The following is a 117,640-nucleotide window of genomic DNA, read 5'->3' as shown; positions in this document are numbered from 1 at the left end:
AGCCGGTGCTGTGGCCTGCAGCAGTCCCCGAGCTGTCACCGCGGCCGGGTCGGTTGTGCTAACGCACCAGGACTGTGCTCACCCACCCTGTCCAGACTTTGCCTTCGCTCTCCCTTAGTGGCCATCCACTGCATTTAGATGACAGCCACTTCAGATGACGGCCGCTTGCGCGCAGCGTCCATCGCCACGCTGAACTGTGCAGTGGGGCCACGTTAGAGCTCTTACAGAGCCCGTGCAGGCTTCCACGCGCTGCGCTTCAGCCACTGCCCTGAATTAGGATTATGAAATTATGCAAAGATGCGTTTTTTTCATGAAGTTTCATCACCGGGGAGGAAAGAGGGAACTTTCACAACCCCCATGCACCTCCCCCGTGAAGTACAGAAATAAACAGTCTGGTTTCTCGTTACTTCCTAGTGTTAAAGACAGAGACAGAGGAAATAGGTTTTAAGAATTTCCTCTTTTTCACTTTTGATTTGTTCTCATCTGACAGTCAAAGTGACCTGTAATATACAAAAAAATGTGTATCTATGGTGTAGACTTGCTGCATGTATAGCTGGATGTTTTTACCAGAATCCCACGTTGTCCAAATGATAAGGCCCTTGGCCATTTGCTGATGTGCACACTGAACTTGTCCAGTGTCATAAATTTAGGAATGGGATATATTTGAATTAAAAGTGCTAACAGACATTTACAAATATTTGTGTCTATCTAGGCCTGTAATGACTCCCCACAGGTTTTGACATTTTCATCTTCAACCCTTCAAGCAACTCCTCAATCAATTCATGTATCACAGAGCAGTAGATGTAACATACTTGCTTTTTGCGGAGGACAATTTATGACTTGGTGAGTTCCACCTAGCACAATTCGGGACGTCCTCTTATCAAAGGCCAAGTATTATTTCAGGCTTATTTCCCCGTCACCCCACTCTGAACCACACACCAACCTGCACCTCAACTTGCCAGTATCGGAATGGTTAGCCACAAACCTTTAGGACTTTGCAGTAGGAGATCTTCAAAGGGTGGCAGCAACTTATTTCTCGATAACTGCCGTTTCCTTCCTTGCTGGAAGAATGAGAATTTCTGCTACAAGCTGGGAAATAATCAGTAGGAAATGACTGATAAAATCCACTACTGAGTTAGCTGGTCTTTTTAGGAGTGACCTCTGAGATGTGACTATGTACAAAACCCGATACTACCAAAGAAGGCATCAGTCAAAGTGTTCCCGTTAGGGACAGAGAAAGGCTGTGTATTGATGAATGTATTCAAGAATACATTCTTGAATGACTGTTGGTGGAAGAAGTTGACCGTACAGGACACTTTCAGCTGACACATCATATTATGAAAGCATTTGGGGAGCCTGTCCTGTACAATAAAGCTGCAGGCGTGTGGCTTGCTTAGCTTAACAAAACAAAGGCTAGGAGGGAATACGATTACTCTCTGTCAGAGATTAAATGACAAGGAGGTAAAAAAAGCTGCTTAAACAAAAGGATAATAGAATGATTCGATATACATTGACCATGAATATGGCCGAGCTAAAAATTGTGGGGTTTCTAATGATATTTCAGAAAATTCTTGCAATTGAAGTAATCAGGAGAAAAATCTTAATAAAGGCAGAACAAGATGAATTCATTAGGGAGGCTATAACCACCTGCAATAGGGAAGGACTGAACTTCATAAACCAGAACACTTCCTATGAGAAACATCCCCTGCTATCTCAGCAGCCCCGTGAAGTTCTGCTTCCCCGTGCAGAAGTTTGAAGCTACTGTTGATTATCCCAGATCTGAGCGATGACGAGGTGCTAGAATCTTCTGGTAGTTCTCATGGATCAGAGGTGACAATGTGTATGGGGAATCTGTGACACTTACGGATAATCTAACCTCTGCAGCAATGGACAGGTGTCTCCAGCCAGCTGTGAATCAATCCTGCTCCGATCCCTCCGTCAGTGGGGCTGCAGGAGCGAGGACAAGGCTGGTGCTCCGCTCTGTAGATGGATGCTCTAGCATGGGTTTTGGCAGGGCAGCATGTTGGTTTATAGATATACCATAAGACTTTGTCTTTATTGTGGAGCCTTCTCCCGTTCCCTACACTGAAGCTGTTCTTCACAAAATAGCTGTCTTCAAATCGGGACAACACTGCAGCTGCCTACAGCAGTTAGATTTAGGTGATAGCCTGGACTGATGGTGTTAGCAATGATGCTGCATTAGCTCAGTCTTTACCCTCTGTTGTCTGTCAGGCCAACCAATTTAAATTAAAAGGCTCTCCATAGTATTTTGTACATTCGAGTGTTGATTTATGATCAATGTGCAAGGCAGGATTCTAGCTAATTTCTTAACGAGACTCCAAATGCCCAGGGTTACCGCTGCTGTCAGTGAGTTACAGAATCACTTTCCTCATATTCCTATCCACAAGGGGACAGTCTTTCCATCTCTTACCACCGACTAAAACCATTTAAAAGTTAGATCCTTGAAAAGCTACCATTCAATGAATGAAATTTAATTTTTCTTTAAAATACATGTTTCATGCTTTATAAAAAAGTTCCGGATCTTTGTAAATTATATGATGTTACTGTGTTTATGGAGCTAATCATAAGTAAAGTTAGTTTAATGAAGCTAATGACTTGAAAATAATGACTGTGTGGCTACAAGACAATCAGTGCAAAGCACAAAACAAAGTTTCTATGATGCTCATTGAGATATCCTTGGAAAAGGATGTCTTTGCCTCTCATTCAGCTTTTTTGATTGCTCACTTCCATTTCTTTGACTCTATCTTTCCAGTAATGTGATAAATAGTAATAATAATAACAACATAATTTTTAATAGCATTTTAGTGGGACATCTTTTTATTTGCACACAGAAAAATGACTAGAATTATTAGAATTTTATTTTATAAAATGTTGGGTTATTACAACATCGCATTCATTTTCATTCAATACTTGTAAATGGTTAGGGTTACTTTTATAGATATGATACTTAAATTTTTCCTTCTTATCTGAATCAGTTTAGGAATAACTTCTCAGTTTTGTCTCAGAGTACTGGAGGACTTTGGGCAAAGAAGATAATGCCGTATTTTTTAATTCTCAAAATGCCCATACAAGTTTGGGGATTCACCTCCTAGTTTGCTTTAGTGTGGCGTATTACCCCAGTCTCTCCTGACGAGTCAATGAATTGTTACAGCAGCTGACTTTTCATGTAGCCAAGCCCCTGCAAAAGGTGGGCTAACTCTTCATCAGAGTTACAGTTGCAGAAAGTACTGTAAATTGCTCTGAATGCAGGAAGGAACCAGAGAGATTCTTCATCAGCATATTTCATGCAAAACTTCCAGCATAATCTTGTCACTAAGCCTGCTTTGGACATTCTTGCAAGCAACCATTATTAAAAAAAAACAGTTAAGGAGACAAACATAACTATAAACCAAGGATGAAGAAACAGCAGCATTCAAGTACAGCCCTGTTTCTGAAACATAATGGTACCGTTACAGACGCCACAGCCTCCTTAATGAAATAAAGCTTACAAAATATTGCAAAGAAGTTCAATGTATTTCCATTTGAAATTATTTTGATGGAATATTAGAATACTGATGCAGTTGCAAATATTAGCAGCATATTCAGTTTTCCTGAGCTGAAGGTATAAGCTAAAAATGGTAATGAGAAGAAAGAGCGAGGTTTAATTTGGATTTAAAGTCCTCAGTACTAAGTCACTGCTCATGTCAAGATTACTCGCTGAATAGATTCTGTTAAGTGACCGAAGGGAAACTCTTTGCTTTCATTAATGTTAAGATAAAACCACTTCTGAGTGGACAAAAGTGAGGTAAATTGCTCATGATAGGCAAAACAGGGTTCACTAATCCTTAAATGAAAATTCTGGGCCAACTGTAAAGTATTTTAGTTATTCAAGAGACAGGATTAACTGTTAAACTGGAATATAATTTTTAAGATTTCATCAGAGAACAGGGCACCTCTCTGAGTCAGAATGACTCAAATGTGGGGTTACTGATGAAAACTCTGTTGAAAAGTGATTGCGATGAGGTGCCCACTGTTTATAGCTGCTCGTGACCTGCTTTGGAGTTGTAGGGGCTTTTAATTTTATTTTCCTTAATAATAGAAGTCATCATTACTTACTGGGTTAGCTTATTATCTTCAGTTAGAGTATCCCTTGATACCTACGGATTCAAAGTCACATTTCTGACCTACTGATAAGGAAGACAAATATTAGCAGAACAAAGTGAAGTAAGCTAAGCCTTACATCAGGGGTCCTGACCCCTTCAAAAACTTAGAATTGAGACCAACAAGGAGACCAAGCAAATGTTGCCCTCAGCCCTGTCTCAACATCATTGCTCTTGGACCCACAGAAGTTGTTAGCTATGAATATTTAGTAGTTTGCTAGTAAAATTGTCACTCAGCAACTTTAAGAACACTTTTTTAAAATAAAAAATATTAGCATTCCCGTATCAGTAAAGGTAGCTTTTCTTCTGCAGCTCCTTTTGCAAAGCATGATTTTTTCCTGAATGTGGAGCAGCAGAAGGAATAGCTGTTTTAAAAGACCATACTGACTGCCATCTGTGTAGTTAATAAAATCCTGATTATACCTGAAGTTCACTCAGAAAAATTCACAACATTTATGGCAGGGTCACAAATGTTTTTTTTCCCCTTAGCTTTAGCCTGCCTCATCTCTATTACTGAAATACCAGTACACTGTAAATGAAAACAGAAATTTCTGGAAAACCAAACTTTTGACCAGTTCTAGTATGAGTGGTCTACTGCTGTCAGTGACTCACTGTCAGCCTTGCTCACCAAACAGCCTGAGAAGTATGAGCTTTAAACACACACACTCCTCCCAGAGTCTCTTTGACTTCCCCATTACTCAAAACTCTGCTTTCTTTGGATCGCTGCTTAATTGTCTGGTCAAGCTTTTCAAAATAGTTATTCAGTGTTACATTTCTAAATTAATATACAGGAACTTAAAAAGTTATCTAGCTGCACAAATGCTAAATGGAAACTGCTAGACCCTCAGAAATTTAGTAATTAATTTTGTTGCCTACATATAGCTTTAGAAAATAAGATATTAGAAGCTAATTCTTTAAAAGATGCGTTTACCCTCCAGATATTTCATAAAGATTACTCTAATGTGTTTTTATCAGATAGAAATGTTTTAAATATTTTATGTGCTAGGTTGCCAATAGCTATCTGTGCGGAGGGGAGCGCCGAGATGACGTCTTTGGGCAGTCAGTTACTGACCACGGGGCTGCACTGCCCTGGTGAACACCTCCAGCTGCACGCTCGGGAGTTTCTGCACCACTCAGAAGTGTTTCAGGTGTCTCAAGCACTACATGTACCTCTTATTTATATTATGTTTGCATTTTTTGCCATTCAAAAGCCATCAGAATGCACATAAAAACACAAAAAATGAAGAGAGCGTAGTCTAAGGTGCCTCCCGTCTAAGCGGCCAGTTACTCTGGGAGAAAAGGAAATTAGGTTTGATATGACTCGTCTTCGTCAAGACTAGGTTTTCACCTCTGTGAGTTTACTAAAAAAATATTTATCCCAGTCTTTTTGGGTGTTGTCTATAATTTCGCAATTTCACTCTTAGCCTTTTTTTAGATAAATGCTTTGCCCACCTGTGGGGTGCAAATTAGCAGCTTCTGGTTTTTCTAGGTTTCCAGGGAGTTTGTTAGGTTGTCTCTCCTACGGCCTGCAGCCTCTTCTCTAAATTTAATACAAATTAAGTGTTTTGTTATGGATTACCGAATAAGCATTTTTTGACTCTCTGCAACAAAACTTGAAAGAGATTGTAATAAGAATAGGATTCATTTGGAACAACCAGACCTTAAAAATTACATGGGTGTTAGTCTGGTGGGAGAAAACATCTTTTCAGAGGAAAACGCTAAAAATTATTTTTTTGATGCAGGGGTTTTTTGTGTATTTCCAGGATTATATTCATCTTGAAAATTATTATTCAAATAAGGAAACTACTATAAGAGAAAACTGAAAGACAATTATTTAACTGATAAAACCATGTTACCATGATAAATTGATAAAAAATGGATTAAGGTTTTAACAGAACATGTATGGGAGTATCAGAGTCCTGATTCTTTACTCTGTTATACCAATTTTATTAGATGGTTAAATAAACTATATTGGCTCAAAACTAGGGAAAGGTCAGGCACTATATTCCTAGCAGAAGCACTGCTGCAAAACTTTACAAAATAGAATTTATTTCGAAGGCAAATGAATCTGAGTAGATAAAACAGTTAAACGCAGGGAATTCAGGCTGGCTCTGCAAAAGTCATGCAGGGCACATTGATATTATTTCCTTCGTGTTGAGAATGTGCTCAGCTCGACAAGAAGAAATAAACAAACACTTCTCGGGATTTAGGTAGTTTACGGGCTGAAAGCCAGAGACAAGGGGCCATGGTATATAGGAGACACAACCCCACTGTGTGTACGCACACTGCACGTGCGGAAGAGCGGTGCCAAGCAAGGCACAGCGGCTGCATCCAGGCACGCAGCAGCGGGAGGGATGCTGGGGAGAGGAGAGCTCAGGGGAGCAGGAGGCAGCAAGGCCCTGGGTTAGTTCAGAGGGACCGGCGAGTGTTATTAAAAAATCCATGTGCTATTAATGCGTCTCTTTGGTCATAGTGAAAGCAGTGATTATTTTAGGGAGAGATTTGGTAGGTCAGTGGCTTAATGAACTGGAGAAAGGAGAATATTTTATGCAGAAAGTACTGCTAGTGGTGGTGGGAAGGGCTGTAAGAACAGGGCAGGTGAGAGATGCCGACTGGTTCTGCCATGGCAAAGTCAAGAAATCAGAGCTGATAAACTGGGGAAAGCAAGTTCTCAATATATCCGAAAGAGGCAGCGCGGTGGTCACAGTAACAGGTAATTTCAGCTGATTGAAGAGAAGTAAGATAAGTAAATGAAAGACGGGAGGATTTCTGTAATCAGAGTGAGAGGCAGTTGAGGCAGAGAGAAATATTTTAGTTACAAAGGCAGCTAGGAAGGATTGATTCTGATACGTTACAGAGAAAGAAGTAACATTTGTTTCTCTCTCAGGTATGTGGATAGTATAAGAAGACAGATGTACAAAAGGGAGAGGCACCCAATATTCTTACAACCCAGCCTTTTCAGTGACTTCCTGGTCTTCTTCCCTCTTCCTTCCCTCCTCTTTCCTTCTTTGCCTGCCTTGGCTTCTCCTGCCCTGGTAAAGGTACTACATCGTAGGAGTTAAAAAGGTATTACATTTGTAGCATTGGCAGACACAGAAAAAAAAAAGAAAAAAAAGTCAAGTTTTATACATTTGTTATGCTCATCATGATGTTCATCTCTGTACTGAGATTTTTATGGCCTCAGGTTGCTCTAGTTAGGCTTCATGGACATTTCAAAAAGCAAAGTTAGCTTAAGGTATAGTATGAGTCATCTGTAGCCATGGGAAGCCCTTGGACTCAGACAACTATGGCAGAATTCAATTTTTTTTCTAGTAGAGTTTATGCTGGCATGTGTGTATTATAAAACATAATTTAGGGCTAAAATTATGCTTTATTCTGGTTCGCACATTGCAAGTTACCTTCCATGTTTACCTCCCATATCTCCCGAAGTGAAGGTGTGGTGGGTTGACCCTAGCTGGACACCAGGTGCCCATCAAAGCCGCTCTATCACTCCCCTCCTCAGCTGGACAGGGGAGAGAAAAGTATAATGAAAGACTCATGGGTTGAGATAAGGACAGGGAGAGATCACTCACCAATTACCATCATGAGCAAAACAGACTCCACTTGGGGAAATTAATTTAATTTATTACCAATCAAATCAGAGTAGGATAACGAGAAATAAAACCAAATCTTAAAAACACCTTCCCCCCACCCCTCCCTTCTTCCTGGGCTTAACTTTACTCCTGATTCTCTATACCTCCTCTCCCCCAGCGGGGCAGGGGGATGGGGGTTGCGGTCAGTTCATCACACGCTGTTTCTGCTGCTCCTTCCTCCTCAGGGGGAGGACTCCTCACACTCTTCCCCTGCTCCAGCGTGGGGTCCCTCCCACGGGCTGCAGTTCTTCATGAACTGCTCCAGCATGGGTCCTTTCCATGGGGTTCAGTCCTTCAGGAACAGACTGCTCCAGCGTGGGTCCCCCACGGGTCCACAGGTCCTGCCAGGAGCCTGCTCCAGCACGGGCTTCCCACAGGGTCAGAGCCTCCTTTGGGCATCCACCTGCTCCAGCGTGGGGTCTTCCATGGGCTGCAGGTGGATATCTGCTCCACCGTGGACCTCCATGGGCTGCAGGGGGACAGCCTGCCTCACCATGGTCTTCCCCATGGACTGCAGGGGAATCTCTGCTCCAGTGCCTGGAGCACCTCCTCCCCCTCCTTCTTCACTGACCTTGGTGTCTGCAGAGTTGTTCCTCTCACATCTTCTCACTCCTCTCTCCAGCTGCTGTTCTGCCACAGTTTTTTTTTTCCCCTTCTTAAATATGTTATCCCAGAGGCACTACCACCATCACTGATGGGCTTGGCCTTGGCCAGCAGCGGGTCCATCTTGGAGCCAGCTGGCATTGGTTCTATTGGACATAGGGGAAGCTTCTGGCAGCTTCTCACAGAATTCACCCCAGTAGCCCCCCTGCTACCAAAACCTTGCCACGCAAACCCAATACAGAAGGTATCCTGGTAAGCAGCATCCCTGCCTATCTTCCTGTTTGCTCCCCATTTTTTTAGCCAAGTGTCATATGTCTGACTTCCAGGTAACGCTATCCATGAGAAGCAAAATCTGAAAGTGCCTTTACTTATGCACCTGGAAACAGCAGCCATCTAACTGCCTACGTTGTTCTTTTCTTGTGGAAAATAGGTCTGCAGGGGACTTTCCCACAGGAATCTATATTATTTGGAAAGAAAAAATTGGGAACCATCTTAATGTCACAAAAAGAACCCCGGAATAGGAAGAGAAGGTGGAAAGATACATTATCATCAAGATACAAGGACTAGGAGGAAGACGCTAAGTACATGTACTTATTCTGATTTTTCTTAGCACCTGTAGTGTCAGGAGCAGTGTAGACTGAGGGGGCTGATTGATCTCCAAATCAGGGGGACAGGGAGTAGAAAATTAGAGCAGATGTAGAGGTGAAGGACTGAATTCATCCTCACAGGGGCCTGTAGGCACAGTTTATGGGAATGATTTCCTACAGCACTTTTAGAAGATCAAAATGGAGTATGTGGCTTAGAGAGGTCACATACCAAAGGCCAAGCGGCCATGACGGACAGCTTTGATGGGAAGCTTTTATGTACTCTTCACACTACTTTTTTACCTAGTAATGGAAACAAAGAGGAAACCATGCAAGCAGTCTGCTTATAGACGAGCCTGAGAACACACAGGCTACATCTGTATCACCTTTAGTAGAAATACCCATATTTCAGTTCAAGTTCACCAAGCAAAGCTGCTGGAGGAGTAAACCAGTGAAGATGCTCCATCTACCCTATAGGCGTTAGCTCACCTCCCCTGGCTGTCACTCACCAGCTTGCTCCCGTCTCCATGTGTCCTGCTGCGGCCAGTCCCGCTAGCTCCCATGCCAGATGCTCCTCTTCCACATCTCGACTTGCCACTCCAGCCCCAAGGTGGCTGTCAGCCCATCACAGGTGGAGTCGAGGCCACAGCCCTGCTGCCTGTGGTGGAGCATCGTTTTTGGACAAGAGACGCCAGTGTCTGTTGGTGGTGGCATTTAATCTTCTGAGCCTTGATTAGCAAACTGTACGGCAGCTGGCAACTCCCCAGACAGGTCGGCTTTCCAGGGCAGGGCTCTTCTTCCATGCCCAAGAGTACTCAGCTACCCGCAAACCCTACCCAAAGGGCAACAGGAGCATGCATCGGCTCGTTTTTCATCAGGAACAAGCGATGCCGGCAGGGAGCTCCCGGTGAGGAGCTCTCCCATTTGGAGTGTACCACTCCACTGCTCAATCTCCTGGTTCCTCTGATCTTCAGATCTGCTGGACCCATCTCCAGTCCTTGCTGGTCATACGGCACAAAGCTGGGACTGGACTGGGTGCAGTCAGAGATGGGGACTTGGTGGGCCCCTTTTTTAAAGGCTCTTACAATTTGAAGTCACCTTCTCAAATTGCCCTCGTGGTCTTGGTTAGTGCAGGTTATCTGAATGACTGTCCAGAGCAGGGAATAGTTTTTAATTTATTTTTTGGTGACTATTTTCTGATTTAATGGAGGTTGCTGGTTTTATACTTGTTTTCACCAGGCTGACTGTATTTTCCTATACCTCAAAAGCAGGCAGAGTTGCAGATAGACCCTTTTTATGTATCATATAAATCTACTTAAGTGAATAAATAAATAAACACTACCACAATGGAGTAAGAGTGAAAGATTGCATTGGTGCTATTAGGAGTAGAAATATTTTGGAAGTACCATTATCAAATGCTATATAGGCACACGCACACACATAACCCACAGATAGTATGTTTTCCTTCAGATAAATGTCAAAAATGCAGGCATCCGTTTTCATTTAAGTATCTGACATATTCTTCAAATCCACAGTGCACTTGGCAGATACCCAGAGCATCTTCCATTAACCCTTAAAAGATCTAAATAGCATTTTATTTATATTTAGCATTCTGAAAGCACAAAAGAGAATAATAAGAGTATTCGATGCCTAGATCTTATAGGCTTCTTCCTGGAAAAGACTGCTACAAGAATAAGGCTAAATCAGTAGTAGCTTAATCTGTTGTAGATAATATAATTTATCTTGCTATGTATCATGTTAACGACTCTAAAACAATGTGCACATTATATTTTTTTCATTTGTAATTTGGGATTCTCAGAATAAGGGATGCAGAGACAAGGATAACCCATGTTTTCCATGAGAGATTCATGGAAACTGAAAAATAAGGTCTTTTAATAGTTCGTGATAACTGTTTTTCTTGGCTTAAGTGTAGGTTTTAAAAAATGGTGCTCATTGTTTTGCTTGTAGTTCTTTCATGCATGAACAATCATGCTGATGATGCATTTACTTCAAGTGAATTTTCCAATTGAAAAAGTGCTCTTGAGTAGTTTAAGTACTATGAATCACCAAAACCTCATCTAAGTCCCATAAAAGCACTGGCTGCAGAAAGCAGCGCTGGAAAGAAGACATATTGGGATTGTACTGTATGATTCAGCTGAACGGAAATATATTTTGTCAACACAGAAGAAGTTGAAGAACCTGACAGTTCTGTAAAAATGAAATTATAATCTGCTAGAAAGACAGAAATTAACTCTGCTGCAGCCCTGCTGTTATATCCCTCAGTTGTTCCTCACTGATCTGAAGCAGAGATTCTAGACGTGAGAACTTCAGCCCTTGAAACACAGGATTTTTGTGGGATATATTTCATTCCTCATCTCTTTCTTTACTTTTTATTTTGCTGTTGTCTCCCTGCCTTCCTAGTTTCCCTTGGCTTAGTCTGACTGTTTGAAGTTCTCTTTTTCCTGTTATCACTGCCTGCACCATTTGGACAACTAGTGTTTCTGAGACAATGTCTTGTTAGTATGAACAAATGCAGTCTATTTATTTCTTATATAATAATATTTCCACTGAAACGACTTTGAGTTGTAAGTATTTGTCAGGGAGACATTAGTGATTTTTAAGTTATTATTCAGTTCTTATGTAGTTTTTATTTAAAGCTACGTTTGAAAGCAGATAAAACTCTTCACTAAATCACAGTATTCCAGCTTTTCAAAATTGTAAAGTGTTTAATAATAATTTCAAAATGTTAAGCTATTGCCTTGGAATTTTTTTAAATTTATGATACAACTTAAGGTTACAAGTTTTTAAGAGTAATTTAAATATGCTGAGAGTTTAAAAAAATTTAATGTAGCTTTCTGTGTCTTGGATAGCGATGTATTGCCTCAAGTAAGCAACGCAAGTGTAGGGGGTTTCCTTGTGTTTGGAATTTCTGTCAGGATCAAAGGCCTTGGGGCCCAGATCTGGTCACAGGCTGCTGAGGCCATATGGTGCTCCTGTAAGGGCTGAGAGGGTCACTGTGGTCACAGCATCTTTTCTGCTTGCTGCCACTTATGCAGCTGTAGGTTAGTTGGTGCTGGAGCCTGGGATGGTAGACGGCTTCCATCTTGCCCTGGTGAAAGAAAATATTTTTGCCCACATGCATCCGCAGAAAACATTTTAATTTTGATTGTTTGTCCAAGATGATTTAGATTCAGGTTAAGATGTTTAACATGAACTAGAGAAGCTTGCATGAGTGGTCTGGGCGCCGGAGAGGGGGAGCACAGCCGAGCCCTGGCCATCAGCGCTGGCAGGCTGCCCATTGATGCGAAGCATCTGATACCTGCCATCAGTTTGGTTACCGCTCCTTGGGAGTCTGGAGCAAGAGTGCCTGAAAGGTGCTTTTAGAGTGGAAGATGCCTGAGAAAATCTGATGGGTTATCCCATGTTTTATTTTTTGGTGACATCATTGATTCACAAGCTGATTAGCCTTACTTTGGGGATTAGCATTCTCGTGCTGTTCTTTGAAATAAAACACTTCATGAAGGTGAAATGTAATTAAGTATCTCACATCCTCTGATGAGCTATTAGAACAGTAACCGTAGAAGAAGCAGGAATAAATAAATTGTCTTTTGGCCTCTACAGCTTCCTAAGCAACATGAGTGATATCTTCCCCTTCCCCTCTAAAAAAAAGTAAAGAAATCTTGAGGGAGGTGCGGAAGGGAGGGAAGCTATATGAATGTGAATGTTTAGTACCCATTGAAGAGAGACGTAACAGAGAATGCAGTCGTGCCACAAAGGTATGAAATGATCAATGCTCAGTTCTAACTCAGCCTAGTGTTCTTGAAGACATGCCTCCCTCAAGTAAAAGCTCTGTTTTAAATCAAGAACATTTTCTTTGATTTACAGTTAAAACAAATCAAACTTCCATCCAGGGCCCCCCCCCCCCAAAGGTGAAAGAGCGATTGGGCACATCATTTGAAATATTGATCAAGCAATTGAATGTCATTTGGAGAGATGGTAAAAAAATGTTGAAGAAGGCCCACGTGCCTTGTTTAGTGAAACAGACTCCTGCAGCGGGACACACAGGTTGTACACCTGCATGACACGCTTGCTTCCCCTTCCAGCAGAAAGCAAATAATTTTGCATTTCTAAAATGTGTCTGTTCGCAGTTTGCCTGGAAACTTTTAATATTGCCACAGAACAATCCAACAGCATGAAATTGGCACTTTCTCAGGGAACGCTGTTCTGCTCAATATTATTATTGTTAACCTTCTCTGGTTATTTGTACACCAGAAATTTTGAAGTCACTGCTAGGACTTCTTAAAGGAGTATGGCCGAGGGAACTGATGTTGTGCTGCCCAGTCACACGCACAGCTCCCATTTTCCCCGTATGCTACGCTGTACAACTCTGCTTACCTTGTTTTCACAGCTGCCTCATCCATCATCTCCCACACCCTTCCTGCGGTTTCCACTTTGCTTATCTCTCCAACATTGTGCTTCACGAGGCGTAGGTAGGACCTGGTGTAATGGGAGGACCAAAGAGGTGAGAGAAGCCAGGATGGGGGACACAGGGGCTGGTGAGTTGTTAGAGAGGAAATTGAAGCAGACTGTGAAACTTGACTCTTCTGTCCTTTACAGACTACAATTGTTTGTGCTATACTGAGGGCATGACTTTTCTTAAATTAAATCAAAATCCGAGAAGTGACCTGCCTCAAAGATGACTTAGTTTGAAATTTGGAATTTGTGGTTGTTTAGATTGAGGAACAAAATTACCATGGACTACTGCAGGCTGTGGCTAACCAAAGCAGAGCTGACAAGGCTGTGGTTGTGGAGACTGAGGCAACTGTGGCTGTAGTTTATCCACAAGTGTGAGCATCAATATTTTCTCTGAAATAAGGATAGTTAGCACTGAGGGAATGCTCCAAAACTCTTCTGGAGCCATTGATCACACACATTACAAAGCGCATAGGAGTGTGTCAGCTTAAAAGAGTGCTGCTTGATGACCGGTGAAGTTGACCAAATCTCACCTTCAGAAGAAGCTAGAAATGAAAACAAGTAATGAAATGTGTGGCAGGTAAGTTACGTGGGATAAGCCTGGAAAATGATAAACCTAATGCTTATCTTTAGAAAGCAGGGAAAGGAAGAGCCGGAGACTCATGGAACAAATAATCAAACTAGCTGCAAGGACAAATTGGATTTGTCAAGTACAAATTGTATTAAACCAGCCTAATTTCCTTCTATGACAGGATAACAGGTCTTGTGGATTAGGGAATAAGGAGTAAGAGCCCAGAAATCATGACTTCGAGGAGCCTTTTGTCATGGCTGCATGTGGAATCCCCATGAGCAAGTAAGGGAAATACGATCTGGATACGTCAGTCCAAAACCACTTCAAAAACTAAAGGGAATAATTAGTAGATCGCTGTCACAGTGGAGCATGTTTCAAGGGGGAATGTCCCAGAGGTCTGTTGTGGACCTGGTAATACTCAGTGTTGAATATTCATTCAGAGTAAATTTCAGTAACAACATCATTGCTGATGAAATAAAGAGCATATTTGTTAAACTTGCAGAAGACACCAAGCTGAGAGAGCTGCAAACACTTTGAAAGGCAGAATTAGGATCCAGACTGTACCTGTTGTCTTGGAGAAGGCAATGAGAACAAAATACTGTGCGAGTTCATAGGGAAAAACCCTACACTCAGCAAGGAAAATCTCCACTCCAAAACCCACAAAACTAGGAATAGCTGAAACAGCATGAAAGTCATGGAGAAGATCTGAAAGTTACAGTGAACATGAGTTAATGGTATGGCAAAAACGTAAACATTGTACTGGACTGTATAAAAAAAGGCACTTTGTCTGCAACGTACATGAAGTTTTCTTCCTCTGCTCAGCGCAGGTGTGGTGTTCAGCTGGAGAACGGTGTCCAGTTTTGAACACTTTGAGCACTTAAAGAAAAATGCAGGTGAAGTAAGGTGGATCCAGCCATTTTCTTTATTCTCCTCTAAACTCTTTGGCAAGATTAAAGGAACCAGGCTTGTTTGATCTAAAGAAGAGAGAAATTAAAGCAGACAGATTAACCATTTTCAAAAACATAAATGGCAAAGAGGGCAGGAATAACCTCAAAGACGACAACAATAACCTGTCAACAAGCAGTAAGGAGTCTACATTGCATCAGGAGAGATTTAGTTTAGATATTAGGAAATGTCTGAGAGCAACAACAACAAGGCACTATTATGGGTTATCTAGGCAGATGCTGACATCTTCGTTGTTAGGGTTAGGATCTGGTTAGCAAACATTGCTCAGGTAAGATTAGATATAGCTGATGAGTGGATAGATGGTCTTTCCAAGTCCATTCCTGTTTATGATGACTCTATGTATGTGTTGGATTAAATATCAGTGTAATAAAAGAAACTCAAAACAGTCTTCAGCCACTGGATGTGATAACAGGATTTCAGTATCAGAACATCAATGTTGTAATTTCCTGTTCTCGGCAAAGTAGAGCGGGAACTGACCCTTTGCATAGGCAGTGTAGGCATCTGGCTAAACTATCAGACCACTGAGCCCAGCAAAACAGCACAGTCCTGCTCTCTGTGCTGCTTACTTCAGAGCCCAGGAAGCCAGGCTGGGGAGGGCAAGACAGGTAGACCGAGCTCATGCTGGGGTGAAGGACCCTTCCCAGGAGCATCATGTCTATCTTCTGGAAGAAGAGGGTGTATCAACACCTTGGCTCCAATCCAGCACTGTCCTTTCCTTTTGCTTTTCCCGAGGCAGGATTAAAAATATGCTTGTATGTTGCTCACACTTTTGAGAAGCCTGTGCCAGCTTTGCAGAAGAGGGAAATACCATTCCCAATAAACTTTCACTCTGTGACTTTCTCAACAGACAAAATTTTTGCAATCCTTTCGCTAAAGTCACCTTTGTCTGGGGAATACAGACATCTCAGAAGAGGATTCGAGGATGTATGAAGTCCTTCCCTGTGATCATGTGTTACAAGCCAACTGGATTGTGAATTGAAGATAATTGGATGCACTGATATAATGAGCTAAAGACCCATGTGACAATTAATAATTCTATCTAAATAAAGTTCTAATTCAGTATTTTTGGTAATGTAACACTAAATGTAATAGAGAGAAGAATGTCTTCTTTCTCAGCTTTTCACAAATGAGTTAGACTCACCCTGCAAACTCCTGCCTGCATGCTCAGCCTGACTTCAGCAGGGCTGTTGGCAAGTATGCAAATTTAAGCAGATGGACAGGCATGGATTTACAAGAGGGACTAACTGGTATCAGTACAGTAAAACCAACACACTCTTGTGCCGTGTGATGTGCCAACAGTCATATAACCTTACGGTCTCTTTGCATTCCCCCATTTTGATCAGAGTTGTGGATATGCAGAGGTGCAAGTCTTCGTAAGTACAGTAAACTTCTTTCTTGAAGTCTAGGATCACTGAGCATTGAACAGTTTTTGTCATTAAAAGTGGAGGCTTTTCAAGAGTTCCCTCCTGTCTTCTGGAGCCAGAAACGTGGTACATGTAATGCAATAATATGGGACTCTGTGGGACAGAAGTATCATCACAGCAAGGGATAAAAAAGCAGCTGAACCTTCGTGGTTCCACTGGGCCCCTGATGGAATCACAAGAGAAAAAGTTCAAAGCCCAAATTGATTTCAGGTTTTTGAAGGACCTATTTGGTGATTAAAGATTTCAGGTCTTCACTAAAGCTTTCGATAATATTTCTAACATCAAAACTCTCTTAGAAAGATGGATGTATAATGGATCAATAAGAGGAATGATTTTTGCATTGCCAACCTGTTCTTTGCAGTCACATGTTAAAGATGAAGTGGAGATATTTTCTGTCAATCCACAGCTTTTGAGAAATTACTTAGCCTCCACTCAGTCACTTATCTTTGCTGCTATCCTATCATTAATAATTATATGTAAATAATAGAGATGCTTCTCTCATGCAAAAAGGAACCTCAATAGCATGTTAAGGCTCTCCAGGCTTCAGTTCCAATCTTTTGTCACTTTCTGTGCTGCATAAATAAATTCTGCTCCCTGTAAAGGCAAGGTTGAACACATACAGGTCACAATTCAAAAATGGTCTGATGTGCACGCTTCTGGCTCTTGGACAGCATTTCAACAGGCACAGATCTGCAGCCGACGCTGAATGGCATGTGCTAAATTCCTAATCGTGTTGTAGCTGTGATAGTCTACAGATATGACAGACACAGACTGCAGGAAGAAATGATACCTTTTTTTTTTCTTGGAGCAACTGATATAGCTGGAAAAATAGCCAAGTTTTCAGGCACAAAATTCTCTGCAGGTGGAAAAAGCTAGAAAGCTTGTCTGTGTTTTTACAGCCAAATCAGTGGGTTTAACCAAAGATACCATCTCTCCTGACAGATTTGCCCCACTGAAGCCTGGACGGTGGGACTTGTCAGTGCTTGCTGGTGGTGTGTGCCGGGGCTGTGCCGGCGCCTGCTGTGGGAGTCTCCATGGGGACTGCGGTCCCCCCGGACACAGCAGAAGCAGGACAAGGCAGGGATGTGGCAGCAGGAGGTGAGCGGGGCGAGGAAGGGAAAAACCTCACCATTTGCCCCGACAAAGCCCACCTCTACCCTGCAACCCCCATGAGGCTTTAATTTCCCCTCAGCCCTCAGGCACCCCAGCTTTGCCCCGAGTTCAGGCAACATCCCTGCCATCTCTATCCAACCAGCCTTCAGCCCCGTTGCTCTTCTTCCATCTTTCCGGCAAGCCCACCCACCAGCCCAGCAGCAGCAGCAGTCACCCAGCAGCCGCCTGCTCCGCACGTACCGATTAGCAGCCATCGCTTGCCACAGATGCCAGGGATGAAAAAGGAGAAACGCCACAGCTCTTCACCGAGCACAAGTCAAAAGCTCTTCTTTCCAGGGAAACACTTAATGAATCAAAGTCTGAAACAGGAGAGAGAAATTATAGCATAATAAATCATATCACTGCAAGATGGGTTCAAAAGTGCTAAGAGAGGCAACACAAAATAAGAACATTCTTTCTTAATGTTAAAATAAGAGATTTAATATTACGAAAGGAGTCTAAGAAACTATTTAAAAAAAGGACAAAAGTTTTAAGTCACCTGCTACTTTTGCAGGCTTGGTGACTTCACCTTCTGAACAGTTTGCTGAAGTCCAGAAGTACTTCAGTTCCTGCATTATCTAGGCGGTATTTCCACAAAATATGGCCTAAGTACCCCTTTTTTGACCTCCTATATATATTTACTTACACTTGAACTTGTGCTAAATGCAGAACTGGGAAATTTTTAAATGCTGAGTCAGGCTCATAATGAGGAAAATAACAAAATTCATAAGAGGACTGGTACATACAGAGATTCTGTTTCACCCTGGAGCTGCTTCCACCTCTGTCTTTCCCTATGTGCTGGTCTGGGCTCATGGTGCCTGTACAAAAGCATCAATTTCTGCAGCGAGCTGGTATTCGAGGAGCGAGGCATTTCACGAGGCGGTGCTGGTGCTCCAGCAGCCATACGCCCTGGGGACTGTTTTTTGTGGAGCAAGAAGAGTCATCCTGTGCCCAGAGTATGGGCTTTGCCTTGTGCACACCAACTCAGTGCCCTAGCTGGTGCCTTCCCTTTATTCTAGGAAGCCAAAGCAATATTGCCCTCCACTGGGCCTGAAACTAGTTTAGCTGCTAATGTGAGTTGGACAAAATCGTTGTTGGTACCATCAGGGGCACTTTGAAACCAAGACTCGGATTCCTGAGACGTGTTGGTGTTGTTCCATCTGTGCTAGGAGCTCTCGCTTTTCAGCCTCAGCTGTGGCAGGGACAGTCATTACCAGTGGCGGTGGCGTGACTGCGCAGCGGGAGGGGTGTACGAGCAGCGTCACCTCCTGCGGGGACCAGCACTCTGCGAGGGATTTTTGGTCAGGGGATCTGTTGCTCAGCTTTTACTGAAAGCAGATGGAAACTTCACTCAGCGTGAGCTCTGGCATTGTCCAACGTGAGCCTCCCTAGTGAATGGATTTGCCATCGTCAAACAGTGACATTCCCCATCAGGTAAAACCTGCAGGTCCACTAAACATTTCAGATTTCTAAAGCTTGTGATATTATGTTGAAAACCCATGTTTTCAACTATTATGTCTGCTGATTCTCACTGCTGGCTGAGGAGGAGGCGAGGAGCCCTACTTACAAAACCTCTGGGCACACCCTGCCGGTGCCGGCGCTGGCTCCGAAGCACCCAACGAAGCCAGCATCACTTGAATAACCCATCCAAACACCAGCGTCCAACAGCTCCATGCTAACAGCAAGGGAGATGAAATACTTCCCGTCACGCTTTGAGGACCGTCCAAGGGCCGTGCAGGCAGTGCTGGCCTCCGCAGGCTGCGGGTTTATTCCTCGGGAGTGTGGTGTGAAGGTGCGTGGCGCCGGCGGGTTTCACCTGCGTGCTGGTGACACGGAGGAAGCCTGTTAGATGGTAGGTATTGCTGGTACCGTGAGCAGCAGCGAAATGATTAACTGTCCTGGCATTTAAGTGACCATAATTAGGCTTCCTGTGAACAGCCCTTTGAGATAAATAATAGAAATTAACACCTATCTGGGTCCTACAGCTTTTCAGCGTATTTGGGGCAGGCTGAAATTAGGTGTGTAAATCTCCTTGAGCACCTTGGGCACTCTGCAGTTGTCTTAAGGAGCTCTGGCAGTCGCTGGCTTGGCCTCCCTAGTTCAGTCTTTTAACCTGCTGTTCCCAGCATCACCTCCATGAATAAAAAATGTTCCTGGTTTGCAAGGCATGCTTCCCAGAAAATTACTCTTCTAAGAACCCACAAATCTTACTTCTGTCTGTGTGTGGCTTGATACACCTAGAATAGCTGTGGGAAATAAGTCCAAGACTGCCACGGGTGGTTGAAGTACGAAAGATTTTAATATCGATACACTTACTGTGACTTATCATACGTAAGAAAAACAACTTTAATTTCCACCATTACTTTCTTTCAATGAAGTTGGAAGAGGTGCACGGGAGCAGCTCAGATGCTAGAGAGGTTTCTTGCAGAGTTAAGGACTTAATTTTAGAATAATTTCCAATAAGTCACCAGGAAAGATTACGGGCTGAGGGTTTTTGCAGGATATTAAGAATTATATCGCCCTTTCCAGAGCTACCTGCAAATCCTGTGCTGGTGTGATAAATAACCCCACGGTTACCAAAAGACAGGGAGCAACCAATGTCCTTGCAAACTAGAAGAGGTCTGTTTTCCAGACAGCAAGGTAGTGAGAGCTACAGTTGTTGTTCTAATGCTGTTAATGGGTGACAGTATGCTAATTAGTCAGATTAACTAAGCGGGTGAGTCATGCACTAACCCTTCTTGAAAGAAAGTGCCCATTTTGAGATGCTAAATGAGAACATAAATGCAATCAGGCATAGAATTCTTGAAAGATAAGACAAGAGCAGACCTGCTTGTTAATGGAGCCAGTGAAATGAATTCTGCTTTGGAAAGGGGTGCACTTTTTCATATTCAGGGTTCGTTTTAATGGGGAAGGGTTCAAAACCTTCAGATCTATACAATGCATTTCACTCAGGTCTAAGTAGCTTTAATGACCTAACATAACAAAGATATTTCTGATATTCTTTGCTATGTTTGCACCTTCAGAAACACTTTTTTTTTTTAATTAGAGGCATTCAGATGTTTCAAATGAAGACGAAACTATAATATTCTGAAATACCACAAAGCCCTCTCATCTATATTTGATGGGAAAGTATTAAAAATGTTTATTGTGAATGCTCAAGCTCTTATACTGAAAAACTACAGTCTCCCCACATTTGAGAAGACAGCATCGATGCTCACAGGGACCACAGATGTGGTCCTGCTGTGGTGCTGGGAGTCACCGCCGAGGGTAAGGAAAGGAGGGCTGGGTGCCCTTCTGTGGAGGAGATCTGTGCCATTTTTTGGTGTGTGCGATCCCTTCCTTTCTTGGTGGCCACCCACTATGTGCGTGTTAGCCTATTTTAACCTTCTCTTCATCACTCCTAACAGCGTAGGCATCGCAGAAGTGGTGCTAGCAGCCATCACACGCTGTCTGGGATATTTTGGGTCCTGACCTAAACACGGCTCAGACAGCCGAGCGGCCCCAGTCTCCGGTCTGAAATCCCTGTCAGCTTTCCAAGTGCCTGACGTGGCGAGAGGAGGAAGCACCAGCCCTGGCTTCTCGTAGCTGTTCAACAATCGCACCCGTACGTGGTATTTGCTTGTGCCAGCACCTCCAGCAGTCCTTTGGGCACTGTGGGGCTCGCAGATGCACGCCGCTGGGGACGAAAGCCACGTCTCCATGCACGTGTGAGCCAGCGGGGAGGTCAGGCAATGCTGCAAGGAGGGCTAGCGCTGGGCAGAAGCTCTGAGGGAACGATGCCTGGGGGGGTTCTGTGGTCATCAGGACCTCGTGAAAAAATACAGGCCTTACCACGACTACCCTTGGGCACTGAATTCACCGTGAAAATATTCTGCCTCACGCTTGGTTTTGAACATGCTCTGTAGACTCATCATTTGCCAGAACTAGTCTTTCTTCTTAAAGCTTTCCAACCCTTCCAGTCTGATTTCAAGGCAGCTGCTTGGCAGTAGGACTGCTAGAAGTGCTGGCTCCGCTAGTCTGCCTTCTTTTCTAACCCAAAGTCTTTCCAGTGCCACTGCAATGGCCACTGGTTTCCACCCCAAAGGTGGCTGCACTTAGATGATTGGTGAAGTGATCCCTATATATATTTCCAATTCTCTGAAGTGCCTTGAGGCTTGCAAAAGGCACTATATAAATCAATTAATAACAATATCAGAGGTCAGTCAGCCAATAAGAATACAATTTAGTTTAATGAGAGATAAATAAGACAGACAGAGTGAGAGCAGAAGGGAGCTACAAGGCTCCCTACTCAGTGCCAGGCTCTAAATACGCCAGCTCTTCGTTTTATCGCAGTGATCATCAGAAACACGGAAGATAATTGTGTCATTGCCATTTCTTAGTCCAGTGTAATATCTGTTACTGGTTTTGATGTCTTACTCAGCTCCGTACCAGTATGATTTTAGGAAGAGTGTACATTATTTTCATGAAAACAAATATGAGCATGAGGAAGCATTTTTCCCTTGCGTGCAATTCCTACTAAAGAATTTACATTCTTCTAATTTACTGGTTTACTGCACCACTTAGTGCACTCCTGAGATGTGCAGAATGTCCTCACAGTTAAGAACGTGCAGATGAAATTTACCCTTTTTGCACTGAATCACTCACTCTTCCCTTGGAAGTCACCATGCTCTTTCCTCTCTCTAAATCTCCTTTAACCACTCTAATAAAAGAATAGATTATTCTGCATAGTTACAAAATGGATCCAAAACAGATGGTTGGCAGTTTATTTGGATTTTAGGGTATATATATAATTTTGTGACCAGTCTGGCACTAAACAGGTGAATGGAAAGACATTGTTTTATATTTGATTCTTCCTATTATATGGGACTGTGGATGCAGGAATGAGAATTCTCCATTGTAGCCCCAGACAAAAAGCTGGGCTATGTCACCCTCGTCAAAGCAGTATTATTTGATAAGTTGTCAGAAGATGCAGAGGACATGGGGAGATAACCCCGAGTGGGGTAGGACAGGGGATGGGGGAGGCCTGCATGGCAAAACGAGGAGGTGTTTCGTGTTTGTGCCACACCGGTACAGAAGCTGCACAGCCCATCGCTGCGTCTGTGTCCACATGAACCTGTTGGGATGTGCTGGATGATGCCTCGGGCCCCGCTGCCCTGGTTGTGCAGCCTGAAGAGCGGCTAGGCGAGGCGGCAGCTCTTGTCCAGCCCCGGCACGTGTCCTTCTTGGGAGTCCAGAGGGAGCTTGCGCATTGGTACGGGTGCTGAGAAATGTTCCAAGGCTCAGTATTATAGAAACAGCCATTAGCAGCAGAGCATGAAACATGTATCTAAAGCAGAATAAAGCAGTTTGAAGCACTCTTGGTGAGCAAGCCTATAGCTGTAGGGCAAGGCTGACTTGGGCTAAAATTTGACACAGTTTAGTGTAGCATCATTACATGCAGAATCAGCTCACCTAGAGCCGGTTATTCCTAGAAACTTCTTTTTTTTAGCTGTGTCTGCATGCACTGCATGTCTCTCTGTCTGGCAGTCGCCTACATCATACTCTAAAGGGGTACTTGTTCAGACCTCAAGCCCTGTGGCCACACCGAAAGAAGGGAAAGGAGGCAGAACAGACCTTCCTAAAGCTCTTTGACGAAAGCCAAAGCCAAATGGAGCTGACTTCACACACATCAGCACTTCCGAGGTTGCATCCCCCCAAAATTCCACTTATATTTTTGAGTCCTTTCACGTGCCTCAGAACAGTAGCCTGTGCAAATTTGGGGCTGTCTGCTTCACACTTAGGTAATCTGTAGCAACTCAGATCTGAACATGAAAACATTGCTTCTGCAAGGGGGGGCTGCTCTTTGTTCTCTCTCCCCCGTGCCAAAAAAAGCCAGCCCTGAACACCGTGACAAAGGATTAGCTCAAGCTGAGGCCAGGCTGCAATGTAAATAGCCAGAGAACAGAATGGCTTCTTTTATCAAACTTAACATCCCAAAGCTCTACTGATTTCATTGTCATTATGGTGGTGATTAATTTGACCCAGAGTACTGCCACCCACTGTTAAAGCCTTCGCTGCATGCCTGTTGATAGCTCTCATGACAGAGATTACAGTCTGCCACTGCGTTGTCCATAATTAGTACTTGTCAAAATGAGATTTGCCTAGGGTAGCCCACCGTCCATGAGAAACGCATTCAAAATTAAACACCGCTTTGGAAAATAGAGGACAGTTCATCCTCTAATTGTAACCAATGAGTACAGAATGCAGACTTTTTCTCATCTATTGAGTGTTGTTCCAGGTCTGAAGAATGATTTTGTGAGTCCTCTCCATAGCTATCAACAAGTGTCCTCTGGCGAGGTACCAGGGCACCGAGTCTGTTCTGCAGCTGGGTCCTAAAATGTTTGCACAGTTAATGCCCTAAAACAGCATAGTTTAAGCGCTTCATCTGAAACAGGGCCGGGGTCAGGGCACGATGACAGTCCCTGCCGCATGGCCGATGCCAGCGCCGATGCCCGGCCCTGAGCGACGGGCCCTCGGGAAGGCAAGGGCTGGGCACAGCCCGGGGAATACCTTGTGCCGGGGGGGGGGCACCCGAGGGGGCGTTTGGATGAGTCGTTGCACATTTCCAGGGAATGGAGGAGAGAGTGCAGCCACACAGCCCGTGGCCTGCCCGATGGGCTAGCACAGAAAAGCGAGGTTTATAGTGACCAGGGTGTAGGCTAGTCTGAGGCTTCACAAACCAACATTTTGGGCTGGACTAGACAGGGAGTCTAATATAAAATTCACTTTGCAGGCCAAGGCTACAACCCTTATTTTTTTTCCCCACTGTAAGAGGAATGGCCTTGGAGCTGGTTTTTTTGTGATCGGAAGCATGAATACATATAGCTATGAAAATTGATCTGCCTTGAGCCACCGTCTAAAAACAAGAGGAGGGAATCCAGAGCATGACACCCCTGTGCTAGTCAAAATAGACCACTGTTGGAGAAATGTTTTATTTTTTCATTTCAGGTACTGGCAGTGCTCAGTAGCTCTTGAAACCAGTGGAATATATCATGGCAAAAGTGAATGCTTGGAGAATAATTCACAAGCAGCGGTCGTGTGCCAGACACAATTCTTCACAAATGTCTTTCATTTTATTCCACTAAAGGAAGCAAAAGAACTTAAAAGACAACAGTAGGTTTTTCGGAGTGCCCAGCCACTGATAAAAGTGCCACACTTTCCTACAGCAGGTTAATTAATCTTTATGCAGTCCTATATGTAAACTCCATTCACTAAAGCTGATTGGATTGGACTCTGTACCTGAATCCTGCACAGCCAGATTATGGCTTTCATCCTCATCTTCAGTGGAAGCACTGTTAAGAAGAGGATGTTTCATCTTGAATAGTGCCAAAATATCAGTCTGATATTTTGCCCAGCTCTGACCTGGGCACGTTACAGGGAGGCTTACTAGGGATGGAGAGACCTCATTGCAAAGCTTCAGTCCACTGCAACCCTGGACTGCATTACTGCAAGTTAGAAATCTTCTGGTCTTCTCTGCACTGGTCAATGCACAGCTGAAGATGAGGGCCAGCTGGAGATCAGCTAGAAAGGGAAAAATCAGACTGCTGGTAGATGTAAACTCCATAGTCAGGGAGGAGAGACTGAGTCACAGGCCTAGAGAAAAGTGAAGACTGGTAGTCTTTGGGTTTGCAAAAAAAAGCTGCTGCAACAAGAGTGGGAATAAACAGCTCTCCTTATCCACTGAGAGCAGGAGAAGGAAAAGCAGCTTTGAAGGTTCTGTCATTTGTGAAAGTTTTAGATGATTTAATTGTGGACTTAAATTTTTGGAAAATATTTGTTTTCTCTTTTAGGTTCTTCCCGGCATCATCTCTTTAAACTAATGAGACACTTAAGCTAGACATTAGGAAGCATTTTCTAATGATGACGACGACTACATCCCATCTCACATCGCTACAAAGGTTAGGCGAGTCAGCAAATGTCTGCTGGGAGTGTGCTGGGCATCGCCGACCCCGCCATGGCGTGGGGGAGGCAGGGGATGACCTCGGCAAGCCCCAGTCAGTTCTGTTTCCTATCACTCTGGCAAGTCTGAAGATTTACTTTCACCCTGAAGGTAATCAGTCAGTCGTGATTTTGACCTACAGTTTAATGTGCTCTCTTGCTATAGTTACAGACATCCTCCTTCTGGTTATGCTCCCTGCTGTGACTAATGGCATCTTTGCAGTTAAAGAGGTGGTTTTTAAAGAAAAACATCCAAGTTTCAGTGCTGTTACCGAGTTTACCGTTTTAGCAAAAACAACGGCACAGCAGTCCTTGCTATAGCCTATGAACTTGACATTTTTTGGGTGCAAATGCGTACGTGTATATTTATACACCTTTCTTAAAACCCCTAAATACATAGGGAGCAACAATTTTTCTGTTAGTGTTTATGCAATGGATCATCAGTCTCACTATTCACAGTGAAGTATGTTTAAAGTTCACTTACTCCATTCATACAAAATATTCTTGATCAGCCAAAATTTTTTGAAAACTGAACTGTTCTGCACAAAAACAAAAACGGAAATGAGTTTGCACAGAATCAGGAACTGAATACCACACAAGATACCGAGATACTAAGCAAGCTTTACAAATATGATCCTTCCAGTGTGGTTTTCTGGAAGATGTTTAAAGGTGATATGAGGAACCATTTCTTAAAAGATAAAACCATAAGGATTTTAAAGGTATTTTGCAAAATACCTCAACCATTAATAAATATTCCTTTTGAAAACACTGCAATGATTGAAGGTAGTTCTCCAAACTGAAGAACAGGTTTTTAGATTAAGTGATGAGACCACTTTAAATAAATTCCATTGATTTTTTTGTGTGCGTGGATGCTGAAGAAAAATTTGGGAAAATGCTACATTTGTTTAAATCTCCTTCCCTTGTTTTTGCTTTCTAAGTAGGTTCCCTCTATCTGTTCACCTCTAAGGCCAATTAAATTCAAGGGCAGCAGATCACAAAAGCTAATGCTACTTGACCAAAATTTCTACTCTGTGTGGCAAGAAAATCAGCAGAAAGTAGCTCAAGTTTTGCTTTTCTTTGCTAGGTAAGACTGCAGATGTCATCTGGATGCTAATTGGAGTCATTGTACAATCATGTTAGATGCCCTGTTCTCATTCAATATTGTGGCAGGTAACATAGTACCTGTGTTCTTCAAGAAAGGATCAATGACACAAAGGTAGTTTTCTGCTGCAGGGAGAAAACAGACAATTAGAAAATCACTATTTGTATTCAATCTCTGTTTACACTGGTTGACCACATCTCTTGCAAGCGCACATTTCTCTCTAGCTTCAGAAATACACAAATGTATCAGTACCAGAAGTCTCCTCTCGTTTTGCTTTGCAATTCAGGATTGCTTTATTAATCAACACAAGATGCATTCATTGAACTGGATTAATCCTGCATAAGTAATTTTGAAATTTCCTGCTGAAGTTATTTTTCATTTCTGGGAACAAATCATTTATTTGGATTTTCATATATCAGGATCACAGAGATTTGCCACAGTCAGATTTTAATTTTAGTTACATCTGAGCTGGCTTATATATTAGGGCACATAGTTTTGCATGAGAGCATCTTCTAAAATCTGTAATTGGTGTGGAACACTGACATGCACAGAATACATCTGACAAGGTCCAGAGAGTTAGGTTCAGTTTCGCTGATCAACATCTATGCTGCAGATTAACTGAATCTTTTATGGCATTACAAGCCCTCCAGAATTCATTAGTGTACTTTCCTTTCCCACTAACCACTCTGACCTCCAGCGCTGCCGTTGCTGCTTCCTTGGTCTGGACCTGAGAGGCTGAAACACTGACTCTTTTCCACTGCTGCACTAACAACAGAAATGAGAATGTGTATCTTAAATTGCTCAGGACTCTGTATGTTGGCAATTACTGTCTTGGCCTCTTTAGCACTGTTTGGGATTTCAGTCTCCTTCGTCTGTACCCGGAAAGCTCCGTTTAAATTGAAACATGGTCTGTCCCTTAAAAGCAAGAGAACTAGAGTACTATATTGGTGAGTGATTATAATATAATATAAACTGGTATATATAATGAGGTTTGGCATGGATTTCTCCCAGAAATTGGCTCACAGATGCAGCTAACAGAGTAAATAATTGTATTAGAAGTGGGAAGGGGGACAAACACGAGAAGGAAAGCAATGCCAGCTTTTGGGAAGTGGATGCACGGTACCTTTGAAGACAGTGATATTATCAATGAAAAGTGTATTTCTGAAATGCCATCTTTGCCCTCCTTAAGGGCACGCGTATGGGTTGCAAGTCAGCAGCAACCCAGCCTTCTCACGCTTCTCAGGCAGTGGATGGGACCACAGCTCAGGACCAGGGAAACAGCTCCATTCACTGGTCTGTTGTTTTCCAGGCCCAGCTCCGCAAAAGTACCTAGGCAAGTTTGTCATGCTGAGGACAAAGAGGACAAGATTAATGTTTGGCAGGAAGGCCAGCAGAGGAGGAGAACAGAGGAACAGTCCAGGTATCCAACTCCCGAAGATAACTCTCATCTGTGAATCAGAAATGGAGAAGATGCTTTCCTCCAGCCCAGCGGGGACCAGGACTTGTGACCGATCTTGTGCTTCTCACCACCAGCAGCAGCTCTCCTCCCTTGCCACGGTGCTGACTGCAGTTGGGTGCTTGCCGGAGCCCAGGCACCACAGAGAGGTGCTGCTGGGCATCTCTCTCAGCATCTTTGTTGTGCTGAAGTCCGTGCATTGAAAGCTTGAACACTGCAACACCCAAGTACTCGGCTGATTTGATCCTTCTGCTTGACAGCTAGACCACTGTAAATGATTAGCTGAAGAAAACAGGATCGGTACCATCACCAAGTGCTTATTTAGTTTCATGTTTATTTCATGTCCTCCTTTATTGCATTTTCTCGTGTTTCTCTTCTGATCTTTGTATTGCCTCTCCTGTCATTTCTTTCCAGGCTTGCTCTGATGTATGCTTCTCAGAAACCATCTTTGCCTTCCTCATTACTCCAGCCCTTACTCTCTCTGTGCCCTTGATCCACAAGAACTTCCCACTTCCTCCTCTTGCAGGCTCTCATTTCTATTTTTTCCTTTCATTCTCACCGCTTTTTTCTCACTTCATTCCCTTCCTTTCTAAATCATATCTCTGCCCACTGCTTCCAGCTTCTCCTCTTCCTTCTTCTCCCGCATTACTTTAAAAAAATATGCATAAATCTCTCCTCCTTCCTTTCTCTTCTGAAATAAACTCTTTAGTAAAACAGTCCTATTCATTATGCTACCTTACTGTAGTTGCTGCTGGCTCGCCTTTCCCGTCCTCATGAAAGATTTGAACAGGACTGATCCCCTCTCGTTAGACCAGACTCTTTCACTGCGCCCTCAGCCACCCCCCAGCACAGCTCACACTTACTATAAGCACAGGGATCAGGGACTGCCTTTTTCTATGCTCAGTGCACCCACTTGGTTTGCATAGGAAGGTTCTGGTCCATGACAAAGGTTGGTAGGCATGAATAAATAATACATGTAGTATAGTAACTAGTATTGATAATGATACTGCTTCCTGGTAAAACCCCTGCCTTTACCTTGTCTTCTCAGCCTGGCAATACTCCACTGCTCACCCATGCCAGCACTTCCCCTCCAAGAATGGAAATATGCATAGTTAGAAGGGTCAATCACCACAGGAGGGACATTTTGAAGAGGGCAGAAATTGCCACAACTAGCATTAAATTCCCCAAAGCAAGACTGCATTTAACGGAGCGGTGTCCTTTTCACTTATCTTACCATGGAGCAGAGGAACGGGCAGAGCAGCGCAAGGCAGAGGCATTTCACAGGCGTCCGACCGCATCCGTAGGCTTCTGAGGTCAGAGCCGGCACGCAGGTGGGGCTTTCCCTGCTGGAAGCACAGGCCAGGCACGTGCGCTCAGGGGAAGACTCTGACTCACCGCATTTTACTGCGTCGCTGCGTTTACAAGCACTGAGTAATGACACTTGGAGAACAATGAGGCTGTTATGTACGGCCACAAAATAAAAGTTTACGCATCTACATGATAAAAAAAGTTCCAAAGAATTTAATGTAGATATTATTTATACATACACTTTATAAGTAGGAATATGGCAGACAGTTGAATTAGTACATAAAGTTTTATTTAAAGTTTCCCCCCTACAAGCAAGCTTCATTTACACAGTCTAATACTGTACAAAATTTACATTCTTTGTGTGACTTATTCAGTTAGCACTTTCCCTGGTCATGCCTTCCTGAAAGATAGAAAGATTTACATACAGTCCTCATAAATCTTTAAATTATCTTGGTAAAAAAAAGAACCACTTAAAAGGACAACAAATATCCTTTAAAAATGGTACATTTTAGTAGAGACAGGTGACAGTCAGTGTTTAATGGCAGACCTTATCCTGATCTTAAATGTCATTCAAGGTTTCCTCATTTAGTATCTTAACAGTTTCCTTTTTATATATATTTATATTTATATATTTTTAACAGGAAAGGAAAAAAAAAGTCATGATTGCACCAAATATATTTTACAAGGGATCCCTTGGATCTGAACAATATAAATAAATACAAAACCAACTAAGATTGCACTATGTAGTAGAAATGGATTGAGATTTCAGGATATACACTCCACCTTTATGAGTTCCTTAGTGATGCTCACTGGAAAACTCCCCAACGGCACATTCAAATATTAGCATCTTCAGATAATTATTTTGTTTAAACAATTTTTTTCCAGGCGTGCAGCTACCTCATCAATTGGGTTATTGCATTTGTATGGTATCAGTCTTTACTGCATTACTCCAATTTTACAACTGTGTAATTCTGCTGCAAGCAAGGGAGTTGCACTGCAATAAAACTGGACTGATGCCAGAGAGAAACAGTCTCATGGTATTTGCTCTCCATTATTTATATTGCTCTCAAGCATCAATATATAGTGTAATTTCTGTGTACATTCACCCTCTTTCTATTTTGCAAAGCAAATAATGAATTCTTTCTCCCATCTATTGCCTCTGCAGCAGAAACCAACCTCCAGTAGTTGCCTGCTCCTTGCTTAATGCACTAGCATTAAGTCCTATCGTGAAAGATAACATGCAGGCTTGAAAATGCAGGATCTGAGTCTCCTTTGCCTTTTATCTGGTGCAGCCAGTTACAACTAGGCAAATTAAAGGCCAGATTCTTAGCTGACATAAACCAAAGTACATCCATGGGCTTCAATGGAGCAATGTCAGTTTATACCAGCGAAGAGGATGGTCCTGAGGGTAATGGGTGCAGCACCAGTAAACCACAATGGAAGAATTATGCATATACTTCACTGAGATGTAGATGATTATGTTAACTGCAAGGTGGTGAAGAATCAGGCTCAGATTTTGTCACTGTTTTTGCAAAGCCAGGACAGAAAGACATAAGCGTAAAACATAGACAGCCTGATTTGTGCAAGCAACTATGAGTTCATGAAGCGAGTCCTAAATGCTACTGGTCCCATGTGGTAGCATTCTGAACTTGCTTTGCAATGTGTAAATAATTACACAGGCTATAAGGCAGTGGAAAGTCTAGCCTCATATTACTTTGGATCAATAGTAAAAATCTTTCAGAGTACATTTTAAGATCAATCACACAGCAGTATTTTAACTACTTACCAGTGTCTCTCCAAAATTGTGCATGATCATTTAAGAGTCCAAAGTAATACATTTATAGTTAAATGCAGTCTTCTTGTCTTTGGAAGCAACTAGCATGGATGCTCCTATCTAACAGGTTAGTGAAAAGTAAGGGTTCTGGTGCTTCGTTAAGTGGTCATAGAAACAACTTTACGAACCCAGAATTTAAGGTGTAGGACCAAATTTCTGTTATACTGGTGTAAAAACAGTCATTCCATGTGATTTCAGTGAAATGACTCTGACTTTACACAAGTGTGATTAGAAGAATTTGATCCTAATCCCTAAGCTGCTATTGCAAGAAGTGCTCTGTAAAGCATGGCTTTCATTGTAGTCTGCTTTCCGCTGCACTTACACATGGGGACTTTGGAGGCAGAGTGTATTAGTTGCCAAACTGTGCAAAAACTGAATGATATTTCTTTACCTTTTATAATCTTCTGATGCTGTGTTGCTTGCAGAGCATGTGAAGTAGCTGTAGGTTAGGATTACAGAGGAGGAGACAATTCTGCAATGCAGTGTGAGCTTTTCACTATCTGAATTCTGAAGCATTCATGAAAACAACATCCTCATGACTTCAACACAGATCACATGCAGGTAGATACAATGCACAATACTGATCTTGTCTCTTCAGGCTGTATTTGAACAGTTAGTCTTCATTTTTTTAAAGTTAAATTTGATGTGAGGAATATCTCTGCAGCAGGAAAAAGTTAAAATCAGTCTGAAATGGCAGTCTGTCAGCATGTAATGTTCGGTGTGTTTTAGCTACTTGCTTCATAAGACACCGGCATCTATCTGAGATGGGACAACACTTGGTTTCTGTTTTCTTTTAGTTTGCTCCTAAAGCATAAATATGGAATAAAGGGTCAATTATGGTAGCTTTGTTTTAACAGGAATCCTGTTCTAATAAAATATTTACGTCACCCGTCATTATTTTCCCAAATGCAATCAGTGTTCGTGTCAGTGCTCCTTGACCATCATTTGTTGTACGGTACGCAGGCTGGCAATATGACAGTTGAACAGGCAGGTCCTGCGAGTGGCTCAGCAACATCTCCTTCTAGTTCTGTCCAAGTCCCTTTCTCAGGACTATAGCAAATAGTAGAAGATTTGTAGGCTCCCTGTAGTAGAACAAAAAGTCATATTAAACGTGGCTTTGGTAAAATCCAAGTCACACATCAGCGTTAAAGATGTTTGAAAGTGACTCATGGTTTTGAGCTCTAATTTAGGAGCCCTTCAAGAGGTTTGGTTTTCATACGGGCTGAGCACCCAGCCTCTGCACATGAGGCTCCTTTACAAGCAGCGTCTTATAAGCAGAGCTATAAGCATATAGTCCTGTCAATCAGTTTTGCCGAATTTCATCTGATTTTTGTATTACTCCATATCAGTGAATACAGTCTGATAATAAATCATCTAAATAGAAAAGCACAAAGGTGAAGAAATACTCCATGTTCTCCACAAGTTGAAAACCAAACCAAAACCTGCCCCTGCAGCTACTTCATCCCTCGTCTCCTCTATCTGAGTAAGATACAGACTGGCTGCAAGAACTCAGAAGGAACGGAAGGGTCATTGCAGAAAGCAGGTACACACCATACTCCAGCTGTAGCCTCCTACAAGGTAAATACTGTCGTCAAGGACTGCGCAGCCAGGGCCACTGCGACCCTCCAGAATAGGAGTCTGGAGGATATTCCACTGGTCGCCTTTTGGATCGTAGCATTCCACAAGCATTACGTCAAGATGGGAGAAACCTGGATGAGGGCATTGAGAAAAGAGAACGTGCGTTATGACATACTGTTTTATTACTTGTTTTACTGTTAAATTCATTAAATTACAGTTACAATTATAGTATTACGATTATAACATCATTGTTAAACTTTCTTCTAGAAAATACTGCCGTATACATTTAAGCCATCTTCTGTAACATTAATGTCTCATTATTTCAGTTCAAATAAATCTGTTGAAAGCTTTTACCATTAGTTCTACAGTCTTCTACAAATCACAAGTCCATATAAAACCTGAACGGATCAGAAAGTAACACTCAGGAATAACCTATCAACGATGCAAGCAGATTCAAGCAATATTCCTCCTCATCTATCAGTGCTAATGTGAGTTTGAACATGTAGGGAAAGACTGTCCTGGCAGTCTTTCTCAAAGCTCAGCAGATCTAATCTATTCAAAAGTCAACAGATTAAATCTCGCTCAGAAATCAATGTCTAATGAGTCAAGGTAAGAGCTTAGACAACTGATGCCACTTGGTTCCAGAGGGACAAGGTGCTTAGCATGACGGACATGATGTTCAGGACCAGTTTCAATTTTCAAGCTGATTTAAGGTGTACCCTAAGCACGCAGCTGTGATGTGACGAAGTCTTTAAGATGACAGAAAATGTAACCAAAAAAAGGTGGTCCCATCCTTCCCTGACAGACCGAAAAAGGCTCCATGCGACTGCTGCTTTGTAATCACCAAAGGGCAGATGGGTCTCAGCTCAAGACTCTCAAGCTGTATCAATTAAGTGAGCTGAACACAGACATAGAACCCAGGAGTCCTGGTTCCTGCTCCAATATTTCGGCATTTCCCTATCTCAAACTACCTTCTTTATCAGAGCACCGCAGTAAAATTATGGCTTTCTCAATATGCTGGAATGCTTTACTTGACACTACTGTCTTCTCCATCAAGGTATGACAGAAAAGAGAAGTTAGATTTTCTGGAAAAGGGCATTTGGTGATATTGGTACTTCACAATGATGCTGCTTGTAAGAGTATTATTTATGTCAGGCATGAATAGCTATGATGAAATAATTTTTCGTTGCTGTAAAGTTTTCAAGGGGCCATAGAAAGGCCACTGCAGTGCACCCAGAATCTGTCAAAAGCTCCGTAATAAACTGCAGTACACGCATGACTAGCTGTGATGCGGTAAATGCACTGCTAACACTAGTATACAGATCCAGCTTCACAAAGGAGGGCTTTGCCATGAAGCCCAGCTATTCCCCTCCGGTGGAGAATTTGTAGCGTTTCATCCGCACTTCAGTCCCCTCCCTCCTCCCTTTCCTTGCAGTTCCTCCTTTTGTTTCACTGTACAGAAGAAAGCAGTTTCCCAAAAAGCCCTTCTACCAGAAAGCTGTGGCTTTCCAGAAGCCTGGATGTTAAATACCTCTCACAACAGTGAGCAATTCATACATAACAAAGGCACCTATGGCAACAGTTGTAGAGGCAAAAATGCAATGTTTATTAGAAGTTCCTTCTTTCCCAGAGGATGGTAGGTGAAACTGGGTGAAAAAAAGGAAGGAGAAGGCAGGATGGAAGCAATTCAAGCCTATGCAAACCAAAGCATGTGCTTTAGCTATAGGAGAGCTGTGACATGTTAACCTTTACTTTTGTAGCAGAAAAAGCCAACATTGTGGAGCTCTGCAACCTCTATAAAATTTGCAGGTGCACATGTGCAGGCAGCTTTTACCCCCTCCACCCTGTAAGGTCCAGTCCAGGAACACCCATCACAACTGGGGGTGGGGAGTAGAGGCATAGCAGCCCTGCACCTGGCTGCAGGGGTTTATGCACCAGTACTATTTACCAGGGAAAATTTACATCTGAGACTTTGTCCCCTCCATGCTCCACAGACACTCAGATCTTCAAAAGCAGCACGTGGCTTCAGAGTCTCACAGGGACTCGGGTGCCAGAGTCATCCAGGCACATGGCCTGGTGTTACTGGCAGTTAACATCACTTTTTCTTTTGCATTACAATTTTCTCTTTTGTTGTTGTGAGACTTTTTTTTTTTTAAGCAAGAAAGGAGAAAGAAGAAAAAATGTGAATATAAACTGTCAAATATTGTCACGGGACAAAGGAGCAGGAGTTGTGCTTTTTGTCTAAGTGGCTGGATTAAGCAGAATCTCTTTAGCAGCAATAGCAACAGCATGTAGGTATTAAGACAAAAATACCAGATGCCTAAGCAGTAGTTATTTTAATATGAGACCTTTTCAAAAGATGAAAACAAGAGACCTCTAAAAAGAATTATAATTAAAAAGATACATTTAATACTAAAAAGGGATCTAAAGAGCCTAGTCCTAATATTTAATGGCTGGAGGTTTTTTTTTTTTTCCTCTTCATTAAATCAGGAGCTTGTTTTTGTGTGTTGCTCTGAATAAAGCTCTCTCTAACTGCACATTTTGGAAAATGATTTACAGAGGAAAATATTGCTGGTACTTTCGGGTCAAAGAATAATCTGTTTGTTTCATTGAATTCTTGGTAATGACAAATTGTCCATGCCTTTGAGTAATGGAAGCTCCCATTTTTATTATCTAAAGCATTCATTACTCATATATTTAATGTACTGTTATAATTTTAAAATAATTTGCATAAAATGTTTTTAAAATTGCTGGCTCAAGTGTCCTGTTAAATTGTGTTGCCTGGTTTTTAATGTATTTAACAACGACCGTCTAACAAAAATATTCTTTATCAGGAGATGCGGGACACTGAAATGCTTTTTCGCTATTAAAAATGTGACCTTTCAAATGGTTTCCTCCAATTGCATACAGTCGATCATTCATTACAGCCAAAGTGTGGATTGCTCGCTTTGTGTTCATGTCCTGTTTTCGGGCCCAGACGTCCATTACAGGGTCATAGCAGTACAGCCAGGGGACATATTCTCCATTGTGAACACCTCCTGTGAAGTAAATATACTTCTGTTAATTAATGTAAATAAAGACATTGCGCTGCAGCAGGAATTTAGCTCTATGTTTTTGGATTCTGGTGGGGTTTTTTTGGTGGTGGTGGTTTTGGATTTGTTTTTTTGTTATATAGCAGGAATTATAAAAGACACTGGCCTGAAATATATATCTTGCCATTATGAACAGCTCCCGCATGGGCTGCCAAAGGTTGCGGTAACGAAGACACATAACGCCACTCGTTTGTTTCCAGATTGTAGCACTCCACACTGGACAAGTAGCCAGTTTCGTTTCTTCCACCGATTACGTACAAGTTCTTGTCAAGGCGACAGGCGTAGAAACTGGCTCTCCTGGAGGACAAGGCAGAACAAAACAAAACAAGCCAACAACAAACCAATTAGCCACACCAAACATTTTTTTTTCCTGTCCAGTTGACTCCCTGAACTAAGATAGCTGCTCCTTCAAATGCTACTTCAGAGAGAAGTGTCCAGGAGCTTCACATGCTTACAGCTAACCTAGAGACTGTGGCTGCTTTGCTTATCAAATACATGCTCCACATCAAATAAATACTTCCATTTTTGGTGTCAAAACAATTAAGCACACATAAACCTGGCAGAAAATACCCCTTTTCAAAGCTGTTTGTTGCTTCTTCACACCCGTGAAAGATAAAAAGGTGCTCATTAATGTTTGGGGCATTACCTTGTAAGGGATATAACAACTCAGTAAGACAAAGTGAAAAATGAGGTAGGTAATGTAACAATAATGAATTATCTTGACATTCACTTTCTTTATGGTCCTTCAAGGGTCATTGTTCCCAATTTACTAAGAGAACCACATCATCAAAATTTTTCTTCAATTATCATTTTTTTTCTTTTTTTCTGCAGTACTGCAAATAGAACAACTTTCCTTATGCTAGGCACAATATTACATTTTCGCCTTTTAACTCAAAAGAGGTCTGTCTCCATCCAACTAACTCTGCGAAAAGTTTTAGCCACCTGTCTGCTTTCACATGCAACTCAGGTATGCAGGAAAAGAATCAATTTTTCTGGCCAGGACTGCTAGGCATGTATTAGTTCATCCTCCTCGTGCCTCCAAAATTAACGGTGAGTGTCTGTTGCTGAAGTAAAAATAGAGCAGTAGACAGTTTTGAGAGACCCTGTTTGGTGTAATCCACTTTCAGAGAAAGCTCCCTGCATTATTCAGCAGCAGGAAGGTTTGCTAGGGTAGAGGCCTTTAATTTTAAGCTGCAATGATATGAGAAAGAAAATTGCAAAAGAGCACAGCTAGGCTAGGATTAAGACCTGTACAAAATACTGAATGACAAGAATTGTCAGTCCCAAATCTAAAATTTTCTCCTGGGTGAAACCGGAGTGGCATGGGAGCCCACAGACAAGCAGGCAGGTCAGGCACGGCAAGGTTTAGCTCTGACAGCTCCTGCAAAGCAGGCACGCTGGAGTGTGGCTGCAGCTTGCCAAACCCTGCTCTGTGGCTGACACAGTGCGCTCTGGTTCCTGCCCAGGCAGCCGAATTTGAATCTGAGAGCAGCTGCACATTGCACTCCTGAATCACAGGGTAAATCTTGGGGGCTTGATGGTCACCCGCACCATCAAGGGCTCAATCCTGTTGACTGCTGCAAAGCATTCGGGATGAGCAGTGGTCCATGTACAGAGCACAACACCCTGCAATTAACAGGTCTGGTATGTCCCAACTCCTCCCCAGGCTTCCCTACAGTCATCCCCTGACCAGGCGAGCTAGCAAAGCCTGGTGTGCTGTGTCTCTAACCTGCCATCTAGCCAGGCACATGTTCGGGAGCATTTCCTTCAGTGAAGGCAGGAATAATATCTCTCTCCTTTACCCAGCTGCCTATTATTCACAAAATTTGTAGTATGCTTTAACATTTTGGAGAAATCTCCCTCTTTGTTAAATGTGGCTGAGACCGGCTGATGGTTTATAAGTTGGAGGAGAGGTCAGGCAGACACAAAGATACAGCCATGGCAACAGCAGGGCTGGCTGGGCATTAAGGGAGCATATCTGACGCAATGCTGCCTGTTTCTGGCCTTACTTTTTGGATTTGGCGCACACCTGACAGGGCTCCTCACCAGCCAGGGTCACTGTGCACCTCCTGTCTACCTCTTTGCTTTCACCGTGCCTGCACATGGGCAACTTGGACGGTGCGGGACAGCACCCCTTGTTGAGTGAGAGTGGGGACACCACCACAGAGATAAGGCTACTGAAAAAAAAGATGCAAATAGGAAGACAGGAATGCTGCTAAGTGCCTCCAGCTCAACTGACGAATTAAGTAAGACCATTTAATTTATCTGTCAATGGGCAGATAGAAGCTGATGGCATATATTGCTCTGCATGGTCGGGCAGCAAATTGTGCATCTATGTTTTTAGCCTGATTTTCTATGGAAACAAAGCTTATTTGATTACACTGTACGTGTACCCATGTCTGCCTGAGTGTTGTCTCCTCAACAAAAGCCTGCTGGCTGATTTCACTCTAATTTGACAGAGGGTATGGGTGTTACAGGCAATCAAGTGCCTGTATGCTTCCTGAGAGTATCCTGAGAAAAGAAAAGAAAAATCCAGAGGCAAGACAGCCTGTAGCGGCCCCAAAAGTAGGAAAAGCTGCAGAGGTCACATCCTATTAGACATCACAGAGCCTGCATGGGCAGGCACACATTCTCCGACCCTCCTGTGTCTGGCAGCCGCAAGGCACAAACCCACAGGGTGCCTGTCGTCGATGCTTGGGGTGCTCACGCATCCACTTGTCTGTCCTCACGCACCTCCTCTGACGAACCCGTTAACAAACTGCTCTCAGCATGGTTTTTTTAGTTCAGGTTTAATAAACAGAGGTAGGTACAACTGGCAGGCATTATTCTCTTAACTAGGATTTCACTGACATTATTCTGTACGTGTACTCCTGGTTTCATCCACACAGTGTCACTATAAGGAGCAAAAATGAAAGCGTCAGCACGCTTCACTCTTCTGCTTGGATGTGAATATTCACTCAGTACCGCCTGTCACAAATATTTTAAGCTTTTTGGTTTTTTACTTTTCAATGATACAGTGTGTAAGGGGCATGCTGTTAGGTGATGACTTTTTAAACTGCTGTAAAATATGATTCAGATTAAAATATAATACAGCAATCTTTGCACGACAACTTTCCCCACAAAACTGGGAAGACACTATCCATTCTAATCAGATAACTGGAATGCACCTCAGGATCTGAATATGGACAATAAGACAATTATTTTGTGGTTTTCTTCAGGACTTGCAAGTACTCGATGTTCACTGGTTTCTGAAATGCTTTTCCTTCACACCCCTTCACTCAGTAAGCAACCCAACTAACTTCTTCTCGTAAGTACACACACATAAAACGGAAGAATTTCTTTCTGATTTCCACAGATGATGAGTCTATGCCCTGAAACAAGAAATACAACTACCACTCTGAGGTTTAAAACTATCAATGCTATTACTGATCATCGCAATATCTGGACCTGATTTCAGAGTCACTTTTAGAGTGTATGCTTTGCTTTTTGAAAACTTAAGTCATCTTAATAAGGGTTAACTTTACTATTAGTAAAGTCAAAGACTAAAATAAAATGTGAAATTGTTTTCTCTCTTTTTCTGCGGCTTCTTTTCTCAGTTCACTTGGCCTCAGTGAGGATGCTGACCTGCTCATTTCCACTTGTGTTTCTTCAGGCCCTTGTACAATGCCGTGTTTTTTGCTGGTCTTTAAACAAAAACTTTTTACTTGGAATGTAAGAAAAAAAGATGTTTTAAATGTTATTATGTTCCACACACCTTGTCCAGCTCTGGGCTGAGCTGGCAAGATGCAACAGTACTGACTGAGGTGTCCAGCTGAAGCTTATGCCACAAGTTCAGATACATCGGCTACAAAGACCACTCCTTCAGTAGGCATGTTAGTCTAACTGAACTGCTCTCCAAAAAGCTTCCTGTTGTTATTGCATCATCAGGCAGATGTGCATTTCAAAAGCTTATGAGTAATTTGCTGCTTCTCGAAACAACGTACGCCTGAAAATAGTACATACTTTTCAAAAGCATGTATTTTTGAGATGTTCTTCAAATGAAAAGAAATCAAACTTGGCTTTAAAGAAAATACACTGACGGCTCTGAATACGTAACAGGATTAGACTTTTCTTTATAGCTCATACAGTGAAATCAATCAGATATGGATTTTAGCATATGAGATAAAAGTTTACTCATCAAATATTTCATACAGATTTTCAACTTGAGATTATACTGCCTGTGAATGAGACCCACATTTACCTGGCAGTCATTTCAAAGGAGCTATTACAGTCTATCCAGCCAATTATTCTCAGACTAAAATTCCTAAGTAGGTTTTGATTTGATGGACCATAATGACTCAGAAAAACCCATTAAACAGTCTGTCTTGTCAATGGTCCCTGCATTATGCCAGCAGAGACAGGGCGTGACCCTGTACTCCTAGGGGGGGAAAAATAGCCTGTTGACTTTAATGGGAACTTTAGCTGTCTAAAGGAGCTGGGAAAGGAAACTGCATAAAAGCTCTCTCTTGTTTGTATGATCTTCCAAAAACTGGGCCAGACCCTACCTCTAAAGGCTGCAGCAACTCTGAGAAAGTCATTAGGGATGAGCAAATAAACCATTAAAAACATTTTAGAAATTGATTTGAAAATCTCTGTTTTCCAACAACAGCCCCAATGCTTCGGAGCCTTTAAAGAAAAATAATGAGCAAGTCTATGAGTTATGTATCCTGAACAAAAGGGGTGACAATTAATGTTGTCATAGTAAAGCTCCTTGCAGAAGGAACTATGTATGAGTGGACCATTACATTAAATAACACTGTAAGGAGCTGCGATGCTAATACATTACAGTTTATTACCGGGCAGCTGCTAAGCAATCACAATGTGCAGCAGAGTTTCTGACTCTTGGTTGAAGGCGGCAGCTTCCACCAGAGCACAACGCAAGTCACATTCCGCACCTGCGATTATAAACTGATTTTCTAGTGAAACACAACTGGCCGCTGTGGAGGTGGAAAAACTCCTACTGTCTGCTTTCTCCAACCCTCAACTACATACTTCTGCCTTCTGAGCTTTGTCAGCCAAATAAACCCAACCGTTCTGCCAGCCGCACGGGCCCCTCAGGAATTTTGCCTGCAGATACCCAGAGGGCCTAATTAGGACACAGATTAGGCTCCACAGAAGAGCTTCAGGCCCTGTACAAACACTAGTCAGCCTCCTGGTTCACTGAGGATGACCTGCATGGCGATGCACAATCTCACGCACACCTCTTGTCTCCCCCGTGCCAACACCTGAGCCGGCGGTGACTCAGTCTGGGGACCTGAACCAGAGGGGAAGGCATCCCTCTGTTTTAAGGCAAATAACCCAGTTGTGGGGTTATCCCACAGTGCCGGCAGGAGTGAGGGAGAAGGCTGGGGGCTGCCAAAGCAGGGCCACCTCTTTAGGTAAAGTCTGCTGTTGGACTAGCTCTATTAACAACTAAAAAAGAAAAAGGAATTTTAGTAAAGGATTTTTAAAGTAAAGGATGATGTTATTAATAAAGCCAGAGACTATAATGAACTGTGATGCTCTTTTTTATCTCTAGTTATATGGCTAATTTTATCAGTTCACTCAGCTCCAACAGGGAACCTACTCATATCTGTTCCACTCGCGCTTCTTCATGCACTGGTACAATGCAGTATTTTTTGGTGACAAGCATCGCACATGGGTCTGCATATGGACTTAGGTCAATCAAACTGAATCCTGAACAAAGGCCCTTCAAAAACTCTACAGACTGACATTTTACCTCTGGAAATTTGAAAAGACAGACATATTTCCATGCATCTCGTAATACACACCTTGAATCGGAAGGTTGCACTGAGTTCAACATATTTATGACTGCCAGACACCTGAACACTGTGGACAGCCAACACAAAAAGAGCTATAATACTGACAGCACATGGAATAATGAAAGTGTCTTAGGAAGACACTGTGAGATTTCTTGTATGTTGGATCCATGAGAAGATGGGTGTTGAACTGAAGAATGGACATTGAATGCTTTTTCATAAAACATTGTAACTTTGGATCTTCTGCCTTTGAGATTCTTCTTACGAAACACGCATCATTCAGTTCAGGTTTGGGGGACTTTTTTCCTGCCAGGGTAGGACTTGGGATCCAGAGTTAAGTTTATGCCATCTTTACGGGTCATCGGTCAAGTCCACATGCACCTCTGCTCTTTGGTATACAGTAAAATTAAAACGTGTGCTATTCTAATATGCATTAGCTGACAGCAACTTCACTCAAAGACCGCCTAGGATTAAGAGTCCTCTGACAAGGGGAGACATGTTCAGGAGAGCTTTTCATGGCTGGCGTGGTGAAACAGGATGGAGTCAACATGTGAAGGTTTCGGTTCCCTGTAAGATATCTGACTATAATTACTGCTTGTTTACTGCAAACTCATCATGACACTTCAGTCAGGGAACATGACAGGACGCTATGGAGACTTCAGAAAAATCCTTCAGACCGTACTCAGGCAACCAGTAATTGCACAAAGTCCATGGTTATTTTGCATGAGTTAGCACTGCAGGATTTGGCATCTGGAGTTCTGAATTTGGAAAGTTTAAAAAAATTAGGAGACAAATGGGACACAACTGCATGCTGCAGTTTTATCTCAGTATTTTCAATACTTCTGTAGGCCTCCTTACTCCCAGAACTAAGCCAAACTTCAGCTGCTCCTAGGATGATAAAACATATATTGAAAAACACGTAGCAGGTTTTTACCTCTCTTGCATGGGTGGAAGTTGTATCCAGCTGTTAAACCTGGGATCGTATCGGCTAACAAAGTTTGTACTGTGTTTCCCTGTAAAGATAGATTATTTTGACACTCAGCTGTTTGTTTCATGTATTTAACATCATGATTGTAATATATATTACATATACTTCACAAGTTGACAGCTTTTATGAAGGGTTCCCCCTTTTACAACAATGTATGATTACACTATGTGTACAGTAATAATTCAACAAATGGGGCACTGCAAGGTTTGAATTAGCAATTGCTAGCAGTAAAAGCAGATAGAGATTATTCTTGCTCTCTGTAATAAGATCTTGAAAATGTGTATTTAAATTTACTTATAGATGCTGTGGTACTTTCACAGCCACAATAAATCACAGCACTAAACAAAATTACTGCCCAAAAGTGGGCATCCCCATGGTATTTTTATGACTAGAGTATTTTGTGTCAGGTAAAAAAATCAAAGGGAGAACATGTGCTTTTCTTTCTCCTCACATCATCTCGATGTGGAACATGGTAAAAAAGCTTGTGCAAATAACCAGGAGCTGCATAAGCCATCAGCATGGGGTATGCAGTGTTTGCACTAGATGGTTTATTCTACCATGTACTTTCAGTGTAAGTTAGAAGGAATTACACATGTGCATCGAAGGGGGAATACACTCTTAAGAGTTTTATTCCAAGTGTGTTAGCTAAAATACGAAACATGAGCAACAGACATCAGCTAACTAGCTTATCCCTGCTGTCAAGCCCAAGAACTGTATTCATGACTTCACGATGTTAAGATTTCACCTTATTTTACATGCAGATTGACATCAAAGCAAGAAAACTGAAGCAAGAGAGTGTATGGCAATTTCCTGTAACACCTGAGACTTCAACAGATGAGGATCTCGGAAACAGAAACCTTTGTTTATGTATGTGTGACTAAAAAATTGAATTAGAGGCTTCACAGGCCAGCAGAATAACCCAACTGCGTATGTCACAGTTCTATAAATGGTCACTGGGTATTCTACAAGGTGAATGTTTTTGCATTGGACAAGCCTCTGTAGGATTGGCTCACTTTGCTTTTTACACTTCAGCATGTGTAAATAAACCATCAAGATTGTAGAGCAGAATAATGACACAGCTAGAATTCATATTTGTAATAATTTAAGATCATGTTCTACAAGAAAACTGAGAAATAAACCATGTTGACCACTCTGTCTGCAAGCAAACTCATTCCCTCGCTATGTTATAAGCATGTTCTATATGAGGAGGGTAAAGCAGAAGACTGATGAATAATGCAGCATTTCCCTTCAAATCCAGTGTGGTGCCTAATGAGGACCAAAGCCCTTTATGCTGAGCACCACTCAAACACATCTCAAGACATAGGGTGAGATCCCCATACGCTAAGGGCAACTGGTCATTTTGCAACTGGGTTTAGTGAAGCGAGGCTTTGCTCTTGGCTCTGAATTCCTTTAGTCTATACAGACAATTTAGAAAAAGGCATTGAGAGCTATAGATTCAATAAACAGTAAAACAGTAACAGCAGGCATCTAACTGGCGCTAGGTCTCACTATTTAGGACATTTATTAATCTATTTCTATTTCAAAAAGCAGGATTTCAAAGCAATATAAGTATTGATCATAAGTTTGGACTTCTAGTAGGAGGTTTTAATGCTGCCATATACATCTTTCAGAGTTACTGGGGACTCCAGTGGTCACTGATTATATAGCAGCTTTTTAATTGTTGTCATACAAACCTATGATTTGGGGACCTTAGCCTCCTAACATAACATGTCATACATATATTCCCTACAAATACCACGCATGTAGAAGATATGTACTTGTATAGTGCAAGGTAGAAAGAGAAGGGTTTAGTGAGCCTAGAGTGGGAATACAGGATACAAATCTGGTCACTTCACAGGAAGGGAGATGAAATCAAACTAGAACAGGCACAAAGAAGAGCTACTATGGCGACAGGAGGAACAGAAAGTTTACCTTATGGCAGGAGACAAAGAACTTGGCTTGCTGCACCTAGGAAAACAAAAGCTGAAAGGGGATAGGAGCGCTGTCTGTAATACATCAGAGGAACAAATCTCCAGGAGGGGAAAAACTGTTAAGCTAAAGGCCAACTTTGGCATGAGAACAAGGTGATTTAGACAGTCAAAGAATACATTTTACTGGAAATTATAAGGCGGCTCTTAGTCATTTAGAGCAACTGGATTCTGTAACAGCTTTCCAACAGGAGTAGTGGGGGCTAAAAATCCAACTGCTTTTCGAATGTAGCTTAGAAAATTTACAAACTGGGACTATATGATGCCTGTGATGGCAGGAAAAGGACTTGATGACCTAGTTAAGCTGCCTGGTGTAACTGGTTTGACTCCAGTTTACTTTTGGACTTCAGTTTGGAAGAGAACTGTATCTATTATTTTGCCTTGCTCATCAGTCAAGAGGTTATACATGTTTGGAAGCACCTGTCACAACACAGAAACTGTGACAAGTGATCAGAAATCAGGATTAGCAAATCAGGACGATGGGACAAAAGGAGGCAGATGCTGCTCTCTGCTCTCTTCAGGAAGGCCTCTGCAGCCATGCCAAAAGGTGAAGGGCTCTGAAGGTTATGAAGGTTGGTCCTAAATCCATACCTGTGTTCTGCAACCTGCTCTCATCAACATTTACTCATGCAGGGATCCCTTGTGACTGGAAAGGCATAGCTATAGGAGGATGTAAAAAAGTGAGAAAAAATGTCTCCCATGCTCTCAAGGTTGTCAGGAAGTCAGAGGAGCAGCACAGAGGGGACATGGGCGCTCCTTGGGGTCCACCCAGCTTCTCAAGAATCTGCCAGTCTGATGGCTAAAGAAATGTATGGTGCTCCTTCCATTGTCCCCATCTCAAGAATAATTCTTTCCACTGGAAAAACACCTGGCACATTCTCATTCAAATCGAAAGCCTTGTAATGCTCTGGCAAGACAGTGCCAGCTAGGTCCATCTGAAGCCCCTTCTGTGCTGTGAGGATAGCAGACAAGGGCCTTTACATAAATTCAAGTGGGTACATGCAAGTAGTTCCCATGTAGCTGCACATTTAGAACAAATCAGTTCCAAGAAAGAACTAGCCCAGCAACAGCACAGGATGTAGTTAATGATTTCAGATCCACTTTTTGTGACAAGTAAGATCCATTTCTCTTGGGGTAAATTCATAGAGAGATCAGTATCAGCAATGCTCCTACCTCTTTTATTCCTCTCTTCTCTACAGAAAAATCACAGCACTGGTATTCACAGAACAAGGAAGCTGACGTCCTCAGCAATACCTTCAGCTCAGGAGCTGATCTAGGTGACCTTAGACCTAAGGTACTCTCCATCTCACGAACAGTTGTGCTTGACTCCTACCTCAGATGCAGGATATGTACCCCTTCTAACATTTCTCCATCACCTTGTGACTCAGTTTCCACGTCTTTAAATTGTGGGTAATTATACTTCTTTTCTTTTATCCTTCATGTGACACGGCCATTTAATTATAAACTGTCTGGAACAAGGTCTGCCTCTTATTATCCATATGCCTACCACCAAGCGCAAGAGGGGCCCTCAGTTGTTGGATATGGCTGATGGTCCTAATAATAATTGTCACTAATAATACCACACTATCGCCTGTTTAATATAAAGGAGATTCAACAATAGAACTAAAGGGCTCTTCTCCTAAGACATTTAGTGATATTTTTAACTACACCGGAAATATGCTTATAGGGTGGACTGCATTGTTTGTCTCAGGTTTTAGGAAGTGAACAGATGTAACAATTTTCTATAATTTGGTTTAGTGCAGATGCTGAAATGGGGCATTCACAATAAAATATATGCAGTATATGTAATTTCAGCTGGATCCTCTGGTGTTTTAAAGTAAAAATGTGTACCTGCAAGCTGTTTTATGGTTTCTCAGTCGTAATTATCTCTGTTACACAGACTGCTACAACTACAACTCTTTCTTCGTGTGCAAGCTTTTTAACAATGTCTTGACAATTTTGTGAATTTTGCAAGGCATGGTATTCTCCTTTTGCTTTGCTCAGAAGCCTGTTAAATTGTTTAATTTCTCTTTGTGGTAAATTTATGAAGTAATCAAATCAAAGAAGGTAGCAGCAGATAATCTATATGAGAAGCTCTTGCACAAGACTAAAAAAAGGACCAGTTTAAGAATCTCAGAGTCTAGATAATTAACACATTAACAACTTTAGCTGCGAGTATCTTGTTTGACAATAGAAAAGAAGCATTCATCTACTGCAATTGCATTATTATATTATGACTGGAAGGAGACTGGAAATGAAGGTTAAAATTCTTAACAGCTGCTGCCTGGTGCATGCACTTGAAAGAGTCTGTTCTGCTGCCTGTGGCATTTCTCAAGGGATGTGGGAGCTGATGAATGACGGAGATGCTAATGCTGAAGTACCAGATATTTATTACATCAATATCTAAAAGTAGCCTTTACTAGGTTCAACAATTAGGCTCAGAGTCCTCAAAATCCCTTGCTAATGACTACATCAGCTGACCTGACAGACAGACAGACACAGGAAGGCAGATGCTGCCTGTGCCTTTTAATATTCTATACATACCATTAGGGTTCCATTGGTCTTCTCCTCCCAGCACGAACAAGAAGTTTTCCACTTCCACGACACAGTGATGGGCACTGTTATATGGCATAACTGCAAGCAAAGCAAGAATTCTTTGTCAGCTCAGGGCACTGATTCTATCAAATATTTCCAAAGGTACAAAATATAACACTGAGATTATATCTGTATGAAATAATAGTGGAATGCATCACCCCAAGCATGTATGTCCACTGACTTAGCAGCAGACAAAGCCACTTATTAGTAATCTTACACTATTCAATCTTGCAAATAATTAAGGAAAAAAGCTGGAATTCTGGTCCCTCAGCGCCCCCCCCCCCCCCCCCCGCCCAAGTGCTGTATATGCTGCTCTAAAAACAACTTGTAAAAAGGGGTGAAGTTGCCTGATACTCCCTGAAAATAAGCAGATGCTAGGAATCCTAGTATGCTAGGAAACATTAAAAAAACCTCAGCCCAGCTTTGTTCTGCTGGTAATGTTTCCACAAGAAGAGTCAGTATGTTCAGTAGCTTTCTATTACACAGCAATGAACAAGCTGCATTTCCATACAGTTTTAAGTTTTTAAATTAAGGTCCTGCTGATTTAATGCCTTTTCCAAATGTATACGCTTAATTTCCTGTACAATGTCATTAGCAGCACAATCACACATTTTCTATTCATCTAATCAGGAAGCCCTTTGTTAACAAAGATCAAAACTGTGGCATTAGGTTTGCAATATCCCTTTTTTTTGGAGGTGTTGCGATTACTATGGACCAACTACAGTCTCAATAATCTATTTTTTTAAATTTACATTTCCCGCTGCAAATGCTAAGACACAGAAATAAGGACTTTTATATACATAATATGCACTTATTACTGCAGTGTGCCATACAGCACTATTGTGATATTATACGGTAAATGTAAACTTACACAGCATTAGTTATCATACCACATAGAGTAGTTTTGGCCCAGTGACACCAGTAGGAAAAATGATGTCCTTGTTCAGCTCATCATATGGGCACCTTAAATCTAGGTGAGGACAAATGGGGAGGTGATGTGCATGTACAGGCAGGGAACTTATTGCTTGACACGGATCAACAGAGCACTTAGGAAACCAGTGCAGTGGGAAATCAATATGACTCAGGGCCAGCTCTTACTTTGTGCTCTTTTGCCAATGCCAAAAAAAAAAAAAAAAGAGGCAGCCTATCTCACACTTGGATTATTTTGGGTGATATATCTCTCATTTCATTTGTTTTATTATCTTTTATTTTTCTCAGAATGCAGTTGTGCAGTACAGCATATGCAAATAATAATAAGAAGAAATATGCACAGCTTTGTTATTTAGGACACATTTTCTTAAAGATCAAGTGGGCTCATTTAAGCTTCTTACTGAAGTTTTTGCCAAGGCAATGATGAATAAGTAAGGTATGTTTTTAGTTTCTAGTAAAGGTCGAATATCATTTTCATAGTCTGTGCTCTTACAAGTCATGTAAGTGAAGCAGTTCTTAAATTGGGCAGCCAGGTACAGTGAAAGTTCATTAATTAAGGTTATTTGTTACTAGTACACTTTCTATAACTGGGAAGTAATCCTATACTAGGCACTGCTTAAGATTTTATACTACCTAGAGATTCCTACAGTGGGATGAAAGAATGAAAAAGATTTTTGTTATCTTCTTAGCCCCCATATCATATTCATCTCACTCTTTAATCTCAGACATTTTCCTGTTTTAAAATCTCTCTCAAAACCCCAGCACTTTCCTTGATTTTGTGGATGCTTGTACTACATAATGAATTTGGGTCTCCCATGGGAAATTTGCTGTCTTCCTTAGATGCCCCTCCTCTCAAGAAGAGACTCCCCAGGATCAGTCTGCAGGGGCTTCAGTTCTTACCTAATCCAATGCTCTGTTACGGTTTCCAATTAGGTCCAAGCCAGTGGTTGTACCCTCAACCAGGCTCTTCCATTGGTCAATCTGGAGAGATCTAGCATTTATCAAAAGAACTGTCTGTAGGCAGCACACATGCATATTTTTCACATGCTGTGTTGTCATTTTTGCAAACACTTTTGTTTATTTATCCTCCATATTGACACAAACAGGGCCAGTAGAGGAAGAAATTATATTTTAAGCTTTTCTGCTGTTCCCATGCATATAAACTATGCAATAAGACTCCCACACTTATGATGATAATTAAACCTTGAAAACTAAGGGCTTAATCCTGGCTTCTACTTAACTTGATGGCAACATTCCCACTGATACAGGATTGGGCCCAAATGACCTGAACTACCATCCGTAACTCACAGGAAAGCTAAAGTGAAGCTTGCCTTAGAAAGGAGGGTAGTATTTGGGCTTCAGAAGGAAAGGTGACTGCAATAAAACACTGCAGACCTTTACTACGACCTTTGTTTCTCACAGAACTTTGGGGAAAACTCTGTTCTTGGTCTCATGAATCTGCCCATGGGGCTGGAGGGGGCTGGACAAAACAGGGAGGATGGAGCAACACTGTGGACATCTAAGAGGGAGGGAGTTTTGGCACTGAAATTGTGCAATCACCAACATCGCAGTCTTTCTCCCTGACCATTTTCAGGGCCCCTCAGAATCATGAGTTATACACAGAAATCAAAATGATGGGAATGAACAATTTTTTTTACCGCTATAAAACGCCCCTTGAAAGCACCAGAAAACTTGTGCTGTAAACCGTAACTCCTTACGAACACACACCCATATAGGACCTAATTTTTCATAGATACAGTCAAAATTACATGGCAATGAGCTTGATTAGCTGCCCCAAAATTCAGCCTCTAGTAGGAACAATCTTCTCAAACTCACTGGGCTTGCCAGGGTGTAATAGAAAGAATTTGGCCCATCACACAGTCTGGCCAGGCTGCTGCTTTCATTAATTTTATACAAGCCTTTGTCTGCTGTTTTGCTTTAATAATGTGAAAATCCCATCTTCCCATTTTTCGATTTCAACTCAGTGGAACACCTGCCTGCCCCGCAAAAAGGGTATTTGAAGAGAAGTTTGTACTCCATGCTCAAACACAGCCCGGTGTGAGTTTTTAGCGTGTCAGTCAGTGAGTTAGAGGGAAAGGGTAAGGAGAAGCTAATCAGGATGAAATGAGATTAAAGGCTGTCTAATTTTACAGCAACTGTGATCCATCAGCCACTGTGAAAGTGACAGTGGAAATGAATGATGGAGACAGACAGGTGGGGCTGTACATTTCACTGATTTATCCTCAAATGCACTGGGCCTTATTTTATTGAGTGAACATGACCGCATTTATCATGACTGTCATCTAAACCCACTTCCCTCCATTTAAAAAGGTCACTTTACTAGGAGGGAGTAGGATAGAGGCACTTTCAAAACAGATTTAAAATTTAATAACACATGTTTATAAAACCCTGTGCAAGAATTCTCAACTTTATTAAAGACCGAGTTAAAGGGAAGGAGAAAAGACTATTAAAAAGAGGAGAAGATGAAAAAAAGCCATGGTCATCCGAGAAACATGCTTAGCTACCAAGGTGATGATAGGTGCCAGAGAATTACGTGAGATGGACAGATATAAACAGATCAGTCGGAGCGGGCAGAAACCACCTCTTCTAAGCCCCTGCCCCTCACACACACTTCCCAAAGCTCAGGAGGCCCATGGTTAACAAACTTGTGCTTTCCTGGACCAAGAACACAAATGAGTCCAAGCAGCCCTACAGAAGACAACACCCCCACCAGCCCCTTCCCATGCAATTTATGTATGATTGGTAGCAGACCCTCGGTAAGGTGGGAGGCAATTTCTCAGGTACAGATACATAACATGCAGAGCTTTCTAGGTCAAAACCAAATGGGTGATTTATACTTGAGAATGATCTGGAAGGCAGTAGAGTCCAAGACCGCAGTGGTGTTTGCTAAGAAATACTTCACTACACAAATATCAGTGACATTGTGCAGGAGGTGACACTCATGGACGTTCTTCAGACGGAGGTGGAAGACACAGCAGCACTCTGCACATCAGGATAGCTGTCCCAAGCAAAAACTCCTCAAATATGCCAAACCTTAGTTAATGAAAGGCACCTGATAACGTTCTGGGACCTACTTTCAAAAGTCTACAGGTTATAGCCAAATGTGCATGAAACCAAACAATCTCAACCATAATGCCTATGAGGTCTGCCAGATGCAATGATGCTCCAAAGGCACCTCCAACTTTTGTATGGGGGTGACAGTAACACACCTCACTCACCTAACAAACAGTAACGCATGCTGTTCATCTTACCCAGTTTTGCTTAGTTTCTGCCAACAACTGCACATTTAAGAAACAGCATCTGGTTGTGCTCCATACATTAATCAAAGGGTCATCAGTTCTTCCTTCTCCTTACACCTTCCCCTGTCTATCGTTACTTCAACACTAACTAGCAGAGAAGAAGGGGGAACAGGAATGGCATTTCTCAATACAGGAGAAGGGATGAGCTCTGGTCCCAGGAGATCTGAAAGCTGTGATACAGCCTGTAGGCTCTGCTAAAAACTCCTTTCAGAAACTGCACTTGATTCTTCTACTCAAAGTTTAAAAAAAAAAAAAAAATCCATAGGTTTTTCAGTGCCCTGAACCATTCAGCTGCTTGGGATAGAGGAAGTACCATGAGGAAAGCCAAGAAATCTCTTCCTCAGCTACTACACAGCTCGAGCATAGCCCCTTCAATATTCAGTACACACCAAGAAGTCATGCTTATCATCTCTAATGACCTGTGCAGATGACGCAAGAGAAGAGCATGTTTCCAGAACCAGGATGTCATTACCAGAGAACATACGGAGTCAATAATGACCTTCCACAATATTAACAGCCTAACCTGTTGGCTACATAATATTCAACTACTGCTACTTGAAAACTGGTTATTTCCACAGCTCTCCAGAGGGCAGAGTAACATGAGAAGATGTCTCTTTCCAGTACAGAAGGCACCTACAAACTCACTTTAGGAGACTGTGATTTGCTCATGGCAGAGATACAATATTCATTTCATTCCCAACCCTCTCCGCAAAATGCCAGCCAGACCACAGCTGGTCCAATTATTTCTTGAGAACAGAATATCAGATACTGTTCACCTTTCTTTGGTTCATACATCATTTGCAGGAAGACTATGCATTTATTACTGAATGTTACTTGTTATTTCTCACCAAGGAGGTTATATAAATAAACGCTAGGATTCCTCTGAGAATTGTTCACTTCAATTGTTTGTTATTTAATAACTGTGGGGAAAGACTGACCACAATAAGTATGAAATTCTAGCCTCAGTGAACATGGTGGGAGTTTTGCCATTGACTTCAAAGGCATCGCATTTTCACCCACTGCTATTTTCTGCTCAAAAGATAATGAAACAAAGTTAAAAGAGGAGAATAATCAACAGTAGATGGCAAACATCTCTGTTAACATTCCTATGGCCAAAGTGCACTCTGTCACCTCAAATTCAAGCAAATACATGTGAAGTATTTTTTCTAGTAACACACCAATGCCGATCTTGAGTCTGAGCTCAACTCAGTGGGGGAAGCCTGGGACAATCCAACAGCAGTCACCATAAGCAGAAAATCCTAAGATGAAGCACTGTGCCTCGAAGTCACCTTTGAGAACAAATAACTGGTATAGCTCTGGTCCAGCTGCACCACAGAGAACTCCATCAGCTCAGGTAGAAACTTCACAACCTCTTCATCCCCATGTCAGTTTTGTGGCAACTCCATTCAAGCCATCACAGGTAGGATGGGCACAGGGCAGCTGAGTTCATCTAGGACACAGCCCCTACTTCAACTGAGGCTGCAGGTAAGCAAAGGTAAAATGCCACCCCAAACCTACCCTCAATTCAAGATAACATAACTACTAAGAGTTATCCAAGCAGATGAAAGTCCTTGGGATCATTCGCAACATAGTGAATGGTATTTCATATAATTAAGATATTTCACATTATGAAGATATTTCTTATGAATGAAAATACCAATTTTTTCATTCAAATGTCAGGAGTTATTCTTTTGATACATTCTCTGGAATAACACCAGCCAGGCTTTTTCAGTGGTGTTCTCAGTTTAATTGTTTTAATGGGCTAAATTTTTCATATGTGAGCATCTAAAATAAGACACTTAAATTCATGCTGACGCACCAGATCAGGCAAACATAACATCAGGAATAGCTGGCATGCTCAGCTCCCCCCTGAAATAAATTGTTTTCAAGTTACTTGGATGCAAGTTCTGAGTACAGACCTGTCTGCTTCCATGGGTGAAATTCACCCAGTTCTACTGGGTTTTCAGCAACACATACATTTGGCTGTTTGCAAGAACAAATTTTACCCATATATTTTCAAAGCTGCAAGCGCCCATTTGGATTTCATTTGAATAATAAAATAAAGCTGCCTACTTGGATCAACAGTGTCTGAATAAAACAGGAAAATACTGCATTCCCACCTTAAAAACTGATGTTCCTGTACCAAAATCCTGACACAATCCTCCTCATGCAGTGTATAGCAAACCTATGCACACTCTGCTGCCTTCCCCATGGAAATGACTCCATGTAGCTGAACTGCCGACACAGCGTCTGAGAAGCACATGTAAGTGAATACACCAAATGTCGTGGCATGATGCGGAGCAGGGGGATGTAATGCACAGTCCTGTGGGAAGGTTCAAAGCAACAATTCCTCTTGCTTTGTTATCCCCTACTTACCTGCCAACCTGCTGAAGGCTGCCCCCAGCCACCCAGATGCCCCACCGATTCCCACAGACCGTTTATCAGGAGACACTTGTTGTCCACCACCGTGAGTTATGCAATGTTACCTCAGTGACGGTTGCTCCCCAGTAGAATATGCTGTGTACCTACTCAGGCCTGGATTTATGGTCTCTAAAGTAGAGCCTGACATATATTACTGGGGAATGACATCTCGTCACATCGTAACAGTCTCATGATGAAACATTCATGTGTGACATTTCACACAACAAAATCTCCTCATGGAGGAAATGATGAATAGTCCCTGATGGGAGAAAACCACAGCAGAGTTGCCAGAAGGCTCCAGAAAGAAATACTATTTTGTCCCATTGGAGGCTTTCAGATCCTCCAAGACATCAGCTCAAGGACATGCATTCCCTTTTCTAACAGTGCCACAGGACAGAAGACCCCGACCAGGAGTGGTGCGTTAACGCCCAACTGCTTGTGACCAGTTACATCCATTTGTGGCTCAATTTCTACCTGACTTTGAGATGCACCCATTCTCCTGGTCTCCTCTGAAGGTAACCTTCCAAGCTCAGGACAACCACAACCACTCCTTGCTTTTTCCTGGCTGGATCCTGTCAGTGCTGCTCAGGGACCTATGTCTTTAAAAGAATTCATCGCATGTAGCAATACGTTACTTGGCCCCCACTGCCCCCAAAGTTGAATCTTTCACTATTGTCTCTCTCGGTCTCAGTACTTCCTATCCTGCTCTCCACTCTTGACTAACATACTATTTTAGAGCAACCAAAAGGGTTTTTTCTTCCCACTAAGTCTTGAAGTCATTCTAGGACAAGAAGAAAAATGAGATTCTCCATTTGGAAAACTCTACATGGAGGAGGGATGTGCCCGTATTTCACCATATTAAAACAGCGGTTTCGATACACTTAAGTTCACTCATAATAGATAAATTGAAACCTTCACTGCTATGGATTTTTGGACTTTTCCTTTTAAATACTTCAGTATTTGCAAACAAAAGGTTTTGTTTACAAGAGAATCCAGCACATACCTAAAGCACTAGACAAAAAGCAGAAGAGGGCGGAAGGATCTGTCCAATGCTTACCACCAGGAAAACCGCTCAAAAAATGCTTTCTTTCCCAGAAGACATACACCTTGTGCGGGTATCTGAAGAAAAGTCTGAAACTCCCACATGCCTAACTGCCAGCATGCCCAAGCACAGCATGCAGAAGCAGAAATGTCCATGTAGTATTATGTTAATGTACCTAGGCTGCCTAAAGAAAGCTCAGGAGTCCCTGCTAGGGACGGCAAGAAGGCTCTGAGTTAGTCTTTAATGGACAGGCCACTCAGACAACATACTGTCAGGGTGCTGAGGGCACCTGACCAATGGCCCTGACCAGCCTGGGGTCTCCCCCAACACCACTTGCCCATGGGCGCAGGAGCACCATTTCAGCTCAGGCCTAGGCACCCAGACCTGGCCTGGATGGACCCCATGGAGGTACACTGCAGCACGTCTCCAGTTCCGTCTTTCGCCTCGTCTCCTGGATGGACTTTGGACCCGTGTTGAGGCCTGTTCTCATGGAGCCACCAGCCCCACCATGCCCTGACACATATCCATAGGCAGGAATGTTGCTGTCTGAGCGAGGACTGCAGCCCAGACTTTACTCTGATTCTGCATGTCCCTACCAGCACCCTGAGAAAAAAAAAAGGCACTTGGAGATGCCCTGGCAGAGCTTAACATTCTCATCACCACCAAAATGGTCGTTCCAAGTACCAGGAAATGAGTGTCTTACTGTTGACACTTTTTCCATGATGGACAGAATTAAATATAATTTATGATATTCTTTTTGCTCAGGATGGACAATAAGAGCCCACTCTAAAACGTACTAACCACTAGGCAAACAAATACAGAAGGAAACACAGGAATCAATCCACATAAATTAGGTAACACGGAAGACTGGTTTCTCCAACAGAAACCAGGCAGAAATGTTGCTCTCCTGGACCTCTCCCCACAGATGGATTCCCAAGGAAGGGAAATGGCAGATCCACAGACAATTTTCAAATTCAGGGAAAGAAATTTGACCTGGACAGCAAAACCACATACTTATGTAAAATTGGCACAGACCACTTACTTTGTAAATCTATACACAGAAGATGAAATGAGAATGTATATCTGAAAAAAATCCATTAATAGATTTGGACTAAATTTATGTTAATTTTCTTCTGCTTTCTATAATAACATTACTGTTTAATATTTTCAGAAAAACTGCTATGAAAAATGTCTTGTAATGCCTAATCATAACGATCAGAAAAATTCACTACATATGAGCACTCATACCAGAAATTTTGTTCTGTCTCCTCAAAAACTTTTTGTGGATTTAGAAAGCATCCAGTCAGGAACCAGAAGCAAAACCATGTTTCTCAAAACTGAATACCAAGCTGAGTATCATAGCACAAGCAGCAGCTATTTAAATCAAGCAGTGTTAAAATTCATGGCTGAACCATGTTCACACAGAATCACAAATAATTCACAAATCACACACTAGTGCATGGTCATGGACTGCTGACAAACAGGATGAAAGGTCAGGTTAATTTAAATCACTGGCCATGCTGGTACTGCAGGATTCGATGTGTACAGTAGAGTAAATTAAAGTTGTTGTGATCAATCCCACATACTTAAAATATACATAACTAAGTATCCTCAACTGGCTTGCATTTTTTGTTGAAGAAGTTAATTTTGCAAACAGTATTGTTCATGAAAGTATCATTTTCAGTTAGCTAAGTGAAGGGAAGCGAGGCCTGAGACACAGAGCCTGCATGAACGAAACTGGGACTCGCTGTACTAGTAACTGTGGCTTGGACCAGGTTCTGGTGGAGACTGAATTCAAGAAGGGAATGAAACTGAAATGAACAGACAGGGATGGGTCGGGTCAGGTCAGGTCAGGTGGGACGTGGCAGAAAGGACTGGGCCTGGAGGAGGAGATGGCAAAATCTGCGAACACAGTAGCACATACTGATCCAGAGCCCCACATCCTGCACTCTTCACACTCCTCCGCTGTCAGCACATGTGGAAACTTGTGCTGTTTACACCCCCTGGTTCCCAGGACACATAGCCTCCACTGCCACCAGCAACCGCCTGAATTCAAAAGGCAGAGATGCGTACAGCAGATCTACAAAGCCAGCCTACGTGACGCGCCATTTCTCAGCATACCTTGAAAAGGCAGTTTCACCTCCAAGTCTACGAAAATGCCGAGGAAATGTGGGGCGTTCAGAAGTTATGGACTGCTATTATGAGAGGCTGCAGTGCACATGTCCCCTGGCACCTCTCTGTTTATTTGTGCTGGTATGGTCCTTAAACAGCTAACTGTGATACTTCCTAATTGTCCATCTTGCTGAAGGTTCAGTCCCATGAACACCTGAGACCTGCAGAAGCTGCCACTGCAAGAAACATTTCTGCCTTTTCTTGTCCCAGGTCCCATCACTCCTTGCGATGGCTGATGCATGCATGCAGCCAAGCAATAAACAAGCAAGAAACCACACTATTTTTTTAAGGTGCATTCAATTTAACCCAGATCGGTTCCCCACTAAGCTTTCCTGCCCGGCCTCACAAATTGGAGCGAGCAGGACAGTGAGGCCATGAGAAGAAGGGAAGGACTGATGTGTCAGCAGCAGCGCCAACTTGCATCAACTTATTGTGGTTGTGAAACTACAGCCTCAGCACACGATACCAAACCATTTAAATGGTCTAACCCAGAGTTGCTGTGACCCTGTCCCTCTCACAGCCCAGGCAATCCAGGCCCCTCTTTGTGCCAGCAGAGTCTCTCCTCGGCACCCCTCAGTGAGCCCTTTCAAAGCAATAATCTGGTGGAAAAATAACCCAGAAAACAAGGGAGTATATTTTCATTTTGGTTTAATGCTCTGAGCAGGCTCACCCAGGAGTCAAGTGAGTTCCAGCGCTGACATGAAGGAGGAGACAAGACCATGGGATAGGGTTTGGGTGGAAAGGAACTTGAAACAACAGCAACAGCTTCACTTACCATATGGCCACAGCCACCGTGCAGGCGATGAAGCCACCCTATGAATGAAGCAGGTAACAGTGAACAAGACCTCTGACTGCAAGAGGTTGCTCCACTTCTGGAAAGTGTGTTGGGAGAGGCTGGGGGCTGCAGAAGCAGATGGGATTTCTCAGAGCTAAGGCAGCTGTGCCCTGAGCTGGAGGATAGGATCCGGTCCCTGCCTTTGCCACACGATTTTACTGTGGTGCTAGACTAGTCCCTTAAGCTAATTTTTCCACAGCTACCTGTTTCCCCTGTTCTGAGAACACTAATCACATGTGCTTCATTTTTGGAGAACCTTATCTGATCCCTGTGCCTGATACACAACAGCGCTCTGTGCTCACTGCTGTAAGTGAAGTAGGTGGGAGGGGCAGTCTGGAAAGCATGGTCTAAGGGGTCTTGAAATGGGCACCCCAAAATAAAGGATACTTTTGACTTTAACCTCATTGCACCTCTGTTCCTCATCTGCAAAATGGGAACAATGACAGACTATGCTCCTCACAAAGAGGATGGTGCAAAAATACCACAATGAATGCCAATGAAGCAGTTGGCCCCTGTTGTTGTGAAGTCTGTGAAGGAAACCTTGTGAAAAAATTCTGTTTTCAGAAGAAGATTTCAGTAGCGTGTGACAGACGGGATCTACTTGCTGAACAACAGAGAAGAAATACTGTGAGCAGAAATTCAGCATGGTCCTTTCTGTGCACTGACATGTGACAAAGAATAGTGTGTGATATCATTAGAGATTGTATCATAATGCTTATGCAAACAGAGTCCAAATTAAGGTTGCAGAAGCAGCTTAATTCTCACATTTCCTAACTCCGGAGGGCTTGGTATTGCCGTCTGTCTAACGCTCTTTTCAAGCTTGGTGCAAATCCCTTGTGTGTGATCCACCCTGGTCTGACAGGCAGCTAACGCCTTCCTTATCCTGCAGCTGCTTCAGCATCTCCGAATCACCCACGTAGGTGCTGTGGAGTTCGAAGTCTGCCGAGCCCCTGGCAGGAGTTGCAGGAGCCCTCCTCCTCCTCCTCCTCCTCCTGCCGCATTTCCTTCTCGCCGGCAGTTTGAGGCTAAGCCACTAGATGGGGTGCGGTGTGCTCGGCTCCCCCCTCCCCCGGGAGAGGCATTTCAATCATCTTTTGGCTTCAGGTTTTGCAGCCAACCAAAAAACAAAGAGGTGAAACGCAGCACAAAAAAAGACATAGCCAGCTTCCTCCCAAGCAGTTAACTTCTGCTTGTTCCTCGTGTTCGGCGTGAAAGGGAAGAAATCAAACGGAGTACACAAACCCCAGCGAACGCTCGGCGCATCAATCCTGGCGGATGCTGAGCCCCCCCGGCTCCCGCTGCCTGCAATGAGCACGGCGGGTGCTCAGGCTTTGGCACAGTTATCAGTCATACCTGCTTTGCCTCGTCTTGTCTCAGCTCCCCGAACCCAGACTGCGCGAGGATCAGTCAGCAATTTCTCTGGCAGTCCACACACATCTGCTTTTCTACTCCACGCGCCAGTCCCAGTGAAATATAGCAGGCACAGTTCCCTTCCCCGCCAATACGCCGCCAAATCTCTCTCCTTCTCTCTCTTAATAATGATCTGGAAGCTGGGTAAAACAACATGCTCGCTTTTGACAAAGAGCGTGCTTCCTCATTACAGGGGTAAGGAAGGGGAAAGAGGACGTGAGGAAACTGTGATGCAAAAAAATAACCTACAGAATTAAAGGAAAAAAAAGAATATTTTCTAAAATAGTCACTCCTTTCCAATGGAAATACAGTGCTTTACTCAAGGTTAATCCCAAACTGAACCACATAGAAGTGACCAGATTACAGCTCTCTTCTCATCTCCCTAAAGAACGATTTTTTGGGAAAGGCATGCAGAAGCTCAAGTGTGCCTGTTCCATCAGGAACGTGCAAAGGGACTGGTATTTACCTGCATACACACCGCTGCTGAATTACACCTTCTCCCACTCTTTCCCAATTGCTTACAAGAACTGTCCCTCTCAAGGCATCATCCATCCCAGTAACACTACTTATTATTAAACCTGTATATAAAATACAACCAAGCACTCCTTCCCAACATCCAGCTTCTTCCAGCCTCCCACAAAAATACAGATATCCTAGATCCCCTACACAGCACCTTCTCATGAGCCAGCCCAGTCTTGTAAGCTCCTGCAGACTCCTCTTCTTCTCCATGGCCAAGAGAAGGAGAGCAAAAAGCCAGGATCATTTTGAAGTCAGTCTTTTCTTTTGCTTGTCTGGCATGGGTAGAGAAAGTCCTCCTCCCACTCAGCAGAGGGAGACTACCTGAGGGCAGCTGCTGGGGATGCTCCTAACACGGGGCAGCAGTACTTACAGGGGTAAACATACCCTCAGTTCTCCTCTTTACCCCAGCAACGGGATAATTTGCATTTTGCAGCCTGTCACAGCCAGTGCTGCACAGGCCTATATCCCTGCTAGTGTCTCAAAAGCCATTTTGAAAGAGCCACACGCAGGGGTACACCCAAGTGGCAATGCAGCACTTGACTAGGCAGGATTACATCTCGGCTGTGAACTGAGAGATGAGCATGGGCAGACAGATTTGTGTCACATACCCTGCAGGTGAAAACTCAACTCAATCTTCATTCCTGATGAATCTGGATTTTCACAAAGAGGAACAGATGAAAAAAATGAGGCAGAAAAAGAAACACAAAGAAAATAAAGTAAACAAGTGCACTTGAGGAGTTCTTTTTTTAATTCATTGCAAAAACACTGACAAAATGCGCAGTGCATCATTACCGGACATTAATACAGACCAATCCTGTCTGAGGAGTTTGCAGTCTTCCTATAAATTCATAAAGACAGAATATAATCCCAAATGCAGTGCATTTGATCATATATGCTCATATGGACACTGCTGATCCACATCTGGCTAAAATAAATGTGTTTTTACACAAATTAGGTTACCACTGATTCATACTACAGAGCACAAACAGATGATCAACACAATTGCTTTGGTTTAGCACTGTGCTTGTGAAAGTCACCACTTATCAGCTGGGCTGCAGTAATTGCTTCTAGTCTCTTACAATTAGAAAAAGCCACTAGCTTAAACTACCTTAAAGCGCTGATTAGATTGTTTAAAAGAGCACATTTTACCTTACATTTGTAACCACCTAGGAACATGAGCACTAGCAGGTATTGTGGCTCAACTAGTGGGTGCTACCTTGGAGAAAAGTAGATGAGCTGGACCTCTTGCAGTCCTTTGACCATAACAAAATTACAAAAGACTTAGACTCAAAACAATTCCACAGATGACAAACAATAATAGCAACTACCTGCAAAACGAGCTGGTGAAATCAGCCTACTCCTTATGCCAGTGTACCTTATTTACACAGCACAAAAACACTGGAATTTTGCACTGAGTATACATATCACAAGCAGCAGTGTGGCGTTCTTATTAGAGAAATACCTTCGTTAAAATTCTGTAGAGCCCCTAAAGCCGAATTTTAGACATCGAGTCTGCAAAGACAGCTCCATATGATCAGCTGTATGTAGGCTTTCAAATGATAAGTCCTCTGATTTGTTTTGTTTTCTGACATAACGAAGTACTTTTTGGTGTTCTGCAATATGTAGAACCTCTGAGCGATTACAAAAACCTGTTTGGGACGCTTGCCGAGATCCATGTCACTGGAGGTTCACAAATACATTCATTCCTATTGCAGTACCAGGGTGTATAAACATAGTTTTGATAAACATGAATACTAAGCATTTTTGCAAAAATCTTGTCTTCAAATCACATTACAAATCTTGTAGGCTTAGTCATTTGCTCCCTACTCTACAGCACGAGTGCTGATAACCCAAAACATTTTCAAAAATTACAATCCAGACCACTAAATCCAAGACACTATATATGCTTGATGCCCCTTCAATTTACTTTCTTCAATTTACTTTCAATTTACTTTTAATTTTCAACCATAAGATCAAAACCTCCCATTTAAAGAGTTATCAGTTCAATCACAAAGCTTTGTCTTAGTATACTAAATGTGCAAGATCAGAGATAAAATTGTTGGCAACACTGCTAATGTAACTCTGCAGCAACTTCCTTTAAATAATCAGAATTAGGTACTCAGGCTTTATTTAGACACATGACAAACGGCAGTATTACTGTTGCGCTCTGAGGGGACAGTCCCAGGGTAGAACTGTGAGTACCGAAATTGTTACGGTACGGTATAGCGATACCTGAACTAACTTCATGCTACTGACTTAACCCCAACTGGTGTACTCTCAGGTTCTCTTTTGTTTTAAAGGTCCCAGTTGGTCCGGGGCATGAGTTCAGCAGGTGCTGTATCCACTGGTGCCAGGAAACAACACGTTAAAAAGGCATATAGAAATGATCAACAACTGGGTAAATCAAACACTTCTTTCCAGATTTTTAGTATCTGTCTGTGGGTTGCTCCAGTGGACAACCACAAATCATTTTTAAGTAGAACGGACATTAAATTTATAATAGATTTCATCCATAGATTTCATGGAGTGGTATGAATTTGGTCCACACAGTTCACTTTTCTTACCTCTAATAGCCCAGACTCTCCTTTGCTTGTGGTTTTTTCCTGTGACACTTGCATGACATTTTCGCACCAGCCTCTGGAGCCCACCCAGGACGAATTCCAGCTGCAGATTCAGTGGGCAGCTCTGGTCTCTGCCCTCCTTGTCCAACTACACAACCCCCAGCGAACGCAAGCAACCAAAATCAGCCACTTCTTCACCCTGCCTGCACCCTCCATGGGGTTCCTTACACCCAGAATTGGTGCACAATCATTAGTCTTCCAGTACTTTGGTGCTACCTCTACAGCCTTGCTTCTGTGCAGAGGAAGAGGCTTTCCGTCCCCGGCTGTGCACCCACAGGCAGCTCCAGCACCCCGCTGCTACGTAACCCCCACAGCACCCCACAAAGCCTCTGAGCGTCAGTGGAAACGCAGAGCTCTCAAGAACACATTTTGCATACTGCAAAAAGGTAATTAGTGACTTCAGAAGCAGAGGAAAATAACCGTGGTATCGTACGGTTAAATGGTCAGCCCTGGAGGAATTTTTTTTGTGAAAATCAATAGAAGGTGATAGATCAATAGAAGTTTTCTGTATAAAAACATTTTCTCCTGAAACAGCGAGTTTAACATTATTCAAGCAAATTCTTCTATTATTTAAAGATGTATCTTCATTCCTGTTGAAATCTACTTTTTTGTGCCATGTAAAGCCAGAGGACTTTTCTCTAAGGAACCAGTTATTTTCTCTGAGGACAATGAATTATTTTCCAATATTGAAAGTTTCAAATGAAAGCCCTCAAGTGACTGCAACTGCTTCAGGTGGGCGCCAGCGCTGTTTTACCTGGGGGGAAACCCCTTTCCATGGCAGCTCTGCCTCTCCCAAGAGGTGGCTAGGCTGTTAAAATCAGGCAGCTGGAGTGAAGCCAAATCATGGCTTCAGGAAAAGGGACGCTATGTCAGGGCTTTATTGCTGTTGTAAATCTTTGCAGTTAAGAAAAATCAAACTTCTGAGTGCTGAAATGATCATTTCTTGGACCTGCGCTGGAGACAGCCCGAGAGCTGACAGGAGGACAGTGGCTCCAACCTTGCTGGGTGAAATGTGCCCCAGTGCAGAAAGCCCCTGAAACACCCTGCACGTTAACAAGACTTAAGTTGGAGGCTTGAGCACTGTGTAAGCCCTTACATGGGACACCTCTGCCCTGGACATATCTTTCTTTCCTGGAGCTGAAGTTAATGGGAGCCAGTAAATGCCCAGCTGATTCCGGCAGTTGTGATTCTGCTGAATAAAACGAAGTTTAAACAAGCTTGTGCAGACATTAGTGGTAATGCAGCTGGGAGACAAGGACTGCACGGCGACTAGCCAGAAGGCTGGGATTTGGACACCACAGATCATCCAGCTCTGTGCTACTGGCTGCCACAGTGCTTAAAATAATTGTCGTTCTCTGGAGAGAGTATACAGATAAACTCTGTCCTATGTTAATGCACCATCATATAGAGTTGTTCACAGGCAGTACTTAGTAAAGTACTTAAGCATGCATTTAAACACACTGCTGAACATCAGTGTGATTAATACTTTGCTGAATTAGAGATATGATACAAACACATTTTTCTGCTGTTGTAATTTTTCATTATATACACTTACAAGCTGGTCATAAGGATTTTCTTTCAGTTTTGCATCCAGCAAATGAGTTAATTTGGGAGTCAAATTCTGCCTTAGTTATGCCTGCACAATGCCTTTCACATGCATGAGGGCAGAAGACTGCTCCATGACCTTTAATTGGACTTCTTTTTTGTTAGTCTTTAATGATTTGTCAAGGAAAAAAAAAATCTGGTTCTTTCTTTCTGATCTGGCAGCTCTTTGACATTCCTTTCATGTCATTTCAATCAGAAAAGTATCTTTTACATATGGTATATATGTTTGTTAAGGCTGTGCACATACAGCAGCTGTAATTCTTGACCAGCAAGCAAGCAGCTGCTGGTGAGTACAGATTGGAGCCATACAGTCTGTTCTTCTGCGTGTAAAACTGGGGGGGAGTGAGGGAAAGAGAAGAAACATGGCTCTTACATCACTTATCATGGTAATTCTATTTAAATCTATTTTAATGATTTCTAATAACATAATTTGCCAAGCCTCCCCACCTGAAAGTGATGCAAGCGCATCTCTCTCTCAATTTTTCCTTTCCTACTTAACCCAGGGAGGAGCATTTACCATCTCCTAGTTTCAAGTTTTGGAGTCAAACCTTTTTTTTCTCTTTGTCCTTTTTTTTCTTGTTTGTTTTTTCTTTTTTTTTTAAATAGTCAGAACTCAAAGCATTGGCCTACCCGTATACATTAAGGTGCTGGTTATTGTCATCATTGCAAAACTGTCACTTCACTTGCATTTATCTAGTTTATACTCACAAGGAAACAAGATTGATTTAATAGTTTTAGCTGCAGCCATCTCAGAGTTGAAGGCTTTTTTCCCCCTAAATTAAAGCTAACTTGTGTGCATTAAATACATTATCTAGCTGTAACAAAATGGGAAATTTTAAAATGATTCAGCCACAGATAATTTGTTACTGAAAGTGACAGGCTCGCATCAGCCACTGGAAGCTCTGGGTGTTTGCTGAGCTCAGTGAGCGTCCGGGTAGGCTTACCCGGTTCACGGAAAACAGACGTTCACACTGTGGAGAAGATCCCGATTCCCTTTCGTGGTCCCTCTCACCAGCTCCCAAGGATCCTGAGCTGGGATCTCTCACGCCAAACGGCCGGGGTGCCAGGCTCGCTCCCACACCTCAGCCCTCACGTGCAGTTCACTCAGATGCAGCTTAGCTCGGGGCATCGCAGCTGGAAACCAGCCACCCCCCTCCGTGCCAAAAATACAGCCCGGCTTACTTCACACACGGGTCCCTGCAGATGCTACGGACAAGACAACCCCACATTGGGCTTTTGCCACTCACCCTACCTAGTCCACCGACACCACCTGATTAGGCCTTGCACCCTCAAACACTCTTGTGACATGACTTACTGCATTCTACACCCTGCCTTGGTGTCCTGTTACAAAGAGACCGCTCTGGGAGACTGTCACAGCACCTCGCACCCCTTCACGCACATTAATTTAAGGTAACTCACAAGAGCAGTAGGAGTCTTAGGGCAGCACTGGAGGAGACCGAGGTGGAGGACCAGAGGCATCCTGCACCACGTGCGGAGGGTGGGTGTGAACCGCCCGGCAGCAGAGCTGCAAGCCGAGCAGGGAGCCTCAGGTCCCAAGCCGCAGCTCCCGAGAAGCCAGCACAGCGATTCTCCAGGACAGCTCTGGAGGGGCTCCAAGTAACCCCTTTTTTTTACCCCTGGGGGTGATCTATTCACAAGCAGAGGGGGCACAGTCATGGGGCAAGGCAGGGTAGCTCGTACTACAGCTGCCTTTGTTGCTCCTGCCTGGCTAATACCAGAAGACATCACTTGTCTAGATTGACGGGAAGGCATATGTTAAAACAATTAATTCATTTGCCCTAGAAGATTGAGGCCAGGCCAGGATTTGTCCCTTTTCTAGTGCTCAGTCTGATCTTAAGCAATGGGATTTCCGCCATTTCCCATGGGAGATTATTCCACAACCTAATAGATCTCAATGTCAGGAAGTTTTTTCCTGATATTCAGCCATAATTCATATCCATGAATTATGAGCTACTGTCGACATCACACCCATTGAGGCATTCCTAGAGCCTGCTTCATTTAAAATTATATGCTCTAGTTATGCAGGGTTTCTGTGTACTAGGGCAAAATGCTTTTTCTGCAGGTTAATTCATTACTATTCAATTTGTTAACACTTTTTTTCTCGGTATGAACAGTCATTCTGCAGTTGCATACCCTATAGTAGCACAATCTCCATTTGGGAGTAGAATCACAATATATAAATATGACAAAACAACATACCAAACCCCATCCCTGTAAAGACTTATTAGTCTGTTCCTGCAGATACTTACTCCAGCATTCAGTTAAATGAAAGCAGTAGCTCATACAACACCTGGTATGAGACAGAAAGCTTAGAAAAAAACCCTCTCAAGTCCGTAATAAATTTTATTTCTGTCTTAAACAGAGGGAAGCTACGGGAGTAGGGGAGCCAGTAGGGAAGGGGGAAGGGATGGGGAAGGGAGAAAGGAACTTAATCAAGCCGTGAGAAAACAGAGGAAAATTGAAAAGAGAATGACTTTCTACAAACAATGTGCCACTACAATGCAATAAGGACATACAACAGCAAATAAAGTTGAGGATGCAAAATGTGCACCTCTTGCCATTAACAGTACTTACAAAACTGAGAAAACTAAGGCAGGCTTCTGAAATCCGTATTGCAAGTAATTGTGTACAAAACACTTCTTGGAAGGAAACTGCCTTTTGTTTTAAGAACATTTGAGAGGAGAAAATTTATAAACCATGTATCAATTTCTCAAAAGAGTCTGAGGATTTCTGTGAGAGTTTTTTATGATTACATTTTGCCCAGCTAGCGGTGCTTTGCCATCCTGTTTGCAACCCATTTGTATATAAATAAAATGTCACATTAGATACTGAAAAAAGGGAATGCTTTCTCAAGTAAGCAACCAGAAACACACCAGAGTTCATTTTCATCTCCATACATGCCTAGCTCCCATTAATGCTACATAAATCCCAGAGCAACTAGATAAGAATAAACACATAAATTTTACCTGAAATCATCTAAGAAACAGAAAGCCATGTTTGCAGCGAGCACTAAATTCACACAACACTGCATAATTTTGCGTGGAAGTTATTCCAGACAGCTGATTTTTTAGAGACAGTGGCCAAACAGTATTAAGGGACCTACACAAACAGATCTGGTGAGAATATTTTTGGTGGTATTTCCTTTCACTAGGAATTATGTGACTTTACTGAAATCTGTATCTAGCCAGGTGGGACACTTGCTTTGGACAGAAGACAGGACAACACAGCTCCCAGTTCCTACTGGACCAGGATATGTGTGTTCATAGCAGACAGATAATGCCCGTAGGCTGAGATGACCCGAAATGTTGCAGATCCTCTAGGGCTGCATTAAGCCCAAGTATCTATGCTCTGCTGCTCACCTGGCTCTACCGGTGAAGTCATAGCAACTTGTTATTTGTAGCTACGCAGTTTCTGGTTTGCAGTTAGCCTTGCAAAGCTGGACAAAACCTTCTTTGGTGGTGCTGTGAAATACCCATTGGGACATACATGAGGGATTCGTAAGTTGAAAAATTGTACTCTGACTTAAGCAAAGCAGGGACTCGAATCTCAACTGCCTGCCTCTTCCCCAACCCACAAGAGACGCTGAGATGAGAAGGGACGTTCTGATACAACTCTGGTTTTGCAAAAACATTTGAAGGAATTTTTCGTTCTGCCTTGGAACAAAGCTGTAGAAGTTGCTGCAAAATGGAACTGTCATCCTCAAGCCATCTGTAAAGATACATAACTCAAGTTGAAAGATGAGGTAGAAAAAGTTAAGTTCTGTGATCCAGGAGGAAGGTTTTGAGTCAAAGGTTCTGATGTACTTGCAAGGATATAGCAGGGAGTGGCATCTCCAGGAACCAGCAGCTTTCTTTGTAGGACATCTCCGCAGAAGCCTGACATGAGCATCTGCTGTGGAAATGGCACAGATCATCTGACAACTCATCTGCCTTACACCTGCCACCTTCTTACTTGGAGCCACCCACGGCTCAGCTCTGCACTGTCTCAATGCCCTGCCTAAGGATGTCTTGGAACGGGGTTGTGTCCTGTTCTCTTGTCCCACTCAGGTTTTCAACCACAAACGGTCCTGGCTGAGCACAGGCAGGGAACAGGACATTTGTGTAACACTTCTGGACTCTACCTGAGTAATTGTTTGCCAGTGTTGTTTCTGAGATGAAGGTGAGTAGATTCAGGCATCTTTGTATATGCGGAAGAAAATCAACAGCCTGGTTTCCAGAGGGGTGGGTGTTCACAAGTCCACAACAAAGGGCAGAAAGTAGCCAAGAGAAGCTGAAAGACTGTTGAGGGCTTCAGCACTAACAGACTGAATGCAGTGATAAGACAGGCCGTTTCAAAGACACAGCGTAACAAGATATAAAGGGATTGGGAATACAGGAAGAGAAAGCTACCCAGAATCTACAATACGCCACACTTACAAATAAGGCACAGAGTACAGAGGTTATCACAAAAAATACACACAGTCAAGTAACACCTGTGTAAAAGCAGAAGCTAACAACATTGCAATCAAAAAGAAAAACGCGCAGAAGGCGAGCTGACATTTCTTGAAAGTTATCTCAAATGGTAGTGCAGAAGGAAATAATATTTAATGCACAAATACAGCATTCATTGTGAGAACATGCTACATTTTCACTCATTCTTAGAGCTCTGTCTTGCTCTTAGATACGCAGGCGTGCACCATTAATGGCACTTGCATGGTTGAATTCCCATGTATCATCCTCAGAATGGGAGTTGTGGCTAACCTCTGGTATGTTACATGTAAAAAAACCTCTTCTCACTATATTTCTGTTTCTCACTTCTATATTCTCACTTCCTTGTATGTGTAAAACATGTAGCTTATTGGCAGTGTGTCTGACCACCTTGAATTAATCTCCTAAATCCAGACTTGAAGTTGGATAGTCATACCAATCAGTCAACTTTTCTGTTATGAATCTCTCTTCTTTTGTCACCAGATTTTCCTGGTTTTGAACCTTTTAAAAGGATCTAAATATAAGGATGTAAAATAGAAATGGAATTTGTGTTTAAAATTAGCTTTTAGTGCAATCAGTGTCTTTAAGAAGGAGCATACATATAAGCATGTGCATACGTGTACATGTACTTGTACAACTTCTACATACATCTACCACATTTATTAAATCTGTCTAGTGGATAATATAAAGACTTCTGCCTTAGCAATATGCCAATGCTTGCTCAAGCTTTTCAGTGCAGTGCTGAAACCATCCTCGACACAGCACTGAAGCAGAAGCCGCAGCATCCCCGACTGCTGGATAAATGGAGTAAGAGAGATGAAATTTATCAGGGCTGCCAGGAAGTGTTCATCAAGACACATTTTTGATGAACATAAGTGTGCACTATTCTCACAAGTGACAAAAAAAGGGGAAGAAATTATAAGTGGCCTATGTCAAGAGAACCCGTCCATCTGACTCGACTCACTTTTTGCAAACAGCACTTCTTTTATTCAGTTACCAATTGATTGGGGGTAAATTGAAGGAGGAAACCTTTGCTTCTAACACACTATCATTCTTCTAAAAAGTAAAAGCTCTACAGTGGATGAATTTATTTACTTCAAAGACGTAACGTTTCCAAAGGCACAATATGTGCTAGGCATCTAGTGGTACTTAAGTTGACACTTAAGCCTTTGAAAATTTCTCCCAAGAACCTCTGACGTGAGCATATAAATCATACTGTTTGTCTTCTACGTAACCAACCTGGAAAAGAGAAAACTGGATAAAGCACTCCAGTGCATGAAGGACCGAGAAACTCTTAGTGACCCCAAAGTCATTTCAGAAAAAGAGGAACAGGAGTTTTGTTATTAATTTGCCCAGGAAGGACAAAGTATCTTTCTGTATAGGAAAGGCTGATAACAGCTGAGCACCACAGAATTGCCAAAGAAAACAGAGAATAAAGAAATATAACCTATTCCAGCAGAAACGATGTAGGCTGGGGAGTGGAATGACCCAGGTTCTCTGATGCTGCCTATGACATGAAGCAAACCATGCCACCTTCCTTTTACTTGACTTCCCTGTGGATAAAATACATAAATAATGATGCTGAAAGGGTTTCTAGAACCACCAGTATGCCTAAGTGCTGGCTGACATTCAAAACGTTGTTACTGAAGATGGAGGACTGCTGTACAAGAGGCTGTACTGTCACAGAACATATTCAAGGGAAATTTAAAGAGTAAAAATGACCGAAATAAAAAGATGTTGTATTCAGACCAGACTACCTGCAGTGGAGATTGCCTCATGTAAAAATGAAAGCACAGCCAACCTGGGGAAGGAAGGAGAAGGCGGACTGCCTTTATCAGAGCATCAAGGATGAAAAGGTTACCGGCTGCTTGTTATGATCAGTGAGTCAGAAGAAGACAAATAAATGACAACTCCTTGATATTGTGTGATTGCTGCTGGCATGAAGGAGAAGGATGGAGAAGGAAATCAAAGCGCCTGATTCATTGTTTGTCCTTACACATTGACCAAACACAGCAGACTTAAGGCCAGGAAGGTCAAGATAACTAAAATAAGACTAAGGGATAACTAGGAAAAGAGGTAACCAGAAATGAGGTGCTGGTCATCCTGACTAAACTCTCCAGTCTGGTGACCTTCTGGACATTTCCCTGTCTTTCCTATCCAAATATATCACTTCTGTCATACTTCTCATTGGACAATGATGTTGGCTTTTACATTGGATTAAAATCCAAACCTAGTGCAATCCCTAAACATAAATGCATTATTGCCCACACATGTATTTGCTCACTGAATCCTCTCCATGGTTTACGCAGATGATGTGGTTAACTAGGGTGGTTAAGGAATGTTACAATTAGCATCTTATTGAAAAACAAAGTACCAATATGAAAGAAAGATCTGCTGCAGCTGCAGCTTCACATGGATGGAACGTGCCATGTAAGAGTTCAGTAATATTTCCAATATTTTACCCTTTTGTGCTTTAGACAAAAAGGAATTTTGCATTGAAAGGAGAATTTGCTGTATACCTAGAAATCTGTAAGACACAATTTCTCTCCTACTCATCGCTTCTAATCAGACAGATGGATACATTGCTATGGGAAAAAAAAAAAACCCTAAAACAATGACTGCATCATTTTTATTTATTTCTTGCATTCTCTGTTCACGTAGCAAGAAATTTAATTCCAGTTGGATCAGTCTCTTGTGATATTTTTTTCTTTCATTTAATATATTTTTTAAATGCTTAGAGGCATTATGACAGAAAAGCATGTATTTTTTGCCCTGGTTTATACCCATCATCCTTACCATTACAACAAGACAAAAGCATTAAAGTAAAATTAATCATGTCAAAAGATTTTAGCAAAAAACAAGGGAGACCATGCATAAAGCATCGCTTTGTCTAGTGTGAAGTCACGCTCTGATTAAAAACATATAATGAAAGTGAAAGTAATACATCATTGCCTTAGCAGTAGGGTTTTTGGGAGAGCTATGCAATTCCGAACACAAAAAATCTTTATAGGCTCTGGATTTTGAAACTTGCAATTATTATAGAATAATTCTAACAAACAAAACATTGTTTCAGTTCCTTAAAGTTTAATTACTCTTAAATATTGCAGTTAAAACAAACAACCAAAGGAGTTCTAGGATTAAACAAGGACTCCTGGCAGGACCGTAGCTGGTAATTAAAACCAAAGCAGCAGTTGCTGGTTCTGAGCAGTGAGGCATGAGGTGGTGACACAGAGACCCCCCCCACTGCCCCACATCCACTAAGTAGTTATGGAGACTGCGAAATATTGTGGAATAATGAAACCCCATTAATAGAGCAGAACTTTTGCTGTTACTAAGGTCTGTCAAACACCCATCAACCGTTCAGTTTGTGTCACTGGGCAGTGGTAGCCTGTTGCTGCTACGTGACATAGGTAGTACCCAGTTAAAAAATGAACTGCTCTTTGTGCACATGTAGGCAAGCCTGAAAAGAAACCATGCAGTGAAGATCTGTTCGCTGTACTTTGCCATACACTCTATAAAAGCCTCTACTTTGCTCAGGCACGACTGCGCAGTAAGTACTGTTTCAAATTAAACAGCAACGTGCACATCATGGATCTCAGATTAGGATTGTGCCCACATCAAGTAAAATTAGGTGGCAGAAAATGTTTGTAAAATGACACTTACTTTCTCCTTTTTTTTTTTCTTTATTCTGTCTCTATTCTTTGTTGCCAACATAGAAAAAATAACTCTCTGAGAAATATCAGACAGGAAGAATACACAGTAATACTAGACTGTGAAAAATCTACCAATCCCTTGAGCCATAGCGTTCTTGCCTATAGATGATGACATTAAAAATTGGAAATGGGTGCATGCTTCCCCTCCTCTTCTGGATCTATGAACAAGGCAAGTTGTTTTCCTGATACCTTTAGAATTACTCCCATTAGTACTGATGCATTTGGTGCTTTGGGTAGCCAGGCAGAGAGAGGTGGGCAGTATCCCCTGCCAATAGATCTAGTCTTGTCACAGGAACAAAATGAGATTGCTACTCTGCTGAGCTGTCATACTCGATAGCTTGTGCTGTTCCACCTGCAACTGTCTTCATAGCTCCAACTGCGGCGCCACAGCTTACACGGAGTCAGTAGTTTCTGATGGTTGATCTTCTCCTGTTCCTTATGCATCACACAAAGTGGGACACAGAGCCCTAAGCAACTGCGTGGTTGCAACAGCCACTCTCCATGCTGAGAGGAAAAAGGCAACAGGCAAGCAGCTCCCTCTCAAATGGCTTTGCAGGCCCTGCTGAGTAATTTCTGGGGCTCCTCTCAGTGGAGGGTGACAAGAGGAGGTTCAGTCTCCTCTCATCCATCTCCTCCTCAATGGCCCTGCCACTGCACCCAGGACTAAGTGTTTGCAAGCTTCTTTCCCACCTTCCCTACCCGCAAATGCCACCGGCACAGAGAGCAGTAAACGAGTAACGTAGATGGGTTCGCAGGAGGGAAAGGGGAATTTCTGTGCACATTTACATTGGATCAGTAAGCCTCTAAGTGCAAAACCTGGCTTTTTGTTGGCGTCTGTGGGAGTCTACTGGAGGGCAGAAGGTTAAAGAAAAGACTTTGTAAACGTTTGCTAGTACAGGAGGAAATCAAATACACCTAAGGCAATAGTAAGATAGAACACCCTAAAATACCAGACTACAAGGACTGAGATTCTTCCCATCACAGAACCTCATGAGCAGGACACGGCTTTTGCTCTGTCCTTGTTCACTAGGGAGCAAAATCCTCATTTGCACTGATGAGTTGGGGGTGAACTGCAACCTCAGGACTGACAGCATTGTCTAAACAAGTGAAAAAGAAACAGAAAAAAAAATCTTCCTCCTTCGCTGCTGATTGTACAACTCTGATAAGAATAAACAGACCAATTATTTTCCGAAACTGTGGACTGGGAGAGAGGTAAAAGGGTAAAGGAAGGAAATAAATGTACTTCTTCCTAAATTGCAAAAAGTACATGAAAAATAAAGATAGAATAATGTTCTTAAATTCCCACATACCGTAAATGTCATAGTATGTTGATACAACACCATGACTGCACTGAACTATCACCATGTTATAAGGTGACTAGTTTGTGGTCTTCCCTAAAACTGCTCAGTCACAGTTCTTCAAGTCCCTGCACTCCTATGCTGTGGAGTCCTTCAGTGTTTATGGAAAGGACAGGACAAAAGTTTTACTCCAACTTGTCTCCACTTCCCATCCTCTCTTATATTAAGTTGAAAATAAAGCAGGGGATACTTGAAACTCTTATTTCAACTTTTTTTTTAAAAACAATTACTGTTACCATTTGGTGAGTAGCAACATTATTTGCTAAGAAATCATGCTTGTTAACATTCAATCTTTTTCAGTATGAAAAGACAAGCATTCTCCTCTGTGTTCCTTGAACAGTAGTCCAGGCCAAGAGGGCATCCTTTTCCAGCAGGTTTTCTAAGAACAGGATTACTCATGTCACAAGAGGGCTGTGTATTTGACAGCCATTGTCTCAGCTGACACTAAGACAGATCCTGGGACCTTCAGGACTCCCAGTGCTGAGCACCAAGTGCTTGAACATGAGCTAGCTAAGACTGTAACAGATGCGTTATCTTTTAATCACAGCACAGAAGGTTACATGCATTAACCAGAATGGAAAGAGAATTTTTGTTTACTATTTGTTAGAGGTAACACAGAAAAAACTACATTCTTGTGATAAAATTACATAAAATTATTCAGAAACATCTCTCAACACCACGATAGATGGTGGTGTTATTCAAATACTAGCGATGGACTTCTAACCAGAGCATTTAGGTATCATGCCTCTGGGTCCAGTTTCCCACAGTCTAGGAAAGAGTATCACAATGTAAGTAACCAAGACTAAGTAAATTTCATTCTTACAAAATCTGACGTATCTACAGATAGGTAAGATTTGGAATAAAGTTTTTTACTTTAATTCAGTGGAGAGTTCAGAACTTGAAGCAAGAGATCCATTTATCCTGCCTCTCCTGGTGAGTCACTGGATTAGACACAACAAATTCAAAAAACCTGAACACTTCTGCCTTATGTAATATCACTAATTTTTCACTGACTTACCATCTTCAGAATTTTCTTAGAAGTAGCATACAGAGGTGAGTATCATACCTCATTATTCTGAAAAATGTGAAGCATAGTATGTTCCCGAGTGCTGTAGACTTTTCTAATGTACAGTTCATACGACCTTTTGTAATTGCCATTCTTATACAATACCCTCAACTATTAGTCCAGGGCATCTATACCTAAGCAGTCTTTATGTTGCAGCACTTTGAGAAAGGTTCCTAAATTTTCCATGGAAGAAAGCAATTTGCAAAGGCATTATTTCAAGTCCTGCATCATAGCGGTCTTTTTAATGCTTTTTCATCCTAACCTGTGCATATAATATTAATGTGGGTGTACCCCATTAAAAGGCTTTGGCTAAGGGATGAAGAACAGAATTCTGTAAAATGTATTTTACTGGGGAAAAAAAGCAGGTCTATTAGGAAATCCAGGTTTTACCAGTTGTCCAGTTTTAGAAGTATGGCTTTGATTTATGGATCAAAATTGCTCATTTATTATTTTATCTATACTGCTTTGGGCAATTTTGACAGTTAAAATTTAGTTTTATTGACCAATGCAGCCAGTTTAGCCACAAGGGGACTAATGCACACACAGCCTGCTGCACTCAAGAAGCTATGATTTGATTCCATGACCAAGTCAGACTGGGAATCGCAACCAACATAACAATAAGTTCCAAATCTCGATGCTCAAGGCAAAATACTTACTCTAAAACACAATCAACCTTTAAAAGAAGGTGGGAAAGAATTTTGTGATAGGAGCCTCCGTGCACTGTTTATTGTAGCGGATATATTCCACCAATGCTTCTCTCAGCAATGGATGCAGAGCAGTACAGAGGAAACCTTTCTTTAATGATTGTGGACAACAGATAAAGCTGGAAGAAGGAAATGAAAATGCAAAAAAGAATCACAGGTGTGCTCTAGTACTACGGCTCACCAGGGACCTGACTCTGAGAAAACTGTCTCAAACATTGCCTTTTTTTTCTTCTTAAACTATATTTCATTCATATGTACATAAATATGCATGTATTCATGTTGCAGTATGAAAGACTTACAAGTTTACTTAAAAAACTTACTGGAATGATTTTAAGCCAATGTTAATTTAGGCCTATCCTATTATAAAATTAGCATCTTCTGCAATCTCAATTTATTGCTCCATTGTGAAGCCCCTTGTGATACATAAACAAATCTCTGAAGAGAAACAAATCAATAAAGTGTCTAATTTGATTAACCATGTTTTTAAATTCATCAAGACAACTGTACAAAAATAAACCACTTACTTGTCAGTATTTTCCACGTTTTCTTTTCATCATCATAATACTGAACCAAATTGCTGGGTAGCCGGTCAGGTCCGGGAGGCAATCCTCCAACCAATAACAGCATTTTCTTATTGGAACGAATTCTTCACCCAAAACAAGAGGAAAGATGAACAACCACATTACTGAGGAGTATTTTTAGTGGCAACAAAATCATAACCATCAAAAGAATGTTCACTGCTTGCAGTTTTCTGTTTCATTTTTTGTGTTTCCTTCCCCAATCATGTCTCAACAATTTTTTGAACCAAGCAGAAAAATGATCAGAAAAGCTGCCTATCTCTCTACTCATGGAATAATAAGCTTCCTTTATGCAATTTGTTAGAGGTTCATTCTAGAACGACCTTTTTCTTATATTATCCCTTTAAATCATCACTCTTTACAGCTGAATACACATGAAATGCTCTGGAGTTGTACTAAGGTTAAGCATTAAAGTTGCATGTCAAAAATCGTATTAGTCAAAATCATTATTATAAGCCATTCTACACTCAAAGAACCTTGAAAAAATTAAGGTTATGCAGAGAGTTTGTGAGCCAACTCTTTAATCACACACTGAACTTCAGATATATAGCTTAGTACAATTAGCAGCACTGGGCTAATGGTTATGGGTTAAATGGTACTTACAAGCACTTTTGTTTGTTTAATTTAGTCCAGACTCTTGCTTTCGCTCTCCCCCCCAGCTCCCCCCCTTCTCTTTGCTCTCCCCCTGTGCACCACTGGCTATAGCAACACCAATTGGTAAAAATGAGACTGTGATGTTGTTGTGAGCCTCCCCAGAGTGGAGCCCTGCCAATGCTTGCCACTGATCCAGCGGCATGAACCTGCTCAACTGTGCAAAGTCACTCTAATTCCCTCCCTCTGTTTTTCTACCTTCTCCCCCAGGGGGCAACCACTGAAAGGAGTGACTACCCACCCATCAAGAGCTGGCAATTCGCTGCTATTAACCGTGACCGTGATTCCCAATCTGCCTGGCAGTTCTTAAGAACAGGACTGCAATGTCTCATATGCAGTAAAAGCGGTTATCTGCACCCTGGCCTCCAACGCTCCACCTGATGAATGTACGATTTCTTTGCAACATTAAGGGATTTAGCACAATTGTAAGTGAAAAGGGGAGGGGAGGCCCAGACCCCCAGATGAGCCCTGATGCTTTAATAGTCACTTCGCATATAATTGAACTTTCATCAGTTATACTAAGCTTGGGTGTGATAATGCTGAAATAAAGGTCTACACTCAAAATGTTCCCATGAAGTAGGAAGGTGACGTAGCCTGGAAAAAATGCATCGATACGAATGAATGTGCAAGGGGGACCATGCATTTGATGGAAAGCACCCTTGCCAAACACCAACATTTTTCCAAGCATGACAACATCACTGTAGCAATCTGTGTGTCAGTCTGCAGCAAACACTCCTGGCCAAGAAAGGTGCAGAATGCAATGAACCAAGGCCCACCACCACAACTGCACGCAGCGGGGTCAAACTGCCACCCAGGACCTCCAATCTCAGCAGTGCACTCTGGCAGCGGGTGCTTTACTACTGAGGCACACCAGTGGCTTAGCTCCAACTACTACCTAGAATGAGTGTTGGGGACCCACGAATTTACATTTGTATCAGGACTGCATCCTCTCTTGAGAAGACCGGGCAAAATGAACTAGGTTGTGCTGTAGACACGCACTACCCAAAAGGAACCTCCTTCAGGAGGGGAGCACGCAGCTGAAGGCTTGATCCACACGATGCTTAGGAACAAAACCTTTCAAATGGCTATCCAAAAGACAACTACAGACTGCAGATACATCTATCACAAGGATGGCCAGGGAATTATCTGGCAGATGGCCTTGTTTGTTTTTAAATGGATTTAGGGCTCAGGGAAGGTCCTGAATTGACAGCGGAGGAAACAAAACCCTCACTGCAGGGGCAGGAGCTACTCCGTGGAGGCAGCGACACTGTCCCACGCTGTCCTACTCCCCTGCTTTGCTCCTGACTTGGGGAGAGCTCCTGCGGTCCTTCAGTCTTTCTGACAAGCCAGCCTTTGCCCTCTGCACTGAACCTGCTATGTACTGTCAAATGATGACTGTTACCTGCCCACCAGACTGTATCTGTGCAGAATATCAGGAACCGTCTCATGATCACTGTCGGCACAGACTCCACTCAGTGAGACCAAGCTCTGGGGAGAGCTTTCATAAGCATTACCATCATCTTGAAATGTTCCATCTCCCTGGCAAAGTTTTTAATGAGAGAATATTTGATAAAAACTATGCAACACAGGAGTATGATAAACTATTTTTGGTATGAGTTAGGGATGACTGCACACGTAACAAGTGGCAGAGCAAACCAGAGCCATAAGTCAGTTATGCATGGCCATCCCTAACGATAGAGAATAAATTGTTTATTCCAACCCTCTTGTGTTGTATGTTATATCACAATCAACTCCCTGTGTATTGTAAAATTCAGAATGCCCTTGCAAGGTTTACTTGATAAAGGAGTTTATTTTGATTTTCATCTTTCATCTGTAAAACTCCCTTCTAACTCCAAAGCACTGTGAAAAACCAATGAATGGCCAAGGCTCAATAGTTAAGGTGAAGAATGAAATGTCAGATATAACTCTGAGTTTCCAGACTTTGGCAGCTGCAACTATCCTTAACATTACTTTTTCAGCTAAACAATCTGAGAAGCTACTGTTTCTTGAGAAGGAGCAGCACTGCTATATGGGAATGTTTAAAAAATATTTAGTATTTTTACATGTTTAAAATGGGAAGTAGCATGAACAGAAGCCCTTAATAAACGTTTAATAAGAACTTAATAGCCAGCACAGTCTCTACCAAAAGCACAGGGAACTCTCACATGCCAAAGAAGAGATGCGTTCTTTTACTCAAAGTATCTAATTCATCTACATTGAGAGCTCTTCCAGTGAACCAAGTAAAGATAATACAGTGACTAAATATATGCATGTTTTGAACCGACATGTTTTCTTGAAGCCAAATCTGCTTTTTAAGTTTTGGTGTGAATCACTACATTTTAGGTTTGGGAAAAAAAATAAAATTCTTTATTACATTATATTTGTGTTTCAAATTGCACTGAGCAGTACTGTTAAAATCTTAAAATACATCCTAAAATATGAAAGACATGGAAATGATCACTGATTATATGGAGAAGACTTTTCCAATATTAATAAAAATGTAATTCAGTGAAACACTACAATGAAGGCAGGATTTAAAAATATGTGTAATACCTTAGCAAGATAAAGTTTCTCCCTTTCTTGCATTATTACATGTTTGCTATTTGGATGACTCCAAACTACCATGTGAAACGTTCTGCATTATATCTGAAACACTCTCTTTTCATAGTCCTTATGTCACAGTGTAATATACTATTCTGTTACATACTGTGGTTCACAGTGTCCCTAGCAAGGCTATTATGATCATCTTGTGTTCAATTAACAGTAGTGTGTCCTGGTCAGGGAAGGCTAAAATAATGTTAACCGTGACCAGGCCGGCTGATGTCATTGCAAAAAGGTGAAATAAACTTACCCATGTCTTATCCTGAAAGCATTTCTTATACCTAGAATCCAAAACTCTAGTTCTCATTGATGAACGTACATGTGTTGTTATTATTCTGCACACACTTTGCAGTTTCTGTTCTGCAAAGATTTTAAAACACTTAATTCACCTTAATTAAGTTCCTGGGTACCCCATGTGGTGTGAAATTTATTTTGTCTACTTACAAGACTGGAAACCAAAGTATATTTTAAAGGCAACATTTTCAAACTTGTATCATTTCCTTCAGGCACAGAAACCTAGGAATTTGAGAACTATGTGGCTTCATTTTCAGAGATGTTGAATACCCATCAACATACCTAAATCCTACTCACTTCAAGGGTAGCAGCAGATGTGCAACAGCTCTAAAACTCAGGTCACTAGGCCATAGTCTAAACTAACCGTGAATACACAGGGCAAAATGCCGAGCCCAACAGAGTTTATCAGCTCACAAGGAATCAGTAGAAAAGACAGTAACAGACCTCAATACTTCTGACAACCGCTCCCACCCAAAGCCCTTTTGCAACCTTCAGAGCCTCATGTTAATGGAAAACACATGAATGAGAAATACTCTTCTTGTACATTGTTTTTCTTTATTAGCATATCCATCAATCTTGCACTGATGGGTTTTCCTTATCTGGGCAGTTAGTAGAAGTTCATTCTACCAACGCTGGCAAGGAAACAAGCCCCACCAACAACAGGTTTGCTCCAGACTCTTCCAGTTTTTAAACAATGCAATAAAGCTCCCCTCTCTGCATTAGCGAATGCAAAGAAACGGAAAGAATACAATGATGAAGTGGCAATCCTGTGGTTCTTAATGCATTCGGTGTAGTGTTACACATCAGAAAGAAACCTGCATCTTAGCCATACAGATGATCATGGCAATCAATGAAAAAAAAAAAAAAAAGACTATCCAACTATACTTTCCTCTTAACTCAGGGCTATAATAAAACCAAAAACCTGCATCATTAATTCTCTTTTAATATAGGCTATAACCATGGCTTTGAGTATGGAGCGAGCCAGGTGGCTCTTCAGACCAGGGACCTCACAGACATGGGATGCCTCGCTCCTGCTTGAGTGCTGACCTTAAACGCAGCAGAGCCAAATCAAACTTCAGGTATTTGCTCACTGAACTCAGGCGCAAACAAAAACAGCCAGAAGACCAGCCCAGATCCAGCAAGAGCAGGTGAATGGGTGGTGAATTTCACTTACATCCACAAATCCCATTACATCAAAGGATTTGAGAAACTAGAGGCCAACACATAGTGATACCATCAAAACAACAAGTAGCAAGAATCTTAGAAAAAGTGGCTGTATTAACCTGCAGCAGAAACAAAATATTGCAGTGAGGTTTAGATACCAACCTCAAGGTGATAGACAAAGAGATAAATACACTGTCCCAATCAGCATTTCAGTTGCAGACCTTTTGTTTGTTAACACTTAAGACTTAATTTAATCTTCAGAAACCAGGATGGTCCTTAGCAACCTTTTTCTTCTAAAAAGGCATCTGAAGGAGTGTTGTGTCCAACAAAAATGTAATGGAGAATCTAGCTGCAGTCTGCAAATCTGAACTGATGCTGCAGGCATCCATTTGCCCGTGACTGAAGAAACTGTTTTGCCATCAGAGAACATGTGATGAGATCTTTGACAATTACCTTCCCCGCTCCTGGATAGGCATTTCAGTGCAACAAAAGTGTCATATGAAAACTCCTTATCTCCATGGATTTTGGCTTCTGCAGTTGACTGCAAAGATAGCCATGATTAGCAACACATGTTTAATAGAGAGAAAATATCATTATCCAGGAGTTTAACTACGAACTTGATGAAAGCTATAAGATACAATGTAAAATTTATTTTGGACGGAGAAATTTTGTGAGTTTTTTTTATCACATAAAATGAATTAATGAACATCACAACGTATAGGTGAATAGGCATCCAGAATCTCCTCTTAACCCTATAGCACTGCCAGGGGAAGGACCTGAGCTCTCACAGCCACCAGACGAAGTCCTGCAGATCAGACTTCTGCTGGACCTCTGACCCACCAGGAATATCCTTCTCCTTATGGGCAAAGTACAGACCTAAAAGAATATCTGGATTTTGTCAAAACCTAAAGCATGCTGAGGTCTCTTGCAAATTATGACCAAGAAATTATTTAGTTCTTAGGTTCAAAATATGTTCAAAAATATGCTGAACATAGGAATGTTGCTTTATGAATGGATTTTTCTGACTCTTCTAAGGCACACCTATTGTCCAAGGCACACTTGAAAGAATGTGAAAAAACTTTCTGTTAATACTGTACCTGAAAACCAGTCTTACCATTCACTTTAGTGCCATGAAGATTTTGGGTTTCATCTTTTCCTTCTCAATGCGGCCACGCTTAGCAGAAGGCCCTGAGTACAAGTTTTCACTGCAGCAGAGCTCGCCGTAACGTTCACTGAAAAGGTTCGGTGATGCCCAAGAGACACCCACTCTCCTGCTAATTTAATACACTTTGCTGACCACTGACAGACTAAAGTTTAGGAACATAAATACTAAGTTGGGAATGACTTGCTGCAGACACTGATTGTTGTTTTTGTCCTCTGAATCTACTAGAATTTTTAAAAATTTTTGTCCAATGCATTTTTTTTTAAATAAATGCATAGGAAAAAAAGAGAGTTACTGTTTGCTCCAACAACAATCTTTCCTTTTTGTCTCTATCTAAAAAGCAGAAATCTTAGGGTAAGTGAATCTTTTGTCTGACAGGCCACACTTAATTGTTGCAAAGTTACCCGACAAGTGAACTTCCCTTTATTTCTACAGTTGCCAGACAATTTTCCATCCCCTTCATTAAAATAACTTAGAATCTGTTTGGAGCTCTGAATACCCGATTTTTCTTTATGAATCCAATCCCACTGCCGTTACTAGTTTAGAATGGTCTCTAAGTAGATCTTGAAGAGTTAGGGTATTTTTTTAGCTGCAAGATTTTTAAAGTGAATGTCCCTTCCTTTTGGGATAAGAGCCTCTGAACTAGTAGGTAGCTTAGGGGTAGGCAACTATCCTGGAAGAGTGGCATCTACCATCAGCATTCCTTTGCGAGGAACACACAGGAATGTCCTTCTCATCTTTTCTCCCTGTATTATCAGCTTATTCTTCACGTTCACAGGAGACTGGTACAGTTCCCCAGAAAGATGCTCAGTAGCTTTCCCATACGGAGTCCTGCCAAGGTTGCTGTATTCATACACAACACTGTTGTTCCTTATAGCTTGAGACAGGTTTTAATAGATGTGTTGCCTATGTGAGATCATGAATAGTACTTCTATAGTGACAGTATCTACACAAACATTTGAACACAAGTCTTTACATTCACTGAGATCTGAATGCTAAAGATACCGTTACTAGCCACACAGTGAGTATCTGAAGCATTGTAAGGGATTTGAATCAAAGGAATTTTACTAGCAAAGCTTATATGAGTCACAAAACCTCCCATGTCATGAATCTTATTGGCAAAACTATGCAAACAACTGAGTTTCCATACTGTTGGAAGTTCTGAAAAACCTTAAAGAAATTCCCTTGATCCTGAATACTTTTAAAAATAAAACTAAAGAAAATGTCAAGGCTAGATGCTTTTGCAATTTGCTTTCCCTCTCCTACCTCCCCTTTTTTTTTGTTTTAGACAGAGGTGGTAAAATGGAAATGTTTGTAGAATGCTTCTGGGTGGTCAAATCCCCATTCTTCGCCTAAGAAATCTCAATCAACTCTTCTTTTTGATTTTCAGACTGTGAAAAGTCAAGAAGGTCCTTTTTTTGTTTGATTCTGTATCGGATGCCCATGATGACAGGAAGTCTCTGCATCAGAGGCTGTGTTCTCCTCAGCTGAGGCTCCTTTTCCTTAGGAAGCCAAGGAGAAGAAACACAACTTGCTGCTGTCTCACCCAAGCTATAACTGGTTACCTTTTCCACTGCTTTTTTTTTTCCTGAAAGGAGGCGGCAGTCAGGGAAGGCAGGAAAAACTAACTGTGGCACCAACTTCTATTTACTTCCAGCTTCACTGCAAACCGTCTGCTTCCATCGAACTTGGCAGCTGATAATATTTGCTCAAAGTTTATTGTCTGCTTTCCAAGAATACAGCAAGATGTGTTGACTACTAAGTACTAGGCATGACGGTCTTTAAAGAAAATTTCAGGGAGGCAGCAAATATGAAAAATGATGCCAGGAAGTATCTACTAATGGATTTCAACTTCCCTTATTCTTTAATTTCTTTAGATGGTCCTTTGGCAAACCTGTAATACCAGACAGGATCTGTTTCAACAAAATCAACAACAGAGGTGTTTACAGAGCAGTGGAGTCCAGCTCAAAACTTTCATTCAGGATTCCTATTAACTTCCCTGCTCAATCTTTTCAGGCCATACTGTGCAAAGGATAATAACAAACTTTGCTCTGGTTTAGAAAACTGCTCTGGTTTTTAAAACACAGGAGTTGTCTGAAAAGATAAAATGGTGCTTTTACAGATTATGAGGATTTTTTTCTGTAACGTGAGTTTAACAGAACCAAAGCTTTTTTCCTGGCAAACTATTTCCTGTTGATTTTGTGTTCTGTGTTTGTTCTCCTCACTCCCCTTGCCCCCAAGGCTCACTGTACTTTCTCTTCAAGTACAAATCCAAACAATTACACCGTCACAGCTCTGTTCCATTTACTGCTCAACAGTTAGAGACTCAGAACCTCCGTATTCTTCTGCTATAAGGAAGAAACCACAGTGACCCCAGGCCACAACGTGCCTTCAAAGACCCTCTCCTTTCCATCTCCTCTCCCCACGTGAAGGGGATGCACATCAGGCAAAGAGTGAACAGAAAAGCCTCAGATAGGACACACAGGCAGCCAAGACAGGCGTGTGTGATGCTCACCACGATCCTACAGCACTCCATTTGTAAAAGGTACACCCTGCATCTAAATCATACCAGGAGGACTTTGTTTGAGAGGGAACTTCCTTATCTAGGAGGCTCTGCACCACCTATGTTCTCCCTGACAGGACGGTCCTGGATTGTGTTGCCAAAGCACGGGCAAGAACAGCACAGGACCTCATGGGAGACAGCTCCATTCTTTTAGGGACCCGAAGGATTTGTAAATGAGCTGTGCAGACTGTTGCATGTGGTGGAAAGGGGCATTTTTGCTGAAGTACAGCATTTGAGGAAGAAGTTCCCATTTTCCCAGGCACTTTGCCCTCAGTTTGAGTGGCTTAGTAGGATTATGTTTTTTAACTTAATTTTCCCTCTAGAACAAGGTGGCTTGAAATCCAGTGAAAGATTTCCCCTCTTGGAAAAAGAGTTTGGAGATGTAGATGCAGATCCTTGAAGCTGCTTCAAGCGCTAAAAGGAGCAGGGTGATGGAAAGCCAAGGAGCAGCACAGCCTAACCAGCTGCAGCAGCCTCTGGAGATCCAAGCTGAGAGGTCTGGAGCAGTCGGCATTGATGTGTGTGAGGTAGGGAGGCTGGTGGAAGGGGCACTGAGGGGCCAGGGGCCATGGTAGCAGAGGATTCAAGAGAAGGGACAGGCGGAGGTGAAGCTCAGGAAGGCTGGATCTGGGGAAGAGCCCTATCTGGCAGAGGTGCCTGGGCACAAGGAGGAGCCTGTGAGGCAGACTGGTAAGGGAAAATTAGTAGTTTGGACAGTCAAAAGGCTTTGAAGTGGGGGATTTTGAGAAACTGAAGTTGTGGAGCACGAGAGGGCAGGAGGTGGGGAAGGAGCTGGAGGTATTGGGACTATCTCTTGCCTAAGGACATAAATCAGGAGGGGCTGGCAGTTCACAAAGGAGACTATCCCAGCTAGTGCCTCTGACCAGGACACTGGCTGGCAGGGGAAGGGGAGTACCCGCACATGGTACTTGGCACCCCTTCTTCATCTACAGCTGTTGGAAAGATGGTTGCCCATAAGAAAGGCCATTAAATGCTCTTCATAAATTATGTTTCTTCTAACGAGTACTATAACTGGGCCAAGAAACTGGCTACTACCTATGCCACCGCAGCTCTCAAGGATTTTACCAGCCAAGACATCCGTGTCTTTAAGAAGGCTCCCAAGGACTGTCCTGACCCACAGCAGTCCTTTTAGGACAAGGGTGCTGCCTCTGACCATAACCTGAGCTCCAGGCCTCCCTCCCTCTTGGATAATCGACACCTCTCCACTTACGCTTCAGCACTAGCCTGTCTCCAAAGGCAAATGAATGCACATAAGGTAAGCAAGGCAAGTAGGTGAGACTAACTAGGATTAAACTGACTACAGGTCTGTGGTTCACTTCCCCACAGCCTCTAATGTGTCAGTCTCCCTTCTGCAGCTCAGCTGAGAGAGCCCTGGCACAGGTACAATTTCCTGATATTAATTCTGGCACGTAAGACCTGATCCAAAGCCCACTAAAATAAACCAGAGCCTCACATTCACTTCATCCACGCCGTAATGCAAATGTTAAGAATTCACATACATTTTAAGGTATGTTTTTATCTGGACATTAATTTGGGGTCTGAAATATTTCTCACTTGCAATTAACCATGAGTACGAGTATTAGTTAAAAATCCAAATATTGGTGTCAGGATCACAAAGGGACAGGCAGGTGGCTGTTACAAGAACACATAACAATGTATTTCAGTGAAAAAACAAGCAAATTTTTTTTACAACCACCAAACATGCCCTACTGAGATCCTACAAAAATCTCACTAGAAAAAGAAGTCAAATTGAACTACAGGCTGTGAGATTTTTAGACAAATAGTGTATTCAACAAGGAAATTATTTAATTGCCAAGGGATGTAACCAGTTTCTCCAAATTTTTAATCTCCTCTATAGAAAGTAAAACACACTGCCCATATATGTCTTCCACATAAATCCTAGCATCTCACGCTGCTCAGCACTTTACATTTTCCTTCTTCATCAACAGTTACCACCTTCCTACTGAGTGAAAACTGGTCATATCATCTTCATCACCTGTCACTGTTTAATTTGTTGTCACTTTCACTAATGTTACCTAACACCAAACAGTCTGGATGACACCCTCTCCCCGCTGAAATTAAAGAAAAATAAAAACCTCTACAGTTAGCTTCAGCAGGACCAGAATTGCACTTCTAATCTCCCCAAGGTCTAGTAGTCCAGGGAACAAAAGTATAGAAAAACAGCTGGGTCCGTACACGCTGGGACTTCGCTGAACCCAGAAAACAGCACGGTCAGGCTTAGCCTTCTTATCTCTTTGTCTTTTTATTTTCCTCCTTTCTCTTTTACTCTTTAATTCCATATTTCCTGCCCACAACTTTTCGCATCTCAGGTCAGTTGGTTGATCCCCGTCCATTTTTCCTCCCCCACATCTGAAATAGCTTTTCCAGAAACTAAAATACTCAGCTGTTATTGACAACAGATGCTGTTTCTGCAAAGAATTAGGTTTTTTTCCTTTTGTTTCATTCCTTCTCTTCATCTGCCGGGGTCTTTTTTGTTTTGCTTGTCTCCTTTCCTGTCTGGCATCCTATTCTTTCACTTTTCTCCCTTCAAAACTGTTCTCCTCTCCCCTTTTCCCTCACTTGTACTTCCTTGCTTCCGCTACTTACGTCCTGTTTCTCCCCTGGGGTAGCTCAATTCCTTTCTTTTTCTGCATCTTCCCCTCTCCCCCAGCTTTACTTTCCTGACTCCCCTCTGCCTTCAGGTACCTGATGCAGCTGTACAGACATCTAACTGCTCCTCTGCCTGCAAATCCTGGAAGGAGCTGACCAGCCCAAACGCCCACTGATGTCGAGAGGAGCTGCATGTGTCCTGCAGCCGACAAACAACTCCCCGGCCGTAAGGGGCTGCCTTTCCCACCCAGCCTAGCTTCTCATGTCTGTCTGGAACCCAAGTCATTGTAAACAGTTACAGGCGAGCGAAACCATGAAATCATGGAAACGTTCTATAAAAAGGCAACAATATTTAGGCAAAACATTTAATAATAAGCCCCATAATTTAATTTTTTTTTCTATAATGCTCCATTCTCTGTCTACAGCTATATTGTGCATTAGCACAAGCAAAATTTAAGTTAAAAGCTAGGCGTTTCATAGCAGTGATGTGTTTTTAACCATTTTCATTGTTGCAAGTAAACATGGAAGCAATAATAATTCTCACTAGCTCACTCATCTTTAAAAGTGAAATTCTTTCCAGCAACATGGTAATGCTCTAACCCAGAACTTTTTAAAAATTGAAAACACATACTGTGTATTATATAAAACATATTATATTACACAATAAAGCACAGAGACATTTTAATCAACTCAATATTCTAGTGAAGTCCCAAGAGTCAAATAAATAACGGGAAGACGAACATTCCTCTATCTAAATGCGTTTTCTTCCCAGAACTACAGAAAACATGACACAGCACAGTTATCTGTGTCTCTCAGGGACAGACAAACATCATTTAAGCCTAACGTTCAGGGTCACTATAATGGGCCCAACCCGCTCCATGCTGAAATCAACTGGGATTTTTCCTACTGATGTCAAAACTGACTGTGCCTCAAGAGCCTTTAATAGCGGCTTGTGTGCTGAGGCCCTACTGCAGGTGAGGATCACAGAGGCCAGAAAGCTCCAGCATTAACCTGGAAAAGGGAGATAGAAGTCAAGAGAATTACTGACTTTGCTTAAGAGTTGAGCACCTGATCAAATGCCCGATCAGAGCCAAAACACCCGCCTCCTGTGGTAGAGTCCTAAAGCTCAAAGTGCACGGCAAGGTTCACAAGTCAGGAACGTCATTCCTCAACTTTTTAAACGATGATCGTTTAGTTGCTGTATTTTGAAAAATAATTTTACAAAAATGCATGAGGGCATTCAAGTGCTACCTTCTCTCAGGAAATGTCATGAAAAAAATTTGCTCTCCCTGCAGGTAAACAGCATTTTTCGCTGCAGCACAGAAGACAATGCGGGTACCTACTAGCACCAGTATCATTTGTGCTGCAGGATCTGCATTTGTAGCACAAACTTGAACAAAGTTCAAGCTTAAAGAACAAGCTTAAAGAAACAGCCAGTGCTATCTTTACAGTTACATTTCAGAGGAGAAACACCGTATTTCAAGCTTCCCATTATACTCGTTTTGTTTAAGAAATGTAAGTGGCCCCAATTCCAAAGTACTCCAAAGTGGTAGTGTGTGTATAGATATATAAGTATGTATGTGTACACACTTTTTTTTTAAGTAGCGTGTTACAAAAAAGATATGTTCTTTTTAAAAATGCAGAGAAGTTATTGCCAAGTTCTAATTCTGAGTGCAATTCTACTAACTTCTTCAACACGCAGTAAGCAGGCAGCTATGGCACTGTGCTGCTTGTATTTCTCACCAACCCATACTGTACTGTGCACTATATATTATACTGCACAAGAGGAACAGTTAATCTCTTCCTAAAGACATGTGAATCTTTTGTGAATGACCTTTCATTAAACTTTAAATTCCAAATTACCAAGGTCACCATTGCTCACAGAAAAGGTAATCAAAGTTTTAAAGTCCTTTTCTGTGTAATAATTTTTATCTATTTGCACATGTACTTAACTGTTAGTTACTTTTAAGATTTCCTTCTGCAAATTAGTAACTTAAGAAACTCTTTGCAGATTTTCTTCCTTAAAATAAAATTTTACTGAATCAATGTCAACCTGTCAAAATTGCAGCTTTAGAGAAACTATGGGTAACAGGAAGGACAAGTCTGGAAATCTCTATAGTCTTGGGTATATTTCTTTTGTTTCTTCATTCATGTTTAAGAAGGCATTTGTACACTTAGGCAGCCTGATGAAATCTTAAAATGATTAAGATTCAAAGACAGGCCTTCGTGACCTTTATGAATTCCCAGGAATATCATCCAAGACCCAAAACGAAAATATACCAGTTGTATGCTGTATCACAGAGCATTTCAACACCTCCAACATTTAAACATTTTGAGTAAGTTCTAATGCCTGCTTATAAGTAAGAGAAATCTAAATGTTTTTGCTCTGATTTCACCGCCACCAAAGAACCGAATCAAGAGCAGCTCGTTACGACGCTGGCATTAAACATACGTTAAAGTTGAGAAGGTGATGGTACGTTTTCACCCACTATGGTTAAGGGTCTCTGAAATACCACTGTCTGCACAGACATGCAGACCTATTACAAATAAAAAACGTGGTATGTGGAAGTCCCCCATAAGTCATTAAGTAAGCACAACTTAGAATCTAATCTAGGTCTATTAAAGTGCGATCCTTTTGTGTACACTCCCGCTTACAGGGAAAGCCAGCTCCCAGCACCAGGAGTATCAGATTCTTGCAGCATCCATGACACTTGTAAGCATTCAGTGGTCAGAACACCACTACATATCCTTCAAATGACATGGACCAGTGAAGCTGGAAGGTATCTTCACTGAACCAAGCCGGCTGGTATCTCAGCAATCCACCAGGACACGAGCCCTGGCATGCCCCAGGCGGCATGCAGAATCTCGACTCAGAAGGAGGTGGTGGGTTTTGCATTTTTGAAAGTCAACAGCTTTGAATATTGAAATGCAAAAGGTACGCACCAGCTACAACAGCGGCGTCTCAAAAATACTTTACACTGCAAAATGCTGGTGTTCATTTTTTACTGTAGGATTTCGGAGTGAGAATCAGTTGGACAGCAAAGTGATAAGCACGACAAAACACTAACAGAGCGAGCTAGCCAGAGATAATAAAAGAAGGCACAGCATTTCCAAAGTTAAATCATCAGGGTACCTATTACATGAAGATATAAAGAATCCTCTGCATTAATGCTAACAGAGCATATTATCTAAAATATTTAATAATGTACTAGTTTTTCTTGTTGCTGTTAAGTCATTAATAATATCCACCTATTAGTTAAAAAGCTGAATAATACAAAGTGTGCTTTGATTTCTGCGCTACCGTGCCACTGTACTTGGAAAATGGTATTATCTTTCCATTTTTGAATGAAATGAAGTATAAACATATTTTAAAAGGAGAAAAATAAATACCCCCTTCATTTCGGGTATATTTACTGCTCATTAAACTACATGCTGTGCTTTCAGTTCCTAACACCAACATCATATTGTCAATCTTTGACATCATGATTCATTACCTTATTAAATGAAAATAACTGACATGTCATAGATGTAAGGACTATGAAGTCACAAGTTTCCACGCACAATACAGACATCACCCGAACCATCAGCAATACCAGGGTGTGCACGAATAATGCAGTTATTTATGAAATAATTAATTAGATTTAGGATATTACAGCTTAAAACGCCCTGAAGACGCAACTCCTTGTCAAGGAGTAACATTGTGGGGGAAAAAAATAAATAAATATGGCCCATAATAAATAATTACAACAGGTTCCCAAGGCGCGGGCTCCCACACGCACGCTGAAGCCTCACATTCACACGTTAGCCCCACGGACCAGGCACGACGGCTGAGCGAGCTCCGACCGCCGCCAGCACGCCGGGAGGCCGGGGAGCGGGGCGGGCACGGTCTCCCCGCGCGGGCAGCCGAAGGACCCACGCCGCGGCAGGCACCCGCGGCCGCTCGCCCCGCCGGCCGCCCCCGAGGAGGCCTCCCGCCCTCGGACGCGGCCTCCGCCCCCGCCGCTGCCCTGCCGGGGATCCGGCCCCCCGCGCCTAGCGCCGCGCAGGCGGCGAGGCAGCCCGCCGGGCCGCTTCCGCGCCCCTGCCCGGGCCGGCTCTCCTCGCAACGGCCTTCTCCCCCCGCGCCGGAGGGCGGGCGGCCGGAGGGGCGCTGCGGGGCGCCAACCGCCATCCGCCGCCCCCCGCCTCCGGCTGCAGCGGCCCCGCCGGGCCGAGGGGAGGGGATGAAAAGTTTGGCGGTGCTGGGGGCGGGCAGCTCGGCCCCGCCGCCGCCCTTCAGCCACCGCCTCCGGCAGGCTCCCGCCGCCCCCTGCCCCGCCGGAGGGCGCCCGGCCCGGCCCGGCCCCCGCGGGGTCCCTGCCCGCCGCCTCGGCCCCGCGCCCTGCGGGGACTCCCCGCTCCCCCAACCTCCCGCGGCCAGAAGCCTCCGAGGGGGCGTCTGTGAGGGAAGGGCCCCCCCCCTCCTCCCCGCCGCCCCCTCACCTGCTAGCCAGGCTCTGCCGGCAGTGCTGCCTGAAGGGCATCAGGTGGTAGTTCATGGCGTCCAGCAGCAGCTTCTGGCAGACGGGGTCGGTGCGCATGAAATCCACCGACTGGACCCGCTCCACCAGCTCCGGCGCCGGGATGAGGGCGAAGCGGAGGCGCTTCATCAGGTCCGGGGCGTACTGCATGCGGGTCTCCCGGTCGTGCTCCAGCCAGAGCACGGACATCTGGAAGAGCGCCAGCTCCGACTCGACGGGGGGGGGCAGCGAGTCGAGCAGGGCGCGCATCTCCTCGAAGTTGAGCAGCAGCACGTCCTCCACCAGGTACTTGTTGGCCAGCTTCTTGGTCTCCTCCAGGCCGTGCAGGGCGGCGATCTTGCACACCTGCTTGTAGTTCTGCACCGAGATCTGGTCGTTGAGGAACTGCACGCACAGCTTGGTGACCTGCGGGATGTGCAGGATCTTGCTGACCGACAGCACCTCCTCCACCGTGTCCAGCGAGAGGGTCACGTTGGCCGTGTACAGGTACTCCAGCACCAGCCGCAGCCCGATGGACGAGCAGCCCTGCAGCACCAGGTTGTTGATGGCCCGCGGGCTGGCCAGCAGCTTGTCCTCCGGGGAGGAGGACGGGGTGCCGGGCTCCTCCTGCGGCTGCGGCGGCGGCGGCTCCTTCGGCGGGCCCCCCAGCCCGTCCTGGGCGCCGGGCCCCAGCCCCAGGGCGTGGGGGTGCCCGCCGCTCCCGCCGCCGCTGGAGAAGAGGGATCGGAAGTACTGGGAGCAGGAGGCCAGCACGGCCTTGTGGCAGTGGAACTGCTGGCCCTGGGCCGTCAGGGTCACGTCGCAGAAGAGCTGCTTCCTCCACAGCAGGTTGAGGCCGTGCAGCAGGTTGTCGCTGTGGCTGGGGTCGAAGGTGGAGGTCCTGTCCCCGGATCTGGACATGGCGAGCGGCCTCTCACACACCTGCCTTTTAAACCCTCCTCCGACCTGGGCAGAGGGGTGGGGAGGAGAGCGGGGTGGGGGGACACACGGGACGACACAACAATAAACACAGAGCTTTAGAGGCCCGGAGGGCGCATCCCGGCCGTGCGCGCACGGGTGGCGGGGGAGCAGCCGGGGGACGGGCTCCCCTCTGCCCGCCGAGCCGCCCCCCCCCCGCCCCGCGCACGGACGGGCTCGCTCGGAGGGGCCGCAACTTGGGAGGGCTGGAGAAGATTTATTTTTTTGGCCTCCCCCCCCCCCCCCTCCCCATACACCACCCCTTTCTCCTCCCTGGGTGCAAACCGGGCTGCTCTCCAGGGGAGGAGCGAGGAAGCCGGGGACGTTTTCAAAGCTGAGCCCCCCCCCCCAAAAAAAAACCCCATCAACCACCCAAGCAATCAAACACACACAAAATAAGCCCCCCCCCCCCCCAACTCCGCGATGCCCAGAGAAACTACCAAGTGTCTGAAACTCTGCCCGGAAGGCGAGCAGCCCTGCCGCCCTGCCCGCCGCCAGCCCCTGGCCCCCTCCGGCCGCTTTGGCAACTCGGCGGCGCCGGGACCCGCTTCGTTCCCGGGGCCGGGGGTCGGCGTGCCCGGGGCGGGGGCCCCGGCGCTGGCCGGCACCGAAGTTGAGCCCCTCTCCTCGACCCAGCGGGGGGGTTTGCAATACTTCGAACCCCGGAGGAAGGGGGGGGGGGGGAGGCGGGGAAACGGCAGCCCCGGGCCCGGCGAGGGGCCGCCCGCTGCTGTCCTGCCCGGCTCGCCTCTCCTCGCAGCAGACGGCGCCGCTGCCGTAACTCCGGTAACTACGTGAAGTTCAAGTTGGGGGAAGGACGGGGGAGGCGGGCGGGGGCGGCGGGCAGCAGGGCCCTGCCCGGCGGCCCCTCGGTCCGGCCGGGCCCCGCCGGGCCCCCTCTGCCCCGGCCCCGTGCCCGGCCCAGGGAGGGGGGTCGGCGGGGTAGCCCCGAGCTGCGGCCGCACCTGCGGGGGCTGCGCAGCCACCGACCCGCGCTGGCCGCATCCCGCCCCGCGGAGCGCCGCCGCCGCCGCTCTTCCTCCTCCTCAGCGGGATCCCGCCGAGACCTGCTCCTGCCATTGCAGCGCGCTCAGTCGCTCCTCGCCAGCGCTGGGCTTCCTCTGCCTCCCTTCAGCCCCCCCGCCCCATTTATCGGCACAGCGAGGGGCTCCCTCCAGCCGCTTCCCCTGCCCCGCCGCCGCTGAGCCCCGTTCCGCGCCCCGCCGCCGGCTACAGAAACCTCCCGGAGCCTCTCCCTTTAAGTGGACCCGGTCAATCCCCCCCTCCCCACCGCACACACACACACACACATACATACATGCACACACACAGATACACACACACACACTCCTCCTCTTTCTCCCTCCCCTTCTTTCTTCCTCGTTTTGCCCATTTCTTGCAATCGGAGTTTATTCTGCAAACGCGTTCGTTACACAACTGCCTCCCCCGCACACACTTCCAGCACACACACCCGCACACACAGACACCCCTTTCCTCTCCCCCAACAACAAACAAATCAGGAGACACAAGAAAATGCACAGAGACGGTTAGACACAAGGCCAGAAACTTACCTGCTCCACAACCAGCTGCCAAAGTAAAGGTTCACTTAAGCTCCCCCCCCAAAAAATCAATTGTCCTTCCTTTTTAAAGGTTTGCTCGCTCCTTCCAAAAAAAAAAAAAAAAAAAAGGGAGAGAAAAGAAAGAAAGAAAAAAAAACCTTCTGGTTCCCAACTCGGAGCAGTCACTCTTTACAATTTATTTTGTCGTACATCATTTGATCACCATGAATTAGCAACAGCAAGAAAATGTACGAGAGAGAGAGAAGGAGAGAGAGAGAAAGAGAGAGAGAGAGAGAGCGCAGAGCTTTCTGCAAGAGAAGAAGAAGAAAAAATGTACGTGTGACAAATTATGCTACCAAGAAACAACACATCATTATCCTTGGGCCTGGGGCTCAGTGAGTCGTAACGAGAGTAATAGGAAATCCACGGTTGGGGAGAGAAACGGTCGTGCATGGCCAGTGGAGAGAGACCATACAGGGGGATGGATGCTGGAGAGACTCGCAAAATTATGGCTCAAGGCTATTGTAAAAATTGTCGAGCGTAAATGACTGCGATTTCAAACATCTTTGGAAGAAAGAAGGGGAAAAAGCGAGCCCCCCCCCCCCCCCCCGCCTCCCTCCCTCTCGCTCTCCCTCTCTCTTCTCTCTCTCTATAAAGAACCGTCAAGTTTTAGTGCGCATTGCTAATTAGTCAATTTCTCTCTGCCTTCACAGGCTGGCGACTTTGCTGCTGAGCTGAAACTGCTAATTTCTGTGACCAGCTTTTTTCTTAGCTGTGATCTGGATGAATGAGTAGCTGTCTCACAGAGATGACAAAAATAAACTCTAATCCCCCCAAAAATTTCCACTACATCTTTCTCATGCATAGATTTATGATCTTCAAGCGCCCTGTGCAATATGCAAACTTTTTATGTGCGAGTGTGTCTGTGTGTGTTGCTGGGGGGGGGGTAAGTCTGTTGTATTCAGGTTGCAGAGTATTTGTTTTGTGTCTCTGCTCTCCCCCGGCACCCCGGATGTGATGGAAATCATGTCTGATTTCAGTACCCGATATATTGTCACCCCCACCCCACCCCCCTTGTATTTATATTATTGCTTTGACAGGGTACATCCTCCTTCCTTGCAAGTATGATGAGGCTGGAGGGGTGGAAAGGAGAGAAAGAAAGTGAGGCTACTAAATGGTGTTAGTGGTAAAACATTCCCTTTACATTTGTTCCCCTGCACTGTTCAAGATTTATGATCTTGTTTGAAGGCATATTTTCTCTATCGTTTTGTCTGGTTAGACAACCGTCTCTGAACTTCACTGTCAGCTCTTCAACAGATAAGGGTTCAGAAGTCACATTTTTTTTTTATTGGAAGATTAGCATATTGTCAGATTTGTCTTTCAGTTTCGAGACTTTGCAATGCAGAAGCCTGAATCAAATGGCAGGAAAGCAGCTGCTATTTCACAAATGTAACCTTTAAACTTTCTGCCAGAGCTGATACCCTAGAAACGTGCACAGCACAGCCCATGGGTTGGGGCTTTGTTTTGGTTTTTGCTCCTTTATAGTTGTAAGAAGCAGAGGGAATTCTCATTGTAGGCATTTTGGGATTTTTCTTTCCACCAAGGGGCATTTTGGTAGAGGACATGTTCTCCACACTTTATCTCATGATATATTGCACCCTCACATTTATAGCTCTGTTCTTCTGTTGTCAAACCTCCAATTGTTTAAAAAAAAAAAAAGAAAAGAAAAAAAGGTGGAATGTATGCCCTTGAATGAAATGCACATGAAAGGAGACTGGAGCAAGCACTTACAGAAAGTTTTACCTGGTGTGAAAGCCACGAGCCCCATCCCCTTTCCCAGATAATACTCAGGCTCCCGTTAATTAAAATACACACCAGGAGTGGGACTTTGAATGCCAGGTCTCATGGTCTTTCTCTTTGACTTGGCCAAGGATGCCAATGCATTTACAGAGCTGGAGTCAGATTGCTCAGGAATGCAAAGGACTGGAACTGAAAGGCATCAAGGCAGTTTTTGCTTTTATTTATTTTCTGGTGACCTTAAAAAAGAAGTTCTGCCATACCTTTCTGTTTTTCCTCACCAGATAGCTCCCTTTGTCCTCCCTTGAACGTCAATTATTTCTGCAAGAAATTTCCAAGATAAATTAGGCAGCTGGTGTTTTAGGGCATGGTATTCTTCCCAAAAGAATGACACCATCATATGCTGCTTCTTCAGCCGTTTTTTTTGTTTTGCTCCCGTTGTACCTCCCCTTCCTCCCAGTTGTACCCTGTTGGCCACCCAGATTTTGACCCTGTTCAGGTGAAGAGAAACAAGAATTATAAGATGCCTCCATTTCGATAGTAGCTGGTGTCTTCAGTGACGCGAGTTGTCTCCCAACTGTAGTAGATGGGAAGAACAATGTTTATATCATGCTTGTGCTGCTGAACTTTACCGCTGTAATGGCTGTAAATAATCCCCATGGGGTTTTGTATCAGTTTTCACTGACTGATGCGTCACACACTCTTACACCATTGTAAGCTGCCAAAATACGTCTGTGCCAATGTGTAGCAAGTTTCTGGGACTAGCATACTGGTATGTTTTGCTCATTAATGAAAAGACCTGGTTAATTTTTATTTAACTTTGCTACACTAACTCAAGTTGAAATAAAGTTCAGTCTTACTTATGTATATGATTTGTGGTCACTTATGAATTACATTGGACAAATATTTCCAAAAGTCCTGGGTATGGTATCTTCTAAATGGGCTTGAATGCTTTTGAAGGGAGACTTCAAAGTTTCTAACTCACTTGGGTGCTTTTCAAAATTTTACACATTTTATCTGCAAAGTAGAAAATTAAAGTTCATCTCTTACAGACAGCAGCTGTCAGCAGAAAATACTGTGTATTTTCTTTCTTCTGCAGTTACTCCCAGACCTGCACCATGTAAAATTATCCATTTTTTTCTTTGGAGCAAAACTAGATGTACTTGCCACTTGGTTTAAGCAGGGACTTCACGTCTCTTGTTTATAAGCCTAAGACCATTACAGACTTCAGGGAAACCACTGGGAGCGAAGAGCATCTCCCCCAAGGCACTGAACACATGCTAATTCCCAGGCCTTCCCTATCGTAGCTATAGGGCTCTATCCATAAGCAGGATTTCCAAATAACAGTGGGCAGTGCCCCAAGCTTCCGTCTTTTCAAAGCCAGAGGTTCGTAGATGTTGTGCTTTTACTTGTCTTCCTTTAGCTCATCTCTTTGCATCCATGCAGACTCCTCAACTTACCGAAGCCTCATTGCAGAGGCTTGTAGTAGGGAGGTCAATACTGCACAAGGAACCGAATCACATCTTGCAATTAAAGGAAGAAGTCCTCATGCAGAGGAGACCTTCATGAAGACAGTATAAGGCATTGTCATTAAAATCCCAGGGAACAAACTCAGTAAATAAGCAAGGTAAATACTTTTCAGTAAGAGTAATTATATAAAAAAGAGGAATTCAGAACTCCTTTATTATCTGTGCTTGTAATATGAAACATCTCTGCACAACTGATGTTTTCTGGGGGATTTTTTGCAGATTTTGCTGTTGCAATATACACTGATATCCTGGCACAGCTCAGAAATCAAGTTACATGCACAGTATCTTAATTATTAAGACCAAAAATAAGTGTCAATTCTGAACACCTGCCCCTTTGTCTTTGAGACTGCTGTCAGAAACAGAGCTTGAGCTGGCTCCCCCGTTTGGGGCATGGAAATTGCCTTTGTGCACGTTGTCTGGCCTGCCGAACTCTCTCAACAATCTGTATTTCTTCCACTGTTGCATTTCAAATGGTAGAACAGAGGTGATAGCGCTCACCAGAGGCACATGTATGTGGATGGGATCTCTCACCACAGGAAAAGAAAGTTCTCTTGGGGACCTTCCAGAGAGGTAAAGACTACAGGTAAGCTGGATCGTTTTTGTTGGACAACACGCCATACTAGTTGTTTGGACAGATCTGAGCACACAGGTCCCTTTTGTAGTACAAGTACTATACAAATAGGTGAGCAACAGCAGTATTGGCTGTTACCAATAACATCGCTACTCATGCCAAATGTATAATCCACCCTGAAGTTTCTGACGTGGAAGTTTGTAAGCTCGCACTTCTGAAGGTAGACCTGGCATCACAGCCGCACTGTTCCTGGAGTACGGATGAACTACTCACTTCATCCATTGCCAGGTAGTGTCAGCCTAGGAGCAGGACAGGAGTGGAAGATTTCAGGAGGTTGCGGTGGTGGTTGTTAGAGCCAGGGCCCACGAGTCTGGACGTCTGGATTCCCACCACTGGCACACAGTGATTGTACCTACACTGGCTTGCACATTTTGGGGTTAGGGCCTGGGAACCATCCAAAGCTCTCAGGTGCCTTGTTGTTCCCTGAGGAGGCCTTTTCCCTGGAAACCGAGATGTGAGACATTGCAAGGAGCTGGGAGGGAGAGAGATCTGAAATCAAAAAAGTTGTCTTGGATCTAATAATATAGATGTAACAACCTTGACCCAGGTGCATCCTTTAGTATCTCTGTGCTTCAGTTAACAAATTCTAAAAAGGGTTTTCATTAGTGCAGTCCAAGGCTCTCCCAGCTTGTGGTCCATTGGGCCTGCTGAGCACATCTGCCCAGCTCCACCCCCAGCTGGGTATTTTTGAATGTTTACTATTAAGCTTGCTATGCCAGTGGCTGCCGCAACCGTGTGGCTCTAGAGACTGGCACAACTGGCCCCAGAGGTGTCACAGGCATCCTGATCGCCTGTGTTGTGTCCTGGTTAATCCATGCTTGCCTAGTGCTTTGAGATTCCTCCAGGAATACTGACTGGTTTTATTTATACACACAGGCATATCGTGAAGTATTGTTTCTATGCCTGAATGTATACAGAACAGAAATTTTTCGGTAACAAAGAGTCGTAATACCATTAAGTATTCAGACTTTTGCCCTGCTTACCCAAAGCTCTGGCGGGGGTGAACTGGGAGCTGCTAAACAGGACCCTAAATGAATGATCCTAAGAGCACTGAAAGACAAACTGTTCTTCCTCCTCTCGCAGTCCCCAAAAAGGCAATAGGGTAAACTACATTAAAAAAAAAAAAGTCATTCAATGCAATGCTGTGCAATCAAGATGACATGAATAAAGTTTGCAGAAAACCAGTAGCTTCTGAAAAATCAAAATATAAGATACTGCCTCTGAAAGAGTTATTAAAATAACTTTGAGGGGGCAGAACTCAGAACTGTTAAAAGAAGCAGCTAAGCTTGGGGAAATTGCAATCTAAAAGCAAGGTGGATTAAGCAAATCCTTCTGTACAGAACCATGCTACAACTAGGAACCCTCTAACCATCACTCGGAAAAGCTTACGCTCTGGGACTCGATTTTCAGGCACGTAATATGAGCTTTAGTGATTGTGTCTGCACTGTACTCCCAATTAAGGGATACTCTCTTGTGCTTAAGTCCATTTCTGTTCAGGAAAGCATTTAAGCATTTCTTAAAGCATATTCTTAAGTGCTCTCTTGAAAGGGAATGCTTTCCTGACGTGGGACATGTGTCTGCATTCACCATTCAGTTTGGCTGAATTTTCCCAGCCTGGTGCACACAGGGCTCATTGCAAAACTAGGAGGAGGATACGTCGGTGGCAAGTGACACCGCAATTGCTCTAAAGTCATGGTCAAGCTTTGTAAGGAGCCATCCCCAAGTGGGAGAGTGCTCCATCCCAGTTGCTTGGTTTCTTGAGGCAGCATTTTGAGATACACAGGGAAAAGGGCAAGCTTCAGAGCAACAGGAACTAGCTGGATTGCAGTGGCTAGATTTAGAGTACATTTTTGTACTGAAGTAATGCATAATCCATAGGTTTAACGTTACTCTCACAAGCCCCAAGGGAGCACTAACAGTTTTTAAGGGAGAGAAGAGTTGCGAAAAATTTTTTAATTCCCTTTCAAGCAAAGTCTGCTGACAAAGACTTTTGTTCTCCATCACATCTAAATGCTCTGGGGACAGAAATCTTTCCCGTAGTGCTCCATTTCAACTGCCCCAAGATTGTCTCCTCCTTTTGGATGTAGCAGAGAGGACTCATTGGATGTTGACTCCCTCATGAGGAAATAATGATTTAAAATAAAATGTGGCATTAACTTTGACTACCAAGATATTTAGTCATTAACATCGTTTTGGGGGCATAAGTTAAACATAAGTATAAAAAAGCAAAGGAAATGCAAGTTAAGGTTTACGGTCTCCCCTTGCTTTGCTCCATCTTTCTAAGATAACACAGAGCACCTTCTGACCTGGCTGCTTAAATAGTAGGGCTGTGCTTAAATAGTACAGTCTTGTTCTGCTACAGAGGGGAAAAAGGTGATCTCTCTCTGGAGATCATGTATCATCGCTTTCTCGGTAACCAGACCTATTCACCATTGTGAAATAGTCAATGTTGTGCTGCTTCTCCCCCATATTCCAAACTGTATTTTTGAAGTCAGAACCTGCTAACTCAAGTTAGCAAGTTTGCTGAGAGAAAAAAAAACAAACACAAGACATGGAAACAGGGCTTCATGAGATTAAAACCAGGTAATCTTTAACTTTATGTAGCCAGTGAAGGTCAAACATTATTCCCCTAACTGGTGTTGACCCTCACTAGTTGGTGAGGGTGATTTTGGTGAAATCCAGTAGTGGCTCTGACTTAACCCAACTAGCTACCCAGATAAACAAGGACCTTTGTCTTGTCTCCACTAGGTCCAACTGCAAAATAGCAACCTGAGGTTGGTGTAGCATTGTAAAAATCCTTTTTTGTCAGGGAAGATATAACTTTGGTAGCAGATACTCTGAAAGGAGAGAAAACGGGAGCAGGAAAATAGTCCCCTTCCTTTGCTGAAGTGTTACTCTGCTTCTCAGCAAAGTGGACAGTTGCATCCAGCTTCCTGGTTCGAATCTGGCCCAGGCAGTAGAAACCAAAAAGAAGCCATCACTGAGTGGCTGGCAGGGCTCTATGTGTCACCAGCCAGCTGTTTCAGGCCAGCATCTAGTTCACATAATAAAAACGTCCTTGTATTTGGCTCTGAGTGACATTGCCTCGGAATACGAGCAGATCATCTGTGGTCTGGTTTGGCATGAAGGATATGCCAACCGTTCACAGCTGGAAATTGTTCCCCCCTCACCTTTTCAAATATTTCCATGGTGCCAAATGGGGAACGTGAGGAAATCAATAGTAGCTCTATTTCTGTTGTACCAGAGGATTGAAAGGAGACTTTAGTCTTCCCTGTTATCAACAAACTCATTCATGAGCCATACATGGGAGGCAAAAAAGCAGGTATGAGGGTAGATATCATTAATTCTGAAAAATGGAGATGAAATAGAATAAAGCGATACTTGATGTCGGAGCCCAGTCACCACAACTTCATCTCATTTTTTTTTTTCTTTGGCTCAAGTTGCCTGGGTGATTTTCAGGTACCTATTGCTCACGAAATAACATCTTCCTGTCTGCCCAATGCCTCATATTCATTTACACCAACATATAAATAAACATCCCAAATATCCTAGGGCTGAGAAATGACACTGGAGAAAAATGAAAAAGGTTTCCATTTTAACTTCATTTGAGTGGAGCTCATCAGCAGACAAAGGTTCATTGCTGATGTAAAGGGACAGTCCTAGTGGACCCAGTGCTCGCTCACACAAGCTGTGAATCTGGCCGATGGTCTTTTACCGATGATAAAACAGGGAGACAGGCAAAATGAAGAACATCCCTCTGCTGAGAAATTTCATTTTTTAAAATTAGACATATTTTAGTTACAAAAGACTGCAAAAGTGTTCAAAATAATAAAACTTTAGGATTTCTGTGCTCCTTATCTCAAGAATAGCCGCAATGATTTAAAACGAATATGATTAAAAGGAAATTTATGTATTGCACCTTGACTTTGGTTTCAGACCTGAATGGATTTTAACTGCCAAGCGACGAGCCCTTTAAAACGGGATTAACAATGGAAATTCTGGCTTTTTTAAACTACCATGGTGCTATTATAACATCCAGGCTTCTTCACAGCCCTTGGTCCACTGTCAAGAACTCCCACTGACAGACACCAAGACTAAAGCTAGGGCAGTGGCCCGAGTTATTTTGGAAGTTACAGCTCAACATATGAGATTTCATGCAGTAGCTCTGATGACAAAAAATGAATTTACCACATGGAATCTCACAACATATTGTGCGGTAACTCAGAAAATCACTTGGGTTACCATTGCACATGTATATATAATACGCATTAACAGCATTTATAGACACTGATCTATTAAGTCATTTTCCTACACTACCTTCAGACCTTTTGTATGAAGCAGAAAAACCATCATTAAAGCTATGGTTTGCCAGACAATTACTTTGTCAAATCTCAAGCAATTGCATAATAAATTGTATACATGCATCAAACATGAACAGCAGAGGGGTATAACAAGCTGTGTATTTCCAGTCCACTTGTTCTTTCATCTAAACAGTAGCTTTTGTTTTGAAGAGTAATCCTATATTCTTTTCAAGGCATAAAATGTGCATATACATTTATCTATCAAACTAAGTAGAAATAATTGAAACACTTAATATGCACAGTAATAAAGAAACGCACGAACAACTTCATTATTAATGTCTATTGATTATTTATGTTTTCAAATAGGCAAATGTAGCTACTAATATTTTATCATGTTAGTCTATATGTGCATTTTGGCTTTACCTGTTTATTGGCAAATTTACTATCCACATTATGGGTGTTTTTATTGCTGTACACTCATTTGCTATGCGCATAACTGAGGTCAGTTTACGAACTGACTAGTGTTTACTCAATTTGATTACTATGTAACATTGCTGAGACTATTCCCCCTTTGGAAAATTAACTGTACAAGGAAGCCCAGTAAATCTTTACTTAAAAATTCCAAACTTTAGATTGATTTCAGCAGTGGGTCTGTATTGATCTAAAAAGCTTTGCGTTCCTAACTAAAAACTAATCTTTATTTCACCCTTTAGTGACTGCAGCCATAAATATGTTCACTCGTACTGGAGTTTAGTGGATTAATGGTTATTGGAGATTGTGGCTTCCAACTGAGGTTGGTAAACCTTAACCTTTGGAGGACAACATGAAGGCATTTACCCCTTGTCATCTGTAATAGCTGGGTCCCTTTCTGACAGTTACCTGAGTGTTAAAGAGGAGGCAGAGCAGGGGATAGGAAATAAAGTACCAGCGGCTCACTTTAGCTATTAATCACTTATTAGACTGACCACTGTATCTGGACTTGACTCTTTTTCTGATGTAAAGACACTGAAATGAAACAATTTTTTTCATTTTGTTCGTGATACTAGAACTCCAAAATTTTCAAGCACTAGAATTAGTCGTGCCTCAAAATTAAAAGACAGAAGTATTGTGTCTCCTATTCTGTTATTTCACCATGGATGTGGGAGATGCTTTATGTGACTCAGGACAGATCTTTCTCACTGTCTCTGACAGAGGATTTTTGAAGGCAGCTGGCAGGAGACATTACCTTACATTCCACTGCATTGACTTATTAGTTATTACCCAAAACATAATTATACTAATTGTTATAAAAACTGTAATTGCATTAATGTCTTAAAGTAGGGTTTATTCCGGAATGTCATGTTCTGAAATAGATGTCAATTAGCACTTAAGTTATGAACAAGCCATCCCTACAAAACTTTAATTCACTCAAGTCAGCTTAAGTTACTCAAGAAAGTAATGTCAGGGTAGAAATTATTCCCACATGTAAGGACTGAAAGATCTGCCCTAACTTTTCATTAAAGAGAATAATGATTATTGAGAACATAAAAAAATTATTTCATTAGCGATACAGAGAAGGTTTCACTGGAACACGAAATATACAAAACGGTAGATGTCAAGTGATTATATTAACAGACACAATTCAATATCCATTGTTCCAGAAAATATACTGAGCTTAAAGGAGAGATTTCTTCTGCAAGAAATATTGACTCGAGCCTGCCTAAATTCAAGGGAGAGATTTATTTTTCATAAGCAGGTACCATCTTGCGACAGTCACTTCTGTAATTATTCCCATTTGAGAGCATAAGGGATACTTGTGTCAAAAAGGGCGCCTGGTTTTTGGAAACCGATCTTATTTTAAAACCTTTCTTTCTATTTCTATTAATTCTTCTATTTTTGCAAATCAAATTCCCAGGAAGTGAGATTGCTTTTGTAATAACATAGAATCGCAGTTGCTGGCAGCTGTTGCAAATGATTCTAGGCAATTTACGTCCCTCGAGACATTTCCCCAACATCAAGGTAATCAGGGCCAGTGGGATATAATCTGGGAACAATTCTAACAACAGGTTTCCCATCCTGGACCAAAAAACACATTCCCAGGGGACATGCAGATTGCTCGCTGTGCCTTGACATTCACTCCTAACACTTAGCTGCAAATTTTGCATCTGTTTTGTTTATTAAACTAAGAGCATTGATTCAAACGTTTAAACAAAGGTAACGAGACTGTAGGAATACTGAACATCTGCTAGGCAGAACGTTGCCCTTATTTTGCCATTTCATTTGTCTTACCTTTTTCTTGTTCCTTCAGTTCTGACTCATCTCCCAGTTTCAGACTGCGATAGATTTCACCCAAGAAGGTCAAAAAGCACAGCAGCACATGGGGTGGGACCCCATGGTTTGCTGTCCTCATCGAAGATGGAAACAGGATTTGTGGGGGTCTTCTACAAGCTTTGGGTAACAGCAACAACCGTTGGGGCTTTGTAAAGATAATCTCAGTTTTAATAACAAAGCATCGGCTTTCTTAAATATATTGGTTTCTAGAAATCTTTGATGATCTGGACTGAAGGTTGTTTCCCCTTAGTTGGCAAAACAAACCTTAAAAATGTGACCTAAGTGGAGAGAGTGGAAAGAATAGAGAGTACTTCTGCTGCAGGAGGCTGAGGGGACAAAAATCTGCCTCTATCTCCCCTCCAAGCATACATGGAGAATGTACACAAAATGGTGGCAGTTAAAAGTACCCTAAAAACATTAGCTCATTAACAGTCCCTAAATAAAGTCACAGTAATTGCAGATATCTTCTGATTGCACTTGGGGTGGAAACAAGAAGGAAAATTTCCAGCTCATGGCCAAATTCTAAGGCTGATCTCTCTAGTTTACATTTAAAGCCCTGTCTGAATGCACATGTATTTGATGCAGCATTGACCGCAGCAGCAAGAAGAACGAAATTGGTCTTTTTGGCGCAACATGAAGCAAGAAATTTGAGAGGTACCTTCATCTGTCTGCATGGGACTGTCAGCCTGAGGAATGGAAGGAAAAATGAGTCTGCCTCTTGACTACCTCTTCCTGCGGCAGGGCAGACCCGGCAGTTGTCTGAGCCACCACTGTAGGGTTAGCGTTGGCAGGAGAACTAAGTGCCCCAGGGAGTGGTGGTGACAAGAGACCACCAAGCTCATTTCTACTGAGTCGGCTTTGCAAAACAGTTGCTGGGCAAGGAGACCAGCTCTAAATGCTACCAGGTTATTGGGATGAGCAAGTGTGATGGATCAGTGGGATAATGGCTCAAAACAGGGGAAATGAGAGTATGGAGCTGATGTTTTCTGGCTAGGAAAGGAGTATATGGAGTTGGCATGGTTTTTTGTGAGGAGGACATGCCCACAGAACATCACAGGCGTGACCAAGTGAGAGGGAAAGTATTTGTGGGAACCTTTGTTAAACCTGTGGGAGCTCATCACTCATGGTCACCTAGCTGAGATCAAAGTAGGGCCACCTAGAGTAAGACTGCTGTTCTCCTCAGACAATGCTGAGCTTCTTAGAATATTATAGGAAACATAAAAAGAAATTAAAAATGACCACATCATTTCACACAGCAGTAAATATGTCATAAGGATTTTTTATCACATGGACTTGATGCACGTTGGGCAGTAAGAAAATAGATTTGATCAACAGGAATATCTGCTCTACAGCTAATATGATCTACTGAGTCACAAATCCTCTTTTTCATAATGCTTAAATACGGATTTACATGATGGACTATAACAACTCCAAATGCACCGTTTATGTTTATCATGTAAATAATGATGAGTTTTCAAATTAGAATGCAGATCAAAATAGCACGCTAGTTATTCAAATGGCTTCTTGGTTCAGAAACTCACTTTTTGAATAGTTCAGAAGTATGAACTATTTAGACTGTGAGCGTACATTACTGAGACCTAGGTGAGTAATGTGCATATGAGAGTGATCCTGCTGAACTCAGTTGGTTGACTCAGCTGTATAAAGTTACTTATGGCTCTATGTACCTGCAGGAGAGATGTCAAAGTCAGTAAGGACACTTCATTTTTTTCTTGTCAACTTCCAAAGATTCTGTGAGCTGATCACTAAGATGCTATTAGCATTCACTATTTGCTGCTAGGGGAATAACTTCTGCGTCCAAAGCACGTGCAATGTGATCACTAGTTTGCTAGTTTTTCTACCCTTTTCTTCTTCCACAATGCAGTACTTTAAAAAATGCAAGAAACTTTGCCAGGATCCTGTTTAAGTGCACGCACCTTCAGAAATGCTGTGTTACCCTCTCTCAGCCTGCCTTTGCATGCCTCAGCTGCATACTAGCCCTCCAGCTTGTGTGTGTATGCACAAATGTGGGGATCTATGGGAGTCAGGATAGGTCCTGCATTTGACATTTAAATCTTTAATAGTTAAGCAATAAATTGTTCTCTGGATTGTCTAATGTTGCTGGAAAACAGACACATTTTCACCTTTGATACTAGGATCTCAGCCAAGAGTGGCTTCTGTAGTTCTCCAAGGCTAAAAACCAGTCTTGTGCAAAAGGCCAGTACAAAGGTCTTACAAGTCAAGTTATTCAAGTCCTCCCTCAGCCCTGAAAATTAGTCCTGATGATTGCCGTAGTTTGCAGCTGACAACAGGCTTTGGGCTGCCTCTCAGTAGAAAGGTGAGGTCTAAAAATAACCAAGGCCCAAGTGTTCAGGGGATACTAGAAAGCCCAAAGGTTATTTGGCATCACCTTTTCCCGTTCTGTACCCATCTCCCCCTAAACAGACAGAGTCCATCCCCTTCTACTTCCTCTGAGTTAATTATAACTTGCATTGAGTAGTGTCATGGAGAGAGACATAAAAAGCAGCAACACTAATAGTACTCAAGGGGAATTTAGCAGCTCTACAGCAGAACAAAAATCTCCCAGCAAAGAGTTGTGGCAATAAATGAGCCAGTTTGATACCAGTCAAAGTCCACATGCAGATAGATTTATTTGCTCTATATTGGCCATGCTTTTCCAGCTTCATGAGATATGGATATTTCTGCAGGAAGGATTCCACGTTTAGATTGAGAGGTAGCATGTCCCTGTAACATAAAGCATTCACTGGCCGCTGCACCGGTACAGGGACACTGGAGTTCAAATGAGCTTTTGCAAATCCCCAAGAGGGGAAGAAAAAAAAGACCTGGGCACTGCTTGAAAAGAAATATTTGGACTTAAATTTCAGCAGAGTTGAGAGGGGGCAGAGGTGGGTGTCTCGCTGTCTCTGTGCCTGTTTGAGACAAGTCAGAGACAGCCAGAGGCAACCAGCATATGAGCAGTGCAATGTGAGGGCTTCCCCAGCCTGGATGCTCCTAAGATATGTCGGTGATCTGGGATCAATGGGCAAAGCGCAGCATGGAGACAATGAAGGGAACAATGCAAAACAGACCTGTGGTGCCAATATTTAGGTGCCTGCTTTTGTTTAATTTATTTGTGCTGGTTTAGATGTCAGGCAAATTCTCAAGGTCGGTAGTGCCTTACTCAAATCAGCAGCTAGAGGGGACAATATGAAGCTACTCACAGCTGGAATCTCAACCAGCCCATCTACTTCCTTCCTCTTGATTAGTACTGGCTTGTCCAAAGTATCATATTCTTCTACCTGAAATTCAGCTGCAGTCCTTGCTTCCTTCTCCCTCTCCCTCTCTGGTGACCTCTCTCTGTGTCTCTTCTCAGCAAGTAGTTATCAGCCTTCTTATAAATGGTCTGAGCATCCTTTTGCTCTTCTGGTAGATTCCACCTTGTAGGAGGAAACTGAACATTTTTCATCAAGAGGGTCAACACAGTAGCAGAGCTATAGCAAGAACTCACTGTGTTTATTTAACTGCATTTTACTTCAGAATTTTCCTTCGTGATGGCTAAAATCCTATTTGTAAAGTGTGCTGATCATGCTCCTTGGTAAAATGTGAGCACAATGAAGGCAATGCTGTGGATACCATCCCAGTTCAGAATCTGTATCTTTGAGATATCTGTTTCCTGTGGGATGTCTTCACATAGCAAAGGGCTTGAACTCATGCTGTGAACTCATGCCCATGGCCTGGATCAGACATGACTGATGAAAGGAAAAAAACGGTTCTGAATCTGCATATAGTTGTCCCCTAACACCAAAACAGGTATTAGTCTTTAATTCTTGAAGGTCGGAGAAGGTAAGAATGATCTCTAAGGTCTGGAATCTGTAGCCTCCATTTGTTTTTCAGGCTGCCTATTTTTGAGACATGCTTCCTGTGCAGTGTAGTTGATGGGGGAGTGTGGTCTGTCTAAAGAAGCTGTAAACCATTTCCTTTGGCTAGAGCAAAGGCAGCAGAAAGCTTTGCGAGCCATGGATCTGTGGGGAGTCTGACTTTGTATGTATGTGTTTCCCTTGTTCTTTGCAAAAAGATAAAGATTGCAAAAAGATTTTCTCTTGGTACTTAAAGGGCAAATTTCTGCAGCAGTGAAGACATCCAAATGGTTGCTCCAAGTCTTCCAGACACTCCATAGACTTTTCTCCAGATGGAAGAGACTGATTTATACAAGAAAGTGCTGAAAACTCTGATGGAAAGGAGAAAATGTAGGGAGAAGAAAATGTCCTAAATGCTGATTAAACACAGAAGTGCACAAGAATTTACCATGACTTCCCGTCCCTGTCTTCAAGTCTAACTGAACTTGTTGACTACCACTTGGTCTTCTTCAAAGGTTTATGGAAAATAAATGGTCTTCCTGTGAAATTGCATTAAACAAGCACCAGATACAGAGCTCCCTTCCCCCATCACCTTTCTGCACCATTGCAAAGACTTACTTAATGATTTACATTGTTCACAGAGTCACTCAAGCAGGCAAAGTGGAATTCCACCTGATCGGTAACATAGGGTACTTCCTATCTGAGCTGGTGTGCAAGCAGTTTGTCAGCTCTCTTAACACACGAAGAGCTATATGGGAACTACTGAGGTGACTGTAGATTTTGAGGGCAACAATCTGCTTTTTTTTGCGATGGCGTGAAAAAAACACCATAGAGAATGCCATTAAGACAGGGGGCAAAGTGAACGTAAGCACACCAACACATTATCCAGCCTCAATGGCACATGGTACATTGTCTCCATTATCAGACAAAAAAACCTCACAAGAGACAGAGATCAAAGGGTTAGCTTTTCAGTGATCTTGTCATGTGGCTTCTTAAATGATAATGTAAAGGTTTTAAAAAACATTTACCGTAATTTCTGCTAAGTGTCACAGCCTAGTGAACCATTAAAAGTGAAGCAGCTCACTGAACCGCGCGGAAGTGAACAGATGGAATTCCACCCTCCCTCTGCTCCAGAGCCTCCTCGAACAATGCAAAGTCTTCTTTCAAATCTCCTCCTCTGAGCTCATTACCCAGGGCAAATATGTGGCAGGTTCTACCGCCACAAAGGCTGGGGCTTGCTCTTCTCCGTGGCCAGGCTGTGCGGTAGGATTTTAAAAAAATAAAATAAAAATTTACTCTGGTTTCTACACTTGTGCAATCCTTTCTTTGTTCCTCACTTTATATAGATGCTTGGAGAAAAGGAGGAGACCCTGATTTGAGCTTCCCAGGCGTTTATGGATCACCGTCAGTCTTGTTTTCTCCAGACTTTCCTTTAAAAAAAAGTATTCATTTTCTTTGGGAACAGTTGTTTGCACCTCTGTAGCTCTGAATTTTCTAGAGAAAAAGATGTAGCCCTGCTGTTGCACTTGCTTCTGCTCCTTTTACATCCTCCTCTCTGCTTCCCTGCCTAGGCGACAAGTAATTCTGTACAGGTATGCATGATCTTGCACTCTCCCTGCTAATTTTTTAGAGCACTTTATGGGCTCATGGAAATTTGGATCATTATCGCAGGGCTGAAATTTCCACTGAGTTTTGTGGGTTTTGTGAGCACAGTGTGAACCGTCTCCTCAGGCCAGCTTACAGTAGAGGCTAGTAGGGGTCCTGCAAGCTCCGGTGAGGCACGTGAATCAGTGGTGCAGCAGCCGCAGGGAGAGGAGGCTGCGGGGAGAGATGGGGGATGCTCAGTGCTTGATAGGTGCCAAAGTGTTTGAGGGGAGAGGATTCATGCAATAAACTCCAGTTTCACGCAGGGCCATCCTCCCTCTCCAACAAGTCTCACTGATGGGTGAAGGGTGGCACACAAAGGGTTGATCTTGCTCATATTTGGACACCTTTCACACTCCAACCCAAAACTGCAAGGTCCCCATCTACAATTTGGGGACTTGGTAAGCTTAATTTGGTCTGGGTTCATTTCTGCAACATGTAATTGGACAAAATCAACTGCTTTTCATCTTTATCTTTGAAGCCAAAACCACAATTTCTGCCAGTCTGTGGGTTAAGTGCCCAATTCCTCTCTGTCCTGTACCGTGTTTACTTCTGTGTAAAACTCTGTCGAATATAATATTATTCCTAATTCCCACTGAACCATTGCAGCGTGGTCCAGAAACCGTTCATGATCCTCCTCAGTCTGTTTTCGCCTTTGGCCTTCATCATGGAAACCTGGGCATGGGGCTTAATGTGCGATTCAGCCATGAGAGGTCCTTCAAACCATGAAAACTAGAAACCATCTGTCTTCAGGATTCATCCGCACATGGTTTCAGCATTTTACAAGGAGGTTCACCCATGTGAGAGCTGGTGTCTCCCCAAAAGCCCTTTTTCTGTTATCAACAGTCTTGTGTTCTGACGGTACCTGGTGAGAACGGAGTACAAAATTTGTAGCTGAAGAAAAAAGCCACTTAAATTGGTCCTTTTCTAGATTCTGAGGCTGTTTGTGAGTCATCAGTGCAGCACAGGAAAAGTCACCATTTTGTCCTCAGCTTAAGCACACTGGAAAATCAGAAGAGTTGTCTTGGAGCTTGGGTGCTAGACATGAGGCCTGCTTTGAAATCTGGAATATGAAAAGCACCCTGGCATCTTGAGCTCTCCACTTCACAAGGTTGAACTGAAATAAGTAATTCCAGCCTTTCTGGATACTGGAGAAGGTTGGAGTTCAACTTCATGGCATGCCTGGCTGGTGATGTGGGCTGAGAAATACGTGGCTGTGGGGAAGGAAGGAGGAAGGCTCTGGCACCTCCTTCACTGGGAGAAGCAGCAATCCCCATCACGGGCTCTGTACAGCAGCAGGAGATGCTGCCAGCTGAACAACACATCCCTACGGGGGCACGAAGTGCTGCTCAGCCAGGCACGGCCAGCCCCGTCTCTGCCTGGCCAGGCTCTCTGCTGACTGCAGCACGCTCTCACCAAGGACGTCCTGTTTTTCCCCAGGAAGAGGCAAAGTACCTCCCTCAGCACATTGCCCTTACCCACCACAGAGCCTCTTGTTTTCAGAAGCTTCTGCTGTCCGTCTGTCTCTCTGCTGAACCTCTTACTAGGCAGTGTCTTCGGGTTCCTTCCCAGGGTGAGATTTAGCCAGGTGACTCTGGCCCTCCCATCGCTAGTTGAGCAGAATGAAAAGGGACCTCTCTGGTGTGACGAACTGTGGCATTCGGGAGAAGATACAGAGAGTTTGCTCAGAAATGGCAGCTGAAAACATAGGTAAACTGGGAAGGACTGAGTCAGCTTACTGGGAGAGGTTACTGCCCCCCTCAGCTGGAAGCTGCGGCCATCCCAGGAGAGGCAGACTGCCCGACTGCGTCTCTGTGAAATGAAATACGTGTGCTTGAACCACCTTTCTGATCACTTGACCATGCCCTTGGAGTAATTTGTATGGATCAAGATGTACTTCTTCCTCTTGAATCTTCCAGGTTGGCACACCAAGTAAGAATAACCACTATGTTGCCAGGGTAGACCCTGCACCAACTCTTATGCAGCTGCTTCTAAGTGATGTTCAGCATCGCAAGAGTGGGATCAGACCCTTCTGCATGGAAGTTGTTATCCTGGTTTGCTGCTGCTGCTGGCAGCTTCCTTAAGGGCGCACTCCCTGAATAGCCCTAACTCGTATCCTCACTCTGCCGCAGCCACAGGAACTGCGCTCTGAATGAAAGCCTGAGCGCTGGTCTTTTTATTTGTGGAAATAGATACGAATGAGTGCTCCATGTTTCATTATAATCTTTCTTTTTTTTCTTCTTCTTCTTTTTTACCATTTACATTGCATGCATACACTTGAGCAACTTGGCTTCAGTCTTGATTGAAATATTTAATGGATATTATTCATTGTTGGTATTCTCTCGATGTTGTTCTCATTCATTTTAAAACTGCCAAACCTTCCCATTTTTCAAGGATGCCTGGCCTTTTAAATAAGGAAAGCATTTTGATACCTTTATTACATTTTTTGAGGCCACATTAGCTTGTTTTTGCTATCATTTTGGCTTTGATTCTAATAAACTGAATAGAAATAGCAGTCTCTCCATTTCTTAAATACTGCATGCTTTTCCATTATTGTCCACAAACAGTTGATTCCAATCAACTTTCTTCAACTCATTCTGTCCTCAAAATTATTGTACTTTTATAACCATTCACAAATATTTTCAGAAGTGTTTCCAATTTGATGATATTATAACCTAGCCCTAAGGGTTTATTATCTTCTATATTATTCATTTCACCTAGTTTCATTTCCTTGGACTAAGTTCAAAATAGCCCCTGGTCTTGTTGATTGCTCCTCAAACCGAAAAAACAGTTTGGTACCGCACTCAGAAACACGCATCCATCCTTAATGACTCCACTACTGCTATGCCCATCAATGTCAGTATAATTGAAATTCCACTATAGTCACTGCCTCTGCCTTTTTACAGCTTACCCCTTATCTATGTAAGCGTTCCCTGATCTACTACTTTGTTTTAATCACTTCCCAGGTACATGCCAGTTTTCTTCTTGGATTGTTTCATACCTTTAAGAGGTCCTTCATGCTTCACATTAGTCAGTTATTTTACAAGCTGAATGGAAAAGAAACAGTGTTATAAGGAACATGTTACCTATTTTTGGATTTCCCCTCAATGCAGGAGTAGGACATGTCTTAGAGCACTTGCCAACTATGCCAAGAATGGTTACTCAGGTGCAAAAGAAAGTGGAGAAGGTAAATAGAGGGAAAACACTCCCCCTCCATATTTAAGCCATATATTTTCTTTTCTACATGCAGTTTTTCTTGGGAAATTCTGGCAGTAAAATAAAGCAGAACATTTAGGATGCTTCAAATAATACAACCCTCCTCCTGGTGGGCAAACCATGAGGGGGCTTCCTGACCCTAGCAGTGTTGCAGTGCCAGCAGAGAGAAACTACTCTTCCGTTGCTTAGGCGTACGCTCAGCCTTTGAGAGCCTAATTTGGCTTTTTATATAAGCAGATCTTCCTTAAACAGAATTTTGAGTTAGCAATGAGCCCTTTACACTGTAATTCTGGGGAAGGTAGAGCCTTTCCCCTCGTTTATTAAAAAAAGTAAGTTTTACTCTTACGTGGCGTGCCGAGATCTTGGATTATTGAGATGGGTGGGTAGAACAGCTTACTTCCAAAACTGCATAATCTTACTGATGATATTGCTAAACCATTTGAGATTTTAAAGGGTACCTGGTGCTGCTGAGACTCACTGAAATGAAACCTTCACAGGCCTTGAGGTCCCCTGAGCACTGACCTTATCAGTTGGTAGACCGAGGGGGCCCAGAGATTGCTTAAAAAAGCCAGGCCTCACTGGTGAGGATACAGGTAAGATAAATACCAAATGAGGTTTAAGGGCTCGAGAAACCTTGCTACACGTTGCTGCCCGTGAGCAGAAAGGCTCTGGTGTATTGCTAAGATGCCCAGCTGATTGCCATCCTAACACATCCAGCCCGCAGCCGCGGGAAGAATGCATCCGCTCTTCCGAACGGGGATTCCGCTTCCCCAAGGGGCCGAGTCTGCCGAGCCCTTTGCTCACTCCCTTCAAAATGGAGCCGGGCAGCGGCTTGCAGGGCCAAGATGACACAGCTAACAGCGTTTCTTTTGTGCGGGCACCCCTATTTGCGCAGGGATGCTGCACCTGGCAGGTGTTTCCAGTGAGCAGCTCACGCTGGGGTGCTGCTTTCTCACTATCTCAGCACCTCAGGAAGTTGTTCGTGAAAGGATTACAATGCCCCTTCATTTTTCATATGCCTGCCAGCTTAATATTGTACCTAACCTTGCATTTGGGCATCGCCCATTCTGCAGTGCATATCTAGTGTTTATTTCAGTGTCTGTCAGAGACCCAGGGTTAAAACTATTGGAGGTCCAGATGACATCTGGCTTCTCAGCTCCTCCAGAATATTGGCTGCAGTGTTTATCAGTGCATTATTCATCAAAACTGATGATGCAAAGTACAACATGCTGTCTGCAGCTCAGTGTAAGAGTGGAAAGAAGTTGGCAGAAATGCCTAGTGTTCTGTGAGCAGCATGTAATCAATAGTCTGGGTGCTTGTTCACTTTATGTTGATGACTATTCCCTCTGGTACATCTTTGTATATTTTTGGGTTCTCTGTATTACCAGCTGTGCGATTTTTCTCTCTCTTTTCTTGATACCAGCCTTGATAGAACAGAAGGGGCAACCTTTTGTGCAGTAGGTGTCAAATCAAATAAACTATTTGCACAAAGCCTGGAAATGAGAGTCAGAGAAAAAAGATTTAGTTGAGAATTTCCATGACAGCCTGATATTTCTTCCTTTTTCCCTTTTTTTTTTTTTTTAAGGAAAAGGCAAGAGATGAAATGTAGTAGAGGTAAAAACTGCTTTAATTGTCATTAAGATTTCGAACTGAATTCTGCTTTCCAGGTAAGGTACATCTAGCAAGACTCCAGAGACTTCAGTGAAGTTACTCCCACTTACACCAGTGTAACTGAGCAGAATGTGAATGCTTATCTTTAATGCAAGAACTTGCAAAACAATAATCAGATTCTCAGCTGGGGTAAGTTGGCAAGTTTCCATTAAAGTCAATGGACCTAGGCTGATTTACACCAGCTGATGATCTGCCCCAGTATCTGCTATACTATACACACCACACGCACATACAAGTCACTGCTTATTTATTTTCAGTGTTAGACCTGCATATGAATTTGGTGCTACGACAACTGAAGAACAGTGGTAGGTGAGTCTTATTAAAAAGGCATATTGCAGATAAGAATGGCATTATTTTTCTTACAGATCTTCCTTTAGCATGTGTGTATCGATCTGCAAAGTCTTACTATTCCTGTCCAATGCAAAAATTATAAAGAAGAATGGAACTAAAAAAGGCTGTTTTGCTTGTGACCCAAAGCAAAATAACAATCTTTGAAATTCCGAAATGGAGACTTAGCACTAATTCTCCTAAGCAAAACATAAGGGAAGCCAAGCAAAACAAGATCTTGCCACCTCATTTAATGCCTCTTCTTAGAAGGGTTGTGTGATTTTTGTTTTCCAAAGGGGTTCACAAATGTGTTAGCCGGATGTATGTGGACCAGTATGCACCATGGCAGAGGGGGGCTGCTGTTCATCAGTTATCTGCCATTCTCCCAAAACCACGGAAGGCCAAACGGTGCATGGAATGGATATGACCACTGCTAGGTCTGAACAGTGGGTCAGTCCCAGAGTGCCATTTAGCCAATGTGCTATATATTTTATATTTGAACAAGACTCCTGATAAACAGTACGTGTTGGTATGGCTGCCTAGGTAAGAGGAGCTCAAATTAGAAAATATGGGAATGTAAATCAACAGCTTATTTGCTCCTTCAACAGAGATCTTCTGTTGTGCTTTCAAGACTGAGAAACGTGCTGTAGGGTGTCTAAGAAAAAATATAAATTAGAGGGATGATGAATTTCATACTTGAGGATGTTTGCCTCAGCAGTGTTACTAGAATTGAAGTGGAAGCGACATTCATGTAGCTGTGTAGGCTCAATAGGTACTGTCTACAGCTCTTCTGTCACAGCATGTGCTCTTCCTGCCTGAGACAGAGAAGTGAAGTAATAATAACTTCAGTCCTATTGCCATAGCTAAGTGACCTTCCAAGACTCACTAGGGTCACAAATACAGGCCTTAAGGGCTCACATGGAGATGTGAGGAATATCAGAGGATCTGTCTTGTACCTACTCTGTCTTGGGCACTTGGAGACATTTTTTCAGTAGCTGCAGGATCTCCAGTGTTGGGACCAGAGAAAGTGATGGGATAGGAAACAGTCCCCTACTGAGAACGAAGGGAAGGGAAGAGATTTTGTACTTATAAAGGTTCTGAGCATTAGGTCAAAAGACAAACTGTCCTTGAGGATGTGCAAGACTGAGGGAACATGGGTTATGCTGGAGTTGGTATCTCAGCCTTGGCTTTATTCCACATGCTTTCTGCAATATGTGGAGTATGTCCTGGAAGCATAATCTTTCCTAGAGGAGAGTTCTGATTAGCTCGTCAGACTGACCTGCTCATCTTATTTGTCTCAGTTCAGTAGGCATGCTGCTAAGCTCAGGCTTTTTGGATCTCTCTGAGTCATGGGGTGCTCTGGCACAGCAGATCTTCTAGGCTGGGAGTTAAAGAAGTGACAATGCTAGAGGCAAGCGATTTTCGAGAACCACAGACGAGAGGAGGAAATAAAGAGTGAAAGTGGGTCACTACTGCTATACACTGGTGTTCAGATTTGATTTTGATCACAGCCTGTCACCAAATCGTGCCACATTTAGCCTTGTCCCTCAGGGGACTATGGTACCAGAAGATCTTGCTGTAGGCAAGAGGAAGGAAACAGTGTTATTGTGGTTGCCATAAAACATTCAGCAAGACAGAATTTTATTGCAGTGACTGTTTTGCCTGGATGCAGACAGAGAGATTCGGACTGGAACAGTAAAAGAATTTGCTTACAGTCATATAACAGGTCAGGAGTTGGGTCAGGCCAAGGACCAAGAACATGTGATGTCGTGTACCATCCCGTAATCATTAAACCGTTTATCACCCCTTGCTCCTGTACTTCTCAGACTTTCAAAGGCCAAGCACACCTTCAACAAAATCAGACCACAGAAAGCCCATCATGAACCTCACAGCCTGTAATTAATGGTCTATGTTTGTATAGTCCCGTGACTGTCTCCTCTCCACAGTGTTCTCTGCCCTTCAGTGGACACCTAGATCTGTGTGACGTGATACTCCTCTTCATACTCACTCCTCCTTTCTAGGACACATACATGATAGAGATATTAAGAATAGTGACATCTGAAATATCCTCCATTGCCTCCAAGTTGGCAACAGAATCATGCAGGGATGCTGACGTATTTAAAATACTTCTTATTCCAAATAAAAATGAAAATTCCCAAACTGGGGTGCTTGCTGGGGTGTGGGATTGGGTTGTTT

The 117,640-nt window shown here is 43.0% G+C and overlaps 1 protein-coding gene across 1 annotated transcript; it reads right to left on the bottom strand.

Annotated features, from left to right (window-relative positions):
* Positions 1-32,166: 32,166 nt before the first annotated feature.
* On the bottom strand, positions 32,167-92,548 carry KLHL14 (kelch like family member 14). Its single transcript, XM_050892496.1, has 8 exons — positions 91,611-92,548; positions 76,009-76,130; positions 47,231-47,320; positions 42,645-42,723; positions 36,019-36,209; positions 35,700-35,858; positions 32,794-32,951; positions 32,167-32,324 (listed from the first exon to the last, which is right to left on the bottom strand). The coding sequence occupies exons 1-8, from the start codon at positions 92,546-92,548 to the stop codon at positions 32,184-32,186; spliced, it is 1,878 nt and encodes a 625-aa protein (XP_050748453.1). The 3' UTR covers positions 32,167-32,183.
* Positions 92,549-117,640: the final 25,092 nt, after the last annotated feature.

This window comes from Gymnogyps californianus, chromosome 2, assembly GCF_018139145.2.
Source record: "Gymnogyps californianus isolate 813 chromosome 2, ASM1813914v2, whole genome shotgun sequence".
NCBI classification, from domain to species: domain Eukaryota; kingdom Metazoa; phylum Chordata; class Aves; order Accipitriformes; family Cathartidae; genus Gymnogyps; species Gymnogyps californianus.
Note: the sequence above shows the minus strand (reverse complement) of the source record. Positions and strands in the feature narration are given on the sequence as shown.

Bases quoted from the DNA above. Each gene is read 5' to 3' on its own strand.
- KLHL14 (XM_050892496.1), bottom strand. From the start codon at position 92,548: ATGTCCAGATCCGGGGACAGGACCTCCACCTTCGACCCCAGCCACAGC. The intron at 42,724-47,230 runs GTATGTATAGAA...CTATCTTTACAG, and splicing joins AGACCAATGGAACCCTAATG to GGAAACACAGTACAAACTTT. The intron at 36,210-42,644 runs GTAAAAACCTGC...CTTGTCCTCCAG, and splicing joins CTTCCACCCATGCAAGAGAG to GAGAGCCAGTTTCTACGCCT.